Genomic DNA, 104,052 nt, shown 5'->3' with positions numbered 1-104,052 from the left:
CTTCTCCTCCTGCCCTCAGTCTTTCACAGCATTGGGGTCTTCTCCAATGGGTCAGCTCTTCCTGTCAGGTGCCCAAAGTTTTGGAGTTTCATCAGTCCTTCCAAAGAATATTCAGGCTTATCTTATATATATAATCTTTCAACAGCATACTCTGAATATGTGCGAGGAGATCAAACCAGTCAATCCGAAGGGAAATTAACCCTGAATCTTCATTGGAGGGGCTGATACTGAAGCTGAAGCTGACTTCTCAGCAAGTTCAGATCTGTGGAATTATTAATAATTAAAACTCATTGGCCAATGAGGAGCTTTTCTATACTGAATAGAATATCTGCAGGGCATTTTAGGGTCATACTGAATATTCAAAGGCTACTGATTTTTTAGAAGGTATTTTGTTATCAGTCACTCAGATGAAAAATGTTAAAGAGTTCTCAAAGCCTATTGATTCCCTTGCCATTTTAATGAGTCAGAGAACCATATATATTTTTTCTTTTGAGTGTGCATGCAGCACCAGAGGTCTTAGTTCCCTAACCAGGGACTGAACCCGGGCCCTTGGCAGTGAAAACATGGAGTCCTACCACCGGACCATCAGGAAATTCCCAAGAACCTTATAATTTGGACATGAGTTTGCATGGTCCTGTGTTGTTAACTTAGGTTAGAGTGCTTTGGATCTGCTATGAATGACAACTGTCAGAATAACTCTAAGAGAAGTCCTAGGCTCCTGTCTCCCTTTCACTTATTCACTTATTAAGTACGTAGTATTTAATATTTATTACAGGCCATTCATATTTTTGAACAAGACAGGCATGGTTTTTCAGTTCATGCTACCTTACATTCTAGTGACGAGTCAGACTCTAAAGGTGAGTGTGTGCCTACTCAGTCGTGCCTGATGCTTTGCCATCCCATGGATTGTAGCCCACCAGGCTTCTCTGCCCAGTAGACTTCTCTAGGCAAGAACCCTGGAGTGGGTCGCAGTTTCCTTCTCCAGGGGATTTTCCTCATCTAAGGAGCCAACCCGCATCTCCTGCATTTCCTGCGCTGGCAAGCAGGTTCTTTCCCACTGCACCACCTGGGAAGCCCATAAAGGTAAATAAAACTAAATAGAAAATGACAATGGTGAAATAGGATTGGTGTCAGTAATGTGATATCCAGGTCACCCCCACCCCTCCCACCCCATGGAGCATGACGCTGTGTCGCTTTTCAGAATAAGAGGCCCAGGATCCTTGTTTCCAGGTTATGTAAGAAGAGTCCTTGTGCCTGCACTGGCTAATCTCACTCCTTTCTCCAAGCCACTGCGAAGCCCTCTCCATTTCTGCCCAGAACAATGCCCTGAGAGCCCCATCAGGGTCTTTTCAAAGGAGTCAGCTCTTTGCATGATGTGGCCAGAGTATTGGAGTTTCAGCTTCAACATCAGTCCTTCCAATGAACACCCATGACTGATCTCCTTTAGGATGGACTGGTTGGATCTCCTTGCAGTCCAAGGGACTCAAGAATCTTCTCCAACATCACAGTTCAAAAGCATCAATTCTTCAGCGTTCAGCTTTCTTCACAGTCCAGTTCTCACATCCATACATGACTACTGGAAAAACCATAGCCTTGACTAGATGGACCTTTGTTGACAAATTATTGTCTCTGCTTTTTAATATGCTCTCTAGGTTGGTCATAACTTTGCTTCCAAGGAGTAATATTAGAAGGTCAATTTTAACTGATGCTATGTGGGAAGAGCTGAGTCTATACATGAAATTACTAGACAGAAAAAGATTAATAACTTTATTAAGGAGATAAATTTCTTCCTCAATGAGTACTACCATCTGAAAGGCATTTCGTTTCTTCAGGAATAGTTGAAGTGTTTCCATAGTTTTCTGTCCATGTGAGTGTGATCAGTACCTAATATATGTTTTCACACAATCTAATGTTGGTCCAGAATACTACTACTCCAGGGTGGGCAAGAATTTTATTCCATAGATGAAGGTAACACACGTGGAAAATTAAGGAAAATAAGGTGTTTTCCCCTATATTTTGTATCTTTGTTTTCCTCATATTTTTAAAATATGTTATAGTATTACATAGAAAAATCAGTGTTGTCCAGAGGGTTGCTTCCTTTTTAAACCTTGCAGATTTTTTTTATGTGGTTGACCCTCCGTGAAGTTTGCTTATTAGTTGGATGCAGTAATTAGAGGGAGAAAAAAACAGTCACCTGTGTACTTTTCATTCAAATATCTAGTTTCCATCATTGAAAAGCAGAAACCAGAGACTAAATTTTCTGTTTGTCCTATTTGCTTTTTTTCTCTCCTGGATTTTACTTTCGTCTTCTTTTAGGGGGCAGTGTGATATTTTCATTTATTAATTATTAAAGTATTGTTTAAATGCGTTCCTTTTTATGGCCAAGTAATATTCCATTGTGCATATGTACCACAGCTTCTTCATCCATTCATCTGTCGATGGACCTCTAGGTTCCTTCCATGTTTCAGCTATTGTAAATCGTGCTGCTGAAAGATGATGCTGTGAAAGTGCTGCACTCAATATGCCAGCAAATTTGGAAAACTCAGCAGTGGCCACAGGACTGGAAAAGGTCAGTTTTCATTCCAATCACAAAGAAAGGCAATGCCAAAGAATGCTCAAACTACCGCACAATTGTACTCATCTCACATGCTAGTAAAGTAATGCTCAAAATTCTCCAAGCCAGGCTTTAGCAATACGTGAACACTGAACTCCCTGATGTTCAAGCTGGTTTTAGAAAAGGCAGAGGAACCAGAGATCAAATTGCCAACATCTGCTGGATCATCAAAAAAGCAAGAGAGTTCCAGAAAAACATCTATTTCTGCTTTATTGACTATGCCAAAGCCTTTGACTGTGTGGATCACAATAAATTTCCTGTGTATAAATTTCCATGTATGGATGTGAGAGCTGGACTGTGAAGGAGGCTGAGTGCCGATCACAATAAATTTTTCTGTGGAAAATTCTGAAAGAGATGGGAATACCAGACCACCTGACCTTCCTCTTGAGAAACCTGTATGCAGGTCAAGGAAGCAACAGTTAGAACTGGACATGGAACAACAGACTGGTTCCAAATAGGAAAAGGAGTACGTCAAGGCTGTATATTGTCACCCTGCATATTTAACTTCTATGCAGAGTACATCATGAGAAACGCTGGACTGGAAGAAACACAAGCTGGAATCAAGATTGCCGGGAGAAATATCAACAACCTCAGATATGCAGATGACACCACCCTTATGGCAGAAAGTGAAGAGGAACTAAAAGCCTCTTGATGAAAGTGAAAGAGGAGAGTGAAAAAGTTGGCTTAAAGCTCAACATTCAGAAAACGAAGATCATGGCATATGGTCCCATCACTTCATGGGAAATAGATGGGAAACAGTGGAGACAGTGTCAGACTATTTTTCTGGGCTCCAAAATCACTGCAGATGGTGATTGCAGCCATGAAATTAAAAAATGCTTAGTCCTTGGAAGAAAAGTTATGACCAACCTAGATAGTATATTCAAAAGCAGAGACATTACTTTGCCAACCAAGATCCGTCTGGTCAAGGCTATGGTTTTTCCAGTGGTCATGTATGGATGTGAGAGTTGGACTGTGATGAAACCTGAGGGCTGAAGAATTGATGCTTTTGAACTGTGGTGTTGGAGAAGACTCTTGAGAGTCCCCTGGACTGCAAGGAGATCCAACCAGTCCATTCTGAAGGAGATCAGCCCTGGGATTTCTTTGGAAGGAATGAAACTCCAGTACTTTGGCCACCTCATGAGAAGAGTTGACTCATTGAAAAAGACTCTGATGCTGGGAGGGATTGAGGGCAAGAGGAGAAGGGGACGACCGAGGATGAGATGGCTAGATGGCATCATGGACTCGATGGACGTGAGTCTGAGTGAACTCCGGGAGTTGGTGATGTACAGGGAGGCCTGGCATGCTGCGATTCATGGGGTCGCAAAGAGTCGGACACGACTGAGCGACTGAACTGAACTGAAATAGTGCTGCAATTATCCTTCAGTTAGAAAACAAATAAAAAATTTTTGAAGTGTTATTTAATTTTTGGCCTGCTGAGTCTTTGCTAGTGCAAGAGCTTTCTCTAGCTGTGGTGAGCAGGGGCTGCTCTCTGGTATGGAGCATGGGCTTCCCATTGCTGTGCTTCTCTTGTTGTAGAGCACGGGCTGTAGGGCACGGGCTCAATGGCTGTGATGCATGGGCTTAGCTGCTCCATAGCATGTGGGATCCTCCTGGACAGGGATGAACCGGTGCCCCTGGGCTGGCAGGCAGATTCTTAACCACTGGACCACCAGGGAAGCCCCTCTGCCTATTTCTTAATCAGATTGCTTGGAGGGCTTTTGTTTGTTTGCTTTCTCTTCTTTTGTTTTTGCCTCACCTCATGGCATGTGGGATCTTATTAACCCAACCAGGGATGGAACCTGCAGCTTCTACGTTAGAAACACAGAGACTTCTCCACTGGACTGCCAGGGAAGTCCCAATTTTGCTGTTTTGTTTTTAGTTTTATTATCATTTCTCACGTTCTCTCCAACGGTCAGAAAGTCTCAGCATCTCCCAAAGAGCTGTGTGAGGAGGGAGCCAAGCGGAGTCGTAGGCCTTTGTGGCAGAGGGTTATTTCTGAGACTCCTGTGGCCCCATCAAAAGCAGAGACATTACTTTGCCAACAAAGGTCCGTCTAGTCAAGGCTATGGTTTTTCCAGTGGTCATGAATGGATGTGAGAGTTGGACTATAAAGAAAGCTGAGCACAGAAGAATTGATGCTTTTGAACTGTGGTGTTGGAGGAGACTCTTGAGAGTCCCTTGGACTGCAAGAAGATCCAACCAGTCCATCCTAAAGGAGATCAGTCATGGGTGTTCATTGGTAGGACTGATGTTGAAGCTGAAACTCCAGTACTTTGGCCACCTGATGTGAAGAGTTGAGTCATTTGAAAAGACCCTGATGCTGGGAAGATTGAGGGCAGGAGGAAAAGGGGACGACAGAGATGAGATGGCTGGATGGCATCACCAACTCAATGGACATGGGTTTGTGTAAACTCCGGGAGTTGGTGATGGACAGGGAGGGCTGGCGTGCTGCAGTCCATGGGGCCGCAAAGAGTTGGACACGACGGAGCGACTGAACTGAAATGTGGCCCCATCCACACGGTCACATCAGGACAGGCGGGTCGAGGCCCCCTCCTCATCACAGGATTAGGTGGAGATGTCGTCAGTGCAGCTAGTCCTTCCGCCCTGGCCCTCTGAGCCTGGCCGAATCGAGTTCTGGGTCTGAGTCAATGCAGTATCCAAGCCCATCCTTTCCCGTGTCCACAAGAATCCCTTCCTCTGTCTTGACTTCCAGAGTTAACCCCCTCATCCAGAGACCTCTGACACGTCTTCTTAGATTTTCTACAACTCAGAGAATGGGAAGGACTGGAATGCATTTGCTTGTTCATTTACAGAGAGGGAAGATGCAAAAAGAAGCAAAAGATACCTTACTATTCCAACATTATTCTGGGACACGTCAAATCACCACCATTCAGGTGTATACTCAGTGTCTGTATTTTGACAAAGTCTGTCTCAGCTGGACAATGAGGAAAATCAACACCCAGGGACTCTCTTTTTTTTCTTTAATGCATATCATGTTCTAAACAGAAGTCTTGAATCAAATAATCCAGTTAATGCAAAGAGAACATGGGCGTGAATGAGAAAGACCGGTTCCATTTTAATCATTCTGTTTATACGTGAAATTGTATCTCTTTAAACATTCAGTTTATTCGTGGAACTATCTCATCAGGCTCAGGGGGGCGTCGGCAGGAACCCTCTGTCTGCTTGGGTAACAAGTACCGAGTTATGAAGTGGAGTGAGTGAGCCAGGTGACCTCCCAGAGGGCAGGAAGTGCAGTGCCCAGCGTCCCTGCTTGCTGACCTTTCTCCCCGCCATGGATGTGCCAATGGACGTTGACACGGCCACCAAGCACCTCATCACTTCTGAGGACCTGAGAACTGTCCGCGCGGGTTTACAAGCAGCAGAAGGAGCCGAGACCTGAGAGGTTCACCGCACCGCTTGCGTCCTGCGCTCCCCGCGATTCACCTCCGGCGAGGTGGAGGCGGGTCCGGCCGAGGGGACCTGGGCGTCGGCCGCGAGACAGTGCGCAGGCTAGGGAAGACGCGGCCGACTGCTGGCGCGGCTTCTGGGCCGAGAGTTTGAGAGATGGAGCCGTGTTCTCCGCCTGCACCGACCCTTCCTGCACCGCGCTCAGGGTGAGCCCCGGCTGCACCGAGCGGGGGTCTTCCTGAATGTCGGGATCGGTTCCTTCTACCACGTTGGCGAGGGGTCCCATATCTTTACATTCACTCAAGTTCCCGCCGTGGAGCCGCTGTGTCCGTTTTTATCTGCATCGCATCCGAGCCGGGACGACCAGAGCTTCCTGAGGATCTACCGTGTGAGTCTGGGCACTGGCGGTCCTCGCCGAATCCGGGGCAAAGCGAGTGACACCGACCGCCGAGGCGCGGGAGAGAACTCTCGTGTGCGCGTGGCTGTGTCGGGACGTCCCTGTTTGCTGCCCGTGTGGCGCAAAAGCGCAGCAGAGAATTACGGAACAGTTCATGAATCACTAACACAAATTGTATGAGAGAAGCTTACATTTCCAGAAGTAATATTGTGGTTTCCGGACTTATTTCTGTTTCAATTATTGTTTTTTTTTTTTAAGATCAATTTCCAAATGTTTTCTTTTAATTTTCTGCAAGTGTGTGTGTGATGGAGGTTCTTTATATGGTGGAACAAGTCGTGTTTCCAGATTTAAAAATGTGTACATACAATCAGTTTCATTCAACAGCTGAAAACCACATTCATTTCATTCCGTTTCTACTGCAGGTTGCTGAGCCTTGACCCCAGCAGGACCCACCTGCCCATGAGAGGAGGCCTGGCAGGACCTAAGAGGTTGATAAAATCAATGGGGGAAAGTCACCATCGTGCATAAAATGTGAAGCTGTGATGATAAAATGAAGAAGACCCTGCCAGGGTCAGTTTACTTCTCTCAGGACAGAGTTCTCTGTCCAGTGCCCATAAATGGACACACACTGCCTGGCACTGAGCTGACCTCAAGAATATTTGCTGAATTAACAAATGCCTCCATACTGCAGATCTTGTCTCTCAAATCTGTCTTTTGGAGAAATCGCAGACGTGAAGAAGAAATTCCATAATGTGGACCCACCTCAAGTCCACTAGTTTTGCCTGTGGCCTCCACGTGCCCCCACTGCCACTCAGCTCCCCTGCAAGGGGATTTTATTGAATATGGTTCTTACTTCCTCCTTATTTACATCCCATGTCCTTAATCCCATCAAATGTTGACTTATTTCTGGAATAAGTGAGATTTTATTAAGGATGGGGGCTTCCCTGATAGCTCAGCTAGTGAAGAAACTGCCTGCGTCACAGGAGACAGAGGCTCAGTCCCAGGATCAGGAAGATCCCCTGGAGGAGGGCATGGCAACCCGCTCCAGTGTTCTTGCCTGGAGAATCCAAGGGACAGAGGAGCCTGGCAGGCTACAGTCCATGGGGTCGCGAGTCGGACACAAGTGAGCGACTGAGCACAAGCTATAATCAATTCTGAAAAGCTCTTGAAAAGGTAGTTTACTGTCTCTCTTTCTTAACAGATGCTTGACGCCCAGTGTGTGTTTACAATCAGAGCATCTCTCAGACGAGCCCGTTTCAGGTGCTTAGTAGCCACATGGGACTGCTGCTGCTGCTAAGTTGCTTCAGTCGTGTCTGACTCTGTGTGACCCCATAGACGGCAGCCCACCAGGCTCCACTGTCCCTGGGATTCTCCAGGCAAGAACACTGGAGTGGGTTGCCATTTCCTTCTCCAATGCATGAAAGTGAAAAGTGAAAGTGAAGTCGCTCAGTCGTGCCCGACTCTTAGCGAGCCTACCAGGCTCCTCCGTCTGTGGATTTTCCAGGCAAGAGTACTGGAGTGGGGTGCCATTGCCTTCTCTGACATGGGACTGGAGCTACCTTAATAGACAGCAAAATCAAGACCGTTTCACCAGTTCAGTGAGAAGTCTAATGATGAACTGTGTCCTTCAGGTAACCAGCATCTCATAAGTCAGGACTAGGACCACCATTACCTAGTACTAGGGACGGCACACAGTAGGTTCTCTGTGTTTAAATATGTGGGGGCAGATTCCAAGGATGAATAATCAGTCAACACATTAAATCATTATCATGCATATTTTCTGCAGACAGGGACCGCAGTTGAACACTTTGAGAGGTAGTGGCTGACTTGCCTGCCTTCTCTTCTCAAACCCATGTACCTGAACTGTGAATAAGCCCACTGGCCACAGTGCATCAACTCCCTGCAGAAGGAGCCCAATGGGGACGATTGATTGTACCCCTTCTGCTCTCTGGGCTCTCAGAAGGATGAACTCAGGGCTGTTTCCCAGCTGAGGGACCTGATACCCAAGAACCAACTATCAGCTGATGATTGCCGTGATCAATTTAAAGTATTCTAAGGCTGTTGTTCAGCCACTAAGTCAAGTTCGACTCTGACCCCATGGACTACAGCATACAGTCTAATGTTACCTCTCTGTTTTTCCTCATCAGTGGTATTTCTTAGTCTCTGTCTGAGTCCAGAAATCTTCTTTCCAGCAGTCATGGCCCAGAACACGGGGACAGGCTGGATGTCCAGGAAGAGGCTCAAGGAGGGGGCTCCATGGGTGACGCGGAGCCAATGACAAGGTCCTTGCAGAGTCACGTGGACGTGAGGGAGGCCTGAGGGTTCTGAGGAGGGAAACTCTGGCTTCAAAGGGGGCGTTTTCCAGATTAAACAGACCTGAGGCCATAAATAGAAAGGGCTATGGAACTTCAACTCAGGAGAAAGCCCAGCCTCCAGATCCCATGCTGATGATCAGTGAGAAAACAGTTTGGAAGAGTGAGGCCATGAAGGAAAATGCCCACCGGGAGGCAGTGAAGGGAGCCCGCGTGCTCTGTGAGTGTCCCTCCCCCGGCTATGACTGTCACTGTGAACTTGGGCTCTCCCACAGGGAACACAGAAAACGCTCCTGCCCTCTGCTCAGCTGCTCGCGTGGACCTTCTCAGTAATTGCCAGGAGTTGTCCCTAGTCCCCAGGCGTGGGTGAGGGTGACGAGCCCTGGGGGTAAGATCTGGCCCTCACTGGAGACGCCCCAGACTCTCCATGCAGACAGTGTCACCTCCGCTCCAGACGACATGATAATGGCTCCTCTGTGGGGAGAGCGGGCCCAGGGGCCCTGTCCCTATAACTGGGGCCCATCCCGACTGCCACTCCCCTGCACAGAGTGTGGCGCCGAGTGCAGGCAGGTGAGTGCTACCCTGTGTTCAGTCTTGGCAGGAAATGGGAGAACAGGCTCTCCAGAATGAGGAGCTCAGAGCTGGCAGGTGGAAGGGGGGAATGTGCTGGGGTGTGTGTCTGAGTGGGACCAGAGCCGTGAGTTCACTGTACATCTCCCTCTGAGATTACTTGCACATTAGCATCTGATTCACCAGGAAGCCCATCAAAGTCAGTCTTGAATTTCTGGGACAGTGTGTGATCTCCAGCATTTCTTCCTAATTTAGAACTCCCCTCTCCTGCTCTCGGTGCCCAGCTGTTCCCGCACATGTCTGCTTTATCCACTAGAGCCCTCAGCACAGTGATCGTAGCTGATTTTCATTCCTGGTCTGACCATTCCAACTTTCCTGCCATGTCTGTATCTGATGCTCACTCTGTCTCTTCAAACTGTTTGGGTTTGGGGGGTCTTCTGTTTTTGACTTTCAATGCACCTAAGAGTTTTCTCTTGTTATCTGGACGCATTGTAGTGGGTAAAAAGAGTGCCTGTTAATAAACCTTTGGTGATGTGGTGGTGAGCTGTGGGGATGACCTCAGAGAGACGGCAGTGAGGGGTTCTGAAAAGAGATCTTTGTTCCCTGCCCAGGAATTGAACCTAAAGAGCCTGAATGAAAAACAGGAGTCCTTCCTGCCAGAACACCAGGAGCCTGGGGCTAGAAGCAAAGTGACCTTAGTTCTTTCCCCCATTAGAAAGCAAGAATGTCTCAAGAAGGCAAAAACTGTTTAAAAAAAAAAACAGGTATAAAGTTCATTATTAGAGACACGGCAAAGCATGTGGCGAGCACACAGGGAAGAATTTGTTTAAGACAGAAGTGGGGCAGAGATACACCCAGAGAGAGAAAGCGTGTGGGTGTCCTGAGTGAGGAGCACAGGAAGAGGTGACGGAAGCCCCTCATTTAGGACCATCCTTCCAGGTCTTTGTTTGAGCTTTAGCTTTAGTCCATCAGTCATGTCCAACTCTTTGTGACCCCATGCACTGCATCCCGCCAGGCTCCTCGGTCCATGCAATTCTCCAGGCAAGGATACAATGGAGTGGTTGCCATTTCCTTCTCCAAGGGATCTTCCCAACCCAGGGATCAAACCCAGGTCTCCTGCATTGCAGGCAGACCCTTTACCATCTGAGCCACCAGGAAGCCTGTGTATAAGTATTACCACCATCTATTTCCAAAACTTCATCATCCCAGCAGACACTGGCTACTCATTAAACAACAACCCCTCTTCCCCTCAGTCAGTGGTAACCTCTGTTCTGCTTTCTGGTTTAATGAATTTGCCTACTCCAGGTAACTTTTATAAGTGGAATCATATACTATTTTTCCACCTGTGCCTGACTTGCTTCGTTAAGCATGTTTTCAAGGTCCATTTGTGTTGTAGCATATATCAAGTATGCTACACACTTCCTTTTCACAGCTGAATACTCTTCCTGTGCAATATAGGATGGCATTTTGCCTATCCACTCATCTACTGATGGACCTGGGGCGGTTTCCCCTTACTTGTTACTGTGAACGATGCTGCTGTGAATGGTGGTGTGCACAGACGCCATCTGTTTTCAGAAAGACAGTTTCACTGTGAACACAGCTATGCTCACCTGTTAACATACTGGCCATAGCTGCCTTCCCAGCTGCGTAAACACGTGGAGCTGCAGTTGCATCTGGACCCACAAAACCTAAAATACCACTGTCTGTCCCTTTACAGAAAAAGTCTGCTGATCTTTGGTCTATACGATGGGATTTCACTCAGAGAAAGTGGGATTAAGCTATAGTGGACCTTTTCTCTTTGAAACAAGGAATGATTTCTGAGATTACCAAATGATGGTATTTACTAGCAAAAAGGACGCTTGTCAGTGGGTCTTTAAAAACTCCACAGAAACAAACAAACCCAACTTCTGTTGGTCTAAATCTAAATAATTGCTGTGGTTACTGTACGATTTCATAGTATATACTTAAAATATTTTGTCCTTGTTTACCTTTGGCCAATTACCTTGTCTCTTTCTTGACGCCTGACTGATCCCTGAACCCTCCCCGACATGCATGGGCAATGCTCTGCTAAGATGGATCCCACCGCAGAGGCCTGTGGGTGCATGTCCACCCTCCTCCCTTTTCGGCCCCTGGGAAGCCTTCCTGCTCTTGTACGGACAGGGGAGTCTTCTTGGCCTTAGGCCTGGGCACAGTTTCTCTTTACCCCAGCAGAACTCAGCTTCTGCCACTAGCTTTGTCCTTGGAGTGTGTGTGTGAGAATAAATCTTCCGTTTTACTCCACTCGACGAACACCAGCTGTCCAGCCTCGGGGCCCCTCTATCTCCTTCCTCGGGGAGAGGGGAGGTTCCACCTGTAGGAGGTGCCTGTGAGCCTGTGCCTCTGGTGTGAACTCCTGTTTCTCCACGTTTTTCTGCCTCTTGGACAGGACAGCACAGCTAGAGTGGGTGGGAGCTGGGGATTTCCCTTCCCAGGTGAGTCCGGCTCTGTGTGACTCCAGCTGATTGGGCTCTAGTTAACTACCTTCCCAGGAAAGCAGATTTAAGTAAGAAGAACCCAGGGCTCTGGAGTATTTGAAAATGTTTGCTTTCCTCTCCTGGTAACGGAGGCAGAAGGGGATGGATTTCTCTCTGATATCAGCTGAGGCAAATATCACCAGACTCACAGGACTGTGGGATGAGTGGTCCTTCTGGAGATTCTAACTGTCAGACTCCTACACAAGGAGGCCCCACCGATCCATCGTTATGACGCAGGATTTCCTACCCAGGGCTTCTTCCCGAGGGCTTTCTGCTCAGGAATCTCTGCTCCAGCATGTCTTGATTCCTTCTCTTCCCCCGCTGTCTCTTCCCTAGTGGAGGCAATGATTCCCCTGTCTCTCACCTCGCTTACTGATCTAAGAATTTTCCGTCTATTCGGTGTTTTCCCTGTTTTCAGGACAGAGAGGTGATTCCCAAGCTCCTCACATGAGGAGCTAGAAAGTGCAGGTCCACAACTGATTTTTTAAGTTATACTGTGTGCGGTAATTCTGATGCAATGTGAGTGTCCAGTGTGAATAACTGACTCTTCTGCAACTGTGTTTAAATTACTTGTGCGGTCTTAAAGCTCGCCGGCATTGTGCACTTTCCGTTTCTTTCTTAATACACGCTTACAAATACGCAGGAATGTCTCTAAGGGGTTAGTGTATCTGCTAGTCCGTCTCCTGTCGCATTGTCCTACACTTAGGACAGATTTAGTAACATCTGTTATGCATCACACCATGTTACTGAACAAGTGATGTGGTTCTTAACTTCATGGACCTTACCTGCTGGTGGAGAATAAGGAAATGCCAAATCAATAGGATTAAATATAATCAAAGTGAAAAGTGTAACCGGTATCATGCATGTGTGCTCCAGGTTGAGCCCCTCCTGTGGAGCATGACCGTGTCTCCCTTCTCAGAAGAGAAGAAAGGAATTCTTTCCCAGTGTTGGTTCTGTGAGACGCCTCCTGATGTCGACACCAGCTCAGCCGCCTTTCCACTCCAGGCCACTCTGACGTCCTCTCCATGTCTGTTCACAAAGATGCCCTGAGAAACGCCGGGGAGGCGGCTGTGAAAACCATCTTTCTGTTCCAGGTGGTGGTTGGCGCTCTGGGCAATGCCATCCTTTTCTCCTGCAGCATCTCTCCAGTCTTGCTGGGCCACAAGCAGAGACCCACACAGATGGTTCTGCCACATTTGGCCCTGGCCAACCTCCTGGCTCTCCTCTCTCCTGGCATTCCCCACATAATGGCAGCTTTCGTGTCAAGGAAGCCCCTGTCCAGCCTCGGGTGTAAGTTTGTGTATTACGTACAGAGGATGGCTCTCAGCACCGCCCTGTGCTCCACCTGCGTCCTGAGCACCTATCAGGCCTTCACGCTCACCCCCAGGAGGGCGGAGTGGGAGATGCTCAGAGGAAGGGCCCCCAAGGTCACTGGTCCTTCCTGCTGCACCTGCTGGATGCTCAGTCTCTTAATGTACATCCCTGTTCCTCTGAAAATCACTGGTCCTCAGGACACACACAACTATACTGATTCCCAAGGCAATTGGTTCTGCTCAATCTCAGGCATTGTCACAAGTGTTGGCTACTTGTGGTTCATCTCTGATGCTGTGTTTCTTACCCTCATGGTCTGGTCCAGTGGCTCCATGGTGCTTTTCCTGCACAGACACCGCCAGAGGGTACAGTATATCCACACCCCCACTGGGCACCACAGAAGGCACCCGGAGACCAGAGCCACCCACACCATCCTGATGCTGATGGTCACCTTCATCATTGTTTACATACTGAATTCCACTTTTTCTTTTTATCTGACTGTTCTTGTAGAGTTTCGTCTGTGGTTGATGCAGACTTCTGATGCCTTGGCCTCATGTTTTCCCACTGTTTCCCCCTTTCTGCTGCTCCTGAGGGATCCTAAAACTCCTAGGATCTGCTCTGGAGTCAATAGAATTGATACTTAATGTGATAAATATCTAGTAGATGCCTTCAATAATAACTAATTCTCTTCTTTAAGTATTGAGTGGCTATTTTTATTAAAGTATAATAAGTGTGACATTATATCACTTCAGGACTTACAACTTTATGATTGAATATTTGGACACACTACAGGTGATGAGCTCAATAAGTCTAGTTAACATCTACCCACCTCCACACTGTACTGTACTGACGGAGCTTTTTTCTTGTGGTGAAACTTTGAAGATCGATTCTCTTACCACTTTTCGTCATGTGACACAGTATGCTTAACTACTGAACCGTGCTGTACATTATAAGTCCGTGACTCGCTTACTTTATAACTAAAAGTTGGTACCATTGAAGTCAGCGCTGTGCTATGCTTAGCCGCTCAGTCATGTCCAACTCTGCGACCTCACGGGCTGCAGCTCGTCAGGCTCCTCTGTCCATGGGGATTCTTTAAGCAAGAATACTGGAGTGGGTTTCCATTTCCTCCTCCAGCGATGGAATATTACATAGCCTCAAAAAAGAATGAAATAATGCCGTTTGCAGCATGATGGATAGACCTCCAGAGCACCATGCTAATTGAGACACTCTGCGCAGAGAAAGAAAAGTGTTGTGTGCCAGCTTCTGTGCGTGGAATCTGAAGAAGCTGAACTCAGGAACAGAGAGTGAGGTGGTGGTTTCCAGGGGCCGGGAGGTCAGGGGAATGTGGAGATGCTGGTCCAAGGGCACTGAGTTCCAGTTAGAGAATGAGTGAGTTCTGAGGATCTGATGCGCCGCCTGGGGCCGGCCCCCAACAGTGCTGCACTATACCCTCGCCATCTACTAGAAAGTCAGTGAGAGGGTACATCTTCCCTGCTGTCACCACCGGCTGCGAGAAAAGTTAATTCTCTAGGCGACGGAGGTGTCAACCTCCCCGTGGTAATAATTTCACAGTATATTCCTGTATCAGAGTACCATGCTATACACCTCACACTCACATACTTTCCATGTCAGTTTTCATCCACTGCTTGTCCTGTGTCCTCTGGGGTGGATTACCGCAGCCCACACTGAGCCTCCTGGGGGCCTAGCCAGCACCCAACGAGCCTCTGTAGGACTGGGTTGAATTAAGCAAGATGGCAGTGGGTTTCGTCCCCAAGTCACGTAGCAGAGTCGCCACTTCTCTAACTCGATTTACACAAACGTTATGATGGTCGACAACTTGTTACTGGGCTTCCCTGGTGGCTCAGTGGTAAAGAACCTGCCTGCCAATGCAGGAGACACAGGTTCAATCCCTGGGCCGTGAAGATCCCCTGGAGGAGGAAACGGCAACCCACTCCAGTGTTCCTGCCTGGGAAATCCCACGGACAGAGGAGCTTGAGGGGCTACAGTCCATGTGGTCACAAAAGAGTCAAATGCAACTGACCAACTGAACAACAGAAACGTGAGTTAGTCATGATTCCTCCAGTAAAAACCGAACCCTAGGGCTTCTCCTACGCTTCCCTCTTCTGTGCTAATAAATATCCCACCAACAGTGGGAAACCCGGGCCCTATCCACCTCAGTCTATGTATCCTCTGCTCAAAGGTGACTTAGACGCTTATTAACCCAGTGCCTAACCACCCTGCCGATCTTTTGTCTATATTGTTGGATTAGCCGAAAGGTCATTCGTGTTTTTCCATACATCTTCCGGGAAAAGCCAAATGGACTTTTAACCAACCCAAGACATAATTGAAGAGAAAAAATGAATACTTCCATGTAAGGAGAACAGCTACTGTGAACAGGAAGATTTTGTTCCAGTTATAGCCATTCGTTCTGTATATAAAAGTTTCCCCTACTCAGGATCCAAGTAAGTTTCCCCAAGAAAATTCTGGTTTGGGGAAGAAGTGGAATCACAGAAGTAAAGTGAGCGAGCTATTTTCCCCTTTGCAGTAAATGTGAAGAAGATGCCTGCAGTGTGGGCTCTGGGGTCCTTGACCTGAAAGTCAGGACCCAACTCCCAAGGACAGGACCTTGGGAGTTGACAGTTCGTCATCCTAAATGGTGCCTTGAGAAGACTCTGAATTAGCCCTAAAAGAAGAATGAAGATGTGAACACAGTCCCAGTAGGAAGCAAAAGACAGCAAAAAGAGCAACTTCTCGGTGGAAAGCCTGTCAGAAGCCCACGGGGATGTGTGGTTGACCCAGGGCCGGGGCGCTTTGGACCATCACGTGGGGTGGGTGTTGGCCCAGGGCCGGGGTGTTTCAGACCATCACGTGGGGTGGGTGTGGGGCAGTAGGAGCACTGTATACAAGGAGGCGCTTGAGGCAAATCTCTTTAAATATATGTTTATTTTTTTAATTATGAAAGTATGATGACACATTTACAAGAGACCTGGAAAATACAGAACAAGGTTACATATAGTCCCACTGTATATTACGATTATTTTTAAGTGGATAAATTAAGATTCTTTTATTTGGACTTTCAATATCAAAAATTAATAGAATGAATATACAAAGAAGTAGAAAGATAGAGTAGATCCAAAGAGCACCGTGAACCAATTCAACATAATTAAGATTTACATAATTTTCACACAGCAACAGGGTACAAATTCGATTCAAGTTTCCATAGACTGTAAACTAGGAGACACTAGAATATATCCTGGCACATAAAAGAAGGTGCCACAATTTCATGGTCTAAAGGTACTGACATCATACAGAGTCTGTTCTCTTACCACTTGGAATTATGTTAGAAATCAATGTCAAAAGATACTTGGAAACAACCCGCATATTTGCTGGGGGAAATTGAGGGCAGGAGGAGAAGGGGGTGACAGAGGATGAGGTGGTTGAATGGCATCAGTGACTCAGCGGGCATGGGTTTGAGCAAATTCCAGGAGATGGTGAAGGACAGGGATGCCTGCTATGCTGCAGTCCTGGGGTCACAGAGAGTCAGAGACGCCTGAGTGACGGACGACAGCACCCGTTTTCAAGGGCAGTGTGACACTCACCCAGAGAGATCTTCAGCTTGGCCATCAAAAGCCCTGTGAGGCAGATTTTTATGAAGCCTCAGCGAGTAGATGTTTTAGAGTCACGGGCTGTGCGGTCTCTGCCACACCTATTAAGGCCACCTTTGCAGGTAGACGCTGCCCACAGACAATGTGAAAACAGGCGTAACTGCGTCCCTACGAAGCGCTCGAGTAACTGTCCCCATAAAAGGCATCGTCCTCCTGTGGAGGCCTGGGGGCATTAGGGATCCCCAGCATTTTGAGGTGGGAAAGAGGGCTTCAAAATGGGCTACTTTCCAGATTAGAAAAAGAGCTCCGGCCGTACAGAGCAGGAACCATGGGGCGTGAAGTCACTGGAGCCAGACTCCTGACCGGGATGGAGCTCAGAGCTGTGACGAGATGACGCCGCCCCAGGAGCACGCCCAGGAGAAAGCGCAGGAAGGAAGTGACTGGTGCACCTCCGCTTTGTCCCTTTAATGCCCGAGTATGCTTCCTCAGCGTGATTTCCCACAGAGGACACAGAAGTGTTTTCACCTGTGGTCTGGCTGTTGCGTTAGGATCTTTAATTGCTTAATCACCTAAGAGGGGGATGAGCAGCACTGGGGATAAAACCGGCTCCTCACGGGACACGCGCCACGCTCTCCGTGCAGACAGCATGTCCGTGCCGACAAAGCCGCTGCGGGGGTGGTGGCGTCTGTGGGGACAGCGGGTCTGGGGGCCCTGCCCCTGTAACTGTAGACTCACCAGCCCCTGGCCCACCCTGGCCGACAGGTCCCTGCCCAGAGCTCTGGAGCCAGGTCCCGGCAGGTGTGCGCTGCCTCGTGTTCAGTCTCAGGGCGGGAAACAGACAGGACAGAGGAAGTCTCGGGGAGAGGACCGTGGAGCTGTGTCTGGGCACCGACCTTGGGCAGGACACGTGCTGAGCCTGCCTCACTCTGCGTGTCCACACCGGGGCTCTGGCTGGACGAGGGGGCGGCTTAGGGAGCAGAGAGGGGGTTTTAAAGCTCAACATTCAGAAAACTAAGATCATGTCATCCGGTCCCATCACTTAGTGGCAAATAGATGGAGAAACAGTGGAAACAGTGGCAGACTATATTTTTTTGAGGGCCAAAATCACTTCTGATGGTGACTGGAGCCTGAAATTAAAAAATGTTTACTCCTTGGAAGGAAAGTTATGACCAATCTAGACAGCATATAAAAAGCAGAGACATTACTTTGCCAACAAAGGTCTGTCTAGTCAAGGCTATGGTTTTTCCAGTGGTCATGTATGGATTTGAGAGTTCGACTATAAAGAAAACTTAGCACCAAATAGTTGATGCTTTTGAACTGTGGTGCTGGAGAAGACTCTTAAGAGTCCCTTGGACTGCAAGGAGATCCAACCAGTCGACCCTAAAGGAAATCAGCCCTGAATGTTCATTGAAAGGACTGATGTTGAAACTCCAATACTTTGGCCACCTAATACGAAGAGCTCACTCATTTGAAAAGACCCTGATGCTGGGAAGGACTTGGGGACAGGAGGAGAAGGGGACGACAGAGGATAAGATGGTTGGATGGCATCACCGACTTGATGGACATGAGTTTGAGTAAGTTTCGAGAGTTGGTGATGGACAGGGAGGCCTGGCGTGCTGCAGTCCACGGGGTCGCAGAGTCGAACACGACTGAGCGACTGACCTGAACTGAACAGCATAGAGTTTTCAGTTGCTGTTGCCAAAAGTGGCCACAAGGCAGTAACATGTCTTCTTGCTCCGTTGGTTTTTGGAATGTTTTTTTAATTTGGTAATTTTTCAATTTTCTATAGAAGTGGAGTTTATTTCTGATGTTGTGTTTATTTTAGGTGAACAAGAGCTTGACTGAAGTATACATAGATGTTTCTCTATTCTTCAGGGATTTTTTTCTATACCTTATCACGGTGTGTTCAATCGACTTCCTGTGCTCTTCAGTAGGTCTTTTAAAATTATCTCTGATATCAAGTAGTGTGTATATGTTAATCGTAACCTCTAACTGTGTGTCTCCCCCATAACTTAAAAAAAAATCATACGCTGGTTTTCTAAGTCTGAAATTCAGTTACTCTTTAGAATTTAGTTCGTTTCTGTGAATTTATAGATTCCACCTGTAAGTGATATCTTTAACCATTTTCTTTCTCTCTCTGACTCCACTTAGTATGATCATCTTTTGGTCCAGCCATGCTGCTGCCAATGGTATTTTTTTTTAACCTTTTTGTTGATGGCCAAATATGTTCCAGTGTATAGATGAACCAGTTACTGTTCATTTTTGTGATAGAAAATATCAATGGACATTTAGTTGAAGCCATGTGTTGGCTATTGTGAACAGTGCCGCCCTAAAAATAGGCGTGCGCGTGTGTCAAATTAGGATATTTTTCAGTTCTAGGCCAAGAAGTGAGATGGCCGGAAAGTGCGGCTTCTCTGTATTTAATGTTTTAAGGAACCTACAGATATTTTCCACGGTGGCTGACCCACCCGCTTCCCTCCCCGCCCACAGTGTAGGAGGATTCCCTGTTCCCTGCGGCATTGGCAGCGTTTCATCTTCGAAGATCTTTTGGAGGATGGCCATTCTGAGTGGTGCAAGGTGACACCTCCATGTAGTTTTGACTTGCAGGGCAGTTCCTTAATAATTAGGAAGGGCTTCCCAGATGGTGCAGTGGTAAAGAAAATCGGTCTGATAATGAGGAGTCGGAAAAGACACGGGTTTGATCCCTGGGTTGGGACGATCCCTTGGAGGAGGAAATCGCAGCCCACTCCAGTATTCTTGCCTGGAACATCGCATGAACAGAGGAGCCTGGCAGGCTACCGTCCACGGGGTCACAAAGACTGGGACACAAATGAGCCACTGTGAACATGCACACCGCAATTAGTGACGCGGAGTATCTTTCCTCGGACTTTGTTTCCTACCTTGTGAGTACAATTTACGTCTTCAAATAGACTTCTTGAACATTGGCCCTGCGTTGAATTCTCTTCCGGTGATTTACCCCAGGGTAGAGGGCATTTTGTTGAGGGCTAGTGTTTTTTTTCCCTTACGTCCCTGAAGACTTCAGTTCAGTTCAGTCACTAAGTCATATCCGACTCTGCGACCTCATGGACTGCAGCACGCCAGACCTCTCTGTTCATTATCAACGCCCGGAGCCTGCTCAAACTCGTGTCCATCGACTCTGTGATGCCAGCCAACCGTTGTGAATATTAAATACCCATCAGCACAGGTTTTTCTGTTGTTACCAAAAGTGGCCACAAGGTGGCAGCATTTCTTCATGCTCCACTTTTTTTTTTTTTTTGGTTATTTAGTTTTTATTATCTAAGGGGAGTAGATTTAGACTTCCCTGTGCTATTCAGTAGGTCCTTTTGGATTATCTACCAGATAACAGTGTGTATATGTTAATCCTAACCTCCTAATGTCTCCCTTCCCCTCCTTTTTTTTTTTTTTTAATAATCAGAAGTTGCTTTTCTAAGTCTGTGAGTCTGTTTCTGTTTACAAATTAGTTCATTTGTATGAGTTTATAGCTTCTGCCTGTACATGATGAATTCCTCTTTCCCTGGCTTCAATCAGTATGTAAATCTCTCGGCCCACTGACGCTAACAATGGCATGTTTCGGCTGTTTTTGATGGCTGAGTGTACTCCAGTGTCTCGATGGACCATTGACTCTTCATTTCTCTGCTGATGAACATTTTGGTTGATGCTGTCTTGGACATTGTCAGTAGCACTGCCCTGAAAAGAGGGGGTGGACCTGTGATTTGAAATCACGATTTTCTCTGGATCTCAGGCAAGGAGTGGGCTTGCCGGATCACGTGGGAACTCGACAAGTGCCGTTTTAAGGGCTCTCCACGCTGTTGTCCTTCTCTGCACCCACCCATTTACATCCCCGCCCCAGCAGCACTGAATCTTTGCAGATCTTCGGCGTGATGGCCGTTTTCAGTGGGATGAGCTGATACCGCGGTCCAGTTCTGAACTGCGTTTTCCTGTAATAGTGATGCTGAGCCAGTCTTCACGGGCTTTATGTCTATCCGGAGGCCTTCTTGGGAGAAGTTTCCATGCAGGTCTTTGGCCCCCTTGCCTATTCGGTTGTTTGCTCTCTTTAAATTGAGCTGAAAGAGCAGTTTGCATATTTTGGAGATGGCTTCCTTGTGGACACCCGTATTTGCAAACACTCTCTCCCCTGTGCCGGTTGCTTTCTTTTTCTTGTGCATGCATATTGCGGAGGGCTTAGGGACCAGTCGGGTGTGAAGAAAGAGACAAGGTAATTGGCAAAGGCAAACAGCCGGCAGGACGGTCCCGCCTGAGGGATTTCCACCTTCTCCCGTGCTCCTCATTCAGGACGCTCACAGCCTTTCTCCCTGGGCGTATCTCTGCCCCGCTTCTGTCTTAAACAAACTCTCCTCTGCGTGCTTGCCCACGTGCTATGCCGTGTCTCCAAAAGTGAACTCCGTACCTGTTTTAACAGGTTTCAGCGGGGTCACTTGGCTTCTCGCCCCTGCTGGTCCGGCGGCGAGGACTCCTGGTTCTCATCCGGCTCTGCAGGTCCAGTGCCTGACAGGGAACCACGACTGTCTTCAGGACCGCTCACTGCTCTCTCTCTCCAAGATCACGGTCATCGTTTTCGTCACCGAGGCTGGAAAAGGTAATTTTGATCATATTTTATGGCAGAATAATCCTGCCTTTCGTGTCTGTGCCCCGTCTTTATGCATCGTCTCTCCACACGCAGGTTGCAGCCCTGACTTGTCTAAACTTCCCGGTGCAGTGATCCACGGCGCGCAGTTATCGCCTAACGTCAGCTTTCCTAGACCTCTGCACAGGCGTGGAGCAGATGGAGTCATAACACTTCCTATGTCTGTGTTTTTTAAAATGTGTTTGTATTTTGCTTCTGCTTGGCAATATTGTATCAGTTTCTGAATTACCTACAGTCCACACTTAATTTATATTCAGCAGAGCAGAGTTCCTATTACGAGGTCTTACTGAGGACGCGAGCGAGGCCTAGTGAAGACCAGATTCATGCCTTATGAGGACGAGAGTCACAGCTTAGAGAAAGAACATTCGGGCCGCACGCGGACGAGTCAGTCCTCGGTGTGGACCACAGTGAGACTGCAGTGTGCGCGGAGTCGGAACTTACGTGTGCACTGGAGTCAGGCTTCAGTGTGCGGAGTCGGGTTTAATATGGACCAGAGTCGGGCCTGAGGCAGGGCCACCGTCAGGCCTCAGTGTGGCCCAGAGCCAGGGTTAGTGTGCAGAGCCAGGCCTCAGCGTGGCCCAGAGCCAGGCGTTAATGTGCAGAGTCAGGCCTCAGCGTGGCCCAGAGCCAGGCCTAAGTGTGACCAGAGTCAGGCCTGAGGCAGGACCACTGTCAGGCCTCAGCGTGGCCCAGAGCCAGGGTTAGTGTGCAGAGTCAGGCCTCAGCGTGGCCCAGAGCCAGGCCTAAGTGTGACCAGAGTCGGGCCTGAGTGTCGACCAGATTCGGGCCTGAGTGTGACCGGAGTCCGGCCTGAGTGTGACCGGAGTCGGGCCTGAGTGTGGACCGGAGTCCGGCCTGAGTGTGACCGGAGTGGGCCTGAGTGTGGACCGGAGTCCGGCCTGAGTGTGACCGGAGTCCAGCCTGAGTGTGACCAGAGTCGGGCCTGAGTGTGACCGGAGTCGGGCGTGAGTGTGACCCGGAGTCGGGCGTGAGTGCGGACCCGGAGTCGGGCCTGAGTGTGATCAGAGTCAGGCGTGAGTGTGGACCGGAGTTGGGCCTGAGTGTGGACCGGAGTCGGGCCTGAGTATGGACCAGAGTCGGGCCTGATTGTGCCCCAGAGTCGGGCCTGAGTGTGACAGGAGTCAGGCCTGAGTGTGCCCCGGAGTCGGGCCTGAGTGTGACCGGAGTCGGCCCTGAGTGTGACTGGAGTTGGGCCTAAGTCAGGACCAAACTCTGGGTCTGATCCCCCCACAGAGCCCCCTGGGGCGTGTCCACACTCATTATGGGGTGGGGTCCCCTCCATTTTCAGCCTCCAAGGAGCCTTCCTGCCCTTGTACAGGGGAGTCATTTTTGACCTTAGTCACTGGCGCCTTATCTCTTGACTCCAGCAGGGCTCAGCTGCTACCGTTAGCTTTGTCCTTGAGTGTCTGGGGGACAACAAAGCTTCAGCTTCACTCCACTTGACAAACAGCAGCTTCCAGCCCAGAGTCCCCTCCGTCTCCTTCCTCAAATCCCTCTGAGAGACAAGAACCCCAAACGCCTTCCCTGGGAGGCTGAGGGCAAAGGTCAGTCTCCTGTAGCTTCTTCAGGCTGGCGTGGGGCTGTAGACGCCACCCAGCTGGGGCCAGGAGCTCTCACCCTGTCTCATTCAGGGGCCCCAGGGTGATTTCTGTTGTTATTCCCGAAGGATCTCTTCTGAGGACTGCCTGGAATCTCCGCATCACGGGCATCTTGATTCGAAACTGTAGTAATCTGAAAGAGACAAATTTCACAAGTAGGTTTGAAAAGGCAGGGGCCAAAGACCAGTAGAAGAATTACTGTGACCAGGGGCCCAAGCAGGAGTGAGAACCAGGGTACGGTTTTTAGCAAGCCTGATCCTGGTCCGGTAGAGTCAGAGCTGGTGCTACCCTGTCCAAAGGAGTGGGAACTTTTGCCGCGGTCTCACATATTTCCGGTGCCGTTTTTATTAGCTCAGAATGACTGAGGAAGGTGTGTCAGGCCACTCAACTTCAGAAGTAGCTGGAAATGTGACAATCTGAACATTAGTATACAAAATGGATCTCATTTATTTCCAGAAGAATAAGATTGAATTCCAGTCTACACTTGGTACTTTAAGGAGACTTGCAGGCGTATAGCCAGTTATCTAGTATAATCTAAGTCGGTTTTAACCTTTGATGTATTATTAACACATAGACCAAAGCATCTTTCCAACCTTCCTTTTCTGCAAACTTTCTAGATCTGTATTAATTTGTTCTGTTTTCCCCCCACTTATAAATAACCAACTGTAGAACAGATTATCATTACTTTTTACAACAAAAACACCTCCAGTCTATTATATCTCCTTTCGCTGACAACATGTATCTTTACTTGCTTTATGCACCGGAATCTTTTCCTTGTCACTTTAGTAGCTTTGATTCCATATTATAAATTTTAATGTTAAAAAACCTTAACACCTAATTAAAACCAAGAAGAAAGCAATCGTGAACTGTGTCAGATTGTCATTCTCTGATTAGCAAACTCAGGAACAAATTTTAGAACCTCTAAAAACATGTATTTTTCTAAAGTACAATTTTTTTTTTTCTCAATGTAATACAAGGCTTGTGTCTAGTGAGCCCAAACATCTTCAGGTTTTTTTCTTTGTATTTAGAATTGTTTGATTTGTAAGTGCTTACTTTTCTTTAAGCCAGTTAAATGGAGCTCATTTACAAATTCACCTCAACGATGCTATCCAAAGACAAAGACCCACACGGAGGCACACACAGATCCAGGCAGACAGAGATCCCATGTCGTTTTTAGTCAGTTGCATCGGACTCTCTGCGGCCCCAGGGACCGTAGCCCACCAGGCCCCTCTGTCCACGGGATTCTCTAGGCAAGAATACTGGAGTGGGTTGCCATTTCCTTCTCCAAGGGATCTCACCGTTTTCCACTAAAGATTTATTATAAAATGTCTCTTTGCCCCTTTTCTTTTTCTTGGCTTGAATTTCTACTAAATTACCCGAGTTGAAGTCTCAGGTAAAGTGGGCTGTGTATCTCCCAGTCAAGATAAGCACTAACTTCAGGCTTTTTTCCTGGCATATTTTTACTTTCTCAGGGTCAGAATTCTGGAAAAAAAGAAAAAAAAAAAAGATTTCAACAAGCCAGCTTTTGCTAACTGCACACGAAAAAGGAACTGGTTTTGCGATTTCAAAAAAGATTCATTTAACCCATTTTCTCTGGAGTCTAAAGGCTATCACGGCCATCCAGCGGCAAAAAGCGTCACCTCTCCTGGCTGTGGTCACGGCTTCGCAGCTGACATACAGCCCAGACGGCGCTCAGATTGGCCCCAACCGGAGGGGCAGACCGCTGACAAGGCGCTGTCCCGGCAGGGACTGCCTCTGGGAGCCGGGCTCTCAGTCTGATCAGGACGGGCCACGCAGGCAGAGGGGACGCTAGGTTCTTTTCCCACTTTCTTCCCACCCTGCCCCCCACCCCAAGAGGAGTCAGGAGTCAGAAGGGGGTTCTTCAGAAAGTTAAGAGGGTTTTCTGATCACAGGAGCCACAGACCAGGAATATGATCAAAGTGGAATAAAGTCCTGAACATATTGGAACCTCAGCCCATTTTCCTGTGTCAATAAAGAAGCCCAGTTTTAGGCATTTTTTCCCCCCCAATCCAATAAAGGCCAGACACTGTCACAGTAAAAGGAAAAAAAAAAAGTTTCCACTTCTTAAGGACACACTCCAGAGGTGTCTCTTTTGGCTCAGAAAGGGATCCCCTCATGTTGAGTGACCTCAGCCGAGGACAGAGCGTGCTCCTAGAAATGTCCCTCAGAGCCCTGGACACATTCAGGAGGCGCCCGGAGGGAATCTGTAGGGCCCCCTGAACTCTGATTTCATGCTTGCCGGGGCTTTGCATGTCCTTTCCTCCCCCACCGACTTCTTCCCCCCCCTCACCCCCCCGCACCGACTTCTAACCGGAGGCCTCTGGTCATGCTTGGCACCCCCCGCAAGGCGCCTTCTTTCCAACCCCGGCGAGGACACGCGGGCCAATACAGAGCGGTCGGCAGGTGTAAGCTTCCCAGACAGCAGATAACGCCTGGGACACAGACCGTTCAGAAGGGGCCGTCACAGTTTAAGGGCCGCGGTGGCCTGGCGTGGGGGAAACTCCTGGAGGAGCTGGAGCGGGCTGCGGTGGAACATGCCAGGGGGTCAGGACCCCAGGGCTGCACCTGAGCTGCTGACAATGCGCTTGCCGCAGAGAGGCTGCAGTTAGCCCTCCCTCGGAGCTGTAGAAGATCAGGTAGAGAAGGAACCTTTTCTGCCAGTGATGTGGGAAAGGAAATCCCGGACTCGTGGTAGAGAGAGTGAACGTCAGGAGCCTGCAGCCAGCGGTCTGGGGGAGACCTGCAGGGGAGACTCCGGACCAAGGGATCTCGGAGGGAGAGCAGTGAGCCGTCCTGAAGACACATCTTAGCGCCCTGCCCATGGACTGAGCCTGGGCAGCCTGGATACCAGGAGTCCCGCAGTCAGACCACCAGGGGCCAGAGGCTAGAAGCAAAGTGGCCCTGGCTCTTGCTCACGTTTGGAAGCAAGAATGTTTCAAGTATGCAAAAGCCGTAAAAAACAAAACAACAGGTGCATGTATTATTAGAGACAAACACCAGTGAGGAAGGGTGCAGGCATCCCCTGAAGCGGGAGGGGCACAGTGGGAGGTGATGTGAGTCCCTCACGGCGGCCTGTCCTGGGTCTCTACGCCCGGCACCATCTGTCTCTCTCTCCACATCTGACCAGTCTAGGACTTGCCCCCCGCAACATGCATGCGAAACATTTTGCTAAGATGGATCCCCCTGCAGAGGCCTCTGGGGGCAACTCCACACTTATTATGGGGTGCGCCCCCCCCCAGGAGGCCTTCCTGCTCTCAGGAGCGGGCACCGTATCTCTTTACTCCAGCTGAGCTCAGCTTCTGCCACTAGCTTTGTCCTTGGAGTGTGTGGGTGAGAACAAAGCTTCAATTTTACTCCACTTGACAAACACCAGCTTCCAGCCTGGGGCCCCCTCTATCTCCTACCCAAAGTAAGTCAGAGCGAGGAAGACAAATATATTAAGATATCACTAACAGGTGGAATCTACGAATTCATGCAAATGAACTAACCTGCAAGCAGAAACAGACTCACAGACATAGAAAACCAACTTATTATGTTTAAAAAAGGGGGGAAAGATGCATTAAAAAGTTGGGATTTACACATACACACTACCATATATCAAATAGGTACTTAAAAAGGACCTACTGGACAGCACAGGAAGTCGACTGAACACCTGTGATAATCTACATGGGGAAAATCCCCCCACACAGAATAGACATATGTCTATGTATAACTGAATCAAGCTCCTGTACACCAAGACCAAACACGACATGGGAAATCAGGTCTCAGTTCAGTTCAGTCGCTCAGTCATGTCCGACTCTTTGCGAATCGCAAAGAATCGCATGAATTCTTGCGAATCGCAAAGAATTGCAAGAACCCCATGAATCGCAGCACGCTAGGCCTCCCTGTCCGTCACCAACTCCCAGAGTTCACTCAGACTCACGTCCATCGGGTCCGTGATGCCATCCAGCCATCTCATCCTCTGTCGTCCCCTTCTCCTCCTGCCCCCAATCCCTCCCAGCATGTCTTTTCCAATGAGTCAACTCTTCGCATGAGGTGGCCAAAGTACTGGAGTTTCAGCTTTAACATCGTTCCTTCCAAAGAAATACCAGGGCTGATCTTCAGAACAGAAAATAAAAATTAGATTACCAAAAAAAAAAAAGAGTGGAGCATGAATAAATACTGCCACCTTGTGGTCACTTTTGGTAACAACAACTGAAAAGCCTGTGCGGATGGGCACCTTTCATCAGGCCTGCAGGGACCTGAGGGAAAAACACCCGGTTCTCAACAAATGTCCTCGGGCAGGTCCTGGAAGAAGAATTCAAAACAGGGCAGACGGTCAAGAAGCCCACCCGGAGAGGTAAGTTTTACTCGCGCTCTTTAAAAATAACCACATGAAAAGATTTTATATCTCTCAATCTTACAGAAATGCAAATAAAAAATACGAGGTATCACCTCACTCTGATCAGATTGGCCTTTGACAAAAAGTCTACGAACAATAAACACTGGAGAGGGTGTGAAGAAAAATAAACCCTCCTGCACTGATGCCGGCAAGGTAAATTGTTAGCCAGGAAAGAGGACAGGGAGGAGGTTCCTGAAAAGAGAATGAAATTATGTCAGTCCCCAACTCCATGCAGAAAAATATACTCCAGAACAATCAAAGATCTAAATGGAGGACAGATGCTGTAAACCTCCTGAGAAAAATACAGGCAGAACACGCTTTGATGTAAATCACAGCCAGATCGTCTTGGAGTCACTCTTAGAAAGATAAAAAACTAAATTAAACAAATGGGACCTCATTAACCTTAAAAGCATTTGAGCAGCAGGGTTAACCACAAACGAAAGAAAAACAACCCTCAGAATGCGGGAAAGAAAAAAGTGTTTTCAAATGGAGATACAAGGAATTCACCTCCAAAACAGGCAAACAGGGCTCATGCAGCTCAATATAAAAAAATCAAACAACCTAATAGAAAAATGGGCCAAAGATCTAAGTGGACATTTGTCCAGAGAAGGCATCCAGGTGGCTATAAAGCACCTGAAAAGATGTTCAGCGTCCCTAATCACTAGAGAAACACAAATCAGAGGTTCAGTGAGGTATCACTTCAGGCAGGTCAGCATGGCCATCTCAAAAATTTGACAATAAATGCAGGAGGGGTGTGGGGAGAAAGGAACCCTCCTAGCCTGGGTGGGAATGTAAATCAGTGCATCCACGGCTTTCAGACAGTCAACATTCAACAAAGTACCACATGACCCAGCCATCCCACGTCTGGGCGTGGATCCTGAGAAAACCAAATTTTCAAAAGACGCTGCACACCAACAATCATGGCAGCACTGGGTAAATCAGCAAGATACCAAAGCAACCTCATTGTAGAAGGACAGGTGAATGATTAAAGAAGCCGGGGTTCAGATGCACAACGCGGTACTATCCAGACACGAAAGGATGAAAGAAAGCCATTTCCAGTCACAGGGAAGAGCCAGAGACGATCACACCAGTGAAGTGAGTGGAGCGCCACGTGTATCACCTGTTATCACTTCTGGGTGGAATCCAGACATGCATATGTCGGGACAGCTTCATAGACTCGGTAAAGACAGTCACGGTTACCAGAAAACGAACCGTGGGGGTGCAAGGAGAAATTAGCAGGTTGAGAATAACACATACACACTACTATTTATAAATGAGTCCACAAGGACCCACTGGGAGCACGAGGGAGCCTAGCCAACAATCTGTAATAAACTCTCTGGGAAAGAAACCAAAAAGAACACACACACACATATATATATCTACATATAAATGAACTAAGTTGCTGTACACATTTACGCGAGAGTTGGACTGTGAAGAAAGCTGAGCGCTGAAGAATTGATGCTTTTGAACTGTGGTGCTGGAGAAGACTCTTGAGAGTCCCTTGGACTGCAAGGAGATCCAACCAGTCCATCCTAAAGGAGATCAGTCCTGGGTGTTCATTGGAAGGACTGATGCTGAAGCTGAAACTCCAGTACTTTGGCCACCTCATGCGAAGAGTTGACTCATTGGAAAAGACTCTGATGCTGGGAGGGATTGGGGGCAGGAGGAGAAGGGGACGACAGAGGATGAGATGGCTAGATGGCATCACCAACTCGATGCACATGAGTTTGAGTGAACTCCGGGAGTTGGTGATGGACAGGGAGGCCTGGCGTGCTATGATTCATGGGGTCGAAAAGAGTCAGACACGACTGAGCGACTGAACTGAACTGAACTGAACACATTTTTGAAAAAAACCCACAATGCAAATCACCTATACACGCAATTCAAAATAAACTATCAAAAAAAGGTGAAAGCAAAGAGCCCCTGACGCTGTGCCCCTCGGGCCTGGGGGACCTGGGCTGGCATCAGGGCCCTGGGGCCTGAGCAGGGTTGGGTCCCCCGGCGGGACTGTCCTGGGACTGAGGGCGCTGGGCAGGCTGTGCCCGCAGTGAGCACCCCCGGACCTGGCCTTCCTGTTCCCGGCTGCCTGAGCCCACCGTCTCCAGACCCAGGGGTCTCTCCTGCAGCAGAGCCAACCCTAGCGCCCCCAAAGGACGGTGGGGTCTCGGCTGGAGGCGCTTCACAGGTCCCCCGGGCTCCGTGTGTCCTGGGGGTGGGTGCCCACCTCCAGCCTCCTTCCTCTCCACCTGAGGAGGACAGCTCCCTCTGCAGAGCGGTGTGCCAATCGCTGGGCTTGGCCAGGGGCATAAAGGCTAAGGGGGAAGAAGGAGACACAAGCCCTGGGTGTATCCACCTAATACGACCCAGAACAGGACGCGCCCTGAGGCTCTGGTTGCCCAGGTAACCGGAGTTAGGAGGGGAGAAATGCTGCCGCCCTGTGGCCATTCTCCGTAACAACCCCTTGAAAACCGGTGCTGACGGGCCCAATATTCACCAGGACCGCGGGGCTGGAAAGGACAGCTGCCCTCAAGAAATGCCCCGGGGTAAATCGCCGGAAAAGAACTCATAACAGGGCTGACTTCCACGAAGCCAACTTCAAGAGGTTAATTGGACTCACACGGTAGGAGGTAAAAAGCCCGTGGAAAGATACTGAACATCAGTGATTATTAAAGAAATGAAAATTAAAACTAGGTTGAGGTATCATCTTACTCAGCTTAGAAAGGCCATTCTCAAGAGATTTTCAAAGATTAAATGCTCCCGAGGGCGAGGGGAACAGGGAACCCTCCTACACCGTGGGCGAGGTTGTAAATGGGTGGCTGAAGGAAAATATTTGGAGGCTCCTTAAAACACAAAATAAGGGCTTCCCTGGTGGTGCAGAGGTTAAAGCATCTGCCTGCAATGTGGGAGACCTGGGTTCGATCCCTGGGTCAGGAAGATCCCCTGGAGAAGGAAATGGCAACCCACTCCAGTATTCTTGCCTGGAGAATCCCATGGACGGAGGAGCTTGGTGGGCGACAGTCCACGGGTCGCAAAGAGTCGTACACGACTGAGCTACTTCACTTTCACTGTCTTTCATGTAAAACACAAAATAGAGAGTTACCACTTTTCAGGCTACGCAACTCCTTGCTTTTATCTGGGAAAAGTCCTAATTCAAAAGGGCGCGTGCACCCCTATTTTCAGGGCAGCACTCTTCACAACAGCCAAGACAGCATTAACCAAAATATCTATGGATAAATGACTAACTGGCTCATTTGTACACTGGAATACACTCACAAATAAAAAAAAAGAGAGAGAGAGAGAGAGAGAGAAGGAAAACTACCATGGGCAGCAGCGTGGATGGACCGAGAGATTATCGTACTAAGCGAGGTGCGAGACAAATATCTTAAAATATCACTAAAAAGTGGAAGCCAGAAATGCATGCAAATGAAATAACTTGCAAATAAAACAGACTCGGTTAAAAAAAAACAACTCATGATTATTTCTTAAAATGTTGTAGGGAGCGATACACTAAGAGGTTAGGATTAAAATGTATGAAGTGCTACATATCAAATAGATAATCTGAAAGGACCGACTGAGCACAGGGACGTCTGCTGAACACACTGTGATAACCTGTATGGGAAAAGACTCCAGAGAAAATAGATGCATGTCTGTATATAACTGAATCAAGTTCCTGTTCACCTAAAACAAGCCCAACTTCAGAAATCAAATCTACTTCAACAGAAAATATAAATTAAGTTACAAGGGGCGGGGGGGGGGGGGGTGGGAACTGGAGCACGAGGAAATGCTGCCGCCTTGTGGCCGCGTGTGGTACAACAACGGAAAAACCTGTCCTCCTGCTGCTGCTAAGTCACTTCAGTCCTGTCCAACTCCGCGCGACTCCCATAGATGGCAGCCCACCAGGCGCCCCCGTCCCTGGGATTCTCCAGGCAAGAACTGGACTGGAGTGGGTTGCCATTTCCTTCTCCAGTGCATGAAAGTGAAAAGTGAAAGTGAAGTCGCTCAGTTGTGTCCGACTCTTAGCGACCCCATTGCAGCCCACCAGGCCCTCCGTCCATGGGGTCTTCCAGGCAAGAGGACTGGAGTGGGGTGCCATTGCCTTCTCCACACCTGTCCTGACGGGCACTTCATATTCACCAGGTCTGTGAGGACATCAGGAGGAAACAGCCGTCCTCCGCAGACGTCCTGGGTCGGTCTGGAGGAAATCCAAAGCAGGGCAGGCCGCCAAGAGGCCACTCTAGAGGGGTCAGTTTTACAGTTTTTTTTTTTTTTTTTTTTTTAATCATATGGAAACCTTTGAACATGGAGTAATTTTAAAGAAATGTGAATCAAAACTACAGCTAGGGATGAGCTCACACTGGTCAGAGTGACTTTTGTCAAAAACTCTACAAACAGTAAATGGTGACGTTTTGGAGAAAAAGCAATTCTCCTACTCTAATACTCGCGAGGGAAACTGTTAACAGCCAGAACAGGGGACAGCCTGGAGGTTCCTTAAGCAAGTGAAAAGTGAGCCTAATTATGTTCCTCCCTAACCCCATACAGAAAAAACACTCCAAGCTGATTAAAGAGCTAAATGGAGGGATGGATACTCTAAACTTGAGGAACATATGGGCAGAATAGGTTTTGAAATAAACCACAACAAGTTCTTGGTTTCACTCAGAATAATAAAAAATAAAACACAACTCCACAAAAGTAACCTCATTAACCTCAAAAGCTTTTGCACGGCAAGGGAAACTCTAAACAAAAGAAAAAGACAACCCTCAAAATGGGGAAAAATGGTTACAATCCAATTTAAAAACAATTTATTCATCTCCAAAACACCCAAACAGTTCATTCAGCTCGATATCAAAAACAATCAACTCAAGAGAAAAACAGGCCAAAGATCTAAATAGACCTTCATCTTAAGAAGACGTCCAGATGGCCAGGAAGCACATGAAAAGATGCTCAGCATCAGTTAGAGAAATGCCAATCAAAGCTGCAACGAGGCATCAACTCACACCGCTCAGAATAGCCATCCTCCAGAAGATCTACGAAGACGCAACACTGCCGAGGCCAAGGGGAGCAGGGACTCCTCCCATTCTGGTTCAGTTCGGTTCAGTTCAGTTGCTCAGTCGTGTCCAACTCTTTGCGACCCCATGAATCGCAGCACACCAGGCCTTCCTGTCCATCACCAACTCCCGGAGTTTACCCAAACTCATGTCCATCAAGTCGGTGATGCCATCCAGCCATCTCATCCTCTGTTGTCCCCTTCTCCTCCTGTCCTCAATCCCTCCAGGATCAGGGTCTTTTCAAATGAGTTATCTCTTCACATGAGGTGGCCAAAGTATTGGAGCTTCAGCTTTAGCATCATTCCTTCCAAAGAAATCCAGGGTTGATCTCCTTCAGAATGGACTGATTGGATCTCCTTGCAGTCCAAGGGACTCTCAAGAGTCTTCTCCAACACCACACTTCAAAAGCATCAATTCTTCGGCGCTCAGCCTTCTTCACAGTCCAACTCACGTCCATACATGACCACAGGAAACACCATAGCCTTTACTAGACAGACCTTAGTCGGCAAAGTAATGTCTCTGCTTTTGAATATGCTATCTAGGTTGGTCATAACTTTTCTTCCAAGGGGTAAGCGTCGTTTAATTTCATGGCTGCAATCACCATCTGCAGTGATTTTGGAGCCCAAAAAATAAAGTCTGACACTGTTTCCACTCTTTCCCCATTTATTTCCCATGAAGTGATGGGACCGGATGCCATGATCTTCATTTTCTGAATGTTGAGCTTTAGGCCAACTTTTTCGCTCTCCTCTTTCACTTTCATCAAGAGGCTTTTTAGTTCCTCTTCACTTTCTGCCATGAGGGTGGTGTCATCTGCATATCTGAGGTTATTGATATTTCTCCCAGCAATGTTGATTCCAGCTTGTGTTTCTTCCAGTCCAGTGTTTCTCATGATGTCCTCTGCATATAAGTTAAATAAGCAGGGTGACAATATACAGCCCTGATGGACTCCCTTTCCTATTTGGAACCAGTCTGTTGTTCCATGTCCTGTTCTAACTGTTGCTTCCTGACCTGCATACAGATTTCTCAAGAGGCAGGTCAGGTGGTCTGGTATTCCCATCTTTTTCAGAATTTTCCACAGTTTATTGTGATCCACACAGTCAAAGGCTTTGGCATAGTCAATAAAGCAGAAATAGATGTTTTTCTGGAACTCTCTTGCTTTTCCATGATCCATAAGAGGTTGGCAATTTGATCTCTGGTTCCTCTGCTTTTTCTAAAACCAGATTGAATGGCAGGGAGTTCATGGTTCACCTATTGCTGAAGCCTGGCTTGGAGAATTTTGAGCATTACTTTACTAGCATGTGAGATGAGTGCAATTGTGCGGTAGTTTGAGCATTCTTCGGCATTGCCTTTCTTTGTGATTGGAGTGAAAACTGACCTTTTCCAGTCCTGTGGCCACTGCTGAGTTTTCCAAATTTGCTGGCATATTGAGTGCAGCACTTTCACAGCATCATCTTTCAGAATTTGAAACAGCTCAACTGGAATTCCATCACCTCCACTAGCTTTGTTCGTAGTGATGCTTTCTAAGGCCCACTTGACTTCATATTCCAAGATGTCTGGTTCTAGATTAGTGATCACATCATCATGACTATCTGGGTCGTGAAGATCTTTTTGTACAGTTCTTCCGTGTATTCTTGCCACCTCTTCTTAATATCTTCTGCTTCTGTTAGGTCCAGACCATTTCTGTCCTTTATTGAGCCCATCGTTGCATGAAATGCTCCCTTGGTATCGCTAATTTTCTTGAAAAGATCTCTAGTCTTTCCCAATCTGTTGTTTTCCTCTATTTCTTTGCATTGATCACTGAAGAAGGCTTTCTTATCTCTTCTTGCTATTCTTTGGAACTCTGCATTTAGATGCCTATATCTTTCATTTCCTCCTCTGCTTTTCGCCTCTCTTCTCTTCACAGCTATTTGTAAGGCCTCCCCAGACAGCCATTTTGCTTTTTTGCATTTTTTTCCCATGGGGATGGTCTTGACAAAACGTGGTCCACTGGAGAAGCGAATGGCAAACCACTTCAGTATTCTTGCCTTGAGAACCCCATGAACAGTATGAAAAGGCAAAATGATAGGATACTGAAAGAGAAACTCCCCCAGTCAGTAGGTGCCCAATATGCTACTGGAGATCAGTGGAGAAATAACTCCAGAAAGAATGAAGGGATGGAGCCAAAGCAGAAACAATACCCAGTTGTGGATGTGACTGGTGATAGAAGCAAGGTCTGATGCTGTAAAGAGCAATATTGCATAGGAACCTGGAATGTCAGGTCCATGAATCAAGGCAAATTGGAAGTGGTCAAACAAGAGGTGGCAGGGGTGAACGTCGACATTCTAGGAATCAGCGAACTAAAATGGACTGGAATGGGTGAATTTAACTCAGATGACCATTATATCTACTGCTGCGGGCAGGAATCCCTTAGAAGAAATGGAGTAGCCATCATGGTCAACAAAAGAGTCCGAAATGCAGTACTTGGATGCAATCTCAAAAACGACAGAATGATCTCTGTTTGTTTCCAAGGCAAACCATTCAGTATCACAGTAATCCAAGTCTATGCCCCAACCAGCAACGCTGAAGAAGCTGAAGTTGAATGGTTCTATGAAGACTTATAAGACCTTTTAGAACTAACACCCAAAAAAGATGTCCTTTTCATTATAGGGGACTGGAATGCAAAAGTAGGAAGTCAGGAAACACCTGGAGTAACAGGCAAATGTGGCCTTGGAATGTGGAATGAAGCAGGGCAAAGACTAATAGAGTTTTGCCAAGAAAATGCACTGGTCATAGCAAACACCCTCTTCCAACAACACAAGAGAAGACTCTACACATGGACATCCCAGATGGTCAATACTGAGGGCAGATTGATTATATTCTTTGCAGCCAAAGATGGAGAAGCTCTATACAGTCAACAAAAACAAGACCAGGAGCTGACTGTGGCTCAGATCATGAACTCCTTATTACCAAATTCAGACTTAAATTGAAGAAAGTAGGGAAAACCGCTAGACCATTCAGGTATGACCTAAATCAAATCCCTTATGATTATACAGTGGAAGTGAGATAGATTTAAGGGCCTAGATCTGATAAATAGAGTGCCTGATGAACTATGGAATGAGGTTTGTGACATTGTACAGGAGACAGGGATCAAGACCATCCCCATGGAAAAGAAATGCAAAAAAGCAAAATGGCTGTCTGGGGAGGCCTTACAAATAGCTGTGAAGAGAAGAGAGGCAAAAAGCAAAGGAGAAAAGGAAAGATATAAGCATCGGAATGCAGAGTTCCAAAGAATAGCAAGAAGAGATAAGAAAGCCTTCTTCAGTGATCAATGCAAAGAAATTGAGGAAAACAACAGAATGGGAAACACTAGAGATCTCTTCAAGAAAATTAGAGATACCAAGGGAACATTTCATGCAAAGATGGGCTCAATAAAGGACAGAAATGGTCTGGACCTAACAGAAGCAGAAGATATTAAGAAGAGGTGGCGAGAATACACGGAAGAACTGTACAAAAAGATCTTCACGACCCAGATAATCATGATGATGTGATCACTCATCTAGAGCCAGACATCTTGGAATGTGAAGTCAAGTGGGCCTTGGGAAGCATCACTACAAACAAAGCTAGCAGAGGTGATGGAATTCCAGTTGAGCTATTTCAAATCCTGAAAGATGATGCTGTGAAAGTGCTGCACTCAGCAAATTTGGAAAACTCAGCAGTGGCCACAGGACTGGAAAAGGTCAGTTTTCACTCCAATCCCAAAGAAAGGCAATGCCAAAGAATGCTCAAACTACCGCACAATTGCACTCATCTCACATGCTAGTAAGGTAATGCTCAAAATTCTCCAAGCTAGGCTTCAGCAATACATGAACCGTGAACTTCCTGATGTTCAAGCTGGTTTTAGAAAAGTCAGAGGAACCAGCGATCAAATGGCCAACATCCGCTGGATCATGGAAAAAGCAAGAGAGTTCCAGAAAAACATCTATTTCTGCTTTATTGACTATGCCAAAGCCTTTGACTGTGTGGATCACAATAAACTGGAAAATTCTGGAAGAGATGGGAATACCAGACCACCTGACCTGCCTCTTGAGAAATCTGTATGCAGGTCAGGAAGCAATAGTTAGAACGGGACATGGAACAACAGACTGGTTCCAAATAGGAAAAGGAGTCAGTCAGGGCTGTATATTGTCACCCTGCTTATTTGACTTATATGCAGAGTACATCATGAGAAATACTGGACTGGAAGAAACACAAGCTGGATTCAAGATTGCTGGGAGAAATATCAATAACCTCAGATATGCAGATGACACCACCCTTACGGGAGAAAGTGAAGAGGAACTAAAAAGCCTCTTGATGAAAGTGAAAGAGGAGAGTGAAAAAGTTGGCTTAAAGCTCAACATTCAGAAAATGAAGATCATGGCATCCGGTCCCATCACTTCATGGGAAATAAATGGGGAAAGAGTGGAAACAGTGTCAGACTTTATTTTTTGGGCTCCAAAATCACTGCAGATGGTGATTGCAGCCATGAAATTAAAAGACGCTTACCCCTTGGAAGAAAAGTTATGACCAACCTAGATAGCATATTCAAAAGCAGAGACATTACTTTGCCGACTAAGGTCTGTCTAGTAAAGGCTATGGTGTTTCCTGTGGTCATGTATGGACGTGAGTTGGACTGTGAAGAAGGCTGAGCGCTGAAGAATTGATGCTTTTGAAGTGTGGTGTTGGAGAAGACTCTTGAGAGTCCCTTGGACTGCAAGGAGATCCAATCAGTCCATTCTGAAGGAGATCAGCCCTGGGATTTCTTTGGAGGGAATGATGCTAAAGCTGAAACTCCAGTACTTTGGCCACCTCATGTGAAGAGTTGACTCATTGGAAAAGACTCTGATGCTCGGAGGGATTGGGGGCAGGAGGAGAAGGGGACGACAGAGGATGAGATGGCTGGATGGCATCACTGACTCGATGGACGTGAGTCTGAGTGAACTCCGGGAGTTGGTGATGGATAGGGAGGCCTGGCGTGCTGCGATTCATGGGGTCGCAAAGAGTCGGACACGACTGAGCGACTGAACTGAACTGATCTTGGGAGTGGCCCTTCTCCAAATAGGAAGTTTCTTACAACCTTATTTTCCAGAATTCTCTGCTCTGAATCAGATAAGGGAAGCTTGGAGGCTTATTTCTGCATCTGTTGCATCTTAAATCTCTTCTCTTTAAAATAATCTTTTTGCTAATTCTGGGGTTTTGAATGGGATCCCACACAATCAACTAACACTCTTCACGGTGGCTTAAGCCGCTTCACTACATCTTATGCGGTTGGTTTTTCAAAAGTTAATGTCAAAAGTAGAGTCAGCTAGTACATTTTGACCCCATGTTGGTGGTTTATGTCCAATGTTTTAGTGTGTGTGTCACTTGATGCGTGTTGTAATCATGCCAACTCATCACCAGCTGGCGCCCCAACCACCCAACTCTGATTCTTGCTTCAGGGCTTTTCCTTCTCTGAAGAGTAGCGCTCATTACCCTCCCATTCTCTTTCCCTTCTCTGGCTGTGTGCTCAGGTCTCCCAGAAAACAGAGCTCCTTGAAGAAGAGGACCAAGTCACCTTTATCCTCTTCCCTCCTCGTGTGCAAGGCTGGGCACAGCCACAGTGTTTCTTGCATGCTTGTGCTGCTTGAATTAACATCAAAGATGTTAAACTCCCCTTCTGGTTGGGATCCAGCTGCGCTTGGGGGTTCCCCACACTGGAGTGTCTCAGGGCACATTCAGAGTGTGCAAATTCAAGCAGTGTTAAAAAAAAAAAAAGAAACTGGGTGTGAGAACGATTGTGAGTACAGTCTCCAGTTTTACAGCCTCCACTTCTCAGGGTCCTTGTTGATGAAATAAATTTCAGTGTCCACAGAAATAATCAATAAACAGTGTATAATTGAAATAGAAGAGAGTTTTATTTGAGCCAAACAGGACAATGGTTCTGAAGGCAGTCTCTCAGATAGCTCTGAGGAACTGCTCGGTTGAAGCTTGGTTTTCAGCATGTCTTATGCCTTATTCAGATAAAGCACACACATCAATTCCTTCCAAGGTTCAAAAGAGACAGACTCTGTACATAGACAGCAACAGAGCAGGACCCTGGTGTCTGGGAAGGAAACCTTATCTCCCGGGGAGTGTTAACATAGATACCATGAGTAGGCAGTTGCTCATCCTTATCTTCAAAACAGATGTTCTTTACCTCAAGGGTTAGAGCAGATGAGCTGTGAGGGTTGGACAGGCTGTCTTAGTTCACATGGAGTTCAGGATGAACCATGGATAAGCCCAAAAGACTGCCCCATTCCTCAATGTGTGAGCATCTCCATCACAAGCAGATAAAAATCTCAGAACTATATGATCCAGCAATTTTATCTCTGAGACTATATCCCAAAATTGAAAGCACGCGCTGGAAGAGACATCTGTGCAGCAATGTTCTTAGCAGCGTTATTCACAATAGCTAAAACATGACAGCAACCCAAGTGCCCACTAAGGAAGAAACGGAGAAGCCAGTTGTGATATGTACACGTATATGATTCAGCTATTTTCTTGCTCTCTGTACATCCCCTGCTCAACCTGTTCCTGGTACACCTACATGCTACTCTTTTGTGAAGTGAAAACTACTCAGTTGCATCTGACTCTTTGTAACCCCATGGACTATACAGTCCATGAAGTTCTCTGGGCCAGATTACTGGAGTGGGTAGCCTATCCCTTCTCCAGGGGATCTTCCCAAGCCAGGGATCAAACCCAGGTCTTCCATATTGTAGGCAGGTTCTTTACCAGTTGAGCCACCAGGGAAGCCCAAGAATAATGGAGTGGGTAGCCTATCCCTTCTCCAGGAGATCTTCCCAATCCAGGAATTGAACCAGGGTCTCCTGCATTGCAGGTGGATTCTTAATCAACCGAGCTATCAGGGAAGCCCTCTACTACTCACATGACTTCATTCTAAATCATAATCTAATCAGTAAATGCCTATATATTTTACCCAGCTAGCTAGTGACTGTTCTAATCTGTAACTTCTCCACCTGGATAGCTTATCAAAGGTCTAGTGAAGGGTGTGTTCCTCTGCTGGTTTCCCTGGTAACTGATAAACCAACCTGACGTTAATTCCCCCTATAACTAGTCACCTTCCCTACCCCCAGTAGTGAAGACTGCTACCATGTCCTGCCTACCCTCTGGGACACAAGGTTGGGGTGTCTCTCCAGGACCTTGCTTGAAACATGTAAGATTCCCTCTATCCATTAAAAGATGACTCTGGGCTCTTTCTTCAGTCTTGAGGCTGGGCAAGTGCAGGGCTTGCAGGCTTGAGGGGTGCAGCCCAACAATATATATAGTAGAGTATTCTTAAGCATTAAAAAGGAAAGGAATTTTAATACATGCTACAACATGGATGAAGTTGTGGACATTTAACTAAGTGAAACAAGTCTGACCAGAAATGACAAATACATATAAGTGAAGTCGCTCAGTCGTGTCCGACTCTTTGCGACTCCCATGGACTGTAACCTACCAGGTTCCTCCGCCCATGGGATTTTCCAGGCAAGAGTACTGGAATGGGTTGCCATTTCCTTCTCCAGGAAATCTTCCTGACCTAGGGATTGAACCCGGGTCTCTCACATTGTAGGCAGACACTATACCATCCGAGCCACCAGGGAAGTCCAATATATATATGACTACACTTAATAATATATAAGACAAATATATATGATTACACTTAAATGAAGTACCTAGAATGGTCAGGTTAGTAGAGACTCAAAGTACGATAGTGATTGCCAGGAACTGGGAAAGGAGAAAGGGGAAATTGTCGATAATAGGTACAAAGTTGAAGTTTTACAAGGCCTAAAAATGTCTGGAATTCGGTTGCATAAATGTGAGAGTACGTAACGCTATGCAACTGCAAACTTGAAAATGGTTCAAGTGGTAAATTTTAAGTTGTGTGTACTTTTTTTTTAACCATTAAAAAAAAAAAAAAGGCATTTCAGACACACCCTCAGAGAGTAACCACACAAGAGTCAAGGACCGATAGTGACTTTACAGAGGCTTCCTCCCAGCCCAACCCCGTCCCCACCTCAACAACTAGCGGCTGAAAAGTTGTCTTTAGTGAGCGGGGACTTTCTGCTTCAGTTTCTAGAGATGTATCAGCTCCAGCCCCTGTTGTTGTTGCTGTTCAGTTGCTAAGTCGTATCCGACTCTTTGTGACCACATGGACTGCAGCACGGCGGGCTTCCCTGTCCTTCCCCACCTCTGGGAGTTCACTCAATTCATGTCCAGCACCAACCCTACACAGCTTAGGCTCAACCTCCCTGACTCTGATCCAGTGTTTCAGGCTCTGCTCCAAGAATCCGGTAAGACTTGGGAAACCCTCTTCTGTGGGATACTGAGCTCTGAGTTCACATCCTCTTAAAGAGACCTCTGCAAGCCCAGAGTGCAGTGGGGTCAGCCCGGCTCCTGACTGAGGGGGTAGAGACCCATTTTCTAGATGAAAGCAGAAGGAGCTAGGAGTTACAAGCAGGATTGTTTGAGATGCGGTGGGGGATGGGGAGACTGCGTTAGTGCTTGAGGCACTGAGATGCCTTTTTCTTGATTGGTGTTCAAACAATGGTAAAGGTTGCCCTTATAGAGGGTTTATGCCATGTGGACCACTGACTTCAGTCTGCTGTGCACTGTTAGTCCTTGGTATCTAGGAGTTCACCCTCTGCAGATATGGGGGTGACTGTAAGGGACTTAAGTATCCATGGATTTTAGTATTAGCAAAGGATGACAGTATAGCGATTTTTAGTAAATCATCTTGGGGTTTGTTACATCCAGCAGCTTGGTGAAGCTGGCAGTAATATTTGCAGCAATTTTTAAAAATGATAGTAAAACATGCATAACATAAAATGTGCCATCTTAACATTTTTAAGTGTACAGTTCAGTAGCATTAAGTATATTTACTTTGTTGGACAACCACTCTTCAGAACGCTTTTCGTCTTGTAAAAGCGCAACTGACCCATTAAACAGTAACTTCCCATGTCTGCCTCACCTCAGCTCCTGGCAAGCCACCATTCTGCTTTCTGTCTCAGTGAATTTGACTATTTTCGGTACTTCACAGAAGCAGAATCATACAATATTTGTCTTTTCATGACTGACTTATGATATTTAGCACAATGTTCTCAGGATTCCTCCATGTTGTACAATGTGTCAGAATTTCTTGTCTTTTTAAAGCTGAACAATTTTCCAATGAGCCTTTAAACCACATTGTATTTATCCATTCCTTTGTTGATGGACATTTGCTTTGCTTCCATCTTTTGGCTACTATGAATAATGCTGCTTTGAACGTGGGTGTACAAATTTCTCTTTGAGATTCTATTTTCAGTTCTTTTGGGTGCACACCCAGAAGTGGAACTGCTGGAACATATCGTAGTTTCATTTTTAATTTTTGGAGGGACCATCCTAGTTTATCTGCAACAGCTGCAGCATTTTACATTCCTACTAACAGTGCACAAGTGTTCATCAGCAGCATTTGAGCAAGAAGAAAGCAGAGATCCAGAGCAGTAAATGACTTCTTCAAAGGCACAAGCGTAGGAATGGAGCCAAGATCTTAATCATAGTTTCCTGGGTTTCTTGCCTTACTCTTAACCAAAATGTTAAATGTGACTTTGGCATGTCAGGGGTGGAAGCCCCCTGATGGTGACCCGTGGTCACTGGGTCATCCTAGCCCTGCAAAGCAGTGTAGTGAGGGGACATTTCATGCCCTTAAGGAGCAGGAAACAGAGTCCTGTCATTTCTGATTCAGAATGATGGTTAGTTTCCCCTCTCTCCAGGCAGTTGGAAGACCACTCTGGCTTTCTGTTTTGACTGAGCTGGGATAGAATCTGTCCCTCCCCACAAATTCCATCTCATTCTGCTCCAAATCAGAGTTCCTATTCCATGTCACTCTGCAAGCAATGAAACAGAAAGATACCAGGTTTCCTTTTCTTTCAAGTTTCTTTCATTGGCATAGTAATTAAATTGATATGAGACAGATTAACGAATATAATTTGCTACTTATTTTTTGTTGCGTTTAATCACTAAGTCACATCCAACTCTTTGCAACCCCCTGGACTGCAGCACACCAGGCTTTCCTGTCCTTCACTGTTTCCTTGAGTTTGCTCAAACTCATGTCCATTGAGTCAGTGATGCCATCCAACCATCTCATCCTCTGCCACCCCTTTCTCCTCTTGCCCTCAATCTTTCCCAGCATCAGGGTCTATATATTGGACATTATAAAAACTATGAGACTCAAAGACACATAACTGAGCCTTATATGATATCACAAGCTAAGGAGTACAGGGTAGAGTTCTGGGTCTTCAAATGGGAGGAGGCAACCCACAGGAAGGTGGGAAGAGCCCTGCAGACAACTATTTCTGAGATAGTCTCAATAGCAATAGTGTCCTGATATATACACCCTATCTAAATTATTTGAGCCACGAAGGGACAGGCAAAGAACTTTTCCTGAGGCTGCTGAGTCTTAACTGTCTTCAACTTAACACAATCCACGTGCCAAAGTGGAGCATTTTAGGGCAACAGTTTCTACTCTCCATCTCTTTGAGCAACACTTCAAGTAACTTTTGAAGCATATTAAAAGTCTTCTTTATGTTTAAGGAAACAAAGCTGAGAGATGAACTTGCCCATTGTGTCTTTTTATGACCAGCTCCCCATAACTCTGTTGCTCCATGGAATTGGATGCCAAGAGTGGACAGGCAATCTTGACGACTTTGTGTCTTGTTTTCTCAGCAGATTGTGGTCTCCTCAATTCTATCTAGGATGCTGCGTCAGAATGTTCACCAATTTGGTCAGAAGCTGGTCCGCAGGAAGCCACTAGAGCCCAGGGCAAGGGCTGAGAGTCGCCTGCTTCGTTGTCTGAACACTCTTGATCTGGTGGCCTTGGGTGTGGGTACCACCTTGGGGGCTGGCGTGTACTTTCTGGTTGGAGAGGTGGCCAAGAACAAAGCTGGACCAGCTAGCATCATCTGCTTCTTGGTGGCCGCACTGTCTACTATGTTGTCTGGGCTCTGCTATGCTGAGTTTGGGGCCCGGGTACCATGTGCTGGTTCTGCGTATTTCTACAGCTACGTCACCGTGGGACAACTGTGTGCCTTCATCATTGGCTGGGACCTCATACTGTCCTCTATCCTTGGTGAGATGATGGGGTGGGGGAAGATGTGGGGTGTAAGATCAGGAAACTAGGAGAGGGTATTAGTGTCTTCATTCATTCATGAGCACTTTGTCACCACCCTGACCTGCGAAGTGGGTATTAGTAGCAGGAAAAAGTTACAGCTTCATCCTACTCAACTCTATCCTGTTTCCTTAAATGATGGGATAAGAACTTCGAAGGACAGGGAACTATAGGGAATGGGTGAGAGGGAGGCATGTCCCACAGGATCATCCCTTCACCAAAAGGAAGTCTTTGCTCAGTTGTTGACTTCATGGGATTTTCCATTGTCACTCAATGTAAATTTTCAACCCTCATCTCCCAACCCTCCTGGTTCCACTTTCCTGTTATATTTCCTGGCCCTACATTAATCTCCTCTTAACATATTAACTTGGAGAAATGAATGGCAACCCACTCCAGTATTTTTGCCTGGATAATCCCATGGACAGAGGAGCCTGGTGGGCTACCTTCCATGGGGTTGCAAAGTTGGACATGACTTAGTGACTGAGCAAGCACAACATATAACTAGTTGACCCATTTTGTGAATCATCTGGGTCTACTCTCCCCACTCCTGGAAAGAAACTCTGATGTTTGGTATCTGTACACTTTTTTCCCCCAGAATATATCCCATGGTGCAAATTAAGGGTTTTTTATATCTGTTAATGAACATTCCCTCTTCTGCTGCTACAGGCACTGCCAGCGTGGCCAGGGCCTGGAGCTCCAGCTTTGACAACCTCATTGGGGACTACATCTCTCACGGATTAGAGGAAACTTTCTCTCAGTATATGCCCAACTACCTGGCTATGTACCCAGACTTTTTTGCGCTGGCTCTGGTACTGCTGCTCACAGGTGAGACAGGGATCAGTGACAGGATGGGAAGAGCGGGATGTGGGATGGGGGGAGCTGGGAACTTGGCTGCAGAAGGCTTGGGGCTCCAGACTAGTGGGGAAATTAGGACTGGAACAAAGGGTCTGAGATAAGAGAGGCAGGAAGGCACAACACAGACTATTGTTTCCTATCCTTGGCATTATCGACTATTTGGGCTGGATTGTTCTTTGGTGGAGGGAGCTGTCCTGTTCACTTTAGGTTTTGCTTTTAGTCATTGTCAGATTTTGAATAGCATCCCTGCCCTTTGCTGGTTAGATAATGATGACCCCACCTCCACCCCCTGCAAACTGTGACACTCAGAATGTCTCCAGACCTTTCCAAATGTCCCTTGGGAAACAAAATCACCCCTACCTGATAATCATTTGGGCTTCCCTGGTGGCTCAGATGGTAAAGAATCCACCTGACATTTCAGGAGATCCAGGTTTGATCCCTGGGTCTGGAAGATCCCCTGGAAGAGGAAATTGCAACCCACCCCAGTATTTTTGCCTGATGAATTCCATGGACAGAGGAGCCTAGCAGGCCACAGTCCATGGAGTCGCAAAGAGTCAATCATTTACCTAGACTTAATTTCTTCTTTGTACTGAAACTGAAGATGTTTGTTTAATTGAGAAGAAATTCACACAAGATTAAAATTAACCATTCAATCTAGTAAATCCCAAGGTTTACTGAGCTATTTTTGACATACAATGTTATATAGTTTTAAGATGTACAAAGAGATGATTTGATTGATGTGTCTGTTGTGAGATGATTGCCACAATAAGAAATTAGCACCTGAAAGTTACAACTCAGTGGCACCTAGTACATCTTGTGCAACCGTCACCATCTAGTCCAGACATTTTCATCACAACAAAAGGAAACCCCGTAACTCTGTCCATCTCTCACCTACCCAAACTCAGTCCTCTGAAAGCCACTAGCTTTCTTTCTGTGTCTATGGATTTGGTTATCTTGAATGTCTCATATTCCATCTCTCCCACAGGAATACTGGTTCTGGGAGCCCGTGAGTCAGCACTGGTTAACAAATGGTTCACGGGCATTAACATTTTGGTTCTCGGCTTCATCATCCTCTCTGGCTTCATTAAGGGAGACCTGCACAACTGGCAGCTCACGGAACAGGACTACGCATTGGCTGCAGCTGGATCCAATGATTCCTCTAGGTTAGGAGGATTCTCTTATCCATAGTAATGCTTGTGGGGGTGCACAGAGCTGAGACTGTGGTGGGGAATAGAGAGACCTGGGATAACAGATTCAACGATGGGAGTCCTGGAGCCCAGGACTTGTGGTTTTAAGGGAGGAGTCTGGTAGAGATGGCTGAACACACCTCACGCATATTCTTCCTCTTCTCTCACCGTAGCTTGGGCCCTCTGGGTTCTGGAGGGTTTATGCCTTTTGGCTTTGAAGGGATTCTCCATGGAGCAGCAGTGTGTCTCTATGCTTTTATTGGTTTTGACATCATTGCCACTACAGGTAACAAGGTCATTGTGTGTCCGTCCGGGGTTCGGGCATAGTTCGGGCTGCCCTTGGGCAAAGGGGATGGTAGTAGGTTAGCTTGCTTTTAAGAGGTGCAAGAAGTTATTGATTTTTTTCATTTTCACCCCAGTGCTTTTACTGACCTAGTACCTCCACCACTTTGTAGGGGAAGAAGCCCTAAACCCTCATCATTCCATCCCCTGGAGCATCGTGATCACGATCTTCATCTGCTTTTTGCTGTATTTTGGTGTCTCAGCGGTGCTCACCCTCATGGTGCCGTACTACCTGATTCACCCTGAGAGCCCCTTTGCGCAGGCTTTTCTCCATGTTGGATGGAATGCTGCCAGATATATTGTGGCTGTTGGCACCCTCTGTGCTCTTTCATCCAGGTCAGTGTCAAAACATTGTCTCAATACACTGTGAAATTACCAAGTATCTTAGCCCTTAGAATTGAGAGACAAGAAGGAAAGACATGAAGACTAGGGAGAGAGACCCTGGTCTGTCCTGCTTCTCCACATCCCCACATGCTTTTCCATTTTCTCTTCCAGCCTGGTGGGTGCCATGTTCCCCATGCCTCGTATGATCTACTCAATGGCAGATGACGGGCTCCTTTTCCGGGGACTTGCCCACATCCACACCCGCACCCGTACCCCTGTCACAGCCACCTTGGCTTCTGGAATTCTTGCAGGTAAAGAGATAATGCCCATTCCTTCTTTGATCAGTTTTCTTAGCTTGGATATTCCTACTGGTTTCTCACTCTTTCGTCACTGTGTTTTTTGCCCTGATTTTAGCGCTCATGGCATCACTCTTTGAGCTCAGAGATCTTATGGAGCTTTCGTCAATTGGGACCCTGCTCGCTTACATCATGGTGGCTTTTTCTGTTCTTGTTCTCAGGTGAGACCCCACGACACCTCGACTGGGGGTCTTGACATTGTGGGGATTGATGGGATGGTAATTCTCTTCTGCCTTCATGCTGCCTTCTGAATTTTCCAGAATGGTTAAGTTGGGAAAGAGATGGACTAGGCTGTCTGATATTGGATGAGTAGAAACTGCTATTAACGTTGCCTTCATACCTCTAATTCAGATACCAGCCAGATCAGATCTTAAGCAAGAATGAGAAAGCAAAAAATGAAATTGAGATTTCTGAATGTGCAGCAAGCCCTTCAGAACCTGTACCTGAAGCAGGAATCTCAAGGATTCTGAAGAGCTTGTGGTTCCCTCCCAGCACCACCCCCACCCGAAAATCTGGCCAGATTGTCTATGGATGTGCCTTCCTGCTTGGTGAGCAGTGGGATTTCTCTTTGGTCATTTTCTGAAATTGATGGTATGTGGAAGGAATGTCTCTTTTCCGTCAGCTGAGGTGTCTTGGAGATATGATGGCCCTTCCTGCTGTGGGCAGCCTGGGGAGGGGAGTGACCTGAGGTCCTGACGTCTTTGTCTTCTGGGTCCAGCCTGTTCTCCTCCTCCTTGACCCTTGCAGTTTTCCTGCTGATTATCCTGAGCCTGGTCCTGGCCCAGTGGCCCGGCCGGGTGTTCTCTGGAGACCCCGGGCTCACAACAGTGGCTGTGCTGCTGCTGTTGCTCACCACTGGGGTCACGGTCATCATCTGGAGGCAGCCCCAGGACCCTTCTCCCCTTTACTTCAAGGTAGGTGACCTTATGTGTCCAAAGTGTCCACCTTCAGTGAATGAAGTCTGCTTGCTTTGAGGTCGAAATCTCCTTTGCTGGACCAGGGAAGAAGGGGAGTTGCTAAAACAAACGGACCGTTCCCTGACCCACACTCAGTGCTTTACATACACAGTCTCAGTAGGCACTGAACATACAGCCTGAACTGGACTGGAATCTTCCCAGTACGTGCGGTAGGGTCTCCCTTTCAGACGTCTGGGCTGTGTTCAGGGATGAACTGACTCGGCCCACAGGTCCCTGCTCTGCCTGTCCTCCCACTGGTCAGCATCTTCGTGAACGTTTCCCTGATGGTGCAGATGACCTCTGGGACCTGGGTGCAATTTGGGGTCTGGAATGTGATAGGTAAGTCATTTTCTTGGAAAATGAGATTCCTTAAGTGGCTGAACCCATCCATCTTCCTACTGCCTCTCCCCTAAACCATGTCAGGCGCTGTAATAGGAGCCCTATTAGGCATTTGTAAGTGGGGAGAGCACCTACTTTCCCTTCCCATTGTCTCATTTCCCTCCCAGGATTTGTCATATACTTTTGGTATGGGATCCGACACGCCTTGGAAAACAATGAGCAATAGCCAGCAGCCTCCACCTTCCAGACTTGCCAGAAACATCCCTGGTGCTGAGCCATCTTAACCACAGGAAGTAGATGCTGCGTGGAATCCCTCCGTGCACTGGAGGATCTGCTGGTTCAAGGGGCACTGTGAGCCTTTATGGAGTGTGAACATGGGATGCATTTAGAGACGTACATACATTGCTAGTGGACACCATGACTTTAATGCTATGCAGTTGTAAAGTAAACTTTTCAAAGCATAATATGCATAGAAAGAAATGGTTACAGTTGAGTGGAACTAAAAGATAAGAAGTGAAACTGGAGAGACAACATATAAAGCTGTTGTGGCGAACAGAATGCTTGAAATTGAGATTATGGACGTTGAAGATGTTGGTAATAATGAAGTATAGCGTTGTTCATAGGAATGAACACCCGAAGTAGGATGAAGGAGGGATGGGAGACAAGAGACTGACTAACAAAGTTATTAGATGAATTAACACCAGATGGAGGAGGATGAACAGAATTAGGAAAATCAGTATCTTGAAGGACCTGGTGAACTCACAGACTTAGGGAACAATGGAGGCTGAAACCGTCGGGTGAGACTCTGATGGAGGAGACTGACATCACCTGATTGCTGCTCTTCCCTTACTGCTGGGGGACAACCAGATATCCCGTGTTACCCAGTGTGCTGTAACAGGCAACACAGAACACTGCCTGGAATACAGTCCTGATGAAAAGCTGAATCAGAAAGTCATCAAGCCTCTAGATTAACTATACAGCTTATAGAAGACATGAGGGATAGAGTCACATTTCAACTGAAAATGCAGTCTTCCAAAACCAGAATGTGGACAGTTCTCCAGGGAAGAAAAATGGTACGGTTCCTGTAACAAGTAAATGATATGTCCTGAAATGGACATTAACTAATTAATTAAATGCATACCTCGGTGGTATGGCTGGTTTAGTCTCAAACTTCCGCAATAAAGAGAACTGGTAATGAAAGGAAATATTTTTTAGTTTTCCAGTGTATATACAATTTATGATTATACTACACTGTGTTCTATTCAGTGTGCATAGCATTCTGTCCAAAAAACAATGTACACGCCTTAATTTAAAAAATTTTTTTGCTAAAAAATGCTAAATACCTATTGACAACATGAAGTGGCTACAAACCTTCAATCTGTAAAGATGCAGTATTAGCAAACCACAATAAAATGAGGTGTGCCTGTACATTTGAGTGTGTGTGTACATATTAGAATATGTCTATGTTGGGACTTCTCTAGTGGTCTGGTGGTTAAGACTATGTTTCCATTGCAGGGGGCACAGGTTTGATCCAGGGAGCACAGGTCAGGGAACTAAGATCCCACATGCTGTACAGTATGACCAAAAAAATAAGAATAAATTGAAATATGCAATGTATAATTAATATGCAATAATACATAAAATATATTTTTATATATATTGTAAGGTTTCTTGTTTATCTAAATTTCACTATTCGTTCTATCTAGGTGTCTTTTACTTTTAATTGCCAAGTCTCTCACCCCTTGGTCTCTGCTTATGCTCCCTGCATTCTAATCTCTTCTTGTAACATTAGCAACACAAGGTAGGACCCACTCTAATGACCTAATTTAAGCTTAATTACTTCTTTAAGGTGCTATCACTAAATACAGTCATATTCTGAGGTCTTCTGAGCTAGGACATTTACCTATGAAATTGAGAGTAAGGAGACACAGTCAGCCCCATAAAAGTTTGACTACTATTTTCTTCCCAGCACCCAAAACACTGTCTGGAAAACAGTAAGTGCTCTCAGTATTGTCCGATGAGATATATAATGAAAGAATCTCAAGTATATGTAATATTTCATGTGCTCCAATATGGAGAAAAGTTTATTTACAAGATGTTATCAAAGGGAACGTGCAGTACTTGTTTGGGAAAAATATTTTGTTAAACTACTTGACATGGAAAATGAGTCTTTAAAGCCATGTCTCATCTCTGAGTGGTTCTAGCTAAACCATTTTGCTGCTGCAGCTGCTAAGTCGCTTCAGTCGTGTCCGACTCCATGCAACCCCATAGACGGCAGCCCACCAGGCTCCGCCATCCCTGGGATTCTCCAGGCAAGAACACTGGAGTGGGTTGCCATTTCCTTCTGCAATGCATGAAAGTGAAAGTGAAGTCGTGTCCGATTCTTCGCGACCCCATGGACTGTAGCCCACCAGGCTCCTCCATCCATGGGATTTCCCAGGCAAGAGTACTGGAGTGGGCTGCCATTGCCTTCTCCATTTTGAAGGAGAAACAAAATACAGGGGAAAATTGGGAAGAAGAGAGGAAGGTGGTGAAGGGGTTCTGTAAGGTGAGAATGTCTTCCCTTGATCTGGTCTCTCACTTTCACATGAAAATCATGAAGTGATGAGTGTAGGTCTCATGGTAAGTTATAAAGGAGTTTTGAAAATTATTGTTATTGGCCTGAATTGGTTAGAGCAGTGGTCCCCAACTTTTTTGGCACCAGGGATCAGTTTTGTGGAAGAAAAGTTTTCCATGGGAGAGGATGGTTTGGGGATTATTCAAGCAGATTACACTGTGCACTTTATTTCTATTATTATTACTTTGTGATATACAATGAAATAATTACACAATTCGCCATAAGGCAGAATCAGCGGGAGTCCTGAGCTTGTTTTCCTGCAACAAGATAATCTGGGGGTGATGGGAGACAGTGACACCCAAAGCATGTTGCTTATGTCTGGTCTACTCCATAATCTCATTTTGGTTGTTCTCACTCCAGAAAACACTGCTTCCCAAAGATAGGGTGTTGGAAATGGAAGCAGACTTTTTTCAGTGCTTTTGCAGCAATCTCAGGATATTCCACCTTGACTTTAACCCAGAACATATGGAGATTTGAAGTTGTCTCAAACATACTTTTAAGGGCACCATCATTTGCGTCCTCAAGCAGTTGGTCCTCTTCTAGCAGGGACAAAGTCTATTCACCTGGCTTACTCACAAATGAGTCACGGATCCATTCCTTCCTGGTTCAGGGGTCTTCTGTGGCTGGGAAATAATGCTCAAACGCTTGAAAGCTGACATAGGTGATCATGCACCAGCTAGAGGAAAGAAGGCCCTGACTCAGTCTCTTTCAAGTTCAGTTCAGTTCAGTGGCTCAGTCGTGTCTGACTCTTTGCGACCCCATGTATCGCAGCACGCCAGGCCTCCCTGTCCATCACCAACTCCTGGAGTTCACTCAGACTCACGTCTACCGAGTCAGTGATGCCATCCAGCCATCTCATCCTCTGTCGTCCCCTTCTCCTCCTGCCTCAATCCCTCCCAGCATCAGAGTCTTTTCCAATGAGTCAACTCTTTGCATGAGGTGGCCAAAGTACTGGAGTTTCAGCTTTAGCATCATTCCTTCCAAAGAAATCCCAGGGTTGATCTCCTTCAGAATGGACTGGTGGGATCTCCTTGCAGTCCAAGGGACTCTCAAGAGTCTTCTCCAACACCACAGTTCAAAAGCATCAATTCTTCGGCGCCAGCTTTCTTCACAGTCCAACTCTCACATCCATACATTACCACAGGAAAAACCATAGCCTTGACTAGACGGACCTTAGTCGGCAAAGTAATGTCTCTGCTTTTGCATATACTATCTAGGTTGGTCATAACTTTTCTTCCAAGGAGTAAGTGTCTTTTAATTTCATGGCTGCAATCACCATCTGTAGAAACCTCTGCTAATGTTTGAAACATGTCAAAAATCCCAATGCCCACTGTTGCCCCCGTAATTCCAGTTTGGCTTTGAAGGCAGCCTCTTTACCTGCCTACTTCAACACAGTAGTCATTCTTCTCAGAAGTGACAGATTGAGTTCATTAAGCAGGTTGAGTATGTCACACAGTAAGGAAGTTTTGCGACCCATTCTGTGACACTGAAATGTGCTAGCAGTGGTGACTGTTCTTCTAAAAGAAATCTCTGGAATGGCTCTTCTAACTCAAAAATCCTGGCCTGTGACCTACCTTTAGAAAGCTGCCTCACTTCTGTGTATAAGAGAAGACACGCGCTCTGTGTGCATCTCCTCACGGAACCCTGTGGATAGATGTGATGAGGGCACGAACTTCAATGTGGCTGATAATTTTAATCACATCCTGCAGTACGTTGTTAAGTTCAGGTGATGTTTTCTGGCTAGCCAGCATTTCTCTCTCGAGGATACAGTGCAAAGACTCACATTCAGAAGCAACCTCTTTGACCCAAGTAGTGAAACCAGCAGAGAAGGCAATGGCACCCCACTCCAGTACTCTTGCCTGGGAAATCCCACGGATGGAGGAGCCTGGTGGGTTGCAGTCCATGGGGTCGCTAAGAGTGGGACATGACTGAGCGACTTCACTTTCACTTTTCACTTTCATGCATTGGAGCAGGAAATGGCAACCCACTCCAGTGTTCTTGCCTGGAGAATCCCAGGGACAGGGGAGCCTGGTGGGCCGCCGTCTATGGGGTCTCACAGAGTCGGACACGACTGAAGCGACTTAGCTGTAGCAGCAGCAGTGAAACCAGAAAGCTGTCCAGTCATGGCAGCTGCTCTGCCCGTGCATACATTAATATAAAGTGACCAGTTCAGTTTTCCTGATCTGTAAACACTCAAAGACTTGAGTACCTCTGCAACCGTGGTGTTGGTGGGCAACAAAAGTGCACATAACATATCCTCGTGCACATCCTCCTGAAAAATAAATTGCACATAAAGAAGCCTTGTTGCCTTGTTGTCAACACTGGTAGACTCGTCAAACAGGACTGTGTACCACAGTGACTGATTAATCCTCTCTAACAAGTGTGCCTTGATACCCTCTCCTATTTCATCCACTTGTTTAATTATGATGCCAGCTGAAAGAGGAACATGTGCCACCTTTTGAATTGCAGCCTCTGCTAAAAGCTCACAGCAAACGTCCTTAACAGCTTGTGCTTGTGCTCAGTAGTGTCTGACTCTTTTGTGACCCCGTGGACTATAGCCCACCTCTGTCCATGGGATTTCCCAGGTAAGGATACTGGAGTGGGTTGCCATTTTCTCCTCCAGGGGATCTTTCTGACCCAGGACTCTAACCCACGTCTCCTGCATTGGCAGGTGAATTTGTTTTTGTTTTATCTTTTTTAAAAAATTTGCTTGTTTTAATTTTTAGATTTTAATTGGAAAATAATTGCTTTACAGTACTGTGTTAGTTTCTGCCCTACAGCAACATGAATCAGCCATAGGCATACATATGTCTCCATGTGACATACAGCAAATCCCCACTGGTTGTCTATTTTGCATGTCATAATTGCATGTTTCAATGTTACTTTTTCAAATCACCCCTTCCTCTCCCTCCTGCACTGTGTCCACAAGTATGTTTTCCATGCCTGTGTCTCCATTCCCGCTCTGCAAATAGTTTCATCAGTATCATCTTTCTAGATTCCATATGTATGCGTTAATATACGATATTTGTTTTCTCTTTCTGACTTACTTCACTCTGTAAAACAGACTCTAGGTTCATCTACCTCGTTAAAACTGACTCAAATGCATCCCTTTTGGTGGCTGAGTAATGTTCCGTAGTATATATGAACCACATGTTTTTTATCCATTCATCTGTTGATGGACATCTAGGTGGCTTCCATGTCCTAGCTATTATAAACAGTTGACAGGCAGTTGTTCATTACCATTACCTGGGAAGCTCTGTCCTTAGCAGTAGCCAGTAGGCAAGATCAACCCTTCACTATTGCTAAAGGCCTCCTTAGCTTTAGCAATGCAGTTAGCCACTAAGAATGATGCTCTCAGTGAAGACATATTTGATGGAGTGGTGGCCTTCAATAATTGCTTCTGTTCTTTGTGTTCATGCCTATTTCTCTTTTGCAGAACTTCAAAGGCTTGCCTTTTGATACAGGGTGCTTGGTTTCCATGTGGTGAAGCAGTTTTGAATGTTTCATGGTTTTGTTGGATAGCTGATCACTACATATTATACAAAGCAGGTTTGGAGAATGTGAATCACCCCTTGCAATGAATGTGTAATTTAAGGAGGACTCTTGGTATTTTCCTCTAAATGCAGCTTTCATTTTGTTGGCAGTCTTAGAGTCTTCTGCTGTCTCATTATTGGGTCTTCCCCCCTTTTTAAAGAAGCCTCCACTGATGTTTGGTTCTTACTCATTTTGGTGAATAAGTCTACTCATTAGCTTGTGGACTTACCAAAACTGTGACAACTGTAAGGCAAGTGCACAGTTTGGTAAAGAGGCATGGATGGAAGTGGTGAGCAAAATAATGGGCAGGCCATGGGCAGACTAAAATGAACGTCGAATTCTGACTTAAAGCCTGCCACCAGATGCAGACTAATTGTTACTTGCCACTCACTGACAGGGTTTTGATGTAAGTTTGCAAGCAATGGCACCCCTCCTCCAGTACTTTTGCCTGGAGAACCCCATGGATGGAGGAGTCTGATGAGCTGCAGTCCATGGGGTCGCTAAGAGTTGGACACGACTGAGCGACTTCACTTTCACTTTTCACTTTCATGCATTGGAGAAGGAAATGGCAACCCACTCCATACTCTTGCCTGGAGCATCCCAGGGACGGGGGAGCCTGGTGGGCTTCCGTCTCTGGGGTTGCACAGAGTGGGACACGACTGAAGCGACTTAGCAGCAGGAGCAGCAGAGGCTACTATAGGTCAGATGGTGAGGAATCTACCTGCAATTCAGGAGACCCAGGTTCAGTCCCTGGGTGGGGAAGATCCCCTGGAGAAGGGCAAGGCTGCCCACTCCATTATGCTTGTCTGGAGCATCCCAGGGACGGGGGAGCCTGGTGGGCTGCAGTCCATGGGGTTGCAAACCGTCGGACACGACTGAGTGCACCCACATGCACGGATGCAGTTGTCAGTGGTCTTTCCATCTTCTTCAGGCTATGAAATTCCAGGAGAGGAGAATTTTCACCACAGGTTCACTCACATTTACCCTCCTGTGACTGGCCCTTCTCCACCAGGGAGTTTCTTACAGCCTTATTTCCCAGAACTCTGCTTTGACTCAGATGAGGGAAGCTCTGGGAAGGCTTCTTTCTGTGTCTGTTGCATCTCAAGTGTTTTCCCTTTAAAACACTCTTCCTGCCAGCTCTAAGGATTTGAGTGTCTCTACACATACCCAACTAAAACTTTTCAGAATAGGTTAAGCCACTTCATTCCACCTTGTGTGCTTGGTTTTTCAAAAGCTAACGAGCCAGTTAGTACATTTTGATCCCATGTTGCTGGTTTGTGCCCACTAATTTTGCATTTGGGTCATTTTGTCAACCCTTCATCAGTGGCCCCTTCACTGCACGACCCCTCTTCCCATTCCTGGGTTTTTTTTTCCTTGGGAAAAGTAGTGCTCCTTATTTCTAACATCCAGTTTCCTTTCCCTGTCTTCATGATCAGCTCTCCCAGCAAACAGAGAACCTTGAAGAAAAGGACCAAGTCACACTCCCCTTTATCTTCCTTCTTCCATCCTTTAGTACAAGGCTGGATGCAGGCACCATGCTTGTTAAATGCTTTCACTGCTTGAATTAACACCAGAGATTTTAAGCTCCCCTTCTCCTGGCACCCAGCGGGGCTTAGGGATTCCCCACACTGGAGTGTCTCAGGCCACAGGCAGACGTGCAAAGTCAAGTAGAAACACTGGAAGGGAGGAGGGTTGTGAGTGGGGTCCCTGGTTTTACAAACCCTACTTTCCAGGTTCTCAGTAAGCAAATAAAATTTGGTCCACAGAAGCAATCAGTAAAGAATCTACAGTAGGATCTGGGTCAAACTGAGCACTCCAGTCAGGCAGGCATCCTCTCAGATAGCTCTGAGGAACTGCTCTGTTGAAGCGTGGTTTCCAGCATCATCTTATACCTCATCCAAACAAAGAACACCCATCAACATGACAGGGTGTATTCCTTCAAGGTCAGGAGAAATAGACTTAGCACATAGACAGCAAGACAGCAGCTCCTGGTGTCTGGGAAGGGAACCTTATCTTCCAGGGAGTGTTAACATGGACACCATGAGAAGGGAGTTACCCATCCGTATCTTCAAAAAAGACGCCCTTTACTTCAGTGGTTAAAGCAGATGTGCTGAGGGTTGGACAGACTATCATAGTTCACACAACGTTCAGGCTGAACCACAGATAAACGAAAATGACTTCCCCATCTGTCAATAGGTGAACATTTTCTCCGTCAAAGGATATGGAAATCTTAGATCCTTATAATGCAGCAATTCTATTTCTAAGGATGTACCCAGAAGAATCGAAAGCACCCCCTGGTAGAGACATCTGCATGCTCATGATCACAGCAGCATTATTCACAGTAACTAAAACCTGAAAGCAACCCAAGTGCCCATTGACCAAGAAATGGATGAGCCAAAGCAATATGCACAAATAATAGAATATTATTCAGCATTAAAAAGGAAGTGAGCTCCAACACGTGCTACACAACACGGAGGAAACTTGTGGACATTTTGCTCAGTGAAATAAGCCTGGAAGGCAATGACAAATATTATATTTAGTGTTTAAAAAGAAGGGAATAAATACATGTTACAATATGGATACACCTATCGAACATTATAAAAGTAAAATAGACCTGATTGGAAAGGACAAAGATTGAATGACTCTTCTGAAATGAAGTACCTGGAGTGGTCAGATTCATAGAGGCAGAAAGTAGACAGGTGACTGCCAGAAAATCTGGGGAGAAAGGGGGAAAATTGTTGTTAAATAGGTGCAGAGTTGAAGTTTTCCCAGATGAAAAAATATCCCTGTAGTTTGGTTGCACAAAATATGAATGTACCTAACATCACTGAACTGCACACTTAAAATGGTTATATGATGAATTTTATGTTATGTGTGTTTTACCGCAATAAAAAACCCTCTCAGAACCTCCCCCGAGGGTAACCACAGAGGAGTCAGGGCTGATAGCAACACTGCTCCCCGCCCGCCCAATCCCATCCCTACCCCAACAACCCAGGGGTGAGGACCGTCTTCTGTGCTCAGGACTCCCCGCTTCGGTTCTTGGAGATGTCTCAGCTCCAGCCCCGCACAGCTTACCCTCGGCCTCCCTGACTGGCCCAGTGCTCCAGGCTCTGCTCCAAGGATCCAGTAAGTCTGGGGTCACCCTCTTCTGTAGGAGACTGGGCGCTGAGTTCACATCCTCCCAAAGAGACCTCTGCAACCCCAGAGCGCACAGAGGGGTCAGCCCAGCTCCAGCCTGAGGGTGGAGAGACCCGTTTTCTAGTAAAATCAGAAGGAGCTGAGTTGTGTGTGTGTGTGAGTGTGTGTGTGTGAAGGGGTGGTGTGGGGGAGATTGCACTAGTATCTGAAGTCTGTAGACCTGGTTTTTATTTTTTTAATAAAAAGATAATTTTATTTATCTATCGTTATGCTGGGTCTTCCTTGCTGCAGGGATTTTCTCTAGTTTCGGTGAGAGGGGGCTACTTTGTTGCAGCGCAAGGACTTCTCACCAGGGCGGCTTTTCTTGTTGCAGAGCACAGGCTCCAGGGCACGTGAACTTCAGTAGTTGGATCTCATGGGTTTAGTTGCCCCGAACCATGTGGAATCTTCCTGGATCAAGGATTGAACCCATGTCTCCTGCATTGGTAGGCAGATTCTTTACCACCGAGCCACCAGGGAAGCTCTTAGGAGTGTTTTTGACTGATTTTCAATTAATAAAGTTTACATTTACATAGAGTTTATGATATGTGTACCACTGGATTCAGTCTCCTGTATATGCTGGCCCTCAGTATTTTCTGTTTCTTCATCTGGGACTTGGGCATTCATAGACTTTGTTATACACCGAGGAAGAGTATGGTGATTTATATTAAATCACTGGGGTTTATTACACCTAGCAACTCTGTGAAGCCAGCTCTACTATCTATTATTGGCAGCAATGTTTTTAAGTGGTGGTAAAATACATATGACATAAAATTTGCCATTTTAATTGTTTTTAAGTGCACAGTTCAGTATAGTTAAGTATTGTTATTGTCTAGTTGCTTAGTCAGTTCTGACTCTTTGTGACCCCATGCACTGTAGTTTGAGCAGGCCCCAGGTGTTGGTGAAGGACAGGGAAGCCTGGTGTGCTGTAGTTCCTAGAGCACAAGAGTTGCAAACAGTTGGACGCGACTGAGTGACTGAACTGAACTGGACTGTAGTTTGCAGGCTCCTCTGTTCATGGGATTTTCCAGGAAAGAATATTGGAGTGGGTTGCCATTTGCTTCTCCAGGGGATCTTCCTAATCCAGGAATTGAACCCACATCTCTGAGTCTCCTGCACTGGCATCAGTGAAAGTGGAAGTGAAGGTCGCTCAGTCGTGCCCAACTCTTTGCTTAACCCCCTACGGACTATACAGTCCATGGAATTCTCCAGGCCAGAATACTGGAGTGAGTAGCCTTTCCCTTCTCTTCTCCAGGGGATCTTCCCAACCCAGGGATCGAACCCAAGTCTCCCATATTGCAGGCATATTCTTTACCAGCTGAGCCACAAGGGAAGCCCAAGAATACTGGAGTGGGTAGGCTATCCCTTCTCCAGCAGATCTTCCTGACCCAGGAATAGAACCAGGGTCTCCTGTGTTGCAGGCAGATTCTTTACCAACTGAGCTATAAAGAGTCCTAATGTTAAGTCTATTTATTATCAAAACTGAGGTCCACCTGCTCTCCACTCAAAAGCCAGTACCTGAGAAGGTAAGTTGGTAGAAAGGAAAGTTTACTTTATTCTGGAGGCTGACAATCAGGCTAGGGAGTCCAGGTGTGGGTCGAGTCCAGAAGCTTACTCCCCCATTGACAATCAGTGGGCAAGGGCTTTTAAAGGGAAACTTCAAGGGTGTGTAGATAGAAGAAGGGGGATACAAGCAGAAACAGCACAGTCAGCTCTGACGGTCCTCTTGAAACTGATCATGGGGTGGCCTGATCAGTGTCATCTTGATTGTTTTGAGTATGGTTAATCTTTAGTTTCAGGGTCAATGTATTCTCATTTTTTGAGACCAGGTCTCAGAATGTGGCAGCTGGTGCCATCGCTACAGTCTGGTCATTATGTAGTTAATTTCTCCACCTGGTGGGCGTTTCAGTATCTACAAGACAGCTCGCAGGATATGACTCAGAATATTATCTATAGTCCTTGAGAAGGAACTAAAGGTCCTCGACTTTGCTTCATGACTACATTATTACTATTTGGTCTCCTTTGCTTTTCTTGGTTTTTGCATTTTCCCTCTTCTCTGTTTAAGCTTATTCTTTGGCTCAATTTTTTCTACAGACAATAAGCAGCTGGAGGAATGGGGAGCTGGGGAAGAAGAACCGTAGGACCTTGCTGCTGTCTTACATTGTTGAGCAAGCAATCTCCAGAGCTCTTTTCAGCTTGTAAAACTGAAACTGTGCCCCCATTTCACAGTAACTCACTCTTTCCCCTGCATCCCAGGCCCTGACAAGCCACCATTTTACTTTCTGCCTCTATAATTGGACAACTAAGATCATGGCATCTGGTCCCATCACTTCATGGGAAATAGATGGGGAACCAGTGGAAACAGTGGCTGACTTCATTTTGGGGGGCTCCAAAATCACTGAAGATGGTGACTGCAGCCATGCAATTAAAAGATGCTTACTCCTTGGAAGGAAAGTTATGACCAACCTAGATAGCATATTCAAAAGCAGAGACATTACTTTGCCAACTAAGGTCTGTCTAGTCAAGGCTATGGTTTTTCCAGTGGTCATGTGTGGATGTGAGAGTTGGACTGTGAAGAAAGCTGAGTGCCCAAGAATTGATGCTTTGGAACTGTGGTGTTGGAGAAGACTCTTGAGAGTCCCTTGGACTGCGAGGAGATCCAACCAGTCCATTCTAAAGGAGATCAGTCCTGGGTGTTCTTTGGAAGGAATGATGCTAAAGCTGAAACTCCAGTACTTTGGGCACCTCATGCGAAGAGTCGACTCATTGGAAAAGACTCTGATGCTGGGAGGGATTGAGGGCAGGATGAGAAGGTAACAACTGAGGATGAGATGGCTGGATGGCATCACGGACTCGATGGACGTGAGTCTGAGTGAACTCCGGGAGTTGGTGATGGACAGGGAGGCCTGGCGTGCTGCGATTCATGGGGTCGCAAAGAGTCGGACACGACTGAGTGACTGCACTGAACTGAACTGAGCTACTTCATAGAAATGGACTCATGCAATATTTGTCTCATTACTGGTTTAGGGTACATAGCATAATGTCCTCAAATTTCCCCATGTTATAGCATGCATCATAACTTCTGTTTTATTTAAGGCCACAACAACAACTGTAGTATAGACTCAAAAGCGTTAATCACTCAGTCGTGTCTGACTCTTTGCAACCCCTGTCCGTGGGATTCTCTAGGCAAGAATACAGGAGTGGGTTGCCATTCCCTTCTGCAGTAGTATAGACTGCACTGCATTTGTTCATTGCTTCATGGATGGACTTTTGAGTTGCTTCCAACTTTCAGCTACTGTGAATAATGCTGCTATGAACATGTGTGTACAAATTTCTCTTTGATATCTTATTTTCAGTTCTTTTGATTGTAAGGAACAATCCACCCATAAGTGGAATTCCTGGTTGTTGCTGCTGTTGCTGTTCAGTCACTAAGTCGTGTCCAATTTATTGTGACCCCATGAACTCCAGCACATCAGTATTCCCTGTCCTTCACTACCTCCCAGAGTTTGTTCAAACTCATGTCCCTTGAGTCGATGGTGCCATCCAACCATCTCATCCTCTGTCGTCCCCTTCTCCTCAGGCCCTCTATCTTTCCCAGCATCAGGGGCTTTTGTAATGAGTCAGCTCTTCACATCAGGTGGCCAAAGTATTGGAGCTTCAGCTTCAACATCAATCCTTCCAATGAATAGTTAGGGTTGATTTCCTTTAGGATGGACTGGTTTTATCTCACAGTCCAAGGAACTCTCAAGTCTTCTCCAGAACCACAGTTTGAAAGCATCAATTTTTTGGCACTCAAAGCGTCTGCCTGCAATGCGGGAGACCTGGGTTCGATCCCTGGGTCGGGAAGATTCCCCTGGAGAACGAAATGGCACCGCACTCCAGTATCCTTGCCTGGAGAATCCCATGAACAGAGGAGCCTGGTGGGCTACAGTCCACGGGGTTGCAAAGAGTCGGACACGACTGAGCAACTTCACTTTCACTTTCACTTTCAGCCTTCTTTATGGACCAACTGTCACATCCATAATGACTACTGGAAAAACTATAGCTTTGACTATACTGACCTTTGTCAGCAAATTGATGTCCCTGCCTTTTAATACTCTATCTAGGCTTGTCATAGCTTTCCTTCTAAGAAGCAAGCATCTTCTAATTTCATGGCTGCAGCCACCATCTGCAGTGATTTTAGAGCCCAAAAGAATAAAACCTGCCACTGTTTCCACTTTTTCCCTATCTATTTGCCACAAAGTGACAGGACTGGATGCCATGATCTTAGTTTTTTGAATGTTGAGTTTTAAGCCAGCTTTTTCACTCTCCTCTTTCACCCTCATCGAGAGGCTCTTTAGTTCCTCTTTGCTTTCTGTAATTAGAGTGGTATCATTTGGATCATATTCAGCAGTATCACCTGGATCATATGTTAATTCCATCTTTAATTCTTTGAGGAACCACCATGCTTTAACCATAGCAACCATGTCATTTTACATTCCTGTCAACAGTGCACAGGGATTTATCAGCACTATTTAACAAGAAGGAAACAGAAGTCAAGAGAATTTAATTTCATTCAAAGGCATAAGGGTGATTATGGAGCCAAGATTCTAATGAGAGCTTCCTGATAGTTTGAATGCTTGCTCTGAACCAAAATGTTAAACTTGGACTTTGGAGTATCAGGGTGGGAAGCCCCCTGATGGTGACTTGTATTCACTGGGTCAAGCCTAGCCCTGCAGAGAGTATAGTGAGGATTCATTTCATGCCCCCAAAGGAGCAGGAAACAGAATCCTGTCATTTCTGATTCAGAGTGAAGGTTAGTCACCCATCCCTCCAAGCAGCTGGGAAACCACTTTGGATTGATGCTTTGACTGAGCTGGGCTAGAGTCTGTCCCTCCCTTCAAATTCCCTCTCATTCTGCTCCAGCTCAAAGTCCCTATTCCAGGTAACTCTTCAAGCAATGAAACAGAAAGCTACCAGGTTTCAGGATCCTTGATGAAGAAATGTATGGAGTCTGAGCACTCTGATCTCCAAGCTGCTAAAAGAGTCACTTCACTCAGATTAAGGAAGGGAGGGAATAATGACGACAGCAATATTCCCTATCTCATACAGCAAAGGAGGGCAAAGACTGTATGTAGCTTGTGCAAAATCGGACAAGCTAATAAGTAGTAATATAGTTGGGTTTGGACCATAAAAGCTGGTTGATTTCAATTGAAAAATCAGCATCTTCATCCGCTAGACCCCTGTCAATTAAGCACCTATTTGCCAGGTTCTGTATTGGAAACTTTTGCTTCTGTGGGGCAGAAGGGTTTTCTTCCCAGGCTCCTTACCCAGTCTAATAATTAAGCTGACATATGTCACACTGGGCTTCCCTGGCAGCTCAGACAGTAAAGAACCTGCCTGCAATGCGGGAGACTTGAGTCTGATCCCTGGGTCAGGAAATCCCCTGGAGAAGGAAATGGCAATCCACTCCAGTATTCTTGCCTTGAGAATCCCACGGACAGAGGAACCTGGCGGGCTACAGTCCATGGGGGTCACAAAGAGCTAGACATGACTGAGCGACTAACACTTTCACTTTCAAGTCAGATGAACAACTTTAATTTGCTATATATAGGAGTCCAGTAAAAACTAAAGCACAAAGACATTCAGGCAATTGAGGCTTATGTGCCCCCTTGAGCTAAGGAGAAGGGAGTAGGGATTTGTGGGCTTCAAACAGGAGGGAGGACAACCCACAGGAAGATGGGAAAACCAAGTGGTTAGAAAACAAATATTTGCTGCTCCAGGCAGACAAGTCTTTCTGAGATAAAAATTTATCTTTACTAATAGCTCTCTGAATTTGGCAATAAGGAGTTCATGATCTGAGCCACAGTCAGCTCCCTGTCTTGTTTTTGCTGACTGTATAGAGCTTCTCCATCTTTGGCTGCAAAGAATATAATCAATCTGATTTTGATGTTGACCATCTGGTGATGTCCATGTGTAGAGTATTCTCTTGTGTTGTTGGAAGAGGGTGTTTGCTATGACCAGTATGTTCTCTTGGCAAAACTCTATTAGCCTTTGCCCTGCTTCATTCTGTACTCCAAGGCCAAATTTGCCAGTTACTCCAGCTGTTTCCTGACTTCCTACTTTTGCATTCCAGTCCCCTATAATATATAATATCATATATGTAATGAATCACCAGTCCAGGTTCGATGCATGATACTGGATGCTTGGGGCTGGTGCACTGAGATGACCCAGAGGGATGGTACAGGGAGGGAGGAGGGAGGAGGGTTCAGGATGGGAAACATGTGTATACCTATGGCGGATTCATGTTGATGTATGGAAAACCAATACAATATTGTAAAGTAATTAGCCTCCAATTAAAATAAATAAATTTATATTTTTAAAAAGGACATATTGTTTTGGGTGTTAGTTCTAGAAGGTCTTGCAGGTGTTCATAGAACCATTCAACTTCAGCTTCTTCAGCATTACTGGCCGGGAACTTCCAGATGTTCAAGCTAATTTTAGAAAAGGCAGAGGAATCAGAGATCAAATTGCCAACATCTGCTGGATCATTGAAAAAGCAAGAGAGTTCCAGAAAAATATGGATTTCTGCTTTATTGACTATGCCAAAGCCTTTGACTGTGTGGATCACAATAAACTGTGGAAAATTCTGAAAGAGATGGGAATACCAAACCACCTGACCTGCCTCTTGAGAAATCTGTATGCAGGTCAGGAAGCAGCAGTTAGAACTGGACATGGAACAACAGACTGGTTCCAAAGAGGAAAAGGAGTACGTCAAGTCTGTATATTGACACCCTGCTTATTTAACTTATATGCAGAGTACATCATGAGAAACCCTGGGCTGGAGGAAGCACAAGCTGGAATCTAGACTGCTGGGAGAAATATCAATAACCTCAAATATGCAGATGTCACCATCCTTATGGCAGAAAGTGAAGAAGAACTAAAGACCCTCTTGATGAAAGTGAAAGAGGAGAGTGAAAAAAGTTGGCTTAAACCTCAACATTCAGAAAACGAAGATCGTGACATTTGGCAAATAGCAAATAGATGGAGAAACAGTGGAAACAGTGGAGGGCTCCAACATCACTGCGGATGGTGACTGCAGCCATGAAATAAAAAGATGCTTGCTCCTTAGAAGGAAAGTTATGACCAATCTAGATAGCATATTAAAAAGCAGAGACATTACTTTGACAACAAAGGTCTGTCTAGTCAGAGCTATGGTTTTTCCAGTAGTCATGTATGGATGTGAGAATTAGACTGTGAAGAAAGCTGAGCACCGAAGAATTGATGTTTTTGAACTGTGGTGTTGGGGAAGACTCTTGAGAGTCCCTTGGACTGCAAGAAAATCCAACCAGTTCATCCTAAAGGAAATCAGTCCTGGGTGTTCATTGAAAGGACTGATGTTGAAGCTGAAACTCCGATACTTTGGCCACTTGATTGGAAGAGCTGATTCACTGGAAAAGACCCTGAGGCTGGGAGGGATTGAGGGCAGGAGGAGAAGGGGACAATAGAGGATGAGATGGTTGGATGGCATCACTGACTCAATGGACAGGAGTTTGAGTAAACTGCAGGAGTTGGTGATGGACAGGGAGGCCTGGCGTGCTGCGATTCATGGGGTCGCAAAGAGTCAGACATAACTGAGCGACTGAACTGACTGAATAGCGCTCTTCCTGGCATAATTATTTTGAGCAGTTAAGGTGGGGTGGAGGGGAGCAGGCAAGGAGCTTATCCTTAGCCTGCTGGGTCTTAACTGACTATAGGTCAAAACTATCCATCTTCCAAAGGGGCACATCTTGGGGGAGACATAATCCACTCCACCTTGCTTCTCTGCAAATAATTTTTCCAGTAACTTTTAATTAATTTATTTATTTATGGCTGCACTGGGTCTTTATTTTCGTGAGCAGGCTTTCTCTACTTGTGGCAAGCAGGGGCTACTCTTTAGTTCTGGTGCGGGGGCTTCTCATTGCAGTGGCTCCTCTTGTTGTGGAGCACAGGGTCCAGAGCACAGGCTCAGTAGTAGTGGTGCACTGGTTTAGTTGCCCCTCGGCATGTGGAATCTTCCTGGGCCAGGGATTGAACCCGTGTCCCCTGCGTTGGCAGGTAGATTCTTAAACACTGTGCCACCAAGGGAGTCCCTTCCAGTAACTTTGAAACTTGTTAAAAGGCTTCTTTGTGTTTGAAGAAACCAACGCTCAGAGATGGAGAACTTGCCCAAAGTGTCCTTTCGCCACCTGCCCCCCGTCACTCCATTGCTCCACGGAACTGGACTCCCGGGGCCAAGGGCCAATGGACATTCTTCATGGCTTGGTGTCTTCCTTCCTCAGCAGATCACAGCTCCTCAACTCCACCCAGGATGCGGTGTCAGGACCCCTGCCAGTGTGGTCAGAAGCTGATCCGCAGGCAGCCCCTGGAGCCCAGGGAGGAGTCTGAGATTCCCGTGAGCCGTCATCTGAACATCCTCCACCTGGTGGTCTTGGGTGTGGGCAGCACCCTGGGGGTTGGCGTGTACATCGTGGTTGGAGAGGTGGCTCTGTTCGTCGCTGGACCAGCGATCATCATCTCTTTCTTGGTGGCCGCCCTGTCTTCTGTGTTGTCTGGGCTCTGCTATGCTGAGTTTGGGACACGGATAAAGTGGACCAGTTCTGCGTATCATTATAGCTACATCAGCGTGGGAGAACTGTGGGCTTTCATCGCTGGCTGGAACCTCATACTGTCCTATGTCTTTGGTGAGATGATGGCTGGAGAAAGTGTGGGGTTGAAGACCGGGAAACTAGGAGCGGGATTTGGTCTTCAGTCATTCATGAGCACTTTATCATCCACTTTGTGAGGCGAGGAGAGTAATAGTGTTAGGAAAACTCCACAGCTTCATTCTACTCAGCTCTCCCCTGCTTTCCTTAAACGATGGAAGGGAAGGGAACTATAGGGAGTGGTGGCAAGGAGGCATGGCCCTCAGGCTCATCCCCTCACCGTACTGAAGTCTCTGCTCAGCTGTTGCCTTCATGGAGTTTCCATTAGCACTGGGTTTAAAATTTAAATCCTCATCTCCCAGACCTCTTGTTCCCTCTTCCCTGTTTTCTTGCATAACATTGATCTCCCACTAACATATTGAATAGTTGATCTACTTTGGAATCATCTGGGTCTACTCTACCCACGTTGTGAAAAGAAATTCTTTGAGATTTGGTGTTTTGTACTTTTCCTCCCCGAATACATCCCACCAATTCATGTTTATCAATGAATGTTCCTTCTTCTGCTCCTGCAGCCTCTCCACGTGTGTCCAAGGCCTGGAGCTACACCTCTGATGGCCTGATTGGGAACCACATCTCTCAGGCATCACAGAGAGCCTTCTCTCAGTACATGCCCGACTACCTGGCCCGGTACCCAGACTTTATCGCCCTGGCTGTGGTGCTGCTGCTCACAGGTGAGATGGGGGCAGAGTTAGGATGGGAAGAGAGGGGTGTGGAGGGGTAGTGGGGTGGGAAAGGCTTGGGGTGCAGAATGGAGTGGGGATTAGGACTGTGGAGAGAGTCTGGGATAAGAGAGACAGGAAGGCCAGACACAGACTCTTGTTCCCCACCCTTGGCGTTACTAGGCTGGACAGTGATCTCCAGGCTGGAGCATCCTTTGTTGCTGGGCACTTACCTGTGCATTGTAGGGTTTTCTTAATTTTCTCATTGTCAGATGCGGCGCATTCCTGAACTGTCTTCAGTAGACACTGGTTAAGCCTATCTCCCAATACAATCTGAATGCCTCCAGATATTGGCAAATGTCGCTTGGCCACAAAATCAACCCCTGCTAAGAATCACTTTTTTAGACTGACAAGTTTCTCCCTCTGCGTTGAGACCAAAGATGTGCTTTTAATTTAGAGATAATTCATATAGCATGAAACTAACCCTCTTACTATTTTCCCTCAGGTTTATTGAGATGTAACTGACCTATGACACTATATAAATTTAAGGTGTACATGTGATTGTTTGATAGAAGTATATATTGTAGAATGACCACCATAATAAGTTAATCATCTTAAAGTGTACAGTACTGTGGTACTTAGTACATTCAAAACGTTGTACAACCAAGGAAACTACTCAGTGCTCTGTGATGACCTAAATAGAAAGGAAATCTAAAGAAGAGGAGTTAAAATTATATGTATAGCTGATTCACTTTTCTGTACAGCAGAAACTAACGCAACATTGGAAAGCAACTATACTCCAATAACAATCTTCTAAAGTTGAAACAAACGTACAACCCTCACGTCCATCTAGTTCCAAACATGTCCCTCTCCCCAAAAGGAAGATGGACCCACTGAGCAGTCAGAGTCCGTCCATTCGCCCCGCCTCCACAAGCCCCAGGCCCTGGTAACCACTAGTCTGCTTTGTCTCTCTTGATTTTGTTATTCTGGACATTTCATATTCCGTTTTCCCCACAGGGGCGCTTGCTCTGGGAGCGCGTGAGTCGCTTCTGGTTACCAGAGTGTTCACAGGCATCAACGTCTTGGTTCTCATCTTCATCATCCTCTCTGGCTTCTTTAAGGGAGACCTGCACAACTGGAAGCTCACAGAACAGGACTACACGTCCATCACACCTGGATCGGGTGGCATTTCTAGGTTAGGGTGGTACCCTCGACCTTAGTAATGCATGGGCTGAGGGTGCAGAGCTGGGACTAAAAGGCCTGGGCTGATGGATCCAAATGTTGGGAGTCTGGAGCCCAGGACTTGTGGTATTAACTGAGGATTCCTGTAGAGACGGCTGAACACACCTCACCCATGTTCTTCCTCCTTCCTTCTCTCACCATAGCTTGGGTCCTCTGGGCTCTGGAGGATTTGTGCCATTTGGCCTTGGTGGAATTCTCCGTGGAGCAGTGATATGTTTCTATGCACTTGTTGGTTTTGATGCCATTGTCACTAAAGGTAACATGATCATTGTGTGTCCCGTCAAGGGTTTGGGGACACACTGGGCTGCCCCTTGGGCACAGGGGTGGGTAGAAGGTTAGGCTTATTTTCATGGTACAAGAAAGAGAGGGATTTTGTGCTTTCACCCCAGTGTGCTTTCCTGACCCAGCACCTTCATCAATGTTGCAGAGCAAGAAGCCCTGAACCCTCGTCGTTCCATCCCCTGGAGCATCTTGATCACCATCTTCATCTGCTTTCTGGCGTACTCTGGAGTCTCAGCCGCGCTCACCCTCATGGTGCCCTACTACCTGATTCACCCTGAGAGCCCCTTGCCGCAGGCTTTTCTCTACATCGGCTGGGACGTTGCAAGATATGTCGTGGCTGTTACCACCCTCTGTGCTCTCACATCCAGGTCAGTATCATGGTTTTCTCCTCATCTATGGTCAGATGCTCAGGTTGCCAACAATTTGGGATAGAGAGACAAGAGATAAAGACACCTTACACCTGTAGACCAGGGAACAGATGCCCCAGTCTGTCCTCATGTTCCTCTTTTTGCTTCCAGGCTCCAGAGCATCTTCTTCCCCATACCCGCGGTGATCAGGGATATGGCACGTGATGGGCTCCTTTTCCGGAAACTTGCCAGTGTCTTTGTTCACACAGGAACCCCCATCATGGCCATCATGTCTTCTGGAAATATCGCAGGTGGATAACGAAACCCACTCCTTCTTTGATCAACTTCCTTAGCTTGGGTATTTCCTCCAGTTTTTCTCTCCCTCCACCATCTTGTTTTGCCTTCATTCTAGGGCTCTTGGCATTGCTCTTCAAGTTCAGTGACCTTGTGGACCTCATGTCAATTGGGAATTTGCTTGTTTACTCCCTGGTGTCTTTCTCTGTGCTTGTCCTCAGGTGAGACTCCACTGCACCTTGACTGGGTCTCAGACTTGTGGGGATTGATGGGGAGGTAATCGTCTTCTGCCTTCATAAACTGAAGTGAATGAAAGTCGCTCAGTCGTGTCTGACTTTTTGCAACCCCATGGACTTTACAGCCCATGGGATTCTCCAGACCAGAATACTGGAATGGGTAGCCTTTCCCTTCTCCAGGGATCTTCCCAACCCAGGAATCAAACCTAGACCACTTGCATTGCAGACACCTTTTTTTTAAAATATAAATTTATTTACTTTTAAATATCTTCTTCTAAATCTGTCTTCACGCAACCTTCTAAATGTCCTTCTATGCTTAAGGCAAGAGAGAGGTGAGAGAGCCCGTCTAATGTTGGATGAGTAAAGGCTGCTGTTAACACTGCCTTAATATCTGTAATTCAGGTACCAACCAGAACAGGCTTTAAGCAAGAAGGAGGAAATTGATATTTCAAGACATGAAGCAAGCCCTTCAGAACCTGTACCTGAAGCAAGAACCTCAAGGATTCTGAAGACTCTGTGGTTCCCTAACAGCACCATCCCCACCCAGAAATCTGTCCAGATTGTCTATGGATGTGCCTTCCTGCTTGGTGAGCAGTGGGGTTTCTCTTTGGTGGTATTCTGAAATTGACAAGATCAAGTTGGAGCCTGTTCTTTATCAGTTGAGGAATCTTGGAGATATGATGGCCTTCCTGCTGTGGGCAGCCTGGGGAGGGGTGGGACCCGAGGTTCTGACATCTTTGGCTTCTGAGTCCAGCCTGTTCTCCTCCTCCTTGACCCTTGCAGTTCTCCTGCTGAGCATCCTGAACCTGGTCCTGACCCAGTGGCCCAGACGTGTGTTCTCTGGAGACCCCGTGCTCCCAACAGTGGCTGTGCTGCTGCTGCTGCTCATCACTGGGGTCACGGTCATCATCTGAAGGCAGCCCCAGAGCCTCAGTCCTCTTCACTTCAAGGTAGGTGACCTCATGTACCCACAGTGTCCACCTTTAGCTTGTGAAGTTGTGTGCTTTGAGGTCTAAACATCCTTTGCTGGACCAGGGAAGAAGAGAAGTTGCTAAAACCAACAGACCCTTCTCTGATCCACACTCAGCGCTTTACATATACAACCTCAGTAGGCACTGAACACACAGCCTGAACACTGGAATCTTCTCGCCCACATGTGGGGCAGGGTCTCCGTTTCAGATGTCTGGGCTGTGTCCAGGGATGAGCTGCCTCTGCCCACAGGTCCCTGCTCTGCCTGTCCTCCCGCTGGTCAGCATCTTCGTGAACGTTTATCTGATGATGCTGATGACTCCTAGGACTTGGACTCAGTTTGGTGTCTGGAATGCCATTGGTAAGTGGTTTTCTGGGATAAAGAGGCCTCTTGAGGGACTGAATCCAACTCTCTTCCTACCACTTCTCCCCATCACTGTGTCAGATGCCCTAATGGAGCCCTATTGGGCATTTGTAAGTGAGGAGAAGCCTTACTTTCCCTTCTCATTGTCTCATTTCTCTACTAGGATTTGTTGGATACGGGATCCCACACAGTTTGGCAGGGAACAGTGAGCCACAGGCACCAGCCTCCACCCCTCAGACTTAACAAAAACACCCCTGGTACTGAGTCATCTTAACTGCAGGAAATAGATACTGTTGGAATCCCTCCAGGCACTGGAAAGTCTGCTGGTTCAAGGGGCTCTGTGAGCCTCTATAGACTGTGAAGGTGGATGCATTTAGAGCCTTGTATTTATTGTTAGTGGACAAAGTCACTGTAATGTTGTATGAATTTTAAATAAACTTTTTAAAGTTTAGAAAAGTGCATGCTTCATAATTGTATGGCAAGATGAATTTTCACAAGGAAGCTACAACAATGTAAGCAGCAACCAGAAGAAAAAATAAAACATTAATCTGCACATATGAAGCTCCTCCTTGTACTTCTTTCCAGTAAAAACACAGAGATTGCCACATGGGAAGGAAACTCAGGTTACTGTATATTGCATCCAGTATTGCACTTGAAATATTAGGACACAAATATATTGGAAGTAAAACGAAAAGAACAGATACATTGTGCAAATAGTAACACGAGAAAGCTAGCATGGCTGCATCAACATCAGACAAAGCTGACCTTAAGGAAAAGAGAGTGATAACAGAAAAAGTGGATACTTTCATAATGACAAAGGGATATGCTCATTCGTGCCTTTCCTCTGGCGTTACTGAGATATAGTGTCAATAGTGAAAATAATCATTTTTCTTGACTTTTCTGTCTCAGGCTCTTAAAGCTGCACAGTAGAATTAATTAGGAAAAATTCTCAACTGGGAAAAAAAATCTGCACTGCCAGAGGTGGGTCAAGGGGGTAGGAAGTAAGGGTTTGTTGATAAATGGTTATAGTTGGGTGGAAGCGAAAAATAGGAAGTGAAACTGAAAAGACAAGATTAACTTGTTGTAAGACTTAATGCTTGAAATGGAGATTAGGACCTCTGAAGACATTGATAATGATGAAGTAGAGGACTGGTCATGGGAATGAGCAGCTGAAATAGAGTGAAGAAGGGATGGAGGTCAAGAAACTGAGTAGCAGGCTTCCCTAGTGGCTCAGTGGTAAAGAATCCACCTGCCAATGCAGGAGACACAGGTTTGATCCCTGGTCCAGGAAGATCCCATGTAGTGTGGAGCGATTTCTGAGCCTACACTCTAGGACCTGGGAGCCAGGACTCCTGAAGCCTGCATGCCCTGGAGCTCATGTTCTGCAGCAGAAGAAACCACTGCAATGAGGAGCCTGTGCACCATTAGAGAGGAGCCTCTGCTCATCACAACTGCAGAAAAGCGCACCCAGCAACACAGACCCAGACAGCCAATAATAAATCAATAAAATAATAATTTAAAAAAGAGACTGAATAGCAAGTTATTAGGTGAATTAAAACTAGACGGACAGGGGACTTCCCCAGTGGTCCAGTTGTTAAGAATCCACCCATGTCCTCTACACTCAGCGCTCAGCCTTCTTTAGGGTCCAACTCTCACAATTCAAACATGACTAGTGGAAAAACCATAGCTTTGACTGTATGGACCTTCGTTGGCAAAGTGATGTCTCTGCTTTTATACTACACTGTCTAGGTTTCTCATAGCTTTTATTTCAAGGAGCAAGCGCTGAAGAATTGATGCTTTCAAACTGTGGGGCCAGAGAAGACAGCAAGGAGATCAAACCAGTCAATCATAAAGGAAATCAGTCCTGAATATTCATTGGAAGGACAGATGCTGAAGCTGAAGCTCCAATACTTTGATCACCTGATATAAAGAGACAACTATGGACAAAGACCCTGATGCTGGGAAAGATTACGGGCAAGAGGAGAAGGGGATGACAGAGGATGAGATGGCTGGATGGCATCACCGACTCGAAGGACATGAGTTTGGGCTCAAAACTGCGGAAGTTGGTGGTGGACAGGGAGGCCTGGTCTGGTGCTAAGTGACATAAGCCAGTCACAAAAACAGATTGTATGACTCCACTGTAGGTATAGACCACATTGTTTTCACCCATTGCTTTGTGGATGGAAATTTGGGTTGCCTCCCCTCTGCCAGCAACTGTGAATAATTTGTACATGGGTGTGCAAATACCTCTTTGCGACACTGTTTTCAACTCTTTTGGACATACACTCATAGGGGGAATTGCTGATCATATGGTAATTCCATTTTTAGTTTGGAGGAACTAGTTTGTAGCTTTATCCACAACAGGTGCACCATTTTACATTTCTACTAACAGTGCACAAGGGTTCAGCAGCAGCATTTGAACAAGAAGGAAACACAGGTCCAGAGAAATAAATGATTTCTTCAAAGACGCAGAGATGGTGGTGAAGCCAAGGTTCTAATCAGGTTTTCTGGCTCTTTGAATGCTTGCTCTTGTGGCTAAAACACAACCTCTTCTCACCAATACCAAATAAAAATGTGGAGACTGAGTTTTTGGTGAAGTAGAAAAGGGAAATTTTTACTGCTTTGCCAGGCAAAGGGTGCCACAGCAGACTGATGCCTCAAGACAGTGTGTCCGGCCATGGAACAGGTAGAGAAGAGTCTTACAGTGTTCAAGGAGCAGGGCGTGATCAGCTCATGGACACTCTTTTGATTGGTTGGTGGTGAGATCATTGGAAGTTGGCATCATCAACCTTCTTGTTCCAACCACTCTGGGGTCTATGTGCTTGCAGGCAGCATAGGGTTAACTTCTTTTTCCTGGTGGGGATTTCAGTATCTGTGAAACAGCTCAGAATATTATTTATAGTCCTTGAGGAAGAACTAAAGGTCTTTACTTTGCTTAACAGCTAAAGCTAACTTGGGCAAGTTGACAGCTAAAGTTGTTTAACAGCTAAAGTTGAACTTGGGCAAACTTCAGAAGATGGTGAGGGACAGGGAGGCCTGGCGTGCTGCACTCCATGGCTTTGCAAAGAGTCGGATACGACTCGGTGACTGACCTATAACAACAACAGCTAAAGTATTGTCATTTTGTCTTGTCTGACTGCTTTCTCTCTGCATTTTCTTACTTCTCTGATTAAATTTACTCTTCGACTAAAAATTTTTCTATAGACAAGAGACAGGTGGCGGACATGGATGAGGGTCTGTTCTAGGAAAGCCTCACAGGGTCCTGCTCAGTTATACTCTTAACCCAAAACACTAAACTTGGACTTTGGAATATCACAGACAGGAGTCTGCAGATGGTAACTCGTGGTCACTGGGTCAGCCTCATGCTGTAGAGCAGTGTAGTGAGGAGATATTCCATGCCGCAAAGGAGAGGACACAGAGTCCTGTCATTTCTTTTTGGCTTTTCCCCCTCTGTATAAATACGTGCTTTTATTCAATTGCTCTCAAATATTCCATGTTCCCTGGGCACTTCTTTTTTATTATTATTATGTTTATATTAGATATTGGACTTCCCTTGTGGCTCAGCTGGTGAAGAATCTGCTCGCAATGTGGGAGACCTGGGTTCGATCCCTGGGTTGGGAAGATTCCCCCTGGGTTGGAATATGACCTTTAAAATTGTGAATCCTTATGTGTTACATATGAAACTTTAAAATATTATACATGAACTATATCTTAAAGAAGGGAAAGACTACCCACTCCAGTATTCGACAATTCCATGGACTGCATAGTCCATGGGGTAGAAAAGAGTCAGACATGACTGAGTGACTTTCACATAGTTGATTTACAAAAAGTATCTGAGGCACCAGGGAAGCCCATGAATGCTGGAGTGGGTATCTTCCACTCAAGTCCAGGGGATCTTCCCAACTCAGGAATCAAACCAGGGTCTCTTGCATTGCAGGCAGATTCTTTGCCAGCTGAGCTATCAGGGAAGCCCTGATTCAATTATACATATATCTAGTCCTTTTCAGATTCTTTTCCCATCTGGGTTATTATAGAATAGAGTTCCCTGTGCTATACAGTAGGTCCTTGTTGATTATCCATTTTATATGTAGAAGTGTGTATATGTTAATCACAACCTCCTAATTTATCCCTCCCCCACCTTTCCTGTGGTAAGTTTTTTTCTGTGTTTCTGTTTTGCAAATAAGTTCATTCATACCATTCAAATTCCACATGGAAGTGATACCGTACAGTATTAGTCGTTCTCTGTCTGACTTAGTACAATCACTGTATATGTACATACATATATATACACACACGCCTATCACGTTTTCTTCATCCGTTCATCTGTTGATGGATGCTTAGGTTGCTTCCATGCCTTGGGTATTATAAACACTGCACCTATTGAACACTGGGTATGATATAGCCAGTATTTTGCATTGTTGTTCCATTGATAGATTGTTTCCAACTCCTTGTGAGCCCATAGACTGCAGCCCACCAGGCTCCACTGTCCTCCACTATCTCCAGGGCTTGCTCAAATTTACATACAGTAAGTCGGTGATGCCACCCAATCATCTCCTTCTCCTTTCTCCTTTTGCCTTCAATTTTTCCCAATATTTTATAATAACTGTAAATGGAATATGACCTTTAAAATTGTGAATCCTTATGTGTTACATCTGAAACTTTAAAATATTGTACATTAACTATACCTCAATTAAAATGAAATGTTAAAAAACCTTGAGAGCATTCCCCAGTGGCCTATTGGTTAGGATTCCAGGCTTTCACTGTCATGGCCCAGGTTCAGTCTCTGGTCAGGGAACTGAGATCCTGCAAGCCATGTAGACTGGCAAAAAAAAAAAAAGGAAGAAAGGAAAAAACCCTCATAATTCTTACCCACTCAAGTAGTAACAATTAAATAGCTACTGTGCGGAAGGTTTGCTTCTGTAGTAGCAGAAACCTTTTCTTTCTGGGTTCTCTTTCTGGTCTAATCATTAAATGGACATAAGACAGATAAATGAATTTAATCAGCTATTTAGAAGTTTTATATGCCATGAATTCTCTGAGCCTCAAAGACTGTCAGGCAACTGAGACTTATATGCCCCACTGAGCTAAGGAGAAGGAAGTAGGGGTCTGGAGCTTCCAGAGGGGGAAGACAACCCATAGAAAGATGGGAAGAGCAAATGATTGGTTAACAATATTTGCCGTCCCTGCAGATAAGTTTTTCTGAGATAAAAGTTCTCTCTGATGATAGCTCTCTTCTTGGCATGCACACCGTATCTAAATTATTTTTGAGCAGGTAAGGGGGAGGCAAGAAGGTTTTCCTGAGTCTGTGGCATCTTAATTACTGTTAGCTCATAAACTACCCACAAGTCAAAGAGGAACATTTTGGGGGTACGTATTCTGCTCCCACTCACTTCTCTTCAAGCAACCTTTCCAGTAACTTTGAAACAAACTAAATGTCTGATTTATGTTTCAAGAACCAAAGCTCAGAGACAGAGAACTTGCCCAGTGGGTCCTTTTACCACCTGCTCCCCACCATTCCATTGTTCTGTGGAACTGGACTCCCAGGGCCAAGCGTGGACAGACATTCTTTTTAAGAAAATATTTATTTATTTGGCTATGCCAGGTCTTAGTCATGGCGTGTGGAATCTTTTAGTTGCAGCACGTGAGCTCTTAGTTACAGTGTGTGGGACCTAGTTCCCTTACCAGGGATCAAACCCAGGTCCCCTGCATTGGGAGCACATAGTCTTAACCACTGGACCACCAGGGAAGTTTTCAGATGGACACTCTTGATGGCTTGGTGTCTTGTTTTCTCAGCAGATCACAGATCCACAACTCCATCTAGGATGCGGTGTCAGGATCTCCGTCAATGCGGTCAGAAGCTGGTCCGCAGGCGGCCGCTCAAGCCCAGGGAGGGGTCTGAGGGCCGCATGTCCCGTTGTCTGAACACCCTCGACCTGGTGGCCTTGGGTGTGGGCATCACCCTGGGAGCGGGTGTGTACATCCTGCCTGGAGAAGTGACCAGGAACAAAGCTGGACCAGCGATCGTCGTCTCCTTCTTGGTGGCCGCCTTGTCTTCGGTGCTGTCCGGGCTCGGCTATGCCGAGTTTGGGGCCCGAGCCCCTGGGTCTGGTTCTGCGTATCTCTATAGCTACGTCACCGTGGGAGAACTGTGTGCCTTCATCACTGGCTGGAACCTCTTACTGTCCTATGCCATCAGTGAGATGATGGGGAGGGGAAAGGCGTGGGAGTTGAGATGAGGAAACAAGGAGGGGGGATTAGGGTCTTCAACTCATTCATGAGAACTTCATTATCCACTTTGCGGGGGAAGTGGGTAATGGTGGCAGGAAAAAGGCGCAATTTCACTGTACCTGGGTCTATTCTTTCCTTCAATGATGGACTAGGAACCCAGAGCGAAAGGAACTGTAGGGAGCGAGTGGGTGGGAGGGACGCATGACCCACAGGCTCATCCTTTCATCATATTGAAGCCTTTGCTCAGCTGTTGGCTTCATGGAAGTTTTCTTTACACATCAGCTTAAAATTTCAGTTCTTACCTTCCAGCCCTCCTGGTCCCAAGTTCCTGTTATCTTTTCTTGCAAAACACCGATCTCCTCCTAACACTCTGGGCAGATGAGCTGTTTTGTGAATCAGCTGTATCTTCTCTCCCTCTCCCGTGAAATGAAACCCTTTGAGATTAATTACTTTGTCTGCTCCCCTCCATGACATACATCCCATGGCACATGGCAGGGGTTCAATTAAAGTTTGTTCATGAATCTTTCTTCTTCCGCACCTGCAGCCATTGCAAGTGTCGCCAGAGCCTGGAGCTCCACCTTCGACAGCCTGATTGGGAACCACATGTCTCGAGCTTTAAGAGGAACTTTCCCACTGCACGTGCCCTCTTTCCTGGCCAAGTATCCTGACTTTCTTGCCCTGGGTGTGGTGCTGGTGATGATGGGTGAGATGGGGTCAAAGATAGGATGGGAAGAGCGGAGAGCGGGAGGGGATATAGGGTGGGAAAGGCTTGGGGTGGCAAATCAAACATTTTTTTTAATTGAGAAGACATTCATCTATCCTAAAATTAACCATTTCACAACTGCTCCCAGCTTTACTGAGACATAATTGACAGACAACATGGTATGAGTTTAAGGTGGACACTATGGTGATTTGATCGTTGTGTGTGTCATGTGACGCTGTCCACAATAAGAAATTAACCATCTTAAAGTGTATAATTCAGTGGCACTTAGTACATTCAAGATGTTGTATAACCATCACCAAACAGGTGCATCACCCCTAAAGGAAACCCTGTACCCACTGATCACTCTCTGACCATCTGTCCACTCCCACCCTCCACAACCCTCAACCCCCAGCAACCGCTAGTCTGCTTTCTGTGTCTATGGATTTGGTTATCTTGAATGTCTCATATTCCATCTCTCCCACAGGAATACTGGTTCTGGGAGCCCGTGAGTCAGCACTGGTTAACAAATGGTTCACGGGCATTAACATTTTGGTTCTTGGCTTCATCATTCTCTCTGGCTTCATTAAGGGAGACCTGCACAACTGGCAGCTCACGGAACAGGACTACGCACTGGCCGCAGCTGGATCCAATGACTCCTCTAGGTTAGGAGGGGACCCTTGTCCACAGTAGTGCATGTCAGATGGTATGGAGCTGAGAATAAGGTGGGGACTAAAGAGATCTGGGGGAGCGGGTCTAAGTGATAGGGGTCCTAGGGGCCAGGACTTGTGGTGTGAAGGGAGGAGTCCAGTAGGGATGGATGAACTCACCTCACCCATGTTCTTCCTCATTCCTTCTCTCATCATAGCTTGGGCCCTCCAGGTTCTGGAGGGTTTGCACCTTTTGGTTTTGGTGGGATTTTCCAGGGCGCGGCAACATGCTTCTTCGGGTTTGTGGGGTTTGATGCCATCGCCACTACAGGTAACATGGTCATTGTGCTTCCCATCAGGGGTCTGGGCACAGGTTGGGCCGTCCTCAGACATAGGGGTTGGGAGAAGGTTACCTGCTTTTGAACATGGAGGAGGGAATTTGATTTTGTGCTCTCACCCCGGCATGTTTGCTGACCCAGCATTTCCTCCCATCTTGCAGGGGGAGAAGCCCAGGATCCCCAGCGGTCCATCCCTTTCAGCATCGTGGTCTCACTCTTGATCTGCTTTTTGGCGTATTTTGGTGTCTCAGCGGCACTCACCCTCATGGTGCCCTACTACCAGATTCATCCTGAGAGCCCCTTGCCGCAGGCTTTTCTCCATATTGGGTGGGGCCCTGCCAGATACGTCGTGGTTGTTGGCACATTCTGTGCTCTTTCGTCCAGGTGAGTGTCAAAGTGTTCTCTCCATCTACCATCAGATGTTCAGGTAACCCATCCCATGTTACTTGAGACAAGACGAAGAGACGTCTTACTCCACCTCAGGTAGCCTAGGGAGGAGAACCTTCCATCTGCCCTGCTTCTCCATGGTCTCACCTGCGCTTCCATCATCTCTTCCAGCCTCCTGGGTACCATGTTCTCCATGTCTCGAGTGACGTACGCGATGGCAGATGACAGGCTCCTTTTCCAAGGACTCGCCCAGATCCATCCCCGCACACGCACTCCCATCATGGCGATCTTGGCTTCCGGAACTCTTGCAGGTGTGTGAACAAAACTCGTTCCGTCTTTGATCAATGTCCTTAACTTGTATGTTTCCAGTGGTTTCTCATTCTCTCCCCACACCTTGTTTGTACCCTCATCCTAGGGGTCACAGCATTATTCTTAGAGTTCAGTAATCTTGTGGACCTTGAGAGAGTCAATTCCTAGGCTGATTGATAAGAAGTCCAGGGATCCCTGAGGAGAGAGGGGTCTGGAATTCTGAAGGAGGAGGAAAGGAAAACCTTTCTTTTTCTTGTTCTTTCTTTTTCTCTACATTCCTTAGTCTTAGTCACATAAAACTTTTTTTTCTTTAAGCCCAGAACTGCTGATTACACAACAAACAACTCAGTTTAAACTCTGTACTAAGGATTATATAACAACAATGTATCTTGACTGTGTGGATCACAATAAACTGTGGAATACTCTGAAAGAGATGGGAATACCACACCACCTGACCTGCCTCTTGAGAAATCTGTATGCAGGTCAGGAAGCAACAGTTAGAACTGGACATGGAACAACAGACTGGTTCCAAATAGGAAAAGGAGTGCGTCAAGGCTGTATATTGTCACCCTGCTTATTTAACTTCTATGCAGAGTACATCATGAGAAACACGGGCTGGAGGAAGCACAAGCTGGAAATCAAGATTGCTGGGAGAAATATCAATCACCTCAGATATGCAGCTGACACCACCCTTATGGCAGAAAGTGAAGAAGTAAAGAGCTTCTTGATGAAAGTGAAAGAGGAGAGTGAAAAAGTTGGCTTAAAGCTCAACATTCAGAAAACTAAGATGATGGCATCTGGTCCCATCACTTCATGGGAAATAGATGGGGAAACAGTGGAAACAGTGTCAGACTTTATTTTGGGGGGCTCCAAAATCACTGCAGATGGTGACTGCAGCCATGAAATCAAAAGACACTTACTCCTTGGAAGGACAGTTGTGACCAACCTAGATAGCATATTAAATTACTTTGTCAACAAAGGTCCATCTAGTCAAGGCTATGGTTTTTCCAGTGGTCATGTATGGATGTGAGAGTTGGACTATAAAGAAAGCTGAGCACCGAAGAATTGATGCTTTTGAACTGTGGTGTTGGAGAATACTCTTGAGAGTCCCTTGGACTGCAAGGAGATCCAAACAGTCCATCCTAAAGGAGATCAGTCCTGGGTGTTCATTGGAAGGTCTGATGTTGAAGGTGAAACTCCAATATTTCGGCCGCCTGATGCAAAGAGGTGAATCATTTGAAAAGACCCTGATGCTGGGAAAGATTGTGGGCAGGAAGAGAAGGGGACAACAGAGGATGAGATGGTTGGATGGCATCACTGACTCGACTGACATGGGTTTGGGTGGACTCCAGGAGTTGGTGATGGACAGGGAGGCCTGGCATGCTGCGATTCATGGGGTTGCAAATAGTCAGACAGGACTGAGCGACTGAACTGATACTGATACTGATCCTGCTTGAGGACAGTTTGTCCTTCCTAAAAGCCTGCTGGCTAATCCTGTTATCTTAAAATGCAAATTATGGGAGTGGGTCTAGTAAGATTTTTACAACCTTGACACATTCTTTTGATTTCTTGTAATAACATTAAAGTATATAGCTCCCTTGCTAAGACTAGCAAGGGGGGCACTCTCATTCCCCTTCTGATGTTTATGTCAGAACCTTTCTCTGTCCCATTTCATACTTTAATAAAACTCTGCTACACAAAAGCTCGTGAGTGATCAAGCCTGGTCCCTGGTCCCAAAGCTAAATCTTCTTCAGAGGTCAAGAATCCAACATCGTTCACCTTAAACTATCATCTTGGGAGCTCGTCCAGGATCTTCATTACAAGGTAAGAACACTCAGAGCTCTAGCCTCTCTGCTTTCTCAGTGTGCACATTTTCTGCCTTACTAACTCTACGGTGTGCTTGTGTGAATGAATGACATGCCCTGTGCAAAGCAAGTGAAGCTCCCTGCTGTGTGGTTTCACAGTGCCTCATAATGACTGAAGGCAGCCCCCAAAACGGGAGCCTTGTCGGGGGTTTGTACCAACCTGCCAAGGCCAAGAGACACTGAACGTCCCGGAATGGCCAGAGATGGGTGAAGTGTGTGAACCGAACTTTCCTTTCTCGGTCAGCTTTTCCTGGTCTCTTTGGACATTTTGTAACTTCATGGGGAATTAGAAGTGAAGTGAAGCCGCTCAGTCGTGTCTGACTCTTTGCGACCCCATGGACTGTAGCCTACCAGGCTCCTCCATCCATGGGATTTTCCAGGCAAGAGTGCTGGAGTGGGTTGCCATTGCCTTCTCCAGGGGATCTTCCCGACCCAGGAATCGAACCTGGGTCTTCCGCATTGCAGGCACCAGGGAAGCTACTAAGCTAATCTGTCAGATCATAGACTTTCAAGGGACTTGTGATCCATGCTGTTACTATGTACTTTTACTTAGACCCCCAAGTATGGAAGCGCGTAGTCTTGCTAGGAGCAAAAAATGACTAGAAGCACGTACGGAACAAGGCAGAGCTCTAGCTCTAGGAACGTCTCTCAGGCTAGAGGAAAGTGAGTCTTTGTCACGGCTGTGTCTCTGATCTATGCAGATAGAAGCACTGCCGGTGACCATGAGGCTTTTGAGGACACAGATCGGGAGTTGCAGGATCTGATCAGATTGGAAATGCAATGGGCCTCTTCCTTTGGTAGTGAAGGAGGGAACAGACAGAACCAGCTCCATCTTGAAAGCAGGACTCCATTTCAGGCCAGACTGTGAACACTGGGCTACATGCATGACCACCCTCCCAAAGGACTCTGAACTCGGTGCCCGGTGTCTATGGAGATGACAAACCAACGGAAAACCAGACCCCCCAGATGGAACAGCCTCAGGACTCATACCTGGACTGTCCATCACCTAAAGGAATACACTAATTATCTCTGTAACAGAACAGAGTCGTAAATTCTATTATGTTTATGGGGGTATGACCACAAGCCTATTGACAATTGTCCACTGTTAACTACCTAGGCTTAAGGCACGTGAATCTCGGGTTAACTTTGATTGTATCTCTTTTACTTTGTCCAGACTAGTTTCAGCGAATTTGGGCAGGTGGGTTTGAGCATGTATACTTAGGGTATATAAGGTTTTCGCAAAAAACTGGTTGGGGTCCTTGGCTAAGAGGAGACTCTGCTCTGGGCCCGCCGGTGTAATAAACTGCACTCCACTCTCTGCACTGGCCTTCTGAGTCAGTTTGTTTCCCTGAACGCGTGGCTACAGCAGTAGCGCTAGCTGTTAGTGGACCAGAGGAGGCTCTCTGATGGCTAGCCCTAGATATTCCTTTTGTGGAATCTGTGGATACGAACTGGAAGGGTTGGCCCTAGTAGCTTGAGGACAAAAAAAAAAAAATCACTTTTTCCTCACCCACAAACACTCCACCACCGCTTTTGCTATCAAATATACTGGCGTGGTGACACTCAGAAGGGACATCTTGGTTCTTGTTCATCCCTTTATGACTCACGGCTTCTACTGCGGTCAGGACTGTACTCAGGAATGTGCCCGGGCACACATAAAATGGATGCTTTCCCTAGTAGTCCTAGCTTGGGAAACATTCTGGGAAACTACTCTGTTACACTCTGAGTGGCATCAGAGAAAAGGGCAAATCAAAGAAAGGCCATGGTGGTAAGGAACTACAAATCAGTCTGGGATGCCATCAGGCCTACCCCTGATACATCTCCACCCCGCCTCGGTGGTAACACTGGGAGGGACGAGGAAGCCCCCTGTATCTGTAAGGAACAGACTAAGTCTGACCAGGGAAGGAAAGCTTCAGTGGAGCGTTTGTCTCCACCCCCATCTAGAGCAGGGAAGGATGCTTCTGGTGGAAAAAAGCCACGGCTGTGGATACCGCCTTTTTCTCTCTTACAGATGGGAGCTGGCAGTCCAGAACCACTGGTTAAAATGTATTGAAAAAGAAAAAAAGAAGCTGGCACAAGTTTGATCCCCAGAGTTTAAAAAGACATGCCTGGTCTTCTGTGATACTGAATGGCCCCATGGAAGACAGGGAACGCTGACCTGTTAAAGGATCTCAATTATTACTGTTTTACAACTAGACTGGTTCTGTAGAAAATAAAGGAAATTAGTAGAAGTGACGTATGTGTTGCTCTTTATCTCTCTGCGAGACATGCCAGACTTATGTCCTAAGGGTGCAGGTTTGGGTGTGGAACCTTCAACTACCCCCTGTCCTCTACTTTGGGACTCCCAACTGAACAGGCTGAGAATTAGGGCACCCTTCCAGGAGGGGTTGCCTCAGTCTCAGTAGAAATTCAAACAGTATCAATTGCGGTTGAGACTATTTAGAGAATCCAGAAAAGTACATAGAAGCCTTTATGGGACTAATTTTACTTTATGAGCTTACTTGGAGAGATGTAATGTATGACTTGGAGCAGACACTGACTCCTGACTCGAGACCTCGAGTTCTGGGGGAACCCATTACTTTTGGAGATAAATCGCTTGAATGTGAGATAAGAGGAAAGAGGGAAAATGAAATAGTCCTCCTTCCTACTAGAAGCCAAGCGGTTCCCATAACAGAGTCACTTTGTCGGATGTATTCTTGAAGGACTTAAACAAGCACACGCTGAGGCTTTAGACTATGATAAGTTGGCTGACATAGAACAGGGAGAGAAGGAAACTCCTGACAAATTCCTAGTATAGACTACAGGAGGCACTCCACAAGTTTACTGACGTCGATCTTGAAACCGTAGAAGCACGAATGATCTTAAAAGATAGATTTCTCACTCAGTCGGCTCCAGATATCTGCTGTAAGTTATGAAAACAGGCTTTTGGACCAAATCAGTCTTTAGATAAACTGTTACAGCTGGCTCAGATGGTATTTTATGGTAGAGAATACCAGGAGGGAAAAAAGAACCAGGCAAAAGACTGAAGCCCCAACAATGGCTGTTAGACCTGCTCTGAAACAGCCTGAGGAAAATGCCCAGAGGGACCCAGGTAAAAAGGGATGGGCTTGTTATTACTGTGGAAGGGGGGGGGGGGTGCACCTCAAGCATAATTGCTCTCAGGCATCCAAGCTGCCGCCGGCTCCATGTCCAGTCTGTAAAGGACCACACTGGAGCACAGACTGCCCTCTGAGTCATAGGCCCCAGGGGTTGGACTCTCAAGGCAAACAGGACTGAAGGTTCCCAGGGGTGCCCACACAAGCCCCCATCCTAATAACACCTGAGGAACCCTGGGTATTAATCATTGTGGAGGGCCAATCAGTCGATTTTGGACACTGGGGCAACTTTCTGCTCTCTAAAGCCCGTAGTCTGCTTTCCTATTGATCCACTACAGTAATGGGGCTGTCAGGACGAGCCAAACATTATCATGTCAGTCATCCTTTAAGCTTCAACTGGGACTCTGCGCTATGTTCATGAGTTTCGATAGTGCCAGTCTCCCTCACCCCTTCTGGGGAGAGATACACTGAATAAGGTCCAGGCCTCTGTTTTCATGAATATGGAACCAGCTCTTTTTAATGGAACAAACTGTAAATCCTAGAGTGTGGGCTGATGGAAAAACTGGGTCAAACACAAAATGCTGTTCCTGTCTTTATCAAGCTCAATTACCCTCGCTTCTTTTCACATCAAAAGCAGTATCCACTAAAGCCCGGAGGTTAATGAATGGGCAAAATTTTACCCATACTGACTTCTCCTGATGTAAGCGGGATCTTAAACTCTAAAGTTCAGAGCAACAATGCTCCATCTTTAAACCTGCTATAACTCAAGGGGATCAAAAGTTCTAGGAACAGAATATCACTTACACTGTTCCTGGAGACCTCAATATTTGGGAAAGGTAGAAAAAAGCTGATGATGTTATTAAAAGACACCCCTGTAAGCTAACTCAGGAAACACAACACAGTTGGTTTTAAGTTCCACCCATAGCTTTAATGAGGGCTCAAACCACCCCTAAGAATAAGGGACTGTCTCTATGACAGACTGTTTTTGTGCACAGATATTATCATAGATCCTGAAGCCTTAAAATTAACTATGTGACTCAGCTTTTAGTTTTTCAGCAGGCATTACCTAGAGGTTAATTCCTGACCCGGCCTTTGAGTCAAACAAGCCGGTTTTTGAGCCAGGAACCAAGATGGGCCTGAGAATCTAGGTGGGCTTGATTCTGTCGAATCCAAAATCCTGAGTCTTCCATTCAACCCTCAAGACAGCACCTTCCTGTCCTGGACTCATCCCTACTCTGCATTCTGCAATTGGTCTAATTGCTGGGTCTGTGGAGTGCTCTCGTCATTATCAATTGAAGACTTCCCATGGTGGGTTTCTCCACTTCAAGAAAAGGACTTTCTTCAACTCTGTGATGACATCTAACAATGCTAAGATGGACTGATATAACTATGGACATAATGTGACTTTTGATTTTGATTAGGTTTTAACTTGGTTTATTGACTATTTTGCCGTACATCTGTAACTGTAGAACGGGGTTTATTTCCAACCGTCTGAATGCTTTTAAATTACAAATGTTTGTCCAACCTCCTACAAGTGCCACAGCGTCCTCCAACTATTACTTGGGGGCCCTGGATCAGAGACCCTCCATATGAGGGTTAGGAGAATATGTTGCCTCAACAATTTAGGGACAGTGCCCCATCGAGGCAGGAAGTAGTTATGGAATGAAAATGACGCCCCTCTCCCTTGGCAACAATTCTCTTAAAAGAAAAGGGGCAAGTTGATAAGAAGTCTGTGGGCCCTGAGGAGAGAAGGGTCTGGAATTCTCAAGGAGAAAAAAAGGACAATTTTTTTTTTCTTTTTCTCTACATTCCTTAGTCTAAGTCTCATAAAAAAATTTTTTTTTCTTTAAGCCCAGAACTGCTGATTACACAACAAACGACTCAGTTTAAACTCTGTACTAAGGATTATATAATCACAGAAAACTAGCCAATCTGATTACATGGACCACAGCCTTGTCGAACTCAATGAAACTAAGCCATGCCAAGCCATGGGGCCACCCAAGCCGGGTCATGGTGGAGAGGTCTGACAGAATGTGGGCCACTGGAGAAGGGAATGGCAAACCACTTCAGTATTCTTGCCTTGAGAACCCCATGAACAGTAAGAAAAGGCAAAATGATAGGATACTGAAAGAGGAACTCCCCAGGTCAGTAGGTGCCCAATATGCTACTGGAGATCAGTGGAGAAATAACTCCAGAAAGAATGAAGGGATGGAGCCAAAGAAAAACCAATACCCAGCTGTGGATGTGACTGGTGATAGAAGCAAGGTCCGATGCTGTAAAGAGCAATATTGCATAGGAACCTGGAATGTCAGGTCCATGAATCAAGGCAAATTGGAAGTGGTCAAACAAGAGATGGCAAGAGTGAATGTCAACATTCTAGGAATCAGCGAACTAAAATGGACTGGAATGGGTGAATTTAACTCAGATGACCATTATATCTACTACTGTGGACAGGAATCCCTTAGGAAAAATGGAGTAGCCATCATGGTCAACGAAAGAGTCCAAAATGCAGTACTTTGATGCAATCTCAAAAACGACAGAATGATCTCTGTTCATTTCCAAGGCAAACCATTCAATATCATGGTGATTCAAGTCTATGCTCCGACCAGTAATGCTGACAAAGCTGAAGTTGAATGGTTCTGTGAAGACCTACAAGACCTTTTAGAACTAACACCCCAAAGAGATGTCCTTTTCATTATAGGGGACTGGAATGCAAAAGCAGGAAGTTAAGAAACACCTGGAGTAACAAGGCAAATTTGGCCTTGGAGTACAGAGTGAAGCAGGGCAAAGGCTAATAGAGTCTTGCCAAGAGAACACACTGGTCATAGCAAACACCCTCTTCCAACAACACCAGAGAAGACTCTACATATGGACATCACCAGATGGTCAACACCGAAATCAGACTGAGTATATTCTTTGCAGCCAAAGTAGGAGAAGCTCTATACAGTCAACAAAAACAAGACCAGGAGCTGACTGTGGCTCAGATCATGAACTCCTTATTCACACTGAATAAAGAATTCAAATTCAGACTGAAATTGAAGAAAGTAGGGAAAACCACTAGACCATTCAGGCATGACCTAAATCAAATCCCTTATGATTACACAGTGGAAGTGAGAAATTGACCTAAGGAACTAGAACTGATAGACAGAGTGCCTGATGAACTATGGACGGAGGTTCGTGACATTGTACAGGAGACAGGGATCAAGACTACCTTCATGGAAAAGAAATGTCAAAAAGCAAAATGGCTGTCTGGGAGGCCTTACAAATAGTGTGAAAAGAAGAGAAGTGAAAAGCAAAGGAGAAAAGGAAAGGTATTCCCATTTGAATGCAGAGTTCCAAAGAATAGCAAGAAGAGATAAGAAAGCCTTCCTCAGTGATCAATGCAAAGAAATTGAGGAAAACAACAGAATGGGAAAGACTCGAGATCTCTCCAAGAAAATTAAAGATACCAAGGGAACATTTCATCCAAAAATGGGCTCGATAAAGGACAGAAATGGTATGGACCTAACAGAAGCAGAAGACATTAAGAAGAGGTGGCAAGAATACACAGAAGAACTGTACAAAAAGATCTTCATGACCCAGATAATCACAATGATGTGATCACTCACCTAGAGCCAGAATGTGAAGTCAAGTGGGCCTTAGAAAGCATCACTATGAACAAAGCTAGTGGAGGTGATGGCATTCCAGTTGAGCTGTTTCAAATCCTGAAAGATGATGCTGTGAAAGTGCTGCACTCAATATGCCAGCAAATTTGGAAAATTCAGCAGTGGCCACAGGACTGGAAAAGGTCAGTTTTCATTCCAATCCCAAAGAAAGGCAATGCCAAAGAATGCTCAAATGCACAATTGCACTCATCTCACACACTAGTAAAGTAATACTCAAAAATCTCTCAGCCAGGCTTCAGCAATATGTGAACCCTGAACTTCCAGATGTTCAAGCTGGTTTTAGAAAAGTCAGAGGAACCAGAGATCAAAATGCCAACATCTGCTGGATCATTAAAAAAGCAAGAGAGTTCCAGAAAAACATCTATTTCTGCTTTATTGACTATGCCAAAGCCTTTGACTCTGTGGATCACAATAAACTGTGGAAAATTCTGGAACAGATGGGAATACCAGACCACCTGACCTGCCTCTTGAGAAACCTGCATGCAGGTCAGGAAGCAACAGTTAGAACTCGACATGGAACAACAGAATGGTTCCAAATAGGAAAAGGAGTACATCAAGGCTGTATATTGTTGCCCTGCGTATTTAACTTCTATGCAGAGTACATCATGAGAAACGCTGGGCTGGAAGAAGCACAGGCTGGAATCAAGATTGCCGGGAGAAATATCAATAACCTCAGATATGCAGCTGACACCACCCTTATGGCAGAAAGTGAAGAGGAGCTAAAAAGCCTCTTGATGAAAGTGAAAGAGGAGAGTGAAAAAGTTGGCTAAAACTCAACATTCAGAAAACTAAGATCATGGCATCTGATCCCATCACTTCATAGCAAATAGATGGGGAAACCGTGGAAACAGGGTCAGACTTTGTTTTGGGGGCTCCAAAATCACTGCAGATGGTGATTGCAGTCATGAAATTAAAAGACGCTTACTCCTTGGAAAGAAAGTTATGACCAATCTAGATAACATATTTAAAAGCAGAGACATTACTTTGCCAACAAAGGTCCATCTAGTCAAGGCTATGGTCTTTCCAGTGGTCATGTATGGATGTGAGAGTTGGACTGTGAAGAAGGCTGAGGGCCGAAGAATTGATGCTTTTGAACTGTGGTGTTGGAGAAGACTCTTGAGAGTCCCTTGGACTGCAAGGAGATCCAACCAGTCCATTCTGAAGGAGATCAGCCCTGGGATTTCTTTGGAAGGACTGATGCTGAAGCTGAAACTCTGATACTTTGGCCATCTCACGGGAAGAGTTGACTCATTGGAAAAGACCCTGATGCTGGGAGGGATTGGGGGCAGGAGGAGAAGGGGACGACAGAGGATGAGATGGCTGGATGGCATCACTGACTCGATGGACGTAGGTGATGGACAGGGAAGCCTGGCCTGGTGCAATTCATGGGGTCACAAAGAGTCGGACAGGACTGAGGGACTGAAGTGAACTGAAGGATTATGTAACAACAATGTATCCTGCTTGAGGGCAGTTTCTGCTTCCTGAAAACCTGCTGGCTAATCCTGTTATCTTAAAATGTAAATTATGGGAGTGAATCTAGTAAGATCTTTACAACGTTGAGACATTCTTTTGATTTATTGTAATAACATTAAACTATATAACTCCCTTGCTAATACTAGTTGGGGGGGGGGGCATTCTCCATCCCCCTTCTGATGTCTATGTCAGAAGCTTTCTCTGTCCCATTTCATACTCTAATAAAACTCTGCTACACAAGACTTCCCTGGTGGCTCAGACGGTAAAGCGTCTGTCTACAATGTGAGAGACCTGGGTGCGATCCCTGGGTTGGGAAGATTCCTTGGAGAAGGAAATGGCAACCCACTCCAGTACTGTTGCCTTGAAAATCCCGTGAACAGAGAAGCTTGGTGCAGGCTACTCTCCGTGGGGTCGCAAAGAGTCGGGCACAACTGAGCGACTTCACTTTCACTTTCTTTCTGCTACACAAAAGCTCTTGAATGATCAAGCTTGGTGCCTAGTCTTAAAGCCAGATCTTCAGAGATCAAGAATCTGACATCGTTCACTGTAAGTTATCAACCTCGTGTCAGTTGGGACGCTGCTTGCTTACTCCTTCGTGGTGATTTCTGTTCTTGTCCTCTGGTGAGACTGCTATACCTTGACTGGGGATCTTGACCTGGTGAAGATTGATGGGGGAGGTGATCATTTTCTACAGTCATGTCACTTTCTAAATGCTCCACTAGGTTTAAGGCAGGAAGAAGGTTGATGGGCCATCAATGCTGGGTGAGTAGGGATTGATGTTTTTAGTTGGTGCAAACGTAATTATGGTTTTGGGCTGTGAATTTTAAGTGGAGTTTAAAATTGTCACGGAGAAGAATTAGGCTTTTTCTGTTGACCGATGCTGGCTGCAGGCTTTGCAGTTTTTGGTGCATTTCATCAATTTGCTAAGCATGCTTCTCAGATGTAATGGTTTTACCAGGATTCAGAAAGCTGTGGTGGATAAAATGGGCAGCAGACCACCAAACAGTGATCATGATCTTTTTATGGTGCAGGTTTGGCTTTGGGAAGTACTTTGGAGCGTTTTAGTCCAGTCACTGAGCTGATTGCCAGCTGTTGCCATATAAAGCCCACTTATCATCTCACGTCACAATACCCTTGAGAAATGGTTTATTGTTGCTGCATAGAATAAGAGGAGAAAGTGAAAGTGAAGTCACTCAGTCATATCTGACTCTTTGGGACCCCATGGACTGTAGCCTACCAGGCTCCTCCATCCATGGGATTTTCTAGGCAAGAGTATTGGAGTGGGTTGTGACAACACTTTAAAATGATGATTTTTAAAATTTTTGGTCAGCTCATGTGGCACCCACCTATCAAGATTTTTCACCTTTCCAATTTGTTTCAAAGGCTGAATGGCCATAGAACGGTCAACATTCAATTCTTTGGCAACTTCTCATGTAGTTATAAGAGGATCAGCTTCGATGATGGCTTATTGTCTATGGACGTGCCTTACTGCTTGGTAAGCAGTGGGGTTTCTCTTTGGTGGTATTCTGAAATTGACAAGATCGAGTTGGAGCCTATTCTTAGTCTGTTGAGGAGTCTTGGAGATGTGATGGCCCCTCCTGAGGTGGGCAGCCTGGGGAGGGGCGTGACCCAAGGTCCTGACATCTTTGTCTTCTGGGTCCAGCCTGTTCTCCTCCACCTTGACCCTTGCACTTCTCCTGCTGAGCATCCTGAGCCTGATCCTGGCCCAGTGGCCCAGCCAGGTGTTCTCTGGAGACTCCGTGCTCCCAACAGCGGCTGTGCTGCTGCTGCTGCTCATCACTGGGGTCATGGCCATCATCTGGAGGCAGCCCCAGGACCCACTGCTCTTTATTTAAAGGTAGGTGACCTCATGTGCCCAAACTGTCCACCTTGAGTGAAGGAAGTCTGTGTGGTTTGAGATCTAAATTTCCTTTGCTGGACCTGGGAATAATGGGAAATGCTAAAATCAATGGACCCTTTCTTGATCCACACCTAGTGCTTTACTAACCCCACCTCAGTAGGCAATGAACCCACAGCCTGAGTAGGACTGGAGTCTTCCTATCCATGTGGGGTACGGTCTCCTTTTTCAGATGTCTGTGATGTGTTCAGGGATGAACTGACTTTACCCACAGGTCCCTACTTTGCCTGTCTTCAGATTGGTGACCATCCAAGAAGTTGTAACTATAGTAAATATATATGCACCCAACATAGGAGCTTCCCTGGTGACTCAGCGGTAAAGAATCTGCCTGCCAATACAGGAGACCCAGCTTCAATCCCCAGGTCAGGAATATCCCCTGGGGAAGGCAATGGCTACCCACTCCAGTATTCTTGCCTGGGAAAATCCAGGCAAGAGGAGTTTAGTGGGTTATAGTCCATGGGGTCACAAAAGGGTCTGACACAACTGAATGACTAACCCTTTTCTACTAAATAGTAAATAACAACTCTGTTTGACAGTCCTGATTGACAATGAGATCCACATCGATTGTCCACCCCCCATCTACAATGCACGTTCTTCCTCAGTTTTACTTTGCTCGTTACATGAGAAAAGTGGCTCAGCTTGGTGACTAAAGTCCTTGGGTTGCACTGAGATGGTAAATGTGAGATCTTGACACAAAGAAGAGCTTTCTGATCTGAGGCTGGACCCTTGACAACCTCCTGCTTCTCACCCCAGGCCCTGTTATTTCATCCATGTCATAGATGAGGGAAATTCTCTGAGTCCAGGGCAAGTTCTGATGTCTCAGTCCAGGGGCTGGGGCATTGGCACCCGAACCATGCAGAGGATGATCCACACTGTCCAGCGTCCTTTTTATTACGTGGTGTTTTTGAAAGACGGACACAGTTTTCCTGAAGATCTTATGTTTCTAACTTTGGACTTTTGTTTTCAATTCATTTCCCTTTTCTGTACCTGAGAATGGCTTCTGAATTTTATGATGGTTATTCCTTCTAGAGAAAACACACATCTTCTAAGAGAGGAAGTCAGTATTGCTTTGTCCTCATAAAGCCTTCTTGTTCACTCATAAAGAGTCTGACCAGACTTCATTTTAAACCATGTGTGCTATGGTTGACTTTGAGTTGCATAAATATTATTTATTTTTTCTAGTATTATTTTATAGTAATAGTTTATTCAGAAAAAGGTAGGCACACAGAACTGAGGAGGAATAAAAGCACTGTAAGCCTCAAGGCTAATGAATGGAACGTTTATTTTGGTGAACACCAAGCGCTGGAGTCTGCACAAGAGAAACTGTCTACAAGCTGACTTCCAAGCTCTATAAATTAATATGTGGGAAATTCTTGAGTATTAGACTATATTGCTCACTTCAGATCTTTCCCATAATTATCAGAGAATCTCTGTACATTTTGCAGTCAACTTATGCATTCAGAGGCTTATGGAAGCTTCTGAGGGGACAGACTGACTGTGGGGAAACCAGGTCTTGTTCTGATGGGCAGAACCATGATCAGTATATTTTTATCCCAATTTTCTATTGATGGACAGGGCTGTGTTCTCTCCTTGTTGTTTGACTTGAGACCAAACTATGGTGGAGGTAATGAAGACAATGGCGACCTCCTTCAAAAGGTCCTGTGCACACACAGCCACACTCAGTGCAGCAGGCCACCACCAACCCACGCCTCCGCCGGAGACTCCTGGACACTCACAGACAAGTCTGGGTCAGTTTCTTGTGGGGTCACTGCTCCTTTCTCCTGGGTTCTGGTTCACACAAGGTTTTGTTTGTGCCCTGCAAGAGACTGTTTCCCCAGTCCTGTGTAAATTCTGTAATCAAATCCCATTGGCCTTCAAAGTCAAATTCCCTGGGGGTTCTCAGTCCCTTTGACAGATCTCCAGGTTGGGAAATCTGTTGTGGGTCCTAGAACTTTCTTAGCAGTGCAAGAATTTATTTGGTATGATTGCTCTGCAGTTTGTGGGTTGTCTGCTAGGTGGCTCTGTGGTGGGGTTAATGGCAACCTCCTCCAAATGGGCCTATGCCGCACCCAGGACTGTTGCACCTAGAGCCCCTGCCCCTGCGGCAGTCCACTGCTGACCCGTAACTCCACAGGGGATACTCAGACACTCAAAGGCAGGTCTGGGTCAGTCTCTGTGGGATCTCCTGGTGTGCACAAGGTTTTGTCTGAGCCCTCCAAGCGTTGCTGGCAGGTATGGGGTTTCATTCTAAATGCAACTTCGCCCCTCCTACTGTCTTTCTGGGGCTTCTCCTTTGCCCTTGTACATGGGGTATCTTTCTTTGGTGGGATCCAACATTCTCTTGTCAATGGTTGCTCAGCAGTGAGTTTTAATTTTGGAGTTCTCCAGGAGAAGATGAGCCCAAGCCCTTCTACTCCACCATTTTGATTAGCCTCTTATCTTTACCCCCTCAGAGGGCAGATAAAATGAAAACCACAATCACAGAAAGCTAACCAAACTGATCACACGGACCACAGCCTGGTCTAACTCAATGAAACTATGAGCCATGCCATGTAGGGACACCCAAGTCAGACAGGTGTCCTGGTGGAGAGGTCTGACAAAACGTGGTCCACTGGAGAAGGGAATGGCAAACCACTTCAGTATTCTCGCCTTGAGAACCCCATGAACAGTATGAAAAGGCAAAAAGATAGGACACTGAAAGATGAACCCCCCAGGTCGGTAGGTGCCCAACATGCTACTGGAGGAGACCAGAGAAATAACTCCGGAAAGAATGAAGGGATGGAGCCAAAGTGAAAACAATGCCCAGCTGTGGATGAGACTGGTGATGGAAGTAAAGTCTGATGTTGTAAAGAACAATATTGCATAGGAACCTGGAATGTTAGGCCCATGAATCAAGGCAAATTGGAAGTGGTCAGACAGGAGATGACAAGAGTGAACATCGACATTTTAGGAATCAATGAACTAAAATAGACTGGAATGGGTGAATTTAACTCAGATGGCCATTATATCTACTACTGTGGGCAAGAATCCCTTAGAAGAAATGGAATATCCATCAGGGTCAACAAAAGAGTTCAAAATGAAATACTTGGGTGCAATCTCAAAAATGACACAATGATCTCTGTTCATTTCCAAGGCAAACCACTCAACATTACAGTAATCCAAGTCTACGCATGAGCCACTAATGCCGAAGAAGCTGAAGTTGAACAGTTCTATAATGGCCTACAAGACCTTCGAGAACTAACACCAGAAAAAGATATTGTTTTCATCACAGGGGACTGGAATGCAAAAGTGAGAAGTTAAGAGATACCTGGAGTAACAGGCAAGTTTGGCCTTGGAGTACAAAATGAGGCAGGGCAAAGGCCAACAGAGTTTTGGCCAAGAGAACGTCATAGCAAACACCCTTTCCAACAACACAAGAGAAGACTCTACACATGGACATCACCAGATGGTCAATACTGAAAGCAGATTGATTATATTCTTTGCAACCAAAGATGGAGAAGCTCTATACAGTCAGCAAAAACAAGACCAGGAGCTGACTGTGGCTCAGATCATGAACACCTTTTTGCCAAATTCAGACTTAAATTGAAGAAAGTAGGGAAAGTAGAGTCATTCAGGTATGACCTAAATCAAATCCCTTACTATTATACAATGGAAGTGACAAATAGATTCAACAGATTATATCTGATAGACAGAGTGCCTGAAGAACTATGGACAGAGGTTCCTGACATTGTACAGGAGGCAGTGATCAAGACCATTCCCAAGAAAAAGAAATGAAAAAAAGCAAAATGGCTGTCTGAGGAGGCCATACAAATAGCTGTGAAAAGAAAAGAAGCAAAAAGCAAAGGAGAAAAGGAAAGATATACCCATTTGAATGCAGAATTCCGAAGAATAGCAAGGAGAGATAAGAAAGGTTTCCTCAGCTATCAACGCAAAGAAATAAAGGAAAACAATAGCATGGGAAAGACTAGAGATCTCTTCAAGAAAATTAGAGATACCAAGGGAACATTTTGTGCAAAGATGGGCACAATAAAGGACAGAAAAGGTATGGACCTAACAGAAGCAGAAGATATTAAGAAGAGGTGGCAAGAATACACAGAAGAACTGTACAAAAAAGATCTTCATAATCTAGATAACCACAATGGTGTGATCACTCACCTAGAACCAGACATCCTGGAATGTGAAGTCAAGTGAGCCTTTGGAAGCATCACTACGAACAAAGCTAGTGGAGGTGATAGAATTCCAGTTGAGGTGTTTTAAATCCTAACAGATGATGTTGTTAAGGTGCTGCCCTCAATATGCCAGCAAATTTGGAAAACTCAGCAGTGGCCACAGGACTGGGAAAGGTCAGTTTTCATTCCAATCCCAAAGAAAGACAATGCCAAAGGATGTTCAAACTACCGCACAATTGCACTCATATCACACGGTAGCAAAATAATGCTCAAAGTTCTCCAAGCCAGGTTTCAATAGTATATGAACCATGAACTTCCAGATGTTCAAGCTGGTTTTAGAAAAGGCAGAGGAACCAGAGATCAAATTGCCAACATCCATTGGATCATGGAAAAAATAAGAGAGTTCCAGAAAAACATCTACTTTTGCTTTTTTGACTACACCAAAGCCTTTGATGTATGGATCACAAGAAACTGTGGAAAATTCTCTAAGAGATGGGAATACCAGACCACCTGACCTGCATCCTCAGAAATCTGTATGCAGATCAAGAAGCAACAGTTAAAATTGGACATGGAACAACAGACTGGTTCCAAATAGGAAAAGGAGGACGTCAAGGTTATATATTGTCACCCTGCTTATTTAACTTATATGCAGAGTATATCACGTGAAATGCTGGGCTGGATGAAGCACAAGCTGGAATCAAGATTGCTGGAAGAGATATCAATAACCTCAGATACGCAGATGACACCACCCTTATGGCAGAAAACAAAGAAGAACTAAAGAGTCTCTTGATGAAGGTGAAAGAGGAGAGTGAAAAAGTTGGGTGAAAACTCAACATCCAGAAAACTAAGATCATGGCATCCAGTCCCATCTCTTCATGGCAAATAGATGGGGAAACAATGGAAACAGTGGCAGGGTTTTTTTGGGGGGGCTCCAAAATCACTGCAGATGGTGAGTGCAGCCATGAAATTAAAAGACGCTTACTCCTTGGAAGAAAAGCTATTACCAACCTAGACAGCATATTAAAAAGCAGAGACATTACTTTGCCAACAAAGGTCCATCTAGTCAAAGCTATGGTTTTTCCAGTAGTCATGTATGGATGTGAGGGTTGGACTATAACGAAAGCTGAGCATTGAAGAATTGATGCTTTTGAACTGTGGTGTTGGAAAAGACTTTTGAGAGTTCCTTGGACTGCAAGGAGATCCAACCAGACAATCTTAAAGGAAATCAGTCCTGAATATTCATTGGAAGAACTGATGCTGAAGCTGAAGCCCCAATACTTTGGCCACCTGATGCGAAGAATGGACTCATTCTAGTGGACTCATTAGAATAGACCCTGATTCTGAAAAGATTGAAGGTGGGTGGAGAAGGGGACATCAGAGCATGAGATGGTTGGATGGCATTACCAACTTGATGGACGTGAGTTTGAGCCAGCTTCAGGAGCTGGTGATGGACAGGGAAGCCTGGCGTGCTGCAGTCCATGAGGTCATAAAGAGTCGGACACGACTGAGCCACTGAACTGAACTAAACTATGTATTCAGATGGTGCTTAATTGTTTTTAAAGATATTGACATACATACTCTTCTACGTATAAAATAGATAACTAATGAGATCCTGCCATATAGCAGAGCGAACTCTAATCAATGCTCTGTGGTGACCCAAATGCGAAGGAAATCCAAAAGAGAGGGGATATATGTATACATATAGCTGATTCACTTTGCTGCGCAGCAGAAAGTAACACAAGATTGTAAAGCAACTATACTCCAATAACAATTTTAAAGAATTGAATTGAAAGAGACATGTATATACCAATGTCCATCGCAGCACGGTTTATAATAGCTAGGACAAAGAAGCAACCTAGATGTCCATCAGCAGATGAATGGATAAGAGAGCTGTGGTACAGATACACAATGGAGTATTACTCAGCCATTAAAAGGAATGCATTTGAATCAGTTCTAAGGAGGTGGATCAAACTGGAGCCAATTATACAGAGTGAAGTAAGCCAGAAAGAGAAACACCAATACAGTGTATTAACACATATGTATGAAACTGAGAATGATGGTAACGATGACCCTATATGAGAGACAGCAGAAGAGACACAGATGTAAAGAACAGACTTTTGGACTCTGTGGGAGAAGGCGAGGGTGAGGTGATGAGAGAATAGCACTGAAACATGTATATTACCATATGTGAAATAGATTGGCAGCCCAGGTTTGATGCATGAGACAGGGTGCTCAGGGCTGGTGCTCTGGGCCAACGGGATGGGATGGGGACGGAGGTGGGAGGGGGGTTCAGGATGGGGACACATGTACACCCATGGCTGATTTATGTGAGTGTATGGCAAAAACCACTATAATTTGTAAAGTAATTAACCTCCAAGTAAAATAAATTACTTTACAAAAAAATTTTTTAAGATATTTCTATCCAGCAACTTTGTTTGATAAATTTATGAGTTCTCAGAGGTGAACAGTGATCATCTTGCAACTGTATTAAAGTGAACTGGATAATCTTGAAACTTCCACAATATTTTCATGTATTCCATCTTATTTACTTATGTTAATGCATTATTTTCTGTTTTGTTGAGGTACAGTTGCTCAGTGAAATTGAAGCATATCTAAAATATAGGGCCTCATTTGATATGTCTTCATTGTGAAAGGAGTCACACGACTGAGTTAATTTTCGCATCCATCACTTCACGTCCGAGGTGCCATCACCTGTAATCACCACATTCTACAAGATCCTCAGACTTCGTTCATCTTACAACTGAAAGTCTGTACCCTTCACCACCTTCTCCCCTCTTCTCCAATCCCTATTACCAAGAGACCCCATTCGACTCTGTTTCTATGAGATTGAATTTTTTGTCAAACTCCACCTTTAAGTGATAGAACTCAGTGTGTGTCTTTCTAATCCCTGGATATTTCACGCTCCAAAGTGTCCTCCAGTTTCATCCTTGTTGTTGAAAACAAACAAACAGAAAAAAAGGATTTCCTTTTTTAAAAATGAATTTAGTTATTTTAATTTGAGGAAAATTACTTTGCAATATTGTGATGGTATTTGCCATACATCAGCATAAATCAGTGACAGGTATATACGTGTCCCCCTAATCCTGTACCGCCTCTTACCTCCCTCCCCACCCTATCCGTCTTTTTCAGTTGCTCCGTGGCATGGAGGATCTTAGTTCCCTGACCAGGGATCAGACCTGTATTGCCTGCACTGTAAGGTGGATTCTTAACCACTGGACCACCAGGGAAGTCCCCTTTCCCTTTTAAAAATCTGGATAATATTCCACTGTATAAAACATCACAACTTCCTCATCTATTTATCTGTCTTGGCTATTGCAATAAGGCAGCAGTGAATATGGGGTTGAGATATTAATTCCAGATCTTGATTTCTTTTCCTTGGATATATCCTAGAAGCAGAATTGCCAAGTCGTATGGGAGTTCTGCTCTTAACTTCTTGAGGAACGTTAGTAATGTTTTCCACAGAGGCTATACCAGTTTACATTCTCACCAACAGTGTGGAAAGCATTCCTTTTTGTCAACGCCCTCTGCAATATGTTGCCTCTTGTTTTCTAGACAATAGACACACTAACAGGTGTGAGATGCTATCTCATTGCAATTTTGATATGATGACTACAGACATCAAGCACCTGCCCTATTATACATGCAGTTACAATTTGTGTGTGTGCAATCAGAGTATGTAATGTTTAGTCAGTTTTAATCTTTAGGTGTGGATTTCCAGTTTTCCAAACAACGTTTATTGAAGAGACTACCCTTCTTCCATTATACATTCTTAGTGCCTTTGTCAAAACTTAACAGGTTAATTTCTGCAGTCTCTGCTCTGCTCCATTGATCTGCCTTTTCATTCCCATAGAGTTTCCCTGGTGGTGCAGAGGCTAAAGCGTCTGCCTGCAATGCGGGAGACCTGGGTTTGATCCCTGGGTTGGGAAGATCCCCTGGAGAAGGAAATGGCAACCCGCTCCAGTACTCTTGCCTGGAGAATCCCATGGATGGAGGAGCTTGGTGGGCTACAGTCCACAGGTCGCAAAGAGTCGGACACGACTGAACGACTTCACTTCACTTTCTTTATTCCCATACATACTATTTGAAAGTGAAAGTGAAGTCACTCAGTTGTCTGACTCTTTGCGACATACTATTTATGTTACCATAAATTTGACATAGAGTTCAAGATGAGGAAGTTTGGTGATTTGCTCTTCTTTCTCAAGATTCTTTCACTATTTGGGGTATTTTGAGATTGCATATAAATTTAGGGATTTTTTTTTTTATGCTTCTGTGGATAATCACATTGAAAATAGTTGAAGTGAGCCAACAATATTGCTGAACAAGGAAGACATGTTTCCTGAGTTTATACATCTTACATGGAGATAGAGGATCAAGACACAAAAGAAAATAGAAACCTGTGGTATAGCACAGAGAGCTCACCTCTGTGCTCTGTGATGACCTAGAGGGGTGGGATGGGTGAGTGGGAGGGAGGACCAAGAGGAAGCAGATATATGTATACATGTGATTCACCTTGTTGTACAGCAGAAACTATCACAACAGTATAAAACAATTATCCTCCAATTTAAAAAGTTTTAAGGAAGTAAAAATACGAAATAATAAAGGTGAATGTTTAAAATGTTATCAGGAGTATATTATCCAGGTAAAGTCATTTTTCTGGACTATGAGTATCTTCTCTTTTCAGGAGAAATAAAATGTGGGAATCCTTGTCCTATGTTGATTCTGTAAAAAGACTGCTGATTTCATTATCTGCACAGCCTCCTGTCTGCTCCAGGCCACTCTTAAGTCCTCCCTATGTCTTTTCACAAAGATGCCCTGAGAACCATAGGTCAGGCAGCCCTGAAAACCACATATCTTATACAGATACGAGTTGGGTCTCTGGCCAATGTCATTCTTTCCTTACATAATAGCTCTCCAATCTTACTTGGCTACAACCAGAGAGCCACTCACTTGATTCTCATCCTCATGGCTGTGGTCAGTCTCCCAGATCTTCTGTCCTCTGAGATTCCCCATACAGTGGGAGCTTTTGTTTTGGGAAACCCCCTCTCCAGCCTCGGGTGTAAGTTTGCGTATTACGTACAGAGGGTGGCTCTCAGCACCGCCCTGTGCTCCACCTGCGTCCTGAGCACCTATCAGTCCTTCACGCTCACCCCCAGGAGGGCGGAGTGGGCGATGCTCAGAGGAAGGGCCCCCAGGGTCACTGGCCCTTCCTGCTGCACCTGCTGGATGCTCAGTCTCTTAATGTACATCTACGTTCCTGTGAAAATCACTGGTCCTCAGGACACACACAACTATACTGATTCCCAAGGCAAGTGGTTCTGTTCAGTCTCAGGTACTGTCACAGGCTTGGGCTACTTGTGGTTCATCTCTGATGCCATGTTTATTACCCTCATGGTCTGCTCCAGTGGCTCCACGGTGCTTCTCCTGCACAGACACCACCAGAGGGTGCAGTATCTTCACAGCCCCGCTGGGCACCACAGATGCCCCCCGGAGACCAGAGCCGCCCACACCATCCTGATGCTCATGGTCGCCTTCGTCACCTTCTACCTGCTGAATTACAGTTTAGTTTTCCATATCAGTGCCTCTTCAGATTTTCGTCTGTGGTTGCTCCAGGTCTCTAATATCTTGGCTTCTTGTTTCCCCACTATTTTCCCCTTCCTGCTGCTCCTGAGGGATCCTAGAACGCCTAGGTTCTGCTCTTGAGTCATTAGAATGTGTGAATAAAGTGCTAAATATCTAGTAGGCAGAAGTAATAACCATAATTATTTTGTAAGTACTCAGTACCAATCTTTTTTATTAAGGTACAATTAACATATAACATTTGAAATAGCTCCACTGGAATTCCATCACCTCCACTAGCTTTGTTCATAGTGATGCTTACTTTCTAAGGCCCATTTGATGACACATTCCAGGATATCTGGCTCTAGGTGAGTGATCATACCATTGTGATTATCTAGGTCGTGAAGATCTTTTTTGTATAGTTCTTCTGTGTATTCTTGCCATCTCTTCTTAATATCTTCTGCTTCTGTTAGGTCCATACCATTTCTGTCCTTTATTGAGCCCATCTTTCCCTGAAATGTTCCCTTGGTATCTTTAATATTCATGAAGAGATCTCTAGTCTTTCCCATTCTGTTGTTTTCCTCTATTTCTTTGCATTGATCACTGAGGAAGCCTTTCTTATCTCTTCATGCTATTTTTTGGAGCCCTGAATTCAGATGCTTATATCTTTCCTTTTCTCCTTTGCTTTTCACTTCTCTTCTTTTCACAACTATTTGTAAGGCCTCCCCAGACAGCCATTTTGCTTTTTTGCATTTCTTTTCCATGGGGATTGTCTTGATCCCTGTCTCCTGACTATGCCAAAGCCTTTGACTGTGTGGATCACAAGAAACTGTGGAAAATTCTGAAAGAGATGGGAATACCAGACTACCTGACCTTCCTCTTGAGAAACCTGTATGCAGGTCAGGAAGCAACAGTTAGAACTGGACATGGAACAACAGACTGGTTCCAAATAGGAAAAGGAGTGCGTCAAGGCTGTATATTGTCACCCTGCTTATTTAACTCATATGCAGAGTACATCATGAGAAACACTGGGCTGGAAGGAGCACAAACTGGAATCAAGATTGCCGGGAGAAATATCAATAACCTCAGATATGCAGATGACACCACCCTTATGGCAGAAAGTGAAGAGGCACTGAAAAGCCTCTTGATGAAAGTGAAAGAGGAGAGTGAAAAGTTGGCTTAAAGATCAACATTCAGAACACTAAGATGATGGCATCTGGTCCCATCACTTCATGGCAAATAGATGGGGAAACAGTGGAAACCGTGTCATACTTTATTTTGGGGGACTCCAAAATCACTGCAGATGGTGATTACAGCCAGGAAATTAAAAGACACTTACTCCTTGGAAGGAAAGTTCTGACCAGCCTCGATAGCATAATCAAAAGCAGAGACATTACTTTGCCAACAAAGGTCTGTCTAGTCAAGATTGTTTTTCCAGTGGTCATGTATGGATGTGAGAATTGGACTGTGAAGAAAGCTGAGTGCTGAAGAATTGATGCTTTTGAACTGTGATGTTGGAGAAGACTCTTGAGAGTCCCTTGGACTGCAAGGAGATCCAACCAGTCCATTCTAAAGGAGATCAGTCCTGGGATTTCTTTGGAAGGACTGATGCTGAACCTGTTTGGCCACCTCATGTGAAGAGTTGACTCACTGGAAAAGACTCTGATGCTGGGAGGGATTGGGGGCAGGAGGAGAAGGGGACGACAGAGGATGAGATGGCTGGATGGCATCACTGACTCCCTGCACATGAGTCTGAGTGAACTCCGGGAGTTGGTGATGGACAGGGAGGCCTGATGTGCTGCGATTCATGGGGTCGCGAAGAGTCAGACACTACTGAGCGACTGAGCGAACTGAACTGAACACATTTTTGAAAAAAAACCCACAATGCAAATCACCTATACACGCAATTCAAAATAAACTATCAAACAAGGCAAAGGCAAAGAGCCGCTGACCCTGTCCGCTCAGGCCTCGGGGACCCGGGCTGGCGTCATGGCCCTGGGGCCTGAGCAGGCTTGGGTCCCCCGGCGGGACTGTCCTGGGGCTGAGGGCGCTGGGCAGGCTGTGCCCGCAGTGAGCACCCCCGGACCTGGCCTTCCTGTTCCCGGCTGGCTGAGCCCACCGTCTCCAGACCCAGGGGTCTCTCCTGCAGCAGAGCCAACCCTAGCGCCCCCAAAGGACGGTGGGGTCTCGGCTGGAGGCGCTTCACAGGTCCCCCGGGCTCCGTGTGTCCTGGGGGTGGGTGCCCACCTCCAGCCTCCTTCCTCTCCACCTGAGGAGGACAGCTCCCTCTGCAGAGGGGTGTGCCAATCGCTGGGCTTGGCCAGGGGGATAAAGGCTAAGGGGGAAGAAGGAGACTCAAGCCCTGGGTGTATCCACCTAATACGACCCAGAACAGGACGCGCCCTGAGGCTCTGGTTGCCCAGGTAACCGGAGTTAGGAGGGGAGAAATGCTGCCGCCCTGTGGCCATTCTCCGTAACAACCCCTTGAAAACCGGTGCTGACGGGCCCAATATTCAGCGGGACCGCGGGGCTGGAAAGGACAGCTGCCCTCAAGAAATGCCCCGGGGTAAATCGCCGGAAAAGAATTCACATCAGGGCTGACTTCCACGAAGCCAACTTCAAGAGGTTAATTGGACTCATACGGTAGGAGGTAAAAAGCCCGTGGAAAGATACTGAACGTCAGTAATTATTAAAGAAATGAAAATTAAAACTAGGTTGAGGTATCATCTTACACGGCTCAGAACGGCCATCCTCAAGAGATTTTCAAAGATTAAATGCTCCCGAGGGCGAGGGGAACAGGGAACCCTCCTACACCGTGGGCGAGGTTGTAAATGGGTGGCTGTAGCCAGGAAGGAAAATATTTGGAGGCTCCTTAAAACACAAAATAAAGGCTTCCCTGATGGTGCAGAGGTTAAATCATCTGCCTGCAATGTGGGAGACCTGGGTTCGATCCCTGGGTCAGGAAGATCCCCTGGAGAAAGAAATGGCAACCCACTCCAGTATTCTTGCCTGGAGAATCCCATGGACGGAGGAGCTTGGTGGGCTACAGTCCACCGGTAGCAAAGAGTCAGTACAAGACTGAGCGACTTCGCTTTCTCTGTCTTTCATTTAAAACACAAAATAGAGAGTTACCACTTTTCGGGCAACCCCACTCCTTGCTTTTATCTGGGAAAAGTCCTAATTCAAAAGAGCACGTGCACCCCTATTTTCAGGGCAGCACTCTTCACAACAGCC

General features: G+C 46.0%; 4 protein-coding genes across 9 annotated transcripts; all 4 read left to right on the top strand.

Annotated features, from left to right (window-relative positions):
- Positions 1-12,839: 12,839 nt before the first annotated feature.
- LOC101116030 (vomeronasal type-1 receptor 4) lies at positions 12,840-13,769 on the top strand. Its single transcript, XM_004022869.5, has one exon. The coding sequence runs from the start codon at positions 12,840-12,842 to the stop codon at positions 13,767-13,769; it is 930 nt and encodes a 309-aa protein (XP_004022918.3).
- Positions 13,770-40,486: 26,717 nt separating this feature from the next.
- Positions 40,487-49,428, top strand: LOC114117836 (cationic amino acid transporter 3-like). 6 transcript variants are annotated; one of them, XM_060398169.1, is made up of 12 exons: positions 40,487-40,789; positions 43,203-43,602; positions 44,308-44,466; positions 45,482-45,659; positions 45,857-45,969; positions 46,139-46,361; positions 46,521-46,660; positions 46,764-46,866; positions 47,057-47,253; positions 47,453-47,619; positions 47,892-48,000; positions 48,168-49,428. In XM_060398169.1, exons 2-12 carry the CDS (start codon positions 43,230-43,232, stop codon positions 48,224-48,226), a joined length of 1,821 nt encoding a protein of 606 aa, XP_060254152.1. In that variant the 5' UTR covers positions 40,487-40,789; positions 43,203-43,229; the 3' UTR covers positions 48,227-49,428. The 6 variants fall into 6 exon arrangements, with proteins under 6 accessions (XP_060254152.1, XP_027833401.1, XP_060254154.1 ...); XM_027977600.3 differs by having other exon boundaries at positions 43,200-43,602; XM_060398171.1 differs by lacking the exon at positions 47,453-47,619.
- A 7,729-nt stretch (positions 49,429-57,157) lies between these two features.
- LOC101113879 (cationic amino acid transporter 3-like) lies at positions 57,158-79,224 on the top strand. Its single transcript, XM_060397857.1, has 8 exons — positions 57,158-57,277; positions 76,238-76,639; positions 77,217-77,375; positions 77,860-78,037; positions 78,241-78,353; positions 78,522-78,744; positions 78,919-79,058; positions 79,163-79,224. The coding sequence occupies exons 2-8, from the start codon at positions 76,267-76,269 to the stop codon at positions 79,222-79,224; spliced, it is 1,248 nt and encodes a 415-aa protein (XP_060253840.1). The 5' UTR covers positions 57,158-57,277; positions 76,238-76,266.
- Positions 63,753-70,900, top strand: LOC114117835 (cationic amino acid transporter 3-like). The gene is made up of 11 exons (XM_027977599.3): positions 63,753-66,030; positions 66,564-66,722; positions 67,728-67,905; positions 68,096-68,208; positions 68,380-68,602; positions 68,753-68,892; positions 68,994-69,096; positions 69,514-69,698; positions 69,895-70,061; positions 70,333-70,441; positions 70,608-70,900. The coding sequence occupies exons 1-9, from the start codon at positions 65,604-65,606 to the stop codon at positions 70,023-70,025; spliced, it is 1,659 nt and encodes a 552-aa protein (XP_027833400.2). The 5' UTR covers positions 63,753-65,603; the 3' UTR covers positions 70,026-70,061; positions 70,333-70,441; positions 70,608-70,900.
- Positions 79,225-104,052: the final 24,828 nt, after the last annotated feature.

The sequence above is a fragment of the Ovis aries genome, chromosome 14, assembly GCF_016772045.2.
Source record: "Ovis aries strain OAR_USU_Benz2616 breed Rambouillet chromosome 14, ARS-UI_Ramb_v3.0, whole genome shotgun sequence".
Taxonomy (NCBI): Eukaryota; Metazoa; Chordata; class Mammalia; order Artiodactyla; family Bovidae; genus Ovis; species Ovis aries.
Note: the sequence above shows the minus strand (reverse complement) of the source record. Positions and strands in the feature narration are given on the sequence as shown.

Coding starts and splice junctions, on each gene's coding strand:
- LOC101116030 (XM_004022869.5), top strand. CDS start 12,840: ATGTCTGTTCACAAAGATGCCCTGAGAAACGCCGGGGAGGCGGCTGTG.
- LOC114117835 (XM_027977599.3), top strand. CDS start 65,604: ATGGCTTGGTGTCTTCCTTCCTCAGCAGATCACAGCTCCTCAACTCCA. Junction 67,906..68,095: donor GGATCGGGTGGCATTTCTAG/GTTAGGGTGGTA, acceptor CTCTCACCATAG/CTTGGGTCCTCTGGGCTCTG. Junction 68,209..68,379: donor TGATGCCATTGTCACTAAAG/GTAACATGATCA, acceptor TCAATGTTGCAG/AGCAAGAAGCCCTGAACCCT.
- LOC114117836 (XM_060398168.1), top strand. CDS start 43,230: ATGCTGCGTCAGAATGTTCACCAATTTGGTCAGAAGCTGGTCCGCAGG. Junction 46,661..46,763: donor GGCTTCTGGAATTCTTGCAG/GTAAAGAGATAA, acceptor CCCTGATTTTAG/CGCTCATGGCATCACTCTTT. Junction 47,254..47,452: donor TGGATGTGCCTTCCTGCTTG/GTGAGCAGTGGG, acceptor TGACCCTTGCAG/TTTTCCTGCTGATTATCCTG.
- LOC101113879 (XM_060397857.1), top strand. CDS start 76,267: ATGCGGTGTCAGGATCTCCGTCAATGCGGTCAGAAGCTGGTCCGCAGG. Junction 76,640..77,216: donor CTTACTGTCCTATGCCATCA/GTGAGATGATGG, acceptor CCGCACCTGCAG/CCATTGCAAGTGTCGCCAGA. Junction 77,376..77,859: donor TGTGGTGCTGGTGATGATGG/GTGAGATGGGGT, acceptor TCTCTCCCACAG/GAATACTGGTTCTGGGAGCC.